The sequence below is a fragment of the Carettochelys insculpta genome, chromosome 4 (assembly GCF_033958435.1).
Source record: "Carettochelys insculpta isolate YL-2023 chromosome 4, ASM3395843v1, whole genome shotgun sequence".
NCBI lineage: Eukaryota > Metazoa > Chordata > Testudines > Carettochelyidae > Carettochelys > Carettochelys insculpta.
In genome coordinates, this window is record NC_134140.1 from 55,301,323 (window position 1) to 55,445,501 (window position 144,179).

The following is a 144,179-nucleotide window of genomic DNA, read 5'->3' on the forward strand; positions in this document are numbered from 1 at the left end:
TCACTGCTTCACTGAGTTTCTGGTCCTTTTGGTTTTTTTTGCAGAATGGGGATCAGTTAATCAGTCATGAAAAATAACTTCCTGGAGCTGGTTTTTTTTTTTTAAATTATTATTAGTGGAAAGTAAAATAATGTGATGAAGGCTTCAGCAACAATATAAGCTTCTTACATTTTAATGTAGCACCAAAAAACACCCACTGAACAAAATCAGTTGTCAGCAATAAATCACAAGCAAATTCTTAGAGCCTCCTGCTCTAAGGTAATAGAGGCTCAGGAATTCATGGCCCCTTTTCCATAGTGAGCAGCTCATTGTATGATATCCCTCTTCAACTGCAACCTTTGCTTGTAGTTAGGGACCTGGATCTCCTATGGCTATTCTATCATCAGTCACTTAGGAAAAAGCTTACATAAACAAAGATGGTGTGAGGTCTAACCATTGGTCTAAAGGACATAATAGGGGTTGCATCAGCAGCAGACATTTCTTGTGGATCTATACATGCTCTGAGTATGCCTACTGGATTGGGCCCCAAAGGCACAGTAAGCAGAGGAACCCTCAGTCTGTGAATCTGACGTTAAGTACTGAGCAGCTGGGCATTATCAGGATTTAGGTGGCAAAGCATGTGCCCACCTGCCAAAATTTATGCACTTTGGAGACTTTAAGTGGCAGAAATTTAAGCTTGTATGCAATTAAGGTGACAACAGGGCTAAGCAGCAACTAAGCAGGAGTTTCTGAATGGCAGTGAGGCTTATACGTAGAATTTTGGAATTGAAGTTCCTCTTGGCTACATCTACACTAGCAAGTTATTTCAAAAGAGTTTTCAAAAGAAGGGGGCTCTTTTGAAAGATCCCACAGACCACCTACATACAAAAAATGTTCTTTCGAAAGAAAATCGAAAGTAAGCAGTACTCCTTTTGAAATCACTCTTCCTTTCCCATTTCAGGAAGAACACCTTATTTTGAAAGAAAACACATGTAGACGCTCCACAGGGCCCTTCTTTTGAAAGAGCAGTCCTCATGGCACCTGATTTTTCGATCCCTGACCCATTCTTTCAAAAGAGCAAGGGCTGTGTAGATGCTCTCTTTCAAAAGAGCAGATCACTCTTTTGCTCCTCTTTTTTGTGTGTGGATGAACTCTTTGAAAAGAAGTTCTTTTGGAACAGACCTTCCAGGAAGGCTTCTTCAAAACAGCTCTGTAGCACAGATGTAGCCCTTGTGAATTCCACCCTAGATATCTTATTTTTAATGCAGAAATGTTGCTGAAAGAGAACTTAGGACTTAGCAGGAGTTATAGCACATGAATGGTAATCTATGATGAAGACCAATGGGTGGTAGGTGTTAAGAGATGATATAAAGAACTGCAGAGAGGAAGCCAAAGTTATTAGTCTTACAAAACAAAGATATATGTTAATAGTGGGTGATTAAGAATATGTAACTATTCACCGTAAGCAGATTTCTGTCCTGTGTGCTTTTTGCATGCATGTTTGTCTCTCTTGTTGCTGTGTAAAAATACCTGCAAATGATACAAAACAAAACACAGAACAGAGGAAACAGTAAAAAAGACTGTACACAATGTGCAGGAAAAATGCACAAATTGAATGCACTGAAAGGAAGATTTTTCTCATTAATCTTTTTTTATCATTTTATACATGACTTATGAGAGAAGGTAAAAAATGAAAACTAAGTAGGAACTTTAAACTGATGTCTCTTTTGCAGTCTAAATAAGTGTAACTTCTCATACTTGATGACTGATGTCATGATCCTATTAGTATGCCATAGAACCTTACCTGAATTTAAAATCTAAAATTGTTTCAGATCTTTTATATAGCACCACAAAGAAGAAAACATAGAATACTATCTCAAGAATTCTCCTTCCTTTTGAGGACACCTGTAATGTAGCAAGATCAATTTGCAATACAAATAGCTGACAGTCATTATCAAACAAGATGTAAATCATAATGTCAGATGATACAAAGATAAAAATTTTGAGACTTTAAAAACTGGATGGTAGCACTTTGTAAATACCATTGAAAATTGAACCTGCTGATACACTACCAAAAAGTAGCTACTATATTTGCTGTTATTTCTGTCACTTCACGCAGATTTGGCAGCCATTCCAGGCTTCAGAGTGACACATGTAAAAAAGTGATGGTTCTGGAAGATTTGTTTTGATTTGTCTGAGTGGCTAATAAGGAGGTGTGCTAGGGTAAGAGGATGTGAGTTTGGGACAATTGTGTATGCTGGTTGCCTTGTTTTGAAGAATTGTATCAGATAGGCCTTGTAATCCACTATGTATGCATCTATGCCATATATCTCATGGACCTGTTGCATGCACATTGTTGAGATATGTAAGAGTTAATAAGTATTTGGGTAGGCAATCCAACAGTAATGGGGAATCTGGCCAGAGCAGGCTCAGTCCTTGCTGATCTATACATGCTTTTTTCCATCTTGCTTGAGACCTAGAAAGATAGATAAGCATATAGTTGCACCCAGACTGTAACTTTGGTGAATGCATCTTTTGTTAACAGTGTCTTTGTGTTTCTCTGCTTGGTTCTGACTCGCTCTGTAAGAATATTTTTAGGGTCACATCCTCTGTGTTCTCTGTCACCTGCTGATTCGGGACACACACCATGCAGAAAAGTGCTGATCTAACTGAAAATCTTGTAAAAAAAGGCAGGTAAAATTATATTAGTCACCTGCCTATTAATATTGATTGTATAGGAGTTGAAATTACTAAAAAAGGGTTCACAGTAGTGACAGATGTGTGAGTTCACATTCCAAGGTGGATAAAAGAGTATAATGGGTGCGAAATCACTCAGAATGTTATGTTGGGAACCAGTACTATCAGTAAGGTGATCCATTTTACTCTGTCATCTACTGAGGTTCCTTTCTCCTCTCTAACACATGTTAGCTGTTGAGTAAAAGTGGGCTGATCAGGAGAGTTACAGCAGATATCGCAGTGGTCTCAGATTCTTGGCATGGGACAAGCAAATATATGTAATTCATAAAGTCAAAATGGCTGATGAAACAAAGAGTTCTCATCCTGGCTAGTAACAGAGAGGGAGCCGTGCTAGTCTACATACTATCAAAACAAAAAAGCAGTCAAGTAGCACTTTAACCACTAACAAAATAATTTATTAGGTGAGCTTTTGTGGAATTCTTTTAGAGTCTCTATACCATGGGTCCAAATCAGAAAGATGTCATCAATGTATCTTAACTAGAGGAGGGGTAATTCCACAGAGATTTTAACAATCTGCACCCCACAATTAACTTATGCCTCGATTACTCCACGCAAGAGATATATTTCCTGGACACTACAGTACAAATCAAGGATGGCCTGATCGGTACCACACAGTACCAGAAACCCACTGATCGCTATACTTATCTACACCCTTCTAGCTTCCATCCTGCACACATAACTAGATCCATTGTTTATAGTCAAGCCCTTAGGTACAATCGCATTTGCTCTGATCCAACTGACAGAGACCAAAAACTACAAGATCTCTACCAAATATTCATAAACTTGAATTACCCACCAGAAGAAATAAAAAAAAAAAACAAATTGACAGGGCCAGACAATACCCAGAGACCAGATAGTCCAAGATAGGCCCAGAAAAGCCAAGAACAGAACACCACTGGCCATCACCTACAGCCCCTAACTCAAACCACTGCAACGAATTATTAAAGACCTACAACCTTTCCTTAATCAGGATGCCACACTCCAGAAGGCCCTAGGTGACATGCCTGTTCTCTCCTATAGACCACCTCCCAACCTTAGAAGGATTCTCACCAACAGCCAGTCTCTACTGCGGGAATACCAGCCCTGGGACTTTTCCTTGCAACAAAGCCGCTGCCAGCTTTGTCCACGTATCTTTTCTGAAGATACCATCACTGGACCTAACCAGGTTATTCACAGAATCAGGGGCACATTCTCATGTTCTCAACTAACATCAGATATGCCATCATGTGCCAACTATGCCCAGATGCTTTGTATATTGGACAGACTTCAAACTCTCTCAGACAAAGAGTTAATGGGCACAAAACAGACATCAAGACATTCTTGATCCACAAACCAGTTAGTCTACATTTTAATGGAGTGGTCTGTTCTGTTAATGACTGAAGAGTTTGCGTCTTATTGAAGAATTTTCAGGCTGCTTTAGAAAGAGAAGCTGCTGAACTCTCTTTTGTGTTCAAATTTGACACATTAACACGTGGTTTGAACCAGGATGCAAATTTTCTGGGGCATTATAGGGACTCTTTGGCGGACTAGGCTTAATCTAATTCTTGACTCCAACCCTCCCTTCTGTTCACTGATTTGCTCACCTTGATATTTTTTTTTCTGACTTGTCAACTTTGATTACTATTTTTGGTTCTCTATGCCTTAAATATTGAGTCTGTTCTGGTACAGCTACGGTCTAAAGAAGTGGGTCTGTCCCACAAAAGCTCAACTAATAAATTATTTTGCTAATCTTTAAAATGCAACTTGGCTACTTTTTTGTTTTCATCCTGGCTAGTGACTGTGAGAGGAGCACCTGTCAGCACACGTTCCTGGCTGCGGCGTGAACAAGATAATAAAGGGCACGCCTCCCAGCATGCATTGTGATCGTGCTCTGTGCGCGCATGTCTCCCCCGTCCCCGCCTTCAGAACTACCAATCCCATCATGCTCTGCTCCCAGCAGAGGGTGGGAGTCGCTTGCTGACGCAAGGCATGCCGGGAGTTGTAGTTCTGCTTTTCCTTTGAGACGCCGATTCGATCTAACCCGCTCAGGTTTCCCGCCATGAATGCAGTGAGCGGAATAGCGTGAAAAAGACGCGCTGTTCTGCCTTCCAGTCACGTGCTTTGACGCCGGCCGCGAGGCGGAGCAGCCCACAGGAGCAGCGGCGGCGCAGGTTACCAAGTAACGGTGTGTATTAGTCCGCGATGTCCTGCCTCCGCACATAGCGAGCCAAAATGGCGGCGAAGGTGGCCGTTGAGGATTGCGTCTGAGGGTCCCAGTCCTCTCCACCACCACTAGGCCGGGGCCGGGGCCGCAGTGCGGGAGGCCCACAGCGGCGGAGCTGCTGCCGAGGTAACATCACTGCCCCGCCAGCGCCTGCGAGCCCGCGTCCGGGGGCGGGCGAGCGCGCGCCCCTCTCGGCTACAGCGAAAGTCTCCCGAGGCGCGATCCCTTCCCCAGGGCCCTTAGCTGCCGTCATCCCACCGCCGCCGTGTTGTCTCCCTCCGCCCCGCCTTCACCCTGTCCCTATCCGCGGGGAGTCCGTCGCTGGCTGCCCGGCTCGCTGCCGCGTAGAGCCTTTCGGCCTTCGATAGGCGCTCGGCCGCCAGCCGGTCAGGGACGGAGGCAGAGGAGCCTGGCACGCGCCTAGCGTGGCTCTGACAGACAAAGCGGCCGCCGACGGCTCGCCCCCTCCCGGCCAGTGCAGCAGCTCCTCGCCTTCAGTGCCCGACGGTTCCCGCCCGGCGCGGGGGAAGGGTGTGTTGGTCGCTTCTCCAAGGAGACGCTGCGCGTTCACGGGCAACGGCCATCTGTCGCCTCCCTGCCAGCCGCCCTTGGCGCGGGGCCCGCCCTCCGGCTTTGCCGCTGGAAAGAAGCGGGTCCGACCGCTAACCTTCTCCCCTTTCCACCTGGCAGCGTGACCTTCCCGAGAGACTGGGGGCGCAGGTCTGCGAGAGGCAGGAACTTTGCTCCGGGACCCCCGCTGTAGCCGACGGGCAGGTAGGTAGGTCGGTCGGTCCTGGGGATAGAATACTGATCATAATGACTTGAGTTTATGGGTCTGGCCGCTGGGCATAGAGCGTGTGGTAAGGCCGCTTACTGTGCTGGCGCCAGGGGGGCTTCTGTGTCTCGCCCTCAAAGAAGCATTCCTGCCGCAGTGGTGGTGTTTCACTAGTTGCTGATAAGACACAGGTGAGAGTATGACTAGATTAGAGAACATTTTCTCTGTTTTTTTTGGGAGAGAGGGTTAAATCTGTATGGATCTTACAACAATAGAGGATAAAAGACTTCAACAGTGGAAGGTAAGGGCAAAACTGGAGATTCACAAGTGTCTGGTACCTGAAGTTACTTTAAATAGCTTTTAAGATTGTCTAGGTTTTACATTTGTTATCCCTTTAAAACGTCTAATTTTTCAATGGAGCCCTGTACAAATACAAAATTGGTATCCACATCTGCAAAATTGACCCACAGACAGAATGTGCGGGTATCTGTAAATTTCTGGATAGAAAATTTGTATAAGGTGTGGATGTGGCGATAAAGTGGACATTCGTGATTTGTAGGGCTGTAGTTTTCAGAATGTCTGAGTTGATTCGTGCAGAATATTTGATTTCCCTTGCCCAGAAATATCAGATTGTAACCGTTGAACATATGTAGCTTTTACAGTTCAAAGTGATACTTCAAAATTTGGCAAGATGATTCAGAATTTGACCTATAACAAGCAGTCCAGTAGCACCCAGAGACTAACTTTTGTGGGTTAAAATGCACTTTGAACGTCAAAGATGAAACTATAAGTGTGCCAACAAAAAGTCTCCTAAAATACAAGTTTACATCTTATCACGGATTGCCCTAGTGCCATATGTTTGCCTGACTTGTGTGAGGGCTAGGGTAGAGGATTGGGATGCTGGGGTGAAGGCTGTTGCATGTGATCTCTGATGGATCTGGGGATAAAGGGTTTTAGGACCTTCAGTGGAGAGAGGGTTCTGCCTGTTCTGTCCCACTTAAACAGCTCTCGGGGGTCACGTGTAAGAGGTAGCTCTGTGGTGGCTCCAGTGAGGCTGGGTGGGGGTAAAGTGGGGGTGGCATTTCTCTCCTGGCTACACAAAGTCTACAGGTTTGTACTACAGGAATGATGAGGAGGGAGAATTTTGAGAAGATGCTTCCCTAGGCAGCCCTGAGCCTCTGCTCAGGAGTTATAAGGCAGTTGCACAGCTGACGAGGAGAACTACGACTGTATCTTTTTTAAGATTTCCCTCGGTTGAATATGATATATAAAAACACTGAGAAAGGAAGAGAGGAGAGCAGAATTTTAGTGAGTAGCTCTCTTCTGCAAATAGCTGCTAGAAAGTAAGGTAAAAGAAGACAAGACATGAACTAAAAGAGCCAGAAACACTGAATATAACTTCCTTGTGTATAATTGATTGAACTATTAGAAAACGTCTGACTGTAGTCTTCTAAGTTAGTTAATTGAGGGGGATGGGGAAAGAAGTTGGAATACTTGTGTAGCTCTATCTCAATCTCATCTTTGTGAAAAAATATTTTATCTCAAAATAACTAGGAATTTGCATCAGTTTCTAGGAAGTTATGAGAATCCAACAAGAATGCAGACTTATTGGAAAACCTTTTAAAAGCAAATGTAGGAAATTGGGATATGATAAGCTGCCTGCAGCCTGATTCAGCAAGGTACCCAAGTATATGAACAGTCCAGTTGATGCAGTGAATGCTATAATCCAGGACTGAAAGTCCTGATGCCACTGGGATATTGATACAATCGGCGAAGAGTAGTAGGAGAGAGGAGTTACGTAAGATTACAAGACAACAAAGCAGTCAAGTAGCACTTTAAAGACTAACAAAATAATTAGGTGATGAGCTTTCATGGGACAGAGCCACTTCTTCAGATTGTAGCTTTAACAGAAGAGACTCAATGTATAAAACACAGAGGTCCAAAAGTTATCAAGGTTGACAAATCAGAAAAATTGTTATCAAGATAGGCAAATCAGAAGAGCAGAGGGGCAGCAGGAGGAGGGGTGTGGGGTGGGGAAGTCAAGAGTTAGATTAAAAAAAAACTAAGAAAGAGCCCTGATAATGGGCCAGGTAATTGCTGTCCCAGTTCAAACCACATGTTAATTTGTCGAATTTGAATGTAAATGAGAGTTCTGAGCACTCTGTAAATGATTGTTGAAGTTCCTTTTCAGTAAAATACAGACTTTCAGGTCATTAACAGAATGGCCCACTCCATTGCTGGCTGACAGGTTTGTGAGTTAGGAGTTTTTTTATGTCTGTTTTGTGTCCATTCATTCTTTGTTGAAGAATGTTAAGCGTGTAAGATTACAAGGAGTTTGCACAGGTGTAACTGAATCGATCTTGGTCTATGTGCAGTCGTGGAAATTTTACGTAAGTGGAAATACTCGTACCTTATTGAGTTTGACTGTAGTAATAAAAATGTATCTGATCTGCATCTTCCTTGACTTAGATGCTAAGGTAAATATTGCCTTTTTTTTTTTTTTTTTTTTAAAAAATACTGGAAAAAAATTGGTGGCTGTGATGTAATCTTGTATCATTTTTACTTTTGGTGATACAATACTTTCATGAGCAGTGCAGGTTGAATGTCTCTAATCTGGAACTCTCTTGTCCTGCAAACTCCGTAATCTGGCATGATTTTAGTTAGGTTACCACTTGTCATAGGTGTGGCCAAATTTCTCGTGGTCCCATGAAATTTGTTTCCAGACACCAGTTCTGACTGTCAGTGTTCTGTGCTGTTATTTACCTGTAATTTACTCCTAAATGTATTCTAGGAGCTCAGTAAGGAGTGGAAATGTTGGTAATGTGCTAGAATATATTGCCGTCCCATGGTCCAGCAAATTTGTCAGGGACTGGTCAGTTCCTGAGGGTGCTGGACAAGATAGGCTGAACATATAGTAGTAAGCCTCTTCCACTCCTACATCTTGGAGCGTAGGCCATTGACGAACATTTGCCAACGTCCTCTGTCTTTGGGGGATCTTTTCCATTTCTGAGGAGGTATATCTTGTTTTTTTTAACGTCTGCCTTTAGGCCTGCATGCCAGGTATTTCTTAGGTGCCGTCTTCTCCTTTTTCCTTGTGGGTTCCAATTTTAAGGCTTTCTTTGTGATGGTGGTGGTTGGTTTTCTGAGATTATGGCCAAACCATTGCCATCTTCTCTTTCTTGTTCAACAGGAAGTTGGTGGGTCAGTTGTCGTGGGTCTTGGTTGTTCAGGGTGTATGGCCAGTGGATCTGGAGGATTTTACAGAGGTAATTATTGATAAATGTCTGGATTTTTTTGAAAGTCATCTTTGTTCTCCAAGTTTCTTCTCCATACATTAGGACTGATTTGATACTGGAATTGAATAACCCAATCTTAGTCTGAGTTCTGATCTGCTTAGAATTCCAGATGTTTTTTCATGAGAAGAGCTTTTCTTGGTTTCCCAGTTCTCGCTCTCACATCAGCACCATTGCCTCTTCTTTATCAGTGAGAATACGTTTCAATGAGCTTGTATAGTTATTCCTGTACAGGAAGGGGATTGCTCTGTCCTTATCACATTTTTTTTGCCAGTGTAACTGCATCCACATTAGGTAACCATAATAATTACAGTGGTACAACTTCGAAACGTAGATCAGGCATAATTTTTCTAGTATTAATCCAAGCTGTATACAAAGAAAACACTTTTGTAACTAATTTATGAACATATGTGACTTCCATACACGCATGATCAGGCATGTGTGAACTTTGGTTTTGTAATTAGTGGTCTAAGATACCTGACCAATCAGTACAATGTACCTTCAGTTCTTTTGGTCTCTTACCTGAGCTAATAAGTTCTGACTGACACCAGCAGAAATAAATGACATCATGTTGTATTTCATAAGATATCTTCAGAATATGGTGCTGATGTTCACCTGACAGCTAGGACTATGTAGGAAGGTGATTATTTGCCTAAATGTGTCAGTATTCCACTTCTGTAACTGATGTTGATGGTAATATTAATATCCATGTGGGTGAAAGAAACTAGTTTCTTGCTCAACCCAATTAAAGTTAGAAACAGACTTCAGAGAGAAGCTGCGGAGCTGCAATTCATTTGCAAATTTAACACCATCAACCAAGGATTGAACAGAGACTGGGAGTGGCCGGCAAATTATAAAAGCAGTTTCTCCTCTCTTGATGTTCACACTTCACATTAGCTACTGATAATGGGCTGCATCCTCCCTGACTGAAATGACCTGGTTTCTGGTCTGGATGTTCACAACTCCACATTAACTGCTGATAATGGGCCACATCCTCCATGACTGAACTGACCGTGTCAACTCTGGCCCTCCTCTTGATTGGCACTCCCTCCTTTTCATGAGCCTATATATATATATACACACCCTCTTTTCGAACCCCTGACTCATGCATCTGATAAAATGGGTCTTTGCCCACAAAAGTGTATGATCCAAAATATCTGTTGGTCTGTAAGGTGTCACAGGACTTCTTGTTTTTGAATACACAGACTAGCTTGGCAACCCCTGATACCAATAAAGTGTGCCACAGGTACTTGGTCTACAGATTTGTTCTTGTTTTGTGTGTGCTTGGTATCATAGCACTGTTGTGTATGTGGTTACAGGTGGCTAGGGCTTGTACACACCAACACTCAAAAGGATAAGGTGGGATTGACAGCCTTCGGCCTGTGGCCCATCAGGGTAATCCACTAGTGAGCTGTGAGACGTGTTTATGTTGACTCTCCACAAACATGGTCTTCTGCAGCTCTTGGTGGTCATGGTTTGCTGTTCCTGGGCAATGTGAATTGTGTGAAGTGGTGCAGGTCTCAGAGATGCACTGGGCACTGCCCTGGTGGCTGTGATGGGCTATGCCTGCAGACAATCCATGTAAACAAATTGTAATGTGCTCTCATACTTCCCCTTCCCCCCCACCCCACAGGCCAAAGGTTGCCCATCCATCGGAATAAGCCAAGGATTCAACTTTAAAAAACATTTTTTTTGTCTCTCTAATCTTCTTTGGCTGTACTTAAATTTTTTGGTGTTTATCAAAATGATTTGAAATAGCCCAAGCAGGAAGGATTTCCTTAACTGTTGACACAATATATTTATCTGAAGAATTGTTTAAAACGCAAGCCATTTGTTTATCTATTAGCAATCTGTTTCCATGGTAAATAAAAAAAAAAGTGATGAATATACTCTTATTTTTCTGTAAATCGTACTTATGATGAAATCTTTGGCATTCTGTAGCTAAATGTTTGTAATATATGATATAGTAAGGAAAAAAGAACTCCTGTTACAGACAGACAACAAGTGTCCTTTTCAGTGGTCTGTTATGGGATATTTTAGTATTGAATGCAGGACATTTTACTTTGAATATATTCATCATATGAAACTTTTTTTAATTCTTGAAAGCCATTGTATTAGACTGACATCACTGTGGACCTGATGCTACTCTATTGCACTGTGATAGTGTTAAACACTGTATCTTTTTACTGTTTCCAAGAACTAAATTTTCTCATTATGCCTTTGTACGTTTTATTGCAGAAGGTCAGACATAGTAAAATATTTTTCATTTGTACTGTTATTTTATAATGGAACAATTTTAGAAAGTACAGTTCATACTTCATTTACAACTTCTCTAAAAATGTTTAGTTTTAACACCTGCCTGTTTTTAGGATGACTAATATTTATGGATTTTAGAGCTTCATAAAATAGCTTAAGATATTTTTCAGAATATTGTAGCTCATTTTCCTAAATTGTGCATATTTTTCTGCTGTTTCATTTACCTCATAGAATGTGCATAGTGCTGAGCATGGATTAGAATAATCTGTTTTTCAAGAAAATATCTCTAACTTTTAGTTGATATGGGAAATAGGCTGCATTAATAGGTTTACCTCACTTTTTTATAGTTTTTTTGACTGCATATCATGGCAACAGGAGGTGGTCCGTTTGAAGAAAGCATGAATGATCAGGACTTGCCTAGCTGGAGCAATGAGAGCTTTGATGACCGACTGAACAATACGGTACAATTCATGTTACTTTTTTAATTGTAACATCATATTAGAGGTTTAAATTGACACACAGATTCTATTGTAGTGTTGGATAGGTATGAAACCATAAAAAATTATCAAGCAGGATGCTGTAGTAGAAGTTACTTGCATATGTTCCATTCATAAAACTAAATATGTGTCCAGCTGAAATAAATGTTAGCAAACATATGTGTGATACAAAGAAGATGATTTGTATGATACAAACAGGGGGAGGGATATCTTAGTGGCTAGAGCATTGGCCTTTTAAACCCAAGGTTATGAGTTGATTACTTGAGGGGGCCTTTCAAGGTCTGGGGCAGGTTAGATGTTTTAAAAAAAAAAAAAAAAAAAAAAAAGTTAGGGATGGTGATAGGTCCTGCTGTGAGTGCGGGGGACTGGACTCGATGACCTCCTGAGGTCTCTTCCAGTTTTATATGATATGTTATGTTAAAAATAGATTTGAAAGAGCCATATGCGGATGGACTGATGATCCCTGATCAAGAGTTGGCCTATCAGAACTGAGTTGCTAATCTAACTATGTATAAAACATTTTTGGTGGTGGGGACTAGATTATTTGAGAAGCATTCGTGGGAATTGCCTCTCAAGGTTAAGAATTATAACCCACTAAAGACTGAGTAGAAGATTAATGCTCAGTCTGCAGCTTATAAACTGCATGTGGCTGTAGCTATTGGCTCTTGAAGTCTACCTCTTGGATTGCCACGAACAGCTGATTAGCAGTACTTATGGTGGAACGGAGTTCTTGCTCCTCCCTCACTTTCTGTATCTGCTAGAGAGATAAAAGGTAAGCTGTGATTGATCTGGTGACACCAGGAACTGGCTCTTTTAACGCCAGCACCAAATGTGATTGTGGTGACTTATTTTAAAAAGCCCCTCGGCAATTGTCAGCATCTTGTTAGCTTTGTTTTATCTTGATGGGCTGCACTCCATCCCTTGGATGAAGCACCCCAGTGAGGGGAAGGAATTTGCTCCTAATGTGTATCAGAGTTCACTTTTGGGTGGGCCTGGCTGCTAGTCTATGCAGACTGTGGTGGGTGTTTAGCTGGCAGTGACAAAGCATTGCAAGCCATGGCATCTCTATAAAGAGTGCTTTATCTGAGCTGTTGCTTGTGCTTCTGAGTTTAGTATGTGTTAATAGAGAGGTCTCATGGTTCATTTGTAGTATGCAAGAAATGAGTTAGCTAAATTTTAGTTTTTGTTCTATAGAAAATTTATTTGAAAAGTTTGTAGTGTTTTGTGTTTATAGCTATTTATTATTGTGTGCGTTTGGGGTGTTATGCAATTATGGCTGCCAGCTCACATGACTGAGTACCACTTGAAGCAGAAGAAAAATGCTAATGTAGCTTTGTTTCAATTGAACAAATACTTCTGAAGACAAAAATGGTTAATTAGATCAAGCTCCCTGTGAGATTACATATTATTTGTGCTTTGGAGAAGACTATATTTTATTCAGTTTTGATACTTACATTTAAGCAATAATTTGACAATGTTTTTAGTATTTGTTTTTTCTGTGACTCTAAAATTAAATCCAACCTCAGTTCACTGAAGCAGACTTTATTTTTTCACTAAAGACATAATGAATATGTTTTCCTTCTGCTTTTTCTGAAGGACTGGAGGGGGCAACAGAAGAAAGCAAACAGGTCTTCAGAGAAGAACAAGAAAAAACTCAGTGGGGAAGGTGAAACCAGGCTTACTAATGACATATCTCCAGAGTCCTCACCTGGAATAGGACGGCGGAAGACAAGGACTCCTCATAGTTTTCCTCACACTAGATATATGACTCAGATGTCTGTTCCAGAGCAGGCAGAATTGGAAAGGCTTAAGCAACGAATAAATTTCAGTGATCTGGATCAGGTTTGTGGCTGTGTGTTTGTTTGCAAAAAGTATATGAAAGTAAAACTACACAAAGCTTTTTAACTGTCTTTTTTTGATTTAACAAACTTGAAAAAGACTTCTAGCTGAGCTTCTGACTTTCAAAAATGTTCATTGGCAAATAATAGTCCAGATTCTGAACTGGAGCAAGTAAAACAAGACAAATGTTCTGGATTATAGGGTCCAGATACTAGCTATGAAAAGTAGACAACTGAAGTTCATTCTTTAATTCTGTAGTGTACTAATTTGGATATCTGCAGTTTATTTCTTGTGAACCTACCTATTCTGGATGTCCCTCTTCCCAGAACACTTGTGGTGCAGAGGTAGAAATGGTTCTCTGCACTGCTGCTCCCCCTCCTTCCCAGCTGGGGGGGAACAAATGGCAGCATACAGAGCTGTCTTCCCTGAATCTTTCCCTACCATTCCCATAGTGGCAGGGGCCAGTGCCTGGGAGCAGCAGGGGGACACAGAGTCACCTGTGCCCCAGGAATGCAGTGCCAGGTAAGCACCCCATTACTCTCCCACCCGGACTCCACAGTGCCTCCCTCTGGCTTGGCAACATTTTAATCCATCATTCCCTGTTTGTCGAATTAAAGCAGTTCAAGTCTGTTTCTGTACTTGTAACACATCTGTGGGAGTTACATTATTACTTGCCAGTTGGGAGGGTATTTTATTGAAGGTATTACTTCCTGTAGTAATGTAATTTGAGACTGTGACCCTAGTTGTGTCTGGGTTGGATGCTTGGTAGCAGAATGGAGTGTCAGGCTTTTTAGTTCTGCCCCTAAATATTTGCTGAATTTGTATTTTCATTTAAAAACAAAGACCTCTAGTTTTCATGGGTGTAACAGTACCCTTCCAAATGTGACCCATTGCTTTGCTGTCTTCCCAAATCTGAAGACAAGACCACTATGGAGCCTCTCTTGCTGCTCTTAGTTTTTCTAAGGAACAGCAGAGTGGGACTGATATACCTATACCTATTCCATTGTGGTTGCATACAGCATTCTGAATAGCATCAGTAAATATTCCATCTTAGTAGTAGCACAAGAAAACTCTGGAGCAATTTACAGGGGAGGATTTAAAAAAAACAAAACAGAACAAAATACCCACCAGTCTGGAGTAGAGTGAGAAATGCTCTTTCCACATAGCAAGCAAGAAACTACACAGGAATTCATTGTCAGATGCTGTTCTTTATTCCAATTCAGTAGTCAGGAGGCTATAGGATAAGTAGCTACTTTCTCATGCCTTTAGAGGGTGACATGGTTTCACATTGTCTGGCACAAAGCAGGAGTTCAGAGCAGGGTCCAGGGATAGAACCTTGATAGGAATTCTAGAGTTCTCCCTGTCACTTGCAGTGTAATGGGTAGGAAATAGAGCTTTTTTTCAGAATTTGCCTGGTGGAGATGGTTTTAATCAACTTCAATATCAGTCATCAATTGTAAGTTTAGTTTTCTGTCTAATAGGTGATTTTTTTTCTTTTTTTAATCTGTGTATCATTTCTGAACTTCATGATACTACTTGATTAGTTTGCAATTAAACAGTGAAATTAAAATGTTTTTGAAAAAATATTTAAGAAATAACTTTCTTTCATTTGCTTTTATGTAGAGGAGCATTGGAAGTGATTCTCAAGGCAGAGCAACAGCTGCTAACAACAAACGTCAACTTAATGAAAAAAAACCATTCAACTTCCTATCACTGCAGATTAACACTAACAAAGGCAAGGATGCAGCCACAAGCCCTCAAAAAAAGGAAACTGGTGGCTCTTCACAATGTAAAGAGTTATTTGCATCTGCTTTGAGTAAGGACTTCTTGCAGAATTGTCAGGTGCTTGCTCAAGAAGATGGAAGAGGAGAACCTGTTATGGATAGTAGCCAGGTATTGTTTGTGACTTGGCCTATTTCTGTTGTAATCTCTCCCTCCCACAAATGTGGAACATTCAGAAAATGTACAATTTCATTGATAAATACCCTGATGAAACTTCCTAGATGGTTTTTGTCAGTTCTTAAAATTAATCCCAAATGGGTCATTTGAAAGTTTATATTTTGCAGTTATTGTTGAAAATAACTTGTTTCAGAATACATGCAGTTAGATTTAAAATATACACTATGTGCCAGAATGCTTGTGATCATATCCTGGTAACTCCATATAGTGCAAGAGACGTAGTTCATTTAACGTTGCATTCTTAAGATTGACGTGGTTACCATTTTAATGGTTTTGGTCATTTCTGGGACTAGCATACAAATTGTGACGTAAGGTTTAGATATGAGCTCAGCAGTGCGTCTCTTTGTTACTTGTGACCAAATTAACATTAATTCTCACTCTTGGAAGTTTATGCACATGCTTGATGCCTGCTGAAGTCAGTGCCAGTTGTAGGACTTATACCATAAACTATCACATGATTTTATTTTATTTACATAGGTGTGGTATAAATTAATCACCTTCCTATCTTAGGCATCACAAATATAAATTCCATTTACTGATTAACTTACTGAGTGATTTCAATGTTTTCTCTGCAGATTGTAGGCAGACTAGTTCAAATTCGTGACTATATTGCAAAGGCCAGCTCCATGCGGGATGATCTTGTAGAGAAAAATGAAAGATCTGCTAACGTTGAGCGCTTGTCTCATCTCATAGAACATCTTAAAGAACAAGAAAAATCCTATCTGAAGTTTTTGCAAAAGATGCTTGTAAGTTTCGGAACTTAAAATATAGCTGTAATATCTCTCCAGAGAAATGTTGGAAAACTTCAAAGAGTCAGTCATTAGTATAATGATACTGCTAGGAAAGTTAACTTAAAGATGTAGTACCTTCCATGATAATTCATTTGTTACTACTCCATTTATATAGCTTTTGATTTATGCTGCTAAAATATTTCAGGCTAGAGAAAATGAGGAGGAGGATGTTCGGACAATAGATTCAGCTGTGGGATCTGGTTCTGTAGCTGAGAGCACATCGCTAAACATAGATGTGCAGTCTGAGGCTTCAGATACCACGGTAAGCTGCTTTTAGTACTTGGGTGCTAGAAATGGACTTTTTCCCCCCTAATTAGTAGTTGATAATATTGTTAATCTGAAATTCAGTTCAAGGAGAATTAACACTGTTCCCTGCCCCGCCCCCCCATGCTTAAGAATGTATATTTTTTTTAAAAACTTGTGGTTTTTTTTGATCGTAACATTTTTACTTTTTGGTGGTTTATGAATCCTAAAAATAACTCTACCCATATTAAATATGTATATTGCCTGTTACTAGTGCAGAAAGGACTAGTTTTCTAAGCTGTTTATTGATAAATGATGTGCTTCCAGTACTGGGGAAACTGATTAAGTAATAGAGGGGTAGAAATGGTTCACTACCATGGAATGTTATAGGGCAGTGGAGTCCAATAATAATTCAAGGATCACCACGCTTGTGGTTGTCGTCCTTTCACATTCACCACAGCCTCTCCCCACCACCACCCTCTAGATAAATGTCCACCCCCTCCCCCAGAGCCAGGCTTCCCCAGTCCTCCCATTGCCCTGTGTTTAAGTGAATGTCAGCGACTCGCAAGAGCTGCCACCGCTGGAGCTGCAGGGGCCAGAGCCGCAGGGGTTACTGCTGCCAGGCGCTTGTCCCACCAAGCAGTGGGACACATGGGCGGAGGGCATGCCACGTGTGTGGCTCAGAGGAGCTGCATGTGGCTCCAGAGCCTGGGAATCGCCACACTGCAGTACCTTGTTTGCCACAAGTGGTGAACGTATTAGATACTGTGGCTGTAAGACGAATGAGTGTATATGTAGTGATACAGTAACAAGCATTGCTGTAGGAGGGGGCTTCACAGCTTCTTCTGTTGGGTCAGCTTTAAATGAAGCCCACACAATCTTTATAGGAGTGCAAAGGCAGTATACTGCATTTATTGAGAATACAACAGTAGCATTCACATGCATGGACACACGCACACGGGGACACACACACACACATGGACAGAGTCCAACCAGACAATGTTATAGTTACCAGTCTAGACCCTGGATCAATCTAGTGGCCAGCTAAGTTGATCACAGAGGGGGTGCGGGGCCTTCTCTGTCACGATTCAGTGCCCTCCTGGAGTTGGTGGCAAAGGGAACGCAAGTCCCCTGGTAAAGCACCCTGCTTTTATAATCCTTTTATCTGTTGAAGTTTGCTGTGCCAGTCTATGACTGGTGTGTTATCTTTTTGATACCATTCATTCTCAAAACATCTCCAAAAGGCTCATCCTGTAATCAGTTGTCTTTAAGGGTGCCTGCTCCAGTCATCAGTCTGCCAATCCAATCACTTCTTGACCGGGGTATGCACTGATGGTCCTTCTCTGACGCCGTTAAGTCTGTCTTTACCAACGCTTTGTCTCTCCTTTCTTGGCCATCTGGCTCTGGGGCTAACCTTCACACCTTTATCTCAACACAGACATACCACTTTCACACGTAACAATTCTTACAAGGACTCTCAGAGAAAAGCAGAGCAAAAGGCATTATAAATCAAACAGTTAAGGCTTCAGCCTTCAACATCATCCTGTAATCTTGTTAACATAGACATAATACTAAAACTCTGTCTGTCTACTCACTAAATTCTAAAACTAAGAGACGTATTCAATTGAAGAACTTAATCAATAAAATGTTAAATGTGTTAATATGTTACCTTACGTTGCTACATAATTAGCCTAAAATTCAAAGTATAAAGAGACTAAAACTTTCAGGTCCAACATCACCTCTTAGTAGTGTGTCTTGTGCACTCTGGTGTTCCCAGATATGTTTCATCAGGATTGCACAGTACAACTCCTTTCTCATTAGTGGTAATATATCATTCTTGTTCAGTATCAGTAGTTGCTTATATGGAGAAGAATGTTGGCTATTTTCCTCAAGTTTTAGTGTGTGTTGTTTTTTTTTAAATTTAAGCTCCTTGTACAGAAAACTTTCATATCTGGCAGCCCCAGGACCAGGAGGTTGCTGGATATTCAAATATTCTGGATCATAGAGAGGTATACCTAGCAATGCAAAACACTAAAGAAAAGCAAGATTAGGTATTAAGAAACAAACAAAAATGTATTCAGAGTACTTTATTTACCAACAACACCAGGATTGTACCCTGTAAACCAGTGTTTCCCTACTTTATTTGATCACGGAATCCTTGTAAACTGGAAAGAATTTTACGGAGCCCCATTCCCAGGCTCTACCCTCTTCAGCCCCCCCAAACTCACCCCCCCCATCTCCAGGCTTTACCGGCCTTATCTCCCTAAATCTGCCCCTCAGCCCCAAACCTACTTCACTTCCCCATCCCCAGGATTAATCCACACTGACCCCTGGCACTAACCCATCTGTGGCACTGGATGGGAGCTTACACAGGGTGGCCATGTGCGCCCTGCGGAAGGAGGGCTGGTGTGGCAGTGTTCTGCTGGCAGGGGTGAGCCGAGCCATGCCTACTGGAGGGGTGTGGCCACTCAGGTAGCAGGGCAACTGAGGGGCTCTCTGTGGCTTCCTGCCCTGTCACTGCTGGAAAAAATGGAAATAATTTAATTGGTTAACGTCCAGATCTCTCCCACCATCCTGCTGGCTGTTTAAACTAATTAAATTTAGTTCTGCTGTTTCGGCGGTGGCAGGCAGGGAGCTGCAGAGGAGGTGTTGGCAGCGTTTGGAGCTGCAAACAACTCTTTAGAGACCCTTATGTGGCTCCAGGGCTACAATGGAATTTTCTCGCAGAACCCCAGGGTTCTGCAGAACATCATTTGGAAAACACTGCTGTAAACTTATGCTATATTTGCTGTATTTATTTGTGTTTACTGTCACTATACTATGCTTATGGAAGATATAACTGAAATTTATGTATAGTTAAAATGCTGGTTATTTGAGAGTTCTAGATGCTAGAATGCTGGATATGAACCAGAAGAGTTTACTGTATATGGTGTTGGCTGTTTGTTGAAGGTCCACAGCCTATTGCCTGTAAACAAAGTGCTCCACTGACAGTGGGTTAGGAATGCATGTTCTAGGAATTTACAAAGTAGCATTTAAATAAAGAATTAAGAGGTACTTTATTGAAAGTCAGAATGAAAGCAGACAGTCTGTCAATGTAATAATCAAAGTCCTGCAAGATGTTCTTGTTTTTATTGGGTCTTTCTAAAAACTAAAATTGTAGAGATTAAACACCGATATCCAACTTTTAATACTGTTTAAATTGCAAAAAAATTACCAGTGTCATATATAGATACAATGCTCGTCAACAAAGCCTACATCGTGTTTTTCCTTTGTGCGTGTGGCTTTAAGAATTTTGGGTTTAGGTTTCAGTTAGAATATGAATGATTAAAGGTGGCTTTCTATAATTACATGGTACCATGATATATGAAATTGTATTATTTCAATCACATAAGTGTTTTTTATTTATAAGACTATTTTCAATTTCTTCGTTAAAAATTATCTTCCCAAATGACACAATTTGCCATATATTACAAGTAAGACACAAATGAATTAGGTAAGCAGTTTTGTAGTTTAAAAATGCATGCTGAACAGGAGTGTATTCTAAATCTAACATACTAAACTATTTAATAAAGGAAGTATCTTTTAGTCTGAAAATTCGGCCCTGCATTGAGGACAAACTAGGGAATTCAGCTTCACAAGGACAGGTTTCAGACACTGATGTTACAAGAAGTCCAAAAGGGAAAGGTGACAGAGCTGCTGTGAATGGCAGGGAAATCAGGCCTATTAGGATTGGATTACTCTCACAGGTACTCTTCCAAATATTATCTTGGCAAGTCTCCATAATAGGGTCTGTACTTCCTGATTTTGTTGTTCTTTCTCAATTCCTTTGTTGCTAAATAGCTTTAAAACATACTAATTATTTGTAATGAATTACTTTTTTCTCATTCTTTCTAAATAGGATCTTTTGGTGTCTAATGCTTCACAACACTGTAACAGTAGATCTAGTTTATTTACCTATCTTTGGTTAACTTTTCATTGAATATCTTTTCTTGGTGTTTTGTTTTGGGAAATGGAGATTTTATAAAACTGAGTTTTTACCAATTTCCTCCTCAAATCCAACATATGTTCTTTTTGATAAACCTAACTATATATCCAGTTGTTCATCTAACTTTTCTCAGAGGCCGCCACTTCAGTTTCATGACTTGGTGCAATTGCACTGTTTATTTCTGGGAACGTGTAGTAAACTTGGCTTTAATGTAGCCTAATAGGGTAAAAATTAACACACATCTAAGGATTGTGAGTCTGAAAGTAGCCTGCCTGAAATAATTTAATATCAAACCTCTTGTGTAGAAATAGTGAAGTGGAAGATCAGAAATGTCTGTGGCTTAAAGGAAAAATATGATAATACACAGGTTATATATCCTCTATAGAGTGCTTAGGCCTGTAGTAAGCCCCAGTACACACTTGCAGGAAAAAATACATTTAGTAAGTGTCATTGCCTTAAAAACTGTATTTGAGATGCATCTGGTTCTTCTGTGATAATTTAAAAAAATAAGTAATAAATGCAGTTTTTAGTGCTCCATCTTATTTGTTTAAAATCACTGTTTAAACACATTACTTCAGTATTTCCATACACTTCATAGCAAATTTGTCATGCTTGAGTGCCTAATGTTAACAAAACAAGCGGTCATGTAGCTGTTTAAAGACTAACAAAATAATTATTAGGTGATGAGTTTTTGTGGGACAGACTCACTTCTTCAGATCTGGAGACAGTGCTGTACCAGAAATGGCATGATGGTTTTATAACAGAGATCCAAATCCAAATTGAAATAAAAACTGACAAATCAGATATATAGGACAGAAAGAGGGGTGGGGGGGGGCGAAGGGGAGGGGAGGAGAGGGACATCCATTTTAGAAGATTATTTTAATGATGCCTCTGATTATGTTTGAAATAAAACTTGGTTTATCAGTTTTTTGGTTACAGTAGGGTCTCAACATTTGCAAGGGTTTCATGTTGAGAACCCTCACAAATGTTGAATTTTGCGAATGTGGCTCCCACCTGGAGCCTGGCTGCCGGTGCTCCTATCCAGGGCCTCAGGGAAAGCGGTGACTGCTGGCTACTAACACATAATTGAATTCACAAACATTGAGTTTGCAGATCTTGAGACTACCATATTTTAGGCTTGCTGTTGATTTTGAGACTCTGCCGTTGCTTTGACTTTTTTTGCACAAATCACATCTTTCCTTACCTCAGTTTCCCTGTTTGAAAATAGGTATTTACACAGAAATATCACAGGAATATTAGTGATGGTTTTTAGTCACTTGAAGTAATTTGAAAGTGCTGTGTACTTGCAAGTCTTATTATATTTTGAAGACCTTGTCTTTAAATTCTGGATGTTGAAAAATAATAGATTGAGCTGAACGTTGATTTAAAACATGGATTTTTTTTTAAAGAGATTGAGACTTTTTGATACCTAGGCTGAGAGAGAATTACCCATTTCATTTCGAGATCTGTGCTCTGCTATGGGTGCAAGAAACAGCATTCCAGCTACACAGTTCATTTACTATCCATTGTAGTACTTGACCATACCTTTTCCAGTAAATTTCATACCCACTGGGAGGTAACTCTGAAGTAGTGCAAAGTACTTTAATATATGCAAGCTTATCCTTCAGTTAAGGAACTTTTTACAATTCATTACATGAGTTCCATAGTGTAAACAACTAACAGTAGATAACACTTGATTTTTATTTATTTATTTTTCTTTAGGCAAGGGGGTCAGCTTCTTACAAGGTTTTAAAGAGTTGACAGAAATATTTAAAATTCATAACTGTTTTTTTTTAGTCCTGTCTGCCTACTGTGGGGATGCAGGTTCAAACCTGATGCAGAGTTGCAGCCTACATAAGATTTTGTGGAATGAGACAAACTAATTTGTTGCAAAATAATGTGATGAAAGGAGAGGCTTTGAAGCTAGTCAATAATTCAGGACCTTTGGTCTTACTGAGACAGGGTCCCATGGAGTTTTTTTTGGATTGGTAGCTGCATAACCTAAGTTTTTGCTTGAAACTGGACTAGTAAGCTAATATAGAGATGAAGAGGGAGGATCATGCTGATATTTTAACAATGTGCTTGCTGCATAGACTCTTGAAAACAAGTTCAACACCAAACAAAAGCCAGTTTTGAATGTTTTGCATTGTCAGGATTGAAGGGAGGAGTATTCTTTTATGGCTTTATGGTTCTGTACTTGTTAATGAATTGATAAACATACTGTAGTGAAAGGAAAAAATGTTTGTTTTTAATTTTGTAATCTCCTTGTGGAAGGTGCTGAGTTGACAGACCAGGAGACTACAAAAAAATGTTACTTATCCACAAATAGTTGTGCCGCATGATAGGCAGTACAAGCTTTCCCTAATGACTCAAACTTGATCTAGAAGAACTCACTTTGTGTGTGGAGATGATAGTTTGTCTTCACCACTTCACACTTCTCAAGACTAACTCTAATTTTTCATTGTGCTGTTAAGATTTTGCTTTCATTAAAATGTCATGCTGTTACTGTTGCAGTGTTATCAAATAAATTCCACAGTTAGGGGGACATCCTTTCTTATCTTCCAGGCCAGAGACCCACAGCAGGAAGCTAAAGAGGAGCTAGAGAATTTGAAGAAGCAACATGACTTATTAACAAGGATGTTAGAGCAACAGGAACAGCTGAAAGCACTTCAGGGAAGACAAGCTGCTCTTCTTGCTCTTCAGCATAAAGCAGAGCAGGCAATTGCTGTCATGGATGATTCTGGTATGTTGGAAGGACAACGGTATTATGATAAACGATGTATTGATTAAACATGAAACTCAGAATTTTAAAATATAATTATATATAGAAAAAATAAATGTATTATGTAATTGAAGTTCTCAGTATATTCTTAGATTTGTACCTCCTGTCCGTAATATACCTGCAGTAAAATGCCAGATATTATGAGACTTCCATTTGGTGGGAGAAATTTGTTTAAATATTTTTCATATGTTATTAGGTAACCAGGCCACAAACTTAAAATTATAAAATTCTTTAATCCTGGTACTTAAAGATGAACCACTAAAGTTTACTCTAAAACTCAAAGATGTATTTTTAAAGCAATCTTGAATGACAAAGAACAGAGCAATTGCAGCTTAAATGCAATTATTCTGTTTTTACCAAATATAAAGCTAGATTTCAGATTCTAAAGAGCCATATCACCATTACTATTAGAAACTTGTACATAAACCCTTCCTTAACTTTGTCAAAAGAATCTCTGTGGTTGAAAAGTGTAGTGTTTGGTTTCTGCCCCAGAATAAACTACTTTGGAAAGTATGAACATAAGTGGTTGAGATCAGAGTTAAACAACCTGTAACAATATATTTTTTTATGACGGTTAGGCAGTAATGGTCTCAGATCTGCTTACCATTCCCACAGTGTATGTAATATACATATTTAATAGTTTATTAAGTAAATTCCTAATTGGGGAAAATCATTTCCATTTGCCTGTTGGTAATGGAGTGGATTGTTTGTCCGATGTGCAGTATTATACATAAGAGTAGCACCAACAACCTGACGTGCAAACTTGTAGTGTAAAGCTCTGCTTGCAGTAACTTATCTCTGCCTGTGCTACTTTTTGTAGTCTTTGGGTAGCTGTTAATCAAATTCTCTTTTGGCCTTTAGAGTTACATTTTTGTGCTTCAGTTGTCCAAAGTTCATGCTTCTTTCTATTTCCGGTAGTTGGATTTAACTTTCCAATTTTAAAATATTCTTTTTTGCCTCTAACAGCTTCTTTTACTTCATTCTTTAGCCACTGTAGCACCTTTTGGCTTCTCTCTCTGTATATGTGTGTATTTATTTATTTATTTGGGGTATGAATTATGAGCCTCTAGTATGGAGTTGTCAAAAAGTTTCCATGCAGCTTGCAGGCATTTCACTTTTGGGATTGTATCTTTTTAATTTCTTGCTTAACTGGTTTTCTCATTTTTGTCATTGTTGGGCTCCTAAGGTGTGTGCGTTCTGTCTTTCCCTCCCACCCCTAGTGTCAATATAACTAAATTCAAGCAGTTCAGCTATATTCATCTCCTGAGAACAAGTGCTAATGTACCATTTTGTATTAAGTTAAATTGCCTCTCCTTTTGTGGGCTCTGGACTAGCTGTCTAAGAAATGTTCACCTACAGTGTCAAAAAACTTCATCTCTGCATCCTGTCCAGAGGTGTTGTTATTCCCAGTCAATATTGGGATAGTTGAAATCCCCCATTATTATTGAGGCTTTTTATTTTCTCTTTAATCTTCCAGAGCATTTCAGTCACCATTTCTATCCATAGTTTCTGTGGTACTGTTTGGTTCGTGTCACTTAAGATTTTTACTGTATTTGTATACTACTGTGGAAGCAGTAAGACCTTTTCTGTCATTCTTATATATATTTTATCTTGGTATTAACATATCCTATTGATTATCATTATTCCTCCAAGTGTCTGATGCATTTTACATTAACATCCTCATTTAATACCAGACATTCAAGTTCACCTGCCTTAGTATTTGTTTCCAACATTTGTATATAAACACTTTTTAGTTGTCTGTTAGGCAGTGCAGTGAGACGGGATTTTCATCTGACTTTTTTCAGATCCTACTTATCCTTCATCCTCTTCTCCTTACTAAGATACAGAGAATCCTCTGGAATAGATCTTTCTTTAAGTGTGTGTTCTCTTTGAACCCTCCACACCTGTCTGCTTTCCACCAACTCTTAGTTTAAAAATTAATCTAGAATCTCTTTAATTTTACTTACCAGCAACTTAGTTCTGATGTGGATTAGTTGGATCTCATCATTCCTGTGTAGGTCTTTAGAAAAGAAGGAGCTTGCTAATTCCTAAAAAAAAAATCTAAACCATACTTTCCTGGTCCACCATCTCATCAAAACAGGCAGAACTGCAGAGTCTCAATGCATGAGCTGACCCACACAGAAAACTGGAAGCATTTCAGAGAATGCTACCATTGAGATCCTGAACTTCAGTCTCTTAAGTAGTAGTCTAAATTTGGCTTCCAGGACTTCTCTTCTGCCTTTCCCTGTGGCACTAGTTACTTACAGCCACTGGCTTCTCCCCATCACTGCACACAAGCCTATTTTAGATGTGTAGTACTTAATTCTAGAGAGCTGTTGTGTGTGGCCAGTTGAAGTTTGTTTCTTCTGAGCCCTTGTCCCACCAAATTAACGTTTGTCAAATTCACTGTTTCATTTAGCTGTTTTTCTGCTCCAGCTTCCTCTTCTAGAACAGTAATGCTGAAGCAGAAGAGGTGAAAATAGTCAGAGATTCTCAGTTTCTGGTGGGACTGGAGAGAAGTGGCATGTAAGCAGGTAGGGCGCCTACAGGGAGTTGCCATTAGTGCAGGAGAAGTTTATGGCTCTGGGAAAGGCATCTCTTATACACATCTCTTCTGACTCTGCTTCTGGGCACCTTCAGCTCTGCCTTATGAGAGCTCTCTTCCTTGAAACAAACCCCCCAGTACTAGTGGAAATTTGAAGCCCAAGACCCTCCGTTTTCTTTTCCTTAAAAAAATTATCTCTCATAATAGGAGGAGGAGGAGGTAGAGGTAGACTTAGAATAGTCTTACTTCAGTCAGCCTTGAGGGAGAGGTTTATTGCTTGTTCCCTAATGTTACTCTAATTTGAGTAACATTTGCCCTGGTGATAGGCAGAGGAGTACCGCACTTACCCTTGTGTTGAAATAGATGGTTAAAGCAGGGACTGGGAAAAGAAAAAAGATATAAAACATATTATTTTTAAAATAAACCCAGGGTTTAAAGGTTTAGTAAGCAAACTGGTAGTGTGAAGTTTAAAAATAGGCAAGACACCCACGATGTGGTATGGCTAAAACTGGTGGATTTTGATATCTGTTTTTAAAATCATATTGTAGGTATTGTATTTGTCTCGATTTCCATATCAGATGTGTTTGGTTTGCACATAAAGTTCCTTTTTGCCTAACTTGCACATCAGGGCTGCGTCTACACGTGCACGCTACTTCGAAGTAGCGGCAGTAACTTCGAAATAGCGCCCGTCACGTCTACACGTGTTGGGCGCTATTTCGAAGTTGAAATCGACGTTAGGCGGCGAGACGTCGAAGTCGCTAACCCCATGAGCGGATGGGAATAGCGCCCTACTTCGACGTTCAACGTCGAAGTAGGGACAGTGTAGACGATCCGCGTCCCGCAACATCGAAATAGCGGGGTCCTCCATGGCGGCCATCAGCTGGGGGGTTGAGAGATACTCTCTCTCCAGCCCTTGCGGGGCTCTGTGGTCACCGTGGGCAGCAGCCCTTAGCCCAGGGCTTCTGGCTGCTGCTGCTGCAGCTGGGGGTCCGTGCTGCATATACAGGGTCTGCAACTAGTTGTTGGCTCTGTGTATCTTGCACTGTTTAATGAAAGTGTGTCTGGGAGGGGCCCTTTAAGGGAGCGACTTGCTGTTGAGTCCGCCCCGTGACCCTGTCTGCAGCTGTGCCTGGCTCCCTTATTTCGATGTGTGCTACTTTGCCGTGTAGACGTTCCCTCGCTGTGCCTATTTCGATGTTGGGCTGAGCAACGTCGAAGTTGAACATCGACGTTGCCAGCCCTGGAGGACGTGTAGACGTTATTCGTCGAAATAGCCTATTTCGATGTCGCAACATCGAAATAAGCTATTTCGAAGTTGGGTGCACGTGTAGACGTAGCCCAGGTCTGAATGTCAAGCTTGAGATATTTGTTTCTAGCCATCCCATAGTTAAGGTTCTGGAGGCTAAAGAGGGCATACAAATTTGCACTCATATAATCCGTCATCTTTGACTGTAATTCACTGAAACATAGAGCTTTGTTAATTATATGACAGGTATGCCACCCAAATTCTTAGCAGCATTGGTTCTGCTGGCCACACCAAGTTTTGTAAATAGAACAAAACAAAAAAATAGAAACTGAACTTAACTGTTTTTATGGGGATAATTAAACAAAACAACTGAAATTGAAAGCCCAAAAGGAAGAAGGTATGGTTTTGCATAGTCAGCTTCCACAATGAAACTATGCATTATGGTTTTGCTGTAAAGGTCTCCCACGTGGCTGCTCTTTGCTATCAGGTGAGAGCTCACTTGCTGGCATAACTGAACCATCTCCAACAAGCAGCCTTGACTGTGTTGGCTGCAGAGTCTCCTGCTGATACAGTGCTGCTGACACCAGCACTTTTGTTGGTGAAAGTGGCTGTAGACCTAAGCCCCAATGATGAATTTGGTCTGGGTTTGGGAAGATGATTTTTTTTTTTTTAATGGACATACATGTTTTCTGAGGATTACTTCAGAAGTTTGTTTGATTTTTAGATTTCTATAATGTGCTTGCAGGATTTGCTTAATGCAGTTAAAAAATAAAAAAGTAAAATCTGTCTAATTGGTGCTGCACGCTAGTAGCTATGGTTTACGAGTTCCAAAGAAGTATATTACCATTTTCTCAAAGTAAAATTTCGTGTTAATCTGTTGAATTTATTGTTTTCTGTAGTTGTAACAGAGACAACAGGGAGTGTTTCAGGAGTGAGTATTACATCTGAACTAAATGAAGAATTAAATGACCTAATCCAACGTTTTCACAATCAGCTACATGAATCTCAGGTAACTTACTTTATGTTGTGCTGCTGTATGTCAACCAAAAATAGGGAGTGGGCCCCATGAGTGGTCCTTCACCTCACTGGACCACAGCAACCTGCAACCCACTATGGTCCCACAGACCCCTGTATGCTCCCCTCCCCCTGTGCCTCATGCATGTGGGCATTGGAACCCACACTTTCTACCCCTTTGCCTTGTTCCCAGCAATTTAGGAGCTCCGTGAATCTGCTGATTCACACTCTTCCCTGTTCTTTCTCCTTTCCAGAGCAAGAACACCACCAATCAGCTTAGTTTCATCTTATCCATATTCTTTCTTAGAAGCCAAGAGCAACAGTTTCAAATCCAATCTATATTAGTTACTGTGCAGGTGAAATAATACAAGAATTGTTTAGCAGGAAACCAAGGCTCTTAAACTTTTGAGCTCATAGTACTAGCTTTGAGCTTAACAGGCTAAATGGGGTATTTTTGACTTCTCTGGAGGTGGGAGAGGTAACTAGTAAATTAATGTAATCGTCATAATTGTTGTAAAATGGAAATTTATTTATTTTAGACTCAGTCTGTGCCAGATAATAGAAGGCAAGCTGAAAGTCTTTCACTTACAAGAGAGATTTCACAAAGCAGGAATTCTTCTATGTCACAGCATTTGTCTGATGAGAAAGCGGAGCTTTTTAGTAAGATGAGAATGTTGCAGGGTAAAAAACAAAAAATGGACAAGTTGTTAGGAGAACTTCACACACTTCGTGACCAGCATCTGAACAACTCTTCCTGTAAGTAGGCAGAACACACCTTAAACTGAATTTCTTTGGTTTAGTTTATAGCTCTTATGAATATAACCTGTCACTAATGACTCAGAATTGTCGCTTATCTTTCTACATGAAGGTAAAATCTGTCCCGTGCATGGGATGGGTTTGAATGGCTTCCACAGGCCCAAAACTTTGGGCAGACCCCAGATCCCTGCCTCTGGTGCCACCGCAACGGTGGGTGGGGGCTCAGGCCCGGCTGGAGCAGTCCCTCTCGGCGGCAGCCTTGGATGTGGGACCAGGGGCACTTCAGCTGGATCCGTCCTGGTCTGAAGTGTGGGGGTTGCTCCAGCCCTCTGCAGCTGCCCTTCCCACTGCCCCTGGGGCTACTGTGGACAAGACTGCTCTAGCTCACCTGGAGTGCCCTCACTCAAGGCGGCCCTGCAGTGCTGGAGCTACCTTCTGCCCAACCAGGAGGCTGGCAGCCTCTGGGAAAAGCCTAGAGGTTGGCAACAGAAGGTCTGGAATTGACCTCTCCAGTCCAGCAAAAACCATTGTTTGGGACTCATCAGGTCCTGAGGTTGTAGGATCAGTAAGGTTTGACCTGTAGTTGGAAGAGGTCTGCTGTGTAGGTAGCACCAGGCTGCATATTACTTTGAAGCGTGACTATGCAGAATCTTCTTGAAAACCTCTAGCTAACAGGTAAATAAACTTCATTTTTGTTTCTGCTTCTGGCTTGTGGGTTAAATCCACCAGCTTGCAGGTATCAATTAGATTTCTTATTTTTTAAATCCTTTAATTTGGACTTTCATGTGATTTGGACTTCCATGTCACCTGAATGTCTAAACCTTCTCTCAAAGTATTACTGAATAAATATGTAAAGCGCTTCAGGTAGACAGTTGTTAGTCAATAATCCGTCCATAGACAATTGCATACTTCTAGACTGGGAAAACAGAAGCAACGGAAAAGATTAACATTTCTTTTTACACTAGTGGGGCTCCCATCATGTACAGTTAAGAGAGAAGTTATAGTCGTTTTTCAGTTAAACTTTCCCCATTGGAAGCTTCAATACAATAATGTAAATATCTAATTGATGATAAACTTTAATATAATTAGTGGCTCCTTACTAATACTTTAGTTTATTTAACTTCATGTTATGAAAAGGCATTAATTTAAAAAAAATCCCATAGTCTGTGTTGAAATCATGTGGAGTGAGACCTTTTGTACTGTGTATGCACATATTGGCAACCTTTTAGGTGGCTGTGGAATATCTGTGACCTTTTTTTCCTTGACATTTGAGACCCTAAATCTCAAGATCGTTTCATTACATACCAAAAACTCTTCAATAAAGAAATTAACAGGTGCTAAGGCTGAAAAATTAGGAAATGCCAGAATCATACCTTCATCTTCCCCAAAATGCATGTACTCTTGTTTATGGTTGCCAATTTCGGTGGGATGTATTTCTGCAGTTTTTATCGTGACATTGATTAAAGCTTAATTCCTGGAGACACTATAGCTTCTGCATTAAAACCTTATAACTTCTTCTTCTGTGCTGCTGTGTGAGCAGCCGGTTTAATAAAGAGCATAGGTGAGATTTTCTAGCTTTTGTTCCTCCCAGAAACAGCAGCATTACACAAAAAGCCAGGCTTTATTCTTTTTTGACCTTGGCTGGAGTTTGCTCGGTTGCTTTTGAGGGATGGTGCATGAGCAATCTGGTCACACGCAGGAGGCATGAGTGACTTGTGTGTGCTCAGTGAGGAGAGTGGACATTGGTAACTAATCAAAAAAAAATCTTTACTGAGCATATTCAAACTGATCAAATTTGGGAAGATTTTCATAAAGGCAGCAAAAGGCAAACCCCTGTCAGAATTCAAGTCTCCATTGATTCAACCCCTTTTGGGTGAAATTTTCCAACAAATCTAAACATGAAACAGAAACCCAAAATGGAAAACTTAAGCACAAGTGGTTAGTTTGGTAAGGTTATAAGGAACTGAAAATAGGGTCTTGTAATGAGAAGTCTGAGCCAAACATAATGGTATCATCCTTGGCCCTGCTTACAATAAATGCAGTGAAATTTGCAAACACTGACCTCTTTTGCTGGTCTGCATATTCTGATAATAGTGACTGTCTCTTTTTTTGCATATTTTTATGTAAATCAATTAAATGGCTTTTTTGTAACTTGTTTTTAATAAGATAAATTTTGATTCTTTTAATTTCCTTATTTTGTAGTCTTGCCAACATCAGGTTCTCCTCAAAGGAGTATTGATCAAAGAAGTACAACCTCAGCTGCCTCTGCGCCTGTAGGCATAGTGACCATTGTCAATGGAGAGTCTAACAGTCTGTCATCTGCTCCTTATCTGCCTGATTCCATTCCTTCTCAGAATGAGAGTGAAGAGGATGAAAACCTAAATCCAGCAGAAAAACTCCAGTAAAATGTTTTACAAATGTTATATAATTAATTTGTTGTGATGAACTTAAACTTTTTTGTTTTTTAAGGGTTTTTTTCCCTTAAGTAGAAAACCTAGATACTTCGTTACATATTTCAGGCTATCTTGTTAGTATTGTTAACTTGGCCTTCAGAACATTTTTCACAAAGATTGTTACATACCTCATATTATAGTACATTTAAATATTATTTTATGTATACAAGAACTTGGTTAAAATTAAAATGTGGTTAAATTTTCTGCACTTTTTTGAGAGTATTAAAGAACTGAATGCTATATTTACTTTTCTTGATCCAGCATATTGAAGTACTCTGCTTTTGTTCCAGGAAACTGAATGAAGTTCGTAAGAGATTGAATGAGTTGCGAGAGTTAGTTCATTACTATGAACAGACATCTGATATGATGACTGATGCCGTGAATGAAAACACTAAAGAGGACGACACAGGAGAGTCAGAATGCGATTCTGAGCATGAGAATTCACAGCCTGTTACCAATATTAGGTTACACTTTTTAAAATACTTTATATCTTACATTTCGTGGCCTTAATTGTTGTAAGTTCTGCATAGTAAGATGGGGTGGATAAACCAGAAGCTATTAACGCTTTGTTTAAAGTAACGTTTTGTCATTTCATTTAAAATACCCTTTTATGTTGCTAACCTAATCTTGGCTAATACAATATTTTTCTAAATCCAGTTAAGTTATTTTAAAGGACTTCCTAGTATATACAGCAGCTCTACCATTATGCACTGTGAATTAAACTCTGTGCTGATTATACCCCAGATCGCCATGGATTAAGTATGCTCTTCATATAAATGCGAAATTTTAAACTTGAGTTTCAAAATTAATGTTCCTCCGTCAGATTTTATAGCATCAATATGCAACACTTTGTACCTATTAGCATTTGAACATAAGATATAGATGGGATAACCAGGAACACTGAACAGCCTATAAAATCCAAATGTAGACCCTTGCATTCACCTGCTAACTCACCCTTATCCCACATAGATAACAGCTAAAGATGGGATTTGCAACGTATCTGTATGGTTAACAAATCTAGTTTAGCAAATCAAGGCTGAAATGAGTGTAGTGTAGAAGGACGTTTATGGATTTGCCCTCTCTGTAACTGCTTCTGTTCATATTGAGGGGGTTCCATATGTATTTGGGTGCGTGAACAGTCTTCCAAGGAATCTGGTCCCAAGTCACGTAACATTTTATTTGTTCAGACCATCACCTTTGCCTTGACTGGAAGAACCTCTGTAGAAAATATTATTCAAAAAGGGGACACCAATGCCATAGACCATATCCTTGTCTGTGACAGATATAAGGAGTAGCGCAGAGGTGGATTGGGGAATTTTAGTTGGCTCACTAAAGGGTAATGGGATGTTAAGCTTTGTATATGATTAGAATCATAGAAACATAGGGCTGTAACGGACCTCAGGAGGTTATCTAGTCCAGCCCCCTGCTTCAAGCAGGATCAACCCCCACTAAATCATCCCAGCCGGGACTTAAACCTCAAGGGATGGAGAATCCACCACCTCTCTAGAAAACACATTCCAATGCTTCTCCATCCTCCTGGTGAAGTAGATTTTTCCCTAATATCTAACCTACAACTCTCCGTCTTCGACTTCAGACATTACTTCTTGTTCTGCCATCTAACACCACTGAGAACAGTGCTTTTTAGAGCTCCCCTTCAGGAAGTTGAAGGCTGCTATTAAATCACCCCGAAGTCTTCTCTTTTGTAAACTAAACAAGCCCAAATCCCTCAGCCTATCCCATACGTCTTCTGCTCCAGTCCCTTAATCATTTTTGTTGCCCTCTGCTGTTTTGAATGATATTTTATCTTGGCAATTGTAGTGTTCAGCAATCCAATCTGAAAAAACTGGAGTTAAAACAAATCCATGTGCTTGTCTCTTTATAAATCTTCCCCAATTTTTAACATTTTAATGGTTTGAGAACTGATATTTTTTTTAACATGATGAATATTTTCTTCTAGAAACCCTCAGGGAATAAGTTGCTGGGGTGAAATAAATAGCAATTCCAACATACAATGTGGAACTACTAACAGAGATGGAAGACACCTTAATACAGACTGTGAAATAAATAACCGAACTGCTGCTAACTTAAGGACTTTAAATACGCCTTCAACATTAGGTATGCTTTAAAAGATACTCAAGTATTACTGTATATAGAGCTAAAACTGACAAATGTGTTTGGGAGCATGTTAAGTTCTTAAGCTTTCTACCTGATTACATGGTTTGGAGTGTCACGTGTGTTTAGAAATTGTTTTGTAAGTGCTTAAATGCTAGATTGGATTCCTTTGAGCAGTGTAAGTTCAGATCTGAAACTCACTACTCATAAGAACATTCAGTATTTTTTCTTTGTTTTTAAACAAAGCTGACTGTTTTTGTTTGTTTTTTTACTTCAGATTGCCATAATAGGGACAATGACAAAAGTGTTGATATATCACAAGGTGATGATGAAGTGGAAGATGACAGAGCCAGTGAAGTTTCTTTATCTAGCTGTAGAAGCAGTGTAGCTGATGCTGATGGTGGAGACGTTGAATTTGAACAGAAGATCAACAGACTTATAGCTGCAAAACAAAAACTGAAACAGTTACAAAATCTTGTAGCTATGGTACAGGTACTTTTTACAAATAGTCTTATTACATGCCCATGAACATAAATTAAAAAAAAAAAAAAAGCTACTAACTGTAGAGTCTGTGAACTATGATTCTATTATTCTGCTCTGAATTTTTTCCATTATACACATAGTTCATATTTGTGTAACAGAAAAAATTCAGAGCAGAATAATAGAATCGTAGTGCTCAGTGTAAAGCTTGAAAAAGGGAAACAATTTGATTTGTCTAATATGGAGGTGGTCTATTTGAAACACAGATCTAAAATACTTTCTACAGGACTTTGAACTTAAAATTTAATATTTAAAAGCTTTCTTATGAAACACCGTAGATCACTGACTAAATTCTAACAACTTTACAATTTTTTCTGTTCTCATGCTCTATTATTCTTAGAATTTTCTTCCCATCTCGGACAATAAACATTAGTGAAATCTGTTTCACGTTCAGGCTCTGAGCTCTGCAACTTTTGCTTTTCAATAGCTTCAGATTTTTAAAAGAGATGAAACAGATTTTTACAGATTTTTTTAATAGCTTCTGTTTCTACTGGAGTGTAGAAGTGAATTGGTCTGTATTTTCATAAAGGTTTGTTTTCAGACTCTAATTTGTGGGCCAAATAAGAACTGATTTTTCCCTTTCTTTCACCAATTTGACTGTCTCCCCCAAAATTTTCTCCTCCTGACTGAGCTGAACAAATATTATCACCATAATATCCTGCAAAAGGCAATTTAAAAATTGTACATCTTGTCTTTGCACAGAAAGTAGATTTAAAGATAAAAACCCTATAGGTATTAAAAATTTGTAATTCTTACAATCAGAGAATTGTGTGTGTTCGGTTTCTTCTGTAAATAGAATTGTCATAACCAGAGAAGAGCTACTGGACAACTACTTCATGATTTAAAGTTTTTTCTGATGGTGTTCTTGTACTCTAGTTGTGGATTCATCATGTGCACAATTATGGCAGATAGTTGTAAACTGTAAATTTGAATCGTTCTACACTTTTGAACAGTAATTTTGTTAAAGCTGAGTACATTTATTTGTATAATCAAAGGCATTGTGAATACACAGATCTCTCTGTTTTGTCTTCTATAATCTCTTTGCTTTAAATGGTTCTTCATTCAGAATGTTCATTTAGGATAGCTACAGGAATGGCTGTTTCAGCTTTGTGACCTTTTTAGATTAATTAAGAAATTAAATTTACATAAAATTTTGGTGTGGGCAGGGGTCCAGGGAAGAGATAAGGGCTTTTAAGCCACATAAAGGTTACTTTTTGTTTTAAAAGGTTTTAAAATTTGTTTTACAGGCACAGCTTAAGTTCCAGTTACATTTATGGGAGTTCTGCCACGAGTTCAGTAGAAAGAGTGTTAAATAGGCAATTGCCTGTTCCTTGTCCCTCAATAACTGTCATATTTTTGTTTACAGTACTCCAGTAAATTACTCTCCATCTGTAAACACTTGCTCCAGCTTTATAGCACATGCACATGGCTGGAGCATGACTTGGTGGTGTTTTATATTTTATAGATGGAGAGTAAATATATAGGACTGCTCTGCATATGTGTGTGTTTGTGTACATATATTATACGCACAAAATGAGATTTTAATACATACAAAGATAAAGCTTTTCAGATATGACAAAATATAATTTATTATAAATTTCATTGTACTAATTGAAAAGTATTGCTGACTGCATTGCTGCTGTTACAGGATGATGAGACGGAGCCTGAAGTAGCTACTGCTGATACATCTCACGTGGGTGACTTTTTGGCTGACGTAGAAGAAGCAAAGCAGCAACCAAATAACATGAGAGCTAATGCCAGCAAATTGAAGAAAGAGGCAAGACTGAATGAAAAAGCAAGGTGGACTGCCTGTTTTAATTATCTTAGAAGATCACAGTGCCATCACATCTCTCATTGAGTAATACGCAGCTAATATCTCTTATTACAGAGAAAAGTTCTATGAAGCTAAACTTCAGCAGCAGCAGCGGGAACTTAAGCAACTTCAGGAAGAAAGACGGAAACTGATTGAGATTCAAGAAAAAATCCAAGCATTACAGAAGGCTTGTCCTGACCTTCAGGTAGGTATAGTATACTTCTTCACAGACACCAAGGGTATGTTATGCATTGAAATGAAACATGCACGACTGGCCCATGTCAGTTGGCATGGGCTGGAGCTTGGTCTGAGACCCTTTCCCCTCGCAGGGTCTCAGAGTTCAGGCTTTAGTCTGATGTGAACATTTACACTGCAGTATTAACAGAAGCCAACTGATCTGAGCTCTGTGAGCCCAGGTCTGCTGACGCAGATCAACCAAAGTGTATTATTGTAATATAAACACACACCAAGAATATCAGCCAACCAGACACCCAATGTTTCACAGAGACAGTTTCGTAGTAGAATTTGTACAGTAAAACCCCCAGTTCCTGCAACCCCCACGTAACTCAAATTTTTATACAAGTTGGGGTGGGAAGGACCTGGGAAACCGAATAGCCCACTAGGGCTGGTTACTTTCCTGTCTGCTTCTTCCTGCCTTCCCCTAGCTGCACGGTTGTCAGAAGGCAGGGAGAAAGGGCTCTGCAAAGCAGCTTCAAGTTGCGCTTAACTTGTGTTAAAGCGAGTTATGCGCAAGTTGAAGCCACATATTTTGGGCATTTATTGTACTCTAATAATATGGAAGCATGTTCAGCAAGACTATGGTGAGACTCATAGATTTATAGATTAAGGTTAGAAGGTATCACCTGTAATCTAGCATGATCTCTTCTTTGTAATAATAGCTGCAATCTGGGATGTAAATAACATGCAAAAACTAACTGTATAAACAATTAAAAATTATATTAAATGCTTGACCATGTGACTGTGAAACTAAAGATGCTGGAGGAGCTGCAGTACCAGGGGTCCCTTGTGCTGGTCCCATGCATCAGCCTTTGAAGCCAGCACTCCAGAGGGCGTTTAATAGTTAACGGAAACTGGTAAACATCAATTTTGTACATTATCCACTTACATTTTTTACATGCCTACTTGCCATAGAACTTCACCAGACAGGTTTTGGATTATGCTTGTAATTTCTGTATTAGCTAGAGCCTATATTTGTAGAAAGATATCCAGTCTTCAAAGAAAACAAACAAAACAAAACAAAAAAACCTCTGAGATGGAGAAATCATCACATTGACAGATGTTCCAATGGGTAATTACCCTTACTGTTAAATATTTCCCCCTTGATGCTTTTGTCTAGTTTCAGCTTCCAGCCATTGAGTCTCGTTACAGTAAACTCTTCCATCTCCGGCAGCCTCAGGACTGGGAGGTAGACAGATATTCAAATGTTATGGATAACTGAGAAGATCCCTTAGAGCAGTGGTGTCCAACACCAACTGAACTAATTGCCACATGCTGTTGCCCTCCCACCCCCCACCAGGCCCCTGTGACAACCGCGCTCACCACACTGGAGCTTCTGGCCACAGTGGGGGGGCTTTGCTTTCGACCCTACTTGATCCAGTGCAAAGAAGGGTTGGGGGGCTTCCATGCCACCTCAGCCTAGCACATCTCAGCCCTCCCAGGACCCTGCTTTAGGGGATTCATGTTATAGCAATGCTCCCCTCCCTGACGCCCTTGGCAGCTTGCCCCTGGAGCACCACCTCCACCAGCACAGCCCCTCCTGGTGGCAGTGCTGGTTATCTGAGAGTACTGGTTAGAAGAGAGTTTGCTGCACTGGTGTCCAAAAGGAAGACACCCAATCGCCGCATTCCACTCCCCAGCCAGACACCCTGTCCCCAGTGACTGGCCAGAGCCGCCCAGCCCCTAGCAGGTGCAGCAGCTTGGGAGGGAGCTTGGGCACCCAAGGGATGGCTCGGGGGCTCTGCATTGGGGCGGGTCCACAGGGCTGGGCTGTTTGGTGGCATGGTGCCCGAAGAGCTGCCATGCTGCTGCCCGAGCCGCTGCACGAGCCTGCCAACCTGCATTCACATTTGGCAAATGGGGAGTGTCTTGGACAGCACAGGTTTACTGTATATCTTTTTTTTTTTTTTTTTTCCTGCTAGATTTATGATACAAACTTCCAGAATCTCTTCCCTGCTTATGTATTCATTTAGAAATGGTGACACCAGAACTAGACATAGTTTAGAAATAGTCTCAGTACTGCATATCAGAGTGTTTCCCTACTCCTATGTGGTGATTCTGTGCTTGTAGATCTGAGGACTGCATTTATTTGCCTGTTGAGCAACATAATCTCACTGGAGACTCATGATCATTAGCTTATTTACCATGACCTTCAAATCCTTTTCAGAACCCTTGCATTCCAGAGTAATGTGGTATCTTGTGAGGGTGACTTTATATTTGTTTGGATTAAAACAGATGTTCTGATGAGCATACTTTTCCAGACTTTGAAGTTTGTTTATTTTTGTCACTTGGATTTTTCACTGTAGTCTTTTCCTAAATCTGGAATAAATCCTTGATTTGAAGGTAACACTGCTTCTTTTAAAATGTTAGCTCTTAATGGTGTGGAAGTTAATAATTCTTTCCCTTCAAAAATATATTGCACTCAGGCAGTTGAAAATCCTAAAATTATTAAAAGAACTAAAATGGCCAGTGTCCTACAGTATGTTGTTTCTGAGATAAGTCTTCACAGCATTTGTTGACTTTGGAGGTGATACCTCAGAAAGTCTAAAATTGAGTTGGGGATGAGTAATTGGATGGCATATCCAGTAGCAGTAAGAAATAAGGAAAAATTACAGAAAGGAATAATTTATAACGTTGTTTTACTGGAGTGTTGTATATCTATTTTATTTAATTTTAAAATATTCATTTTCTTTCAGTTGTCAGCAAGCTTGGGGAATTGCCCAGCAAATAGACAAGCCTCACCTACTACTTCAACACCAGCTGTTGAAAGTAGTGCAGCAGGCAAGCCTGTTCTTGAACCTGAAGTATCAGTAACTGTGGACAATGAGGTACTTGCTTTATTTTACTTTTACTTTTATTTCTTAAAGGGGGAAAATGCCTTTGATACCTTTTATATGAAAGACTTTTAATTTGTTTATGTACATGGTGAGATGTATGATTTCTGTAAGTACATGCCTTTAGAAAAATGTGAACCTTAGGCAGTGGAGAGGTATTTTCCAGAAAAGGAGATAAAGCAAATATTGCACAATTTAGCTGTAAAAGGGATATGAACTTTGCTATTGTAACTGGAGGGATTGCGAGAGTTCAGCAGAAACTGGACTTCTGCAGCAACTCATCTAAGCAGGTCTGATGCCTCCAGATCTGCCTCCAGTGTGAAAATAGATGGACATCAGCAGTACTGGACACTCTGGATGCCCCAGTGTAAGAGACAGAGTTGATATGGGCTCTTCCTGATCTTTGCATGGTACCAAGGAGAGATGAGACACACCTCTTCCACTGTGTGTAACAGGAGGAGTGCTGACTAACATTGCTCTTAGAAGATGAGGAATTTTCCCACTCTAGAGTCCAAATATGAAGCTAGTTCCAAAGGTAGTTGCTGGCAGTTGAGGGTCTCTGTGCTCAAGCAAGTCTCTTGGCCTTTTTGAAATGAGTCTTCATAGTGTATGTTATGCTACGCTATATGTATCAGAGTTTGGTAGTGCTGATGTTTGCTCCAGTGCTGTTTCCACACTGCAGACTTATCAAGTAGCATCAGACCTGCTGTACCTCTCAATCCATGATTCTCCTATTTGGAGTTTGAATATGTTGTAGTTTCTATGTTTCATCCTCCATTGTGCCCAGGCACATTTTTGCTGGACCATAGAGTTCCTGAATTCATCAGTACCACATATCAAACTGCCTGCATTGGAAACTGTGGAACTGAGATCAGTGCTGTGCCTGATGACAAAGGCCCCCATAATGTTGATGGTGCATTTAGTTTTAATCCTTGGCCTTGGTGCTTGCACTTCTTCTGCTACTGGGTTGGGGGAGTGTCTTGCTAGGAGCAGATTCCCTATTCCTATTTGGCATTGATACTGTCTGTCTCAGATGAGACTGGTGGTTTGCTCTGTTGTGGCTGGCTTTATTGTCACAAGAGAATCTCTGCAACTCCTCAAGACCCAGGTCAGGTCAGCCTTCTGTTCATCATTGCCTTCTAGGCACCAGAGACTATCCTTGGTTCACCACTGGTACTGAGGTGGGGATCACTTCTGCAATCTAAAGGGTGCTGGTGTCCCTCTACCCATGAGTGCCCTATCCATTTTTCCAGTGGCCCCTTTGGAATCATTGCACACCTCTTGGTCTTGGAGGTCCCGATGTTCAGCCTGTGCCAAAGCTAGGTCACTGATCTCATGGGAGGCGCCCGTTCCTGAACCATCTCAGCTACAGATGATTTGGAGCCCTTCTCTCTGGGCCTTCAGGGTTACCCCAGCTTCAGGTCAAAAAAGGACCCATTTGAAGCTCTTGCTGTCCTTTGTCTGAAGACTTCAAGGCATAGTAGACTTTCTTAGAGGTATGGCTGCTGCATTAGGCATCTAGGCTGAATTTTTGCAGAATACATGTAAGCTGCGGGATAGTTGTCAGTCTTCAGCTCTAGAGAGAACCGCCATCCCAATTAAATGAGTCTGCCTTAGGGCCTACAAAAAGAGACTGTGTCTGGAATGCTCCCACTTCATGTCCTCCCATGGCAAAGTGTGCAGAGGAGTTATACTTCAGTCCCCTGGCCCCTTTGGAAGGTGTCTGCTCCCACCAAGCTCCTAATTTGTTGTGGTAACTCAAGTAAATGACCGTGAAAATCTACATCCATACTAAAGACGAAAAGTGCCGGAGGGGATGGACTTCATGTGAAGGAATAAGTATACCTCCTCTTCCTAGAAGATACACATTGTGAACCAGCAGCAGTACTCCCTAAAAATGACTTTAATTGGATTGAAATGTTTAAGTCCATGAACAAGTTGAAACAATCCTCCAGGGAACAGTTTCAGGCATTTTTTGCTGAAGGTAACAAGATAGCAAAGACTTCAATAATCAACTCTGGACATGGTAAATGCTTTGGGCAGAAATGTGGCATCAGTTTTCACTAAAACAAGCATCTCATGGCATTAGAATTTTTTCCATATTTGTAGCAGACCACTTAACCTGCATTTATTACTTTAGGGGTTCCCAAGCTACTTTGCTTCCATTGGGCAGGTATGCTCCAGTTGCCAGTAAAATGCCACTGTAGCAGTCAGCTGTGCTTCTTGCACTAGGAAAGGGGGCACAAAACCTAGAAGTGAAAACCCTTAGGTCCTGGACTTAGCCAGCTGGCTTGTTCTCTCTTGGTATCCAGCAAGCACCCATTTTGGTTTGTATGTCCCAACCAGCAGTTCAGTGGTGATCTCTCTCTCCCTCTCCCTGCCCCCATCTTTGTTCTTCCTGTTCAAGGACAGGCTGGCTAAATTTTTAATTTTTGGGGACTCAGCTGCCATGGACAGCTAGATCTCACAGGTTGTGCCATATAGTTCCCTTCCATATCTCTTCAAGGAACCCTCTCACAAGATGCCGCTCCTGAAATACTTTTAGTCTTAATTGGGTTTGGGGCTGTAGAGGAAGTTCCTTTGCCATGTCTGGGGCAGGGATTCTGTTCCCTCAGGGGACAAGTCATGCCCCCTGTAACCTCAACAAATACATCATATATGTGAGATTCCATCTGGTCGTCATAGCATCTGTCCTCCCATGTTAAGTTGGAACCACAAAAGAGTTCTCTGGTTTCTCATGGTAGACCAGCCTTATCAACATATCATACTCTTATTTTGTCTTCCACTACCTGGCCATGTTGTTAAATGGCATGATTGTGCTGGTAGGAGTTCTTTTCTTAAAGTACCCTGTCGTCTTGTATCTGTTTTCCGAGGAGCAGGTCCAGAGAAGAAGTCCTCTCATGTTAAGTTGATTCTACACTTAGTGTGATCATCTAAATATTATCCTGCGCAGCAGGAAGTGAACATTGGTTTTAATTTAAAGAATCTAGTTATTGGGGGTCCTACTACTAGGCTCTACAAGTTTAAAAGTGTACATACTGACTATGCAGTTTTTCCATCTCTCTCTGGAACCGCAGGGAACTCAGTCCTCAATGACAGCTTGTGTATGCCTGAGGTTGGTAGGCTGCATGATTGCATTCAAATAAGTAATCCAGTGCCAGTTTGCGCTTTCTTCCTTTTCAGATTTGGCTGAATTTGGTCTGTCATCTGAACTTCTGGGGAGATCAGCCCAACTTCTTCTGCTGATCCTGGAGTCTTGATGATGGCTAAGTGGTTCATGGCAATGTGCACCAGGGTGTTTCCTTTGCTAAGTCTCCACTTGCCAGCCTGCCACTTAGTAGGCTGGGGAGTGCATTTCAGGGTGCTGAAGGTTCCGGGCCTGTGGTCAGAATATGAATCTTCTGTGTATCAGTGTCCTGGGGCTTTGTGCTATCTACATTGCCAGTAGGCCATCTGAGAACACAGCAGGGACTCGGCAGTGCACATTGTTACCAACCATAACACTGAAGTATTGTGTGAACAGAAAGAGTACATGCTTCAGCATGTTACGTGAGGGGGTGATTAGGCTCTGCCAGTTTTGCATTAAAGAAAACATTACTCTGTGGTTGATTGTTTACTTGGGTTCCAGAATCACATGATAGATCACCTCAGCAGAAATTTCTTCCTAAATCATGAGTGGTTTTTGAAGTCCACTTTCCAGTAAACCATCTCTGTGGTTTGGGGCATCTTGTCAATCACCAGTTTTGCTCTTGAGAGAGTCTCAGTCTAGGCTCCATGACCAATGTTTTTCACCTAAGCTATGATATTTTGGACTCCTGCATGCTTTTCTTCCAATTCCAGTAGGTCATTCTCAAGCTGGAGTTGGATCAGACCAACCTCATTCTTGTTGCTCCACCATAATCAAGACAACGTTAGTTCTCCAACTTCCTCAGGTTGTTAGCCTGGGTAGGCCATTTGAAAATGACTTGTATTCAGCACATCTTGGAGCACCTGCTCACACCCTCAGTTTTCTGGCTTGTACTTCATTTGTTCAGAGTTCACTTGGTGGTTTCAGTATTTTCCACCTATCCATGGGAGATCAGCATGTGTTTAATTTGCCTGCCAGTGATGTTCTTGAAAGGAGTCACTTGTCTTCATCCACTGAGCAAAGAACTAGTTTCTTTGTGGGACCTTGATATTGTTGTAGTGGATCTTATGAGACCACCATTCAAGTCTTGGACAAATGCTTTCTCCCGTCAGCGTTAGAAAACTGCTTTCCTTGTGGCAAAACCATCTGGAGTTGTAGGTTTGAATGGCAGAGCCTCCTTGTATACAGTTTTCTAAAGACAAAGTAATTTTGTAGCTGCATTCTAAGTTCTTTATCTAGGATAGTTTTTACATTTTTTTCAAACCAAGTAATATATCTACCAGTGTGTTTTCCCTAAACTGCATTCAGCCCCAGATGAGCAGCATCTTCACATATTGGATGTCAGTCAGTTGTTTAGCTTTTTACGTGAACAGGACTAAACCTTTACATTTTTCATCTAATCTGTTTTCTATGCAGAGGAAAGGAGGAGGCAGGCGGTCTCTTCAGAAATGATTTCCTTGTGGATAGTTTCTTGTATTCTGACAGCGTACAAAAAAGCTCAGATTGTGCTGCCTCAGAGGCTGTAAGCTCATTCAGTGAAGGCCTAGGCAACATCAGTAGCATTTCTAAGCAATGTTTGCATAGTGAAGGGAGAAGTTGAATGAGATAATCACTTTTATTAGACCAACTTTTGTTGGAGAGAAAGATGAGCTTCACAGAGAGCTTCTCTCTGACCCACAAGTTGGTTCAATAGTAGGTATTCATCCACTTTCTTTCTAATATGTTGGGACTGACACATTCCTTTATTGCACATTGGCAGGTCTGCCACTTGGTCCTCTGTTCATTGGTGATGTGTTCCAGAATGCACCCTCCTTTCCATCTGGATCGCCATTTGTATTTTGGACCCGCTCTGTGGAAAAACTGAAGGGAATGGGGGGTGGTCTTCATGTAGCCAGGAAAGTGGCTAGGGTCACTAGTTCTTGCAGGAACATCTGTTCCTTCATTCATGCAGCCTGTGGTAATGAATTAATTGATACAACTGTCACCACTTTTTCTTTCAAATTCCTCCTTAAGACCTGATTCTGCCTTGATATCAGTAAGAAGTCATCCAGTTAATGATAGTTGGAATGATAAATGGAGATAATACTCTGTAAAGAATGTGTGTATATGCATATTAAATATTGATTGGTTTCTTCCTCCCCACCCCACTTATCATTTTAGCCTTCAAGATGTTGAGGTCAGAGATTATTTTTCTGAATACTTTGTGACCCTTTGCACAATATGGCCCCAATCCTGATCACTTCTGAATATTCTCAGAGAACTGTTATTTTTTCAGCCTCAGTTTTGTTGACACATCTTAAAATTCTGTTCTTAAAACAACATAAATGCAGGTTGACCCTCTCTAATCCAGAACATGCTCATCTGGCAACATCCGTAATCTGGCATGGTTTTAGTTAGCTGGGTGACCACTTGTCATGGGTGTGGCCAACTTTCCCACCATCCCATAAAGTTTGTTTATAGCCACGAGTCCTGGCTCTCAATGTTCTGTGTTGTGATTTACCTAGCATTTTACCTCAGTTGTCCTCTTAAGAGCCCAGTAAGCAGTGGAATTGTTGATTAATGCTGCTAGGCAATATTGCCCTCCCGTAGTCTGGCAAATTCTCTCATCTGGCATCTGTCAGGTCCCAATTGTGCCAGACTAGAGAGGTTCAACCTGTACTGAAAGTTGAATCATACATGTGTCAGTTGTAATTTAGGAAGTTTTCTTAATTTTGTTTGTTCTCCTAAATAGTCATATCAGATTAATTTTGAAAAGTCTTAGCTTTGCCTAATTTGTTACTTTAATGGTTTGTAATATGATTAAATTTGTAAAATGAAATGGAAGGATCAAATTGTTTTATTCCCAATAGTTATGGTCTGAGATGCGTAGGCATGAAATTCTAAGGGAAGAGTTACGACAGAGAAGAAAACAGCTTGAAGCTTTAATGGCTGAACATCAGAGGAGAAGAGATCTGGCAGAAACCACTTCCACTGTTGTTGCATCTGTTAAAAGTGAAGGATCAGAGATGCAATGTACACCACAACAAAGTCGGATGGAAAAGTAAGCTTGAGTTACAGCCCTCCTGCTTTTACATGCTCCTCCCATTGAAGGCTGAAATCATCTACTATATTTTAAACATCCTTTGTGAACAATGTCACGGGTGTACTCAATTTTTTTTTAAAAGTAAACTGTTTTCGTTCTGCATACTTGAAACAAAATTCCACATCAGTTCTAAAGAGAAAAAGTAGATAAATATTTTCTTTGTTTTAAAAGCATAGTGGAAACTTATATTTAGTCACTTTCAAAACTTCACCAAAAGTTGTCTGAGGTATCCATTTGCCTCTCAGCTTCATGCCATTTTGCTTGGGATTTGTTGTTACATTTTCCAAAATGTTGTGGTTTTTTTTTCCCCCTGTTACTGGAGAAAAACTCAGACAAGGAAAGGGCTTTCTGAAAAATGCTATCAAATGCCTAAAATGCTGGTCATCTGTTCCCAAGAGAGTCTGTGAGATAATATGCAAGTGGCTAACCATGCAAATGCATGAAGTTTGAGTGTTTGGATTGTGGTAGCTCCCTTATACTCGAGGCATTTGCCTTGCATTTGTAGAATGGGTATACAGAAGAAAACTTGTGTGTCCTCAATTTTTGTATTTGAAGAACTTCGCAGTTGGGGATGGATTGCTATATTAACAATATTAAGTACAAAGTTCAAAAGTAGGTAGTTCTTCTCAAATTAGTTGACTGTGCACTGGCATGAGGTTTGTGAAATTCATTTTATGCAACTTCTGGATATAACTGGCATATAAACTTTTGTAAATTTACTGTTTAGTAGTCTTATTTTAGTTATCCTCGGTTAATGGGAGATTGACTCTGTCTTTTGATGTCTGATGTTCACTAGAACAGCAGCAACGTGGGGAGGTTCTACCGAGTGTATATTAGATGAAGAAGATGGTGATGAAGAGGGTTATCTCTCTGATGGACTTGTTCAGGTGGAGGAGGAGGAGGAGGAGGAACAAGAGTCCAGTTCTAATGACAATTTTTCAACGTATCCCCAAAGCAATGATCAAAGTACATACTGTGTTAAGGAAAACAAAGAGAGGTTAGTTGCGTTATTTTGTGGTATTCATTTAGACTTGAAGCTATCACTTTGTGAGAGAATACAGTTGAAATTTGCAAGGTCACATATTTTGAAAGTCAAAATGACGCTTCCTTTTGTCTAGATGGAAGAATCGTCGTCCTCTTTCAGCAGATGGGAATTACCGTCCTTTGGCTAAGACACTGCAACAACAGAACATTGGCATGCGGCGGCAAGAAAACCTTAAGTGGATGTCTGAACTCTCTTACGTGGAAGAGAAGGAACAATGGCAAGAGCAATTTAATCAGTTAAAGAAGCAGCTTGAATTTAGTGTCAGTATTTGTCAGACCTTGATGCAGGATCAGCAGGTAGAGTATCAAATACCCTTAATTCCAGTATTTTATTACTCTGTGTATGGCATATATGGTAGTGGTAATGTTCCTTTAAATCTTTCAGGAATAATTCAGCTTTGAATAAACAATTTACTTTTGGTGACCAGCATTTTTTTTCCCCCTACAGACCCTCTCTTGTTTACTGCAGACTCTGCTTACTGGACCATATAGTGTGATGCCCAGTAATGTTGCATCTCCACAAGTGCACCTTATAATGCACCAGTTAAACCAGTGCTATACTCAGTTGACCTGGCAACAGAATAATGTTCAAAGGTATCTTATTTATCCTGTATTTATGAAAGACTTTTGCTAATACCTGTATTCAGATGAATCAGAAATAACAAGGCTTACTTCATGGATAAATATTTTAAACTAATCCAAACTGACATCTGTAGGAAAATTAGATTAATATAACTATAGTGCTCAGGGCTACCAAAAAATTCACACCCCTGAGTTGCCACAGCTATGCTAATCTAATCCCCAGTGTATATGCAAGTAGTTTTGCAGATTAATACTTCCATTGAATTAGTTACCATCAGGTTGAGAGGTGGAGTTCATACAGTGAATGAAGAAACCCTCCCATTCCTGTAAGAAGCATTTATACTGTACTTCCTTCCTTTGGTATCATGAGCCTGTTGTGAACAAAAGTATTCAGTTGTTCCTGGCCAAATATTTCTGCTTTCAGCAGAGCAACCTAAATCATTTCTGTAGCCACTTTCTTCATTGCAGTGGGTTTATTTTAGTGTGGTGACTGGCTCACTAGTGGATAATTTGTAATCTTTGAAGTGTCATGAACGTGACTGAGTCAGATGCTACTAGCAGAAGGTTGATTTTTTTTTGGTGGTTCAGGCTCTGTAGTTTCCACATTGGAGTGTTGCTCTTTTAAGACATCTGACAGCATGGGCTGCATCTTGTCCCTATCAGATTTTGGATAGCATTTCAGATTCTTACATCTTGATTGAGAGCTCTAGCTGCTTTAGGAAATTTCACATTGGTACATGCTGTGAAAGCAATCTTAAAATGAATGTGTTGGGTCACCATCTGAGACTGCTATAACATGAAATATGACAGAATGCAGGTCAAACAGGAAAGGAGGCTTGCAGTTGTCCCCCAAGGAGTTCAGTCAGACGTTAGTGTTTAGAGTATCTGGCACGTAAATACATTGCAACAAAGGCTCCAAAGGTGCCTCACAAATGCCTCTTTATGCTTTCAGGTGGCATTGTAAATATGAAGCAGGTAGTTTGCATTTATGGGAGTTAATGCTAACATGTTTGAATGAGCAATTGATGAACAAGGAGTAGGATTGAGCAGGTTCTAAGTTTTACATTTGTTTTTGAACACAGTAGTAAAACCTCCCCCTCGCCCCGCATTTGTAAGTTACACTTTCACAATAAAGATATTGCACTATACTATTTGTATGAGGTGATTTGAAAAACGCTTCATTATTTTTACAGTGCAAATATTTGAAATCAAAATATAAAGTGAGTATTGTACATTTTGTACTTAACTAGAAATCAGTAATTTGAAAATGTAGAAAAACAACCAAAAGTAATTACAGTAATACATTTCAATGGCAATGACAAGAAGTCTTGTGGCACCTTACAGACCAGCAGATATTTTGGAGCATAAGCTTTTGTGGGCAAAGACCCGCTTCATCAGATGCATGAGTGGGGGGGTGGTTTCAGAGGGGTATTTAAAGCATGGGGTCCCAGTAAGAGGGAGGGCCAGAGCTGACAAGGTCTATTCAGCAAGGTGGAAATGGCCCAGTATCAACAGTACTTAATCAAAAGAGGAAAAAACAAGTCAGATCAGACAGGGGGATGTGAGCCATTGTCAGAGTCTAACGGGGAGATATTAGCACCCAGAGCAGAGAAACTGCCTTTGTAAGCTGTGCGCCACTCCCAGTCTCTGTTTAATCCATGGTTAATGGAGTCAAATTTGCAAATAAATTGCAGCTCAGAGATTTCTCTCTCCATTTAATCTTTAAAATTTTTTTGTTTCAGGACTGTCACCCTTAAATCTGCCACTGAGGCCTTGTCAGCTCTGGCCCTCCCTCTTACTGGGACCCCACTCTTTAAATACCCTTCTGAAACCACCCCCCTACTCACGCATCTGATGAAGCGGGTCTTTGCACGTGAAAGCTTGTGCTCCAAAATATATGCTAGTTTATAAGGTGCCACAAGACTTCTTGTTGTTCTAAAATGTAGCTAGTTTACTTAATCTTAAATATTGTCCTTATTGCAAAGCCAACAAAATTCCAGTGCCTATATTTTCATGTGACTAGAGGATGGAGAGTGTATAATCTTCAACAGCGATTGCTCCCTGCATTTTCTGATAGCATGGTATTTCAAGTGAGAAACATATTCCATATTTAATACCTTGCCTTTAATTTGTTTTGTTTCAAATGGTAGCTGTTCTGCCTTTACTTACCTTAAAGTTCAAAATTTAACTTGGTAAACAGTTGTGAAATTTGGTACATTCAAAGTATGAATAAATACAGCTGTAACCAATTTTCACCATAAATGCTTTGTTTCATTACATCAGCTTATCTGGGAATTTGGCCATTCTGTAACTCTGGTTGTCAATTAATAGGCAAATGACTTTCATGTTGCTTTATAGTTGGGCTTCCTGAATGGATTGTACAGTTCATTCAGAATTGCTATACTGAGGGGAAGGTGGGGAAATAGCTAGTTGATGTTAGTCTTTTAAAATTTACATCTCTTTGAAATAAGTGAAACTTTGAACTAGAAATCTTGCCTTCATCTTCAAAAGTAGTGTTTCCTGTATTTCCTAGATTAAAGCAAATGTTAAGTGATCTTATGTACCAACAAGAGCAGCAGCAGGAGAAGCCACAAAGAAAAGAGAGAGGCAGCACCATGCCACCACCTCCATCTCCCACAGTATTTTGTCCTTTCAGTTTTCCTCCTCAGCCTATGAATCTGTTCAGCATACCCGGATTTACTAATTTTTCCTCTTTTGCACCAGGTGGGTATTTTGGGAAAGGTAAAGAAAAGGACTTAATGCAAAGTTTTGGTATACAACTCACATAAACATTTTGCTTTGTTGAACTTTGGTAAATAGATTCTTGTATTAAAATAGCATTTTTACTGTTTTCTGGCTACTTCTCTCCACAAATCAGTTATCCTCAGCTTCTGGAGGCCTGTTTTACTTTCCTTTGGCCAGATGTTTCTTAAATCATTTTACCCAATGAAACGGTCCAAGCAACTTGTGAGTGATCCCAGGCTATCTAAGCAGATGGGCATGGGCATTTGGTGCCCAAAGATTTAATACATATCTTTATCTCCATATGGGGAGGCCATGGCTCCCAGCTGGCAGTGAGAAAAAAGTAACGCTAGTGCTGGTGTAGCATTCCAGGTTACAGCAGTGATATTTTAAATCCTCCTGCATGTGGGTCAGGTATAAGGTGAGCAGTATTAAAACATTTCCACACAAGGCTCTGCCATTGTGTAGAAATACAATTCTGAGGAGGGGGTACCTTGAGTGGGAAACAGAACTTGTTCCTTACTTGACTTCTCTGAGACCGTCAGCACTACCAAACAGGCTTTATGTTATGCACAGTTATGTTAATGGAAACCCCTACTGTAGACAGGTGAAGTTGCTGTTTGCACTGGCAGAATTTATGCCTCCTTAAAACCTGTGTGAAAAGCTACACTTCCCAAATGGCAGATTTCACTGGCTAAACTGTTGGTTGAACTGGAGCATCTACACTGATGGCTGCTCAGAGGTTGAAATTGGAATAAATTAAGACATGATCTTAACATCACAGCAGTTTAAAACCTTTTTTCCAGTTTTTTGCTTTGTGGTTTTAGAGTGCTTGCTCATGGCCATTACAATGAAGGGAGAGGTGTGTGCATTGCATGAACGATAGTTGGAAGGTTTTTTTCCCTAGTAGTACTTGTTGGATTGGGCTTGGAGGCATGTGGAGTGTTGTCTTTATGATGTATATGTCCCTGCCAACCTGTTGACTGATCAGTTCTTTCTTACTGCCACTGATCATTGGAGCAGTTCAGTCTCTTATTTTCACAGGCCTACCTCATGGTTGTAATTTTATAATTAGCCTTACTTTGTGGGATTCCTTCCCTTCCCTCCCCTCTCTTTTCTGACACTAGGATATGCCTCAGTCTGGGATTCGACATGTAAGCACTGTGGAAAGACTATTCCCAAAGGTGATCCACGTGCATCTTTAAGTGCCTGGGAGTAGATGATCAAACAGATAAGTGCTATATTTGCAGGGTCTGTAGACCCAGGAGGAAGAGGGGGTGGGGCTATCATCTGAAGCTCCTCTTACTGGAGTCAGCTCTGTACTCTTGCTTCAATGTGGGATATGTTAGCACTGAAAAAGGAGCCCTCCAAGGAACATTGTCCCCCCTGGACCCTTCCTCAACCCAGCTTGTAAAGCCAGTTTGACCATGCAGCTCTGTTTGTAGTCCCTGGTGCCACATAAGAAGATAGACCAGGGTTGATCCCTTGTCAAGAAGCCACAAGGGGATTCCAGCAGGGTGCGTTCACATCAGGACATCATCAACTTGGCCCTCAAAACCCAGTATCGTTGACTCCAGCTTTACCAGGAGGTTTGTTGAGTCCAGTGCTGATGGATTCCTTCAACTTAGGAGAAGTTGAAGGACAAAACTGATCTCCCCTCCATTCCAGATAAATTTGAGGCCATGCAGGATCCTGTTGCCATGATGGCACAGTCACAGGGCCAGCAGGCCTGAGCACCGGCACTGGTCCAGGTGTCAGATTCATAGCCCAGCTACAAGAATGGCACAGGCCACAGCACCATTTTCCACACCATTTGCGGCACTGGTGAGGGTACTGCCATCTGTTCAATGTCTGAGCAAGCCAACAATGTTACTGGACCGTTACCTGTCACTGCAATACCATTCCCCAGCACAGTGAAGGGTCAGAATATTCATTGGAGTTGGACGCTGAGTCTTCTGCATTCTGGTATAGCCAGTACCATTCCAAGTCTTGGTACTAGTCTGGACACAGTCTGTCCCTGGCCACAGTGGAAGCAGTGGTATTGTGGCCACTTCACTTGCAGGGTACAATGCCCATTTTGGACTCCTTGGGCCCAACATTGGGGCTGGGCTACACTGTGCCTTATTCTTAGGGACTCTGAGGACCCTCCATGGGATAAAGGACCCTGAAGCTTCACATGCAGGTGCAGCTTTTGAGTGAGCATCACCTTCTGCCCCAGATAGGATCAATGCATCTGAGTCCGCCTTCAGGGAGACTGAGGGTCAGAAAGACTCAGTCCCACCAGCCGCATCATCCTCTTTGCCGGATGAGTTGTTGGCTGGTACCATTACCACCCGACCACTTTGGACAGTAAAGCATGCCACGACCACCTTAGGAGTGTGGCTCAAAACGTAGACCTCCAGGCTAAGGAAGTCATAGAAAACTAAGAGCCATTGGTGGACATTCCTGCCCTGGAGCAGTGGTCCCCAAATTTTTTGGCATCATGCCCCTCTTTTGATTTTTGAGAAACCTCCCTCACCTCTTCTTTACCATAATCCAACCCCCACTAAAAAAATTCAATCTGTAATTTAAAATAAACACAAAACTTGATATAAAAGTGTTATTTAAAATAAAAAATAAGCACAAATAGTTTTTCTTGGCCTCTGGCAGGTGCCTGGTGCAGCCCCAGCTGGCTAGCTGCCTGAGCCCTTTGCCAGCCACCAGAGCTGACTGCAACACCTGTGTGCCCACCTGAGACCTGTGCTGCCAGAGCCATTCACCCAAGGCCCACGCCACTGGGGCCGGCCAGCCAGCCAGCCGCCTGGGCCAGCCACTTGCCCGTCCTCTGGCTGTTTGAGTCCCATGCTGCCAGGACCAGCTGGCCAGCCACCTTCCCCAGCTGTGTGCCATCTGCCCACCCAAGCCCTATGCTGCTAGGGCCAGCCACCTGCCATCCCAAGCTGCCTGAGCTCCATGCAGCTGGGGCAGCCACCTGCCTGCCAGACCAAGCCGCCTGAACCCTGCCTAGCTGGGGCCAGCCACCAGCCAGAGCCGTCTGAACCCTCAGATGCCGGGACCAGCTGCCCAAGCACCACAAGTCCCAAAAGCTGGCTGGCTGCTCCAGTCTCGCAAGCCCTGTGAGCTGCCCACCTGAGCCTCTCCCTTCCCACAAAGCCAGGTACCACCAGCCCCTTGTACTTATCCCATCCTCATCCCCTTTATCTGAGCCAGGCATACCTAGCCTACCATCTAATCCCATCTTCCTCTTCTTCCCTGCTCCCACACGGGTCTTTGCTGTCTGCCTAGTGGCTACGCCAGGTCACCCACGTATAATAGCAGGGGCTGAAAGCCAGAAACAATGGGTGGCTCTTTTTTCAGGTATGGGGAATGATGTGGGGGAGGGCTGTGTTGCCTCGTGTCCCTCTTGGAATTTCTTCATGAGTTTTTCTCTTTCTTGCTTTCTTTTTTGCTCGCTTTCTGTGGCCCCTGATTGACTTCCTCCCCCCCCACCCCCAATTCCCCTTGAGTCCTGACCTAAAAAGGCTCCTCACCCCCACACCATGCCATCTACCCAATAGGCAAGGGATGATGCAGCGTTCTGTGGGGCAGTCCTGTAAACAGCATCCAGGAGAACTCCTACCCCTTCTCTAAACAAAATGCCTATCAGAATGGACACAAACAGGCACTCAAAGACTTAAAAATGGTCATCTACCTCTCGGAACTGTTGGCTTTAGAGATGTGTTGATCTAGTCCGTTCTAAATCCCACTCACCTCCTCTCTGTTGGAATCTTCTGGCCAGAAGGATCTGAGCAAGCAGCAGGTTGGCAGAAATCAATATACACTGCCATGAAAGCACCATTGTAAGGGTTTCCACAGCTAACCTGACTGGCCCTGCTAAGGGGGAAAACCTTATGTTGATCATTGTTGATAGCGTCTGCAACGCACGCGCACATACCTGTTGGAATGGACATGAATAACATCTCAAAGAACAACACTTATGAAAAGTTGATAACTATTTCCCTCCTCCACATGACTTCATTTTTAAAGTATTTATTAGAACATTGCTTAAATGATAAAGCTTATATTGATATAGTGTATTGTTTGTGTGATATGTCAGTTTTTGTCTTTTTTTTTTTTTTTTTTTAAGTAATGTCTTTTAATTTCCACTTACTCTGACAGGCATGAACTTCAATCCTGTATTCCCCTCCACTTTTGGAGATGTTGCACACAATGTTTCCCCACGCAACAGTGAGCAGCCACAGCAGCAAACCTTAAATCATAATGCTTCTGGAAAAACTGAGTACATGGCATTTCCAAAGCCCTTTGAAAGCAGTTCCTCTTTTGGAGCTGAGAAACAGAGGTATCTTAACTAATTAAATTCTGCTTTAATCATTCTTCACTTGTAATTCTGATTTTGGGACCTTTCAGTGTGTCAGAGCTGCTGTTTGCAAGTTAAGCAACTGAATTATATGGTATTTGGGAGTGAGACACAGTGTTTTGCTATATGTTACATTTCCAGATCTGAGGTAGTGGGTCTGTCCCACGAAAGCTCATCATCGAGTACATTATTTTAAAGGGGTATATGACTGCTTGTTTGTTTTGCTAGATAATAGACTAACACAGCTACCTCTCTGTTACTGGTTAAAAACGTAGTAAAGAGAGGACAGATGTAAGTGGTCAGATTTCACAGTGGAAAGAAGTAAATAGTGGGGTCTGCTGGGACCAGTGCTGTTTAACATACTCTTACATAATCTGAAAAAAGTGGGTAAGTGGTAAATTGGTGAAATTGCAGAGGATGTATAGTTGACATAGTTAAATCCAAAGCATACTGCAGAGATTTACCCAGGGATCTCATAAAACTGAGTGGGAAGAAGAGGGCTGATAAAATTCAGTGTAATTGAACCAAAAATTAATGTACATTGAAAAAACATAATAGTTATATGTACAAAATGATGGCTATAAGTTAATCGTAACCACTCAAGGCAGCAATCTTGGAATCGTGGATGAAAACAGGCTCAATATGAGTGTTATCTTGAGGAAAGAAAAAGGCAAATAATGTTAGTAACCATTAGTTGATGATAGGAAAGATAAATATTACCAATAGTGCAGCAGCATCTTACTGTTATTGACTCTTGGGTAACTGGAACAGGTATTCCTCAAATCGTAGATAAATCTATAATCTGTTTTTTCTGATAACTTTCTTGGCTCTTTCCCCAAAGAGTTTTGTTGCGATATTTATTTTATGACTTTTCTATCTGACAAGGTGTCAGAGACAACCTGAAGAGGAAATGGAAAACAGATCAGTTTGGCTAGATGACTGCCAGGAAGGAAGAAAAGAAAAACAATCATTCCTGAAGGCAGGATTTGATGCTTCAGTACAAAACATGGTCTCTGGTAATTACAAAAGTCAGTCTGATACCAACCGGAGGAGAAGAGAGTTTGATGAGGAGAGTTATAGTAGCATGCCTGATCCAGTGGATCCAACTACTGTGACTAAAACATTTAAATCGAGAAAAGCATCAGCCCAGGCAAGCTTGGCATCTAAAGATAAAACACCTAAATCGAAAAATAGGAGGAGGAGTTCTACTCAGCTAAAAAGCAGAGTTAAAAATACAGGTAGGTTTCAGGTAGCTTTAAGGGCACTGACAACTTAACTTAATGTTGCTTTGTTTGTACTCTGGATTGTAGATAATGTCCATACTTGATGTTACTGTTTCTGGAATGAAAATTAATTTTACATAGGATTTGGAAATGGTAAGCAACTAAGCGGAAGTTTTTCATTTTCTGAACATGTCAGAAGAGCTAATGGCTTGAGCGGTGCTTATGAAGTGGTACTGTGAGAAACCCAACAAGATGGGAGTGAGTTCTGCAGTGTTCAGTATTGATAAAACTGATTTTTCTAAGAGAAAAACCAAATTTAATTTTTTTTAAACAGTGTGATATAGTACACAGTTTGCTGATGTACATTCACTCATGTAAGAAATATCAGTGTTGCCACGTGTGTTTGGAAAATGGCAAATGCTGCTGCATCAGACTTTATTATCCAACACACATTTTATAGTGAATTACTTCTTGTAGATTATTTATTGTTAATACTTAACTACTATACTTTCCATAACAATCTACTTCACATTTGGCACTGTCAATGCTGATTACAGAGAGACCTCAACCATCCATTACAATAAAAAGTGTTATTAAAGTCTTTGAATTGTCTCTTTTCTTTCTTTTTGATGCACTTTTGAGCTAACTGACTAGAAACAGATTTTAAGATCTTTTTGTAAAGAGACACTTCTTGTTCACTTAAGGTTATGAAAGTGCCAGCGTTTCTAGTGCATATGAACCATGCAAGAATAATAGGAGCAGGCATGTTGCACAGAATGAAGAGGCTGTTCAAGCAAAAGTCTTCAGCAAAAAGAATCGAGAACAATTGGAAAAAATAATTAAGTATAGTAGATCTACAGAAATGTCTTCAGGTATTCTTTTAATTAATCTGAACAATATTAAAATCTTCGTAGAAGCGTATTGATCCTGGGGCTCCTTATTAGCTGTTGAGGGTATTTTACAAGAAATCATATGAGCTGTTTTCAGGCCAGGGACATTCACATACTTCATGTTAGTTTATTAATTAACTTCTGTAAATATTAAAATAAAGTCCATGCTAAATATAATTATTTAGGATACATTTGAACCTTTACTTCAAATTTGCTCTTTCAAAATTGCTGTACAAATTTAATGAGGAAGCTGAAAGTGTTCTGAAAGAGGCTAAATATTAGGTTTAACATGATTTTGAAATCTGTACTGCAGTTTTACTATAAAAGATTGCTGGGAAAAAGAATAAAGTACTCATTAATTTTGTTTTATTAGAGGGGCAGATTGTACTACATTAACAGTGATGGTTTGAAAAAAACCACTACTAGTTTGAATTTCTGATGCTTTCCACCTTAGCTTAACCTTTTAATTTGCATATTGAGCTATGTGCTCTGTTTACATTTAAAACTGATATTTTGGGGAAAAAAAAGTAAATCCTTACTTACCCAACCATCATATCTTAAAAAAATCTGCATTTACATTTCACTGTTTCCATTACTTGCTCTTTTGCATTCCTGCATCATGTGTCATGAAGGTACTATACCCGGTGTCATTTTTAGATTTTTGGCTCTGTGCTGCAGTGTTTTAGTGGAAACATTGCTTCATAAAGCATGTTTAATGCCAAAAATTAAACTAATTTTTTTTACTGAATTCCTGTTTTATGTAATATCTTGGCTATTAGCTTCTGTGAAGAAGAGAGAGGAATTTATTAAACACTTTAAGATGTCCCTGCAATTGTATTCCTCACTTCTTTGTCTTTTTGTCATTTATGAAACAGGTGGAGAGATTCACTTGATTTTTTTTTTTAATTTCGATTCATTGCTTCTTAAATAAGATGGGTGTGATATTACACTTGGTTGGACTTTGTTCAAACTAGATTATGCCTGGGTCTCAGTATTGAAATTCTGCAGTAGGAATTGCACTGATAATTCCTATAGGATTTTTGTTTATATTATAGGGTAAAGTATGGCTACAGTATTTACAAGTATGATTCTCTGTTCTAGATTTAATATTTTGAGTATGCTTAGCATTTGTTAGTTAATGTTGACCTGGCCAGATTATATTTATTTTTTTATGTGGAATAGTTTTAGTTGTTTTAAAACTTAACAAAAGACCCTCAAACAACCCCATGCCATCACTTCCAGTAGTTCTGTACAATTAAGTTTAGTGCCATTTTGAATGAGTTTTTTCCTCTCACTGATTCATACAGACTGTCTTTATTTCCGGTACACATTTTTGTGTTTATCACTGTCTGTCCCCACTTTCCTACAGCACATGCTAGGAGAATACTGCAGCAGTCTAACAGAAATGCATGCACTGATGCCCCAGGTAATGCGTTAACTGCTTAGCTTCAAAACTTTTCGCAGCTACTTTTCTCTCTTAGCTTCTGTCCTAGAACCAGCGAATTAGCATTATGTGTACTAATTTATACTGTTGCAATATTTTATTAAGCGAGAACCAAAATCTCGTTTTGCTGAATATTCAATAGCATGGCTCTTTGGATCATAAATGGTTCATACTTATGTTTTTTTTTCCTACCTAGAGTACAGTATGGTTAATTGCATTAACTGCTTTTGAAACAAAATATGCCTGTAGGAGAGTAGCACTAATTATAGGAGATGTTCTTATGCTGTTATTTATTACCCTGCAGCTTTGTTAAAATTGATAATTGGAGTCAATCACTGAAAAAGCAAGGTACTTTTAAGTATGACAGTAAATGCTAAAAGACAAGTATTATTTTATTAGTCTCAGAGGGGTAGCTTCACAAATAACAAGCAGTCTTGTAGCACCTTAAAGACTGAAAAAATTGACCTAATAAATGTTAGTCTTCAGGATGCTACAGGACTGCTAATTATTTTAATGTTTAAAAGCTAAAACTGCATTTATGTACTCTGGTAAGACTGAATTAACATCACATACTAGATTTAATAAATTTGTCAGCCGCCTTGAATGTTTGTGAATTACGAAGTTCAAACTATTCAACTATATTTTAATAGTCGAGAATAGCCCTTTACCAGTGTCACTAAGCTTATTAAGTTTTCCAAAGATGCCTATCTTCTAACTTTTGGGGAAAAAATAATTTTACTTACATAAAACAATTAACTAATTGAACTTACAGTAGCACGGGGGTATCCACATTAGTCTGTAGCTTCACAAAATGCAAGCAGTCCTATGACACTTCAAAGACTAACAGATTTATTTATTAGGGTAATGAGCTTTTGTGGATAAGAACCACATCTTCAGATTTTTGAGAGTAGTTTATTGTGAAGGTGATGGAAACCCTTTTTATTCTTGTTTTTCAAAATGTTGAACAAAATCTTCACTAATACATATGAAAGTAAAATCTCAGTAACTTCACTTCTGCAAAAAGCCCAGTTGGTTTTACTTACACCTAGTATAGGTTCCATCTGTAAGCACCAACTTCTCATTTTGTTGGGGGTATTTAACACCCAACCCATACTCTACCCCTTTCCCAAGTCCCTGCCGTGCCTCTTCCTTGTCTCCTCTCCTGAGCACTCTGCATTCCTCACAGAGCTTGAACATGTGACTCAGCAGTTTTCTGTGCTTTGAAAGTGCAGTGAGAGAAGGGGATGAATTGGAAAGCATGGGGACATTGGCACACTTGAGACATGTGGGAGAACTTGCTTCTGGTGGGTGCTCTGCACCCATTAACTTTTCCCCACAGGTGCTTCAGCCTCAGAGTGCTGACAGAGTTGATGCCTATTCACTTCTTTTGTACTTTGGGTGGAGATCCTTTTTCCATGCATAATCACTACATACTCCTTCCCCATGCACAACCTACTGGGAGGATTTAAGTGTTGCAGAAAGTTTTGCTGGGACTTCAGCAGTTTGGTGACTGCCATCTTTAGTATGCAGGAATTAGGCCCAGACCAGTGTTCTGTGTAAACTGAGCACTTTGGACAGCTAGCAAGAAGAAATCCATGTGCTGCCCAGCTGATTAGCAGAATACCTACATCTGCCCACATCTGCACATTCCTCAGTATATGTAAAAAAATGTGTTCTGCTCATGGATAGAAAAAGTTAGGGGGAACATTGGACCAGACCAGCTTTTCTTTGTTCCATTCTTCAAAGAGGATATGTTATGTATAATGCTAGATTTGTCGAAAGTAGCATTGTAATTTTTGAGTGCCCAGCTTGAAACACTTTAAAGAGGCTTGGTGTATAAAAAGCTTTCTGGTTAGTCTCAAAACTTGTCCGTGTATATATATATATATATTTAAGTTTTTGCATACTTTACTCAATTATGCACTAAACTAATTTAAAGATGTACTTGAGAAACTTTGAAAAGAAAAAAAAAGGCAAATACTAATCCTGATTTCTGATACATGTGAATGTGTGGCACATTTTAATTTGTTGTGCTTACCTTCATGTAAGTACTTAAGTATGACAGTCTAAAACAGTGGTTTTCAAACTGTCATTCCCAGGCCTCTGGGGGTCAGCAGACTAAAATTTTCACAGGGGTCCACAACTCTATCAGAATTTTTTTAGGGTTCTGCAAATTGAAAAAGGTTGAAAACCTCTGGTCTAAAATGTAATTTTTAATATGTTTAAATCTTTGTAGCCTTTAGGAGATAGTAAGCTTTAAGAAGGGTTAAACTTGCTCAGCTACTTACAATGTAACCTGAATCCAAGGTGAAGTTTTCAAGTAGTTCTCTCTGTTTAGAGCTATACATTGTAAGACAATCAGTAAGAATTATATGAGTGTAAATTGTCTCCTTTTATTCTTCTACAGAAACTGGTAGTGATCTTTCCATGTTCGAAGCTTTGCGGGACACCATTTATTCTGAAGTAGCTACTCTAATATCTCAAAATGAATCTCGTCCACATTTTCTTATTGAACTTTTCCATGAGCTTCAGCAGCTAAATACAGACTACTTGAGGCAAAGAGCATTATATGCATTACAGGTATGCTAAACATCTTTCTTACATTTATGAATTGGCTAAACTTTCTTCATAATAAAGATTTAAGATTCATTATTTGATCTAGGATATAGTGACAAGACATATATCTGAGAGCAAGGAAAAAGGAGAATGCACAAAATCAGTGAATTCAGCTACATGGATAGCTTCAAACTCTGAACTTACTCCTAGTGAAAGTCTTGCTACCACTGATGATGTAAGTTATGTATTTTATCTTCAGAAACTAATTGAATATGAAATGTATTTCTTCTTTCAGTTTCTGTGTAGGTAGTTATACTGCAATTACCATAGTGACTTGTATTTCAAACCCTACGCTAGCTTATAAGCAGTCATTTTGTAAGAAGAAACTTACTAAAGGACATCTCCCAGTAGGAATTATGTAGAATCTTGTTTCATTAATATTGAACAGTAGCGAAAGTCTGGTATGAATAGTAAGGGAGAGTTTGGTGCCCTGCATTTAATGTAAATATTCCAGATTGCTTTGTGTCTGAGACAGAGTGTCTACCAGAAGCTTGCAGCAATTCTGTTCAATCCAACTGTCAGAGTTGTTTCCAAGGATGTGAACATGGGAACTTCCATGATTGGAGCTGTCTATAGGGAGTGACAGCATTTTCCACTAGAATCCCAAATGCTTAAAGCCTTCTGTACTTTTTAAAGAAATCACTAACACCACTATGATATTTAGTTATATTCCCTGTGTATGGGTGCAAAACAGATCATTATAGAAACACTCAAAGAATTTAGCTTCATAAATTAGGTTAATCCCAGTATGGAAGGCCAGATCTACACTAAAGGGGAAGGTTGAATTAAGATACACAACTCCAGGTATGTTACTTATGTAGCTGCAGTCAGTGCACCCGAATTTGAGCTTCTGCATCATCTCCACTGCAGCAGGCTCTCTCCCATCAACTTCTTACCTCAGCCAACAAGGGGTGCCTTGTGAGTTCAATTTAGCCGTCCCTACCAGGCATGCTAAATTGAACTCTGGAAGGTCGACCATGTCAGCATTGATCTCTACCAGAGTGAAGAGAAGCCTGAAGTCTGGTACCACGTTTTGTAATATGGGGGAGGGATGAAGAGAGTATTGGTGGATTGCTGGGATATTTGAAGGAGCAAAGCATTTTCTTGCTTTATGCACATACCTTTTTTTTTTTTTTTAAGGAAACTTTTGAGAAAAACTTTGACACAGGAGCAAGTAAAGACTGTGAACAACAAGATGCGGACAATGGCAGTACCATGTCTACATCTTCAAATTTTGAACCATTTGCTACTGATGATCTTGGTAACATTTATATTGTAACATACTGACAGTTAATGATTTTGAAACTCTTAACTACGTTTGGCTAATTATGAAATGTGTACTTGCTGTGTCCTAAGAAATGATGTTTTTGGACTTAGATATAGTCTTACCTTAGAATTCATTATTACATTAATGTGAATTGTGTTTGCATATGAAAGCCTTCATGTAGATTTAAAAAAAAAAAACATAAGTATTTTTCTTCTAAACATAGGCAACACTGTGATTCACTTAGATCAAGCATTGGCTAGGATGAGGGAATACGAGCGTATGAAAACTGAAGCTGAAAGTACCTTTGATTCAGAGGGCTGCTGCAGTAATCTCCAGGGCGCCTCTGATGTTAAATTAGAAGGTAGGCACGTAAATGTGTATTTTCATTTAGTGTTTGAAAACTGTATTAGTTGATATTGGGAACTATTCACCTGACAGTTGATTTCCATCTTAATTGTATTTTGTAGAAACTAAATTTAAAATTATATAGAATTTCTGGCATAACCGATTAAACATAGCACTTGAACTTAAATGTATAGCGTAGTTTATGAAACTGATATTCAATTAGAATATCTTATGGTTTGAATAAACATTAATTTACAAGGTCCGTCTACTGGAGAGAGTCACTGTGTGCCACAACCTAGTGAAGTTTCTGCTGTGACATGTCCTCGTATAGATACTCAGCAGATTGACCGTCAGATCAAAGCAATTATGAAAGAGGTCATCCCTTTTCTGAAGGTAAGAGATTTTTAATTCAATAGAATTTGAGCTGGAAAATATGAATTTTCCTGATGAACAAAAGTTCACAAATAAAAATGCAACAGACTAGTTGTTCGTCTAAAACTGTGAAGCAGCAGTGGCTTCTCTGTATGTAAGGTTTAAACTAGCTTTCCAGTTTGAGACTTATTTTGGGCCTATATTACTATAAAATGAATTTTCACTTCAGATTTGGCACTTGGGATTTGTTGGTAGATTTCTTGAAAAATATAGGACACAGAGAATTGAGTTATTAGCAGCATTTGAGCAATGGGAACACTTTTTTTAAAAAAGAGGCAAATCTTATGAACTTCACTTTAGTGAGAAGATGTGGGTGACATCTACTAAGACCTTTTTCCACTTTGAGGTTTTTCAGTTTACATTTTGGAGATCACCTGCTGCTGAATTAGAAATGTTACAGGGGTCTGTCCATACCCTTATGCACTTTATAAAGTCAAACTGATACCTTGTAAGGCTTACCAAAGGTAGAAAGATACAGTAGTCTTTCATGTGTCATATATAGTGAGACTTAAATTTCTCAAACGTAGCTGTTTGTTTTTTCCTAAACATTGTTGCTGAATTATATGTACCGGGAGCAGAACTTGCACTTTCCCTCTCTTGCTTGTGCTCATCTACATTAATGTATTAATTTCTGGAGAACTTATAACTTCTGTGTGTGCCCTTCCACTCAAGCTATTGCGGGGTCTGTGGTGCCAGGGGATGATGGGGAAAAAAATTCCCATCTATTTTCCTTACTCTTATTGCCCAAAGTAGAGTAACGGGGTTGACGGGAAAGCCATCTTCAGTTGATTTGGTAGGTCTTCATTAGAGCCATTAAACTGACTGTTGGTGGATCCATTTCAAAACAGCGATTCCCTGCAGTAGTGTAGATTTTGCCTGACCCTGATAATGGGTCACCATTGTAGTGTGCACACAATGTAATTAATAAGATCTGTGATAGTAATTCCTACTGGTTGACATTTTAAATCCTTGTTTAGCCTGGTGATTTTATGCAATTCATAATGGAAGCTTTTGAGATTTGCCTATGAATTTAACGAGGCTTACAATTGTTATCTTTTAACAATGTCCTCCAGCATATATAAGGTTTAACATGTTCACAGCCACAGAGTATATGAATTTCATAAGATGGTTGTAAAGTTTCAGTGGCTGGTGTGAAGTAAATATATTGAAGTTGGTGTAGGGTGAGGGTTTTGTATGAACAAGGTCTGCTATAATTCTTTCCAAGTGGAGCACTCACTTATGAGATGGGTTAAAAATGCAACCCCTTTGTGCCCTGTCAATAGGACATAACTGAACTGTCTTTTGATGGTGTTCCCAGAACATGTATACAGACTTTTTTGCATAGCTGTAACATGTTACCTTGAAAATATGATATAGTCACCACTTTAAGTACAGTAAACCCTCCACTTAATGAACTAATAGGGAAAGAGGGATGTCCATTATTCCTGAAGGTCCATTAAATGTAAGGGTTGACTGTCTGGTGGTGCACTGACCTTCCTGGCTCCTCCCCATGCTCTGGGCAGAGCATGGTGGCTCCTCCAGGATCCAAGCTGCCCCGCTCTCCCCTGAGCACACTGGCTCCTCCTGGCTCTGAGCCGCACACGCTCGACCCCAACACATTTCAGTAAGTGTACAAGTGTATTTTCTTTGAGATGGAAGAGGAGGCTAGCAGGCGTCTTATTCCCAATGGATGTAGAATCGGGGTCTGCTATGTTGAGGGTCTACTCTAGTAGTAATTGTCTTTATTCCCTGGGATTTGCTAGGAACACATGGATGAAGTATGTTCTTCACAGCTGTTGACGTCAGTAAGGCGAATGGTCCTGACTCTTACACAGCAAAATGATGAAAGCAAAGAATTTGTGAAATTCTTTCATAAGCAACTTGGTGGCATACTGCAGGTCAGTAGCTTCTTTTTGTCGACTTTTGTTTTGGGCTACATTTGCAAATTGGGTAACGTGCACCGTATATGTTATTTCTAGACTAACATTCTGACATTCCTCCTTAACGTCGTGCTATATTGAGCTTGATTTTTCAACCGTGTTGAGTAGCGTTCCCACCAATATTGAGATAATGTTCAGATATGCACCATCAATACAAACAAAAAAACTCCTGTATATTTTTACAGATACAGAATAAGAATATTAAAACCAGGGTTAATTAACAAGGTGCACTGTTTGATGTTTCCTACAAATAAAAATAAAATTAACACTGCTGGTGGAGCTCATGTATTATATTGTCCTGTCTAATAACTCAAGCTTACAAACCCACCAAAATGGGGCACACTGAAAGACATACATTGTCATTAAGTGAAAGCATAATAATAGGCACCAGAAACCCAATTTAATAACCTCCTCCTACCATAGACCACTAAATCTTTGGGAACAGGTGCTCTCAAAAAATGAAGTATTTGCTGAAAGTGCCCGTAGCTACACTGCCTACCAGCACTTTGAAGTTAGCAGCTTTTGAAATTTGCATGGTTGCCGTTATGCTAATGTGGTGCTGCATATGCATGACATTGCTTCGTTGATATTCCCCTGTCCGTGTCATTTCCATGCCCCCTTCAAAGAAGGGGGCTAGTATAGGCACGGCCTGAGACATAAATTGTGGTGAGGCATGTCGCCTGACCACAGCAGCCCCTGAGCTGGAGCTGAGACAGGATAGATTAGAAAACACGAGTGATCCTGCAAACCAAACTTTAAAATTGTAATAAATGTTCTCAGGCACAGCTAAATCTAAACAATCCAAGCATCTGGTGAAGGGTAGCATTTTTATTTTAGGAACTAGATTAATGAACCTGTGTACAAGTTAAGCACTTCTGATCTGCCGTCTCACACAAAAGTGAGGCATAAATCATTCAAAAGAAGTGACTTTTAAAGAGCGTTTTGAAGAGAGCAAAGATGATTTATTTGCATTCCTTTTAAAACGATAATTCCTGGAATTTTTCAGAATTTTCCAGGTCTGAATAAGTGGGTCTGTCCCATGAAAGCTCATCACCTAATAAATCTGTTAGACTTTAAAGTGCGACAGTACTCCTTTTTGTTTTGTGAATATACATAGTTACTGGAGTTATCCAGCCAGAACGCTTTTCTTTTCTCCCAGTCAGTCCTCTAGAATTCACCTCCCCTTTGTCTGCTGCTTCAGCACAGCTGAACCTCAGTTTTTTTCCCATTGCAGCCCCCACAGTTCAACGAGCTAGAGAGCTGCAACAGTCAGACTCTCCTCTATCTGCTGCCCCAGCACAGCTAGAGCTGTGACTGTCTCTCCAGACAGTTCAGCTGGTGCTGAAACTGAATCAAGGTCTCCTGTCCTCTGCATGCTGCAGCAGGCATATTTCCCTGGCTGTTGCACAAAGCCCATCTGGGGCTGGAAAGCCTCAAACTTAATTCCCCACCCCACCCCCAAAAAAAAAACTTCCACTGATCCTCATCCATCACACACCTTCTGTTTCCCTTGCCACCTCACTCTGTGTCCTCACCAGGGTCCAGGAGGCAACTAATTAGTGGGACCATAACCACCCTTGCACAGCTTTGTTCGTTAGATGTGTGGCAGTTCATTTCCTCTTGTTCAACTGCCTGCCCATGCACTCTAGAGGGAACACTGGTGTTGAGTAACTTGTAGCTCCTAATGGCTGTTGAAACTCAGGTCATAAATTTCCAATCTAGCAGGATTCAAACTTGCCTCTCTTCTCCCTGCTTTTTCCACACGTTAATGAAATAGTGCTTTTTGCCTTGAGTAAATACCAGCTCTTCTAGCTCGCTCCCACTTGGTCTCTCTGGATGAGACAGCAGTGCAAGTCTGGCAACCCAAATATAGTTTTGCAACCTATAGACCAGCTGCCAGCATAATTGATATTAACATAATTATTTTGGCTTTTGATCAGAAAGGCAAGTATTTGATCAAAATTAAACCACCTTTTCATTAGTGCCCAGATACTGCAGTGATAGTATTTAGAGTACAGAGAGAGGGCCATGTGTGGTTCATGCAGCAGCGGCAGCAGACAAATCTGCATTGCCCTGCTCTTGTGGTTTGACCGATTGCAAGCCTGGATACACAGATTAGTCAAGTGCTGGAGATCCCGTGTCATGCACAAGCACCAATAATATTATAAAATATGAACAAATATTTAAAATAAAATATCTGCAGAAATATGAATCTGCTGAGATTGCCATTATAGGTAACACTTGTACTGTATAGAAGCTAACTTCATGTGTGTCACTGTAAAGGCATCAAATGATATTGACTTGACTGCCAAAGCATTTTGGCCACTTCAGACCTGTGACTTAGTAAGTAACAAGAGGCACTCCATTATTTCATTGTGGTTTCCATTTAAAACAGGCTATGGTTTAAGCAAGGTACCTGGATAAACTGTTTTTAACTAACTCAGCTCTGATTTTTCATGTGCTGATCTCCTTATCTTCAGGGAGTATGTAAAGAAAACCTGTTTAGTCTTCATTTCAGTTTTGAGAACATGGCTCAAACTGAATAACTGTGTTTCTTTTGACAGGATTCACTGGCAAAATTTGCTGGTAGAAAACTTAAAGATTGTGGAGAGGATCTTCTTGTGGAGATCTCTGAAGTTTTGTTCAATGAACTAGCCTTTTTTAAACTCATGAAGGACTTGGACAACAACAGTATTGGTGTAAAACAGAGATGCAAAAGTAAAATGGAGCCAGCTGGAATGATACATCCATATGATAAAGAGGTTAACTGTTTAAACTTTACTTTAAGCATGTAATTTTTCTGATTTCAGTAAGAGTATGTTTGACTCAGATTATTTTAAACTTTTTATAGAAAAAAAGAATGTCCTTTGAGAAGTTTTCTGTTAATGTGACATAATAGTATGGTTGTCAGTTCTCCAGGATTGTCCTAGAGACTCAGGAATTAAAGCTTAATCTTTCAATTAATGATTGTCAGGTGATGAAACTTCCAAGAATACATCCAGCCACAATTTCTAACCCTACATCACAGTAATAAAATGATTGTGTACAGGCCCATCAATTACATTTAATTCCTCAGTGGCCTTGTGCATGGAAGCAAAAAACATAGGGTCCAAACTTGTAAAATATACATGAGTAAGCTTACTCAGGTAAACTGTTCCATTAAAGTTCATAGTATTATTCATTTGAGTAACTAACTAGTTGTAGAATTGGGCTCAGAAGTTTTTCTTTCAGTTTCCCTGGCACATCTCTCTAGCCATGCACCTTCTGCCTTTCCTTCCACTCTTCTTAGTCTCACTGAACTTTTTTTCTGAAAAACTGCTTATGCTGCTCTATCAGTGAGAAATCTGGCAATCTAGGGTTTTTGGCAGTGTGCTTTAGAAGTATGACTAACTTCAGTAAAAGTCAATAAAAGGCTAACCTCTTTATGAAAAAGAACTATGGAAGTTAAGGCTATACAAATTCAGATTGGAAATAAGGTGTACATTTTTAACAGTGAAGGTAAACAACATTTGGAACAACACCGAAGGTTGTGATGGACTCTCCATCATGGGCTATTTTTAAATTAAAGTTGCCTGTTTTTCTAAAAATAAGCTCCACAGCAAATGAATTGTTTTGTGAGAATTTTCTGTCTTGTCTTACATAGCAGGTCAGACTAGATGGAAACAGTGGTCCTTTGGAATCTCTGAATAAGTGTAATAGAAATTTTCCCCTCTGATACACATGAGTATTCTGGCACTATCTATGCCAACAGGATGTATCATGAGTGCTTTCTTAGTTCTGGGCTGTCAGATCACATGATGGTAATTAGGAAATGTCACCACAGCGTTCATAAGGAATTTGCTGTAAAAAAGAAACAAAATATTTTGCAGAAGCTAAATGAATACTTCCTTTCTGCAGCATTAAGCAACTCCCATCACTACTTTTAATTTATTGTAATTGTTACCCTGTTTATATTTTAACAGAAGCCCTAGTAACCTTCTTTAGAAATCTCAAATAAAAAATGGAGGTCACTTAATATTAATGAGAAAAGAACACAGCTGTGAAATGGAGATGATACAAGTGTTATAAATATTCATTTAAAAATATAATTAAACTGTAAGATTCCTGGAAAAGCATTTCTGTACAAATACTGCAACTCCCAGTGATGACACCTATTTAAAGATACAACTTTCAAAAACTACAGCAAGACTTGAGAAATACTTGCTAGAATATTTTATTGCAGTTTTTGATATTGAATTTATAATAGTGGGCATGGTATATAACAATTCTTAGTAAGGAAATATAACATTAAGACCATTTTTTCTGGTATTTCAAAGATGCTCCTGATTTTAAATGGGGATTAAATTTTGTAATATGGATATTTTCAGTTCAGAGTTGAAGATCATTTAATTGATTGTCTTCTAGGCAAAGAGAGTTCTTGAGGTAGGCGTTAGTTCATCTGCTGAAGATGTTGATGAAGACAAAGTAGGTTATACTTATTTTTTGAAACTGTAGCAGTGTTTTATAAGAATTTACCAAGTAATTAGGTATCACTTTCAGTACATTTTGCTAAAGATCTGAACAAATATGATCATTCAGTGTCTCTGAACAGCCCTTCATTCTGATTCTCAGAAAGGAAATATTTCAGAATTTAATTTTGGTTGAAAATACCGTCAATACCCTCTTCTGTATCCTTAAATTGTTTCCAGTTATTTACTTATCTCTGCAACAGAATATGTACTGTAATTTGTCTTCTAAAGTGCAGTTCTCTGAAAAATGATTTATGTAGGAGTGCACTTCCTTAATCAATGTATTCCCTTCTCTGTATATTCAGTAATGCCAGATTACTTTAGTGACCAGGTTTTACTCATTTTCATTGTTAGCACAACAGACCTTTTACAGCTTACAAGTATTAAGGGTTGTCTACACTACCACCTTCCTTTGAAGGAAGGATGGTAATTAGGGTGTTGGAAATTTACTAATGAAGTGCTGCTGTGCATAGGCCGTATTTTAACATTCGAAGTCCCGGCATGTGTCTAGCCGGAGCACACCTGCCAGTATTTTGAAGTGCTGGAGCAACTTCGAAGTCCCCTTACTCCTCAAAATTTACCAGCTAGACGCTTGCTGGTACTTCGAAGTTGCTGCTGGGGGGTTTGGAATTTTGCTTAATGAAGTGCTGCCTATGTATGGTAGCACTTCATTAGTAGACTCCCAATACCCTAATTACCATCCTTCCTTGGAAGGAAGGTGGTAGTGTAGACACAGCCTTAGAGTTTGATTCTATTCCATTATACGCTAAATACTTGATGCAGAGCGAAGTTCTGCACTCATTATCTTTGTACATCCTAATTAAAAACACATACAGTTGTGAAATCTCTTTGAGCACAAAGGTTATCGCAGGTTAACTCAGGTTAACCTGATGAGACCTGCAGATCTTTTTAATTATACAAGAATGAAGGAGCGAGGTTGACTTTACGATCACAGTAATAGGTTCCAGGGGAGAAAGTTTAAAACAACAAAAGCTTATTAACTTAGCAGAATTGATGTACAGAGAGATACAGATATGGAATTTCTCACCATTTTTAGTATAGCTCTTCAGTATAGAACCATACTGTTTCTTTTCAGTACTTGTTCTCAGAAATTGCCTCTGTAGAGCCTCATTTGGAATGTTGTGTGCCCTCAAAGCTGCAAACACAGAACCACCGTGAAAAGCAGAACAAAGTGACAACGTTGCAGAGCTAAACAACATTATTATAAAGAGGACCTGTGGCTCTGGCCACTTTAAGTTCCTTCTTGATTATGGCTAGTTCTGAGCATATGACCCTTTCTCTACTTTCACCAAAAACATTTTTTATTAGGATGGTTTCTGTGTGGACTATTTGACTCATCGCCATTGCATGATGTTGAAAAAGTCTTGCTTCTTCTGACTCCAGATGACCACTCAGCTCTGTGAACTACCTTCTCTTTCTCTGTATTACTCAGGCTTGTTAGGTTGGGTAGGCTCTATGGCAGATCTCTGCAAGCAGGCAAACTCTGAACAGTGCTTGGTGGGTCATTCATAGGATGATGGTCAAGAATCATATGTCTTGTAAATAAATGTTCTTTGAGGTTGCTTTGTGTGCACAGGGTTTACTTTTTGCAGGTGGATGATGGGGAACAATTCTGCACTATCTTTGCGTAAGAGCCTGAAGACTAGACTCTTGTCTCTGACTCCTTTGGTTCTGGTTCAGTCTAGGGATCCACCTCTTTGTCATGAAAGAAGCCTTTGAAATTTCTAAACATCCTGGTGTGCATCCTGACATCCCCTTGGGATTGGAAGTTGCTTGGTTCCCATCAAGCCTCCAAAAAAGTATTCTAAGGCTACGGAGTAGCAATGTTGGATTTGCATTGTCTGTTTCAAGCATGTCTGAGCAAACAGGCCTAGTTTATGTTTAATCAGTTCTTTCCTATGTCTCTTTCTGTTTTCAAAATTGAGGAGGCACACTACTAGAGACTTTTCTCCTGAGCAATTGTGAATATTGCGCTCTGAGTAAAATCAAAGGTATTGTTCGGAGAAATGAGTTCCTTGTTTGTGAGGGACTTGGATATAATCTTGTTGTATGGGAGGGGCCAAGAATTTATTCTGCCATCAAAGGAAAAAAAGTATGGCAGTGGTATCAGCAGAGGGCTGAACATATTGCTAAATAATTAGGTGGCCATGATCAGTATTTTAGGTGCCCTGTTTATGGTGTTCCTTTGCTCCATCTGTATTGTGCAAAAGGAAGTGGAATTCTCCAGCAATAGAATGTCCTTCAAAAAGTCTAGAGCTTGTCATAGCTAACTCCTGAGCTTCTACGCTCAGCCCCTGGGTCAGGAAAGGCTGAGAAACTTTAGCTTGTTGAACACTGGCTATTCCCAGTTGGCACGTTGTGTCTCTAGGGCATAGTCTTTCTCTTTGCAGTTTCCATAGACCAGATGGAAAAGAGTCAATGAAACAACCAGAACTACTTTCTTGTCCTGAGCAGCTATAGCAAGGAAGTGACTAAAAGCAATTTGGAATGCTCCTACCTGGCACTAGAGGTGGTCCTGCTGCTGGTAATTTATGCAGTGAGCAGTATTTGGGGAGTTAGTGTCTCTACAACTTTCCTACTTCCCTACTGAGTTTCATTTCATTATCATATATTTTCTTACACAGTTGTCCTTGGAGACCACATCTAAGCTGTAGTTACATCATATGGGTCTCTTTTGACCTGGTATCTTGTGGCTACCTTTTCAGTACTTGTTCAATAACTGTGTCACTGTTATGGGTTATTGGTTGTTATGTTTATTCCCAAGCATGGAGATCTTAAGGAGAGAAAAAAAAATTAGTGAGATATATTGCTTTTGGAGATCCACATTGGATTTCTACTACCCCACTCCTTCAGAACTTCCTGTGAATTCTTAGAATTAGCAGAAAGAAGTGAAGGGAATTGGCACTCTAGATCTTTCAGAATCTCTGTCAGTATCTCCTTCAACAATACAAACATTCTGTCTGTTCAGTTTGATGCTTTTTCTCCTGATGCGTCTAAGGGTATGCCTACCTTAAGAAGTTTTGTGACAAAATCTGTGTCAATACCAGAAGTTGATTAAAACAAAATAAATGCCTCAGGGTGTTCAGACTTGCACCCTCTGTCAACAAATCATATCCACACTGGATGCACTGTCATTGACAGCATGAGCAATGCACTGTGGTCACGCATCCCACAGTGCTATGTTGTGGGAAGGCAGAGGGATTCCTGTGCAAGTTGGGATTCCTTCAGAGTTCTCCCAAAGCCTCCACAACTTCTGGGAGCTCAGAGCTGAGGAATGCCAAAGAAGTACTGCACTGTCTCTCCTTCCCTGCTGCAGCAATCTGCCCGCAACTGTGTTCCTAGTGTAAGGCAGAACAGGAACATTCCAATGAGTTGTTCTTTGTTCCCCCAAACTGAGCAGCACTCTTGGCTGTCACATGCTTCCCAGATCTTTGAAAGGTGAAGGGCAGATGCCTGCATGGCAACATAGCTCAAAAAATTGAGCTGAGCCATCAGGCTGAGCATTGTGGGACACTGGTGAAAGCCAGTTCTGTGGACACAACAGAGTGTATACTACTCCTTTGTCAATAATAAAGTGGAAGACAAAAATGTCTCTTGTAAGGGTGGAAGATTTTTGTAATCAAAACTGGGCATTTTTTCCCAACAAAAGTTGCATTGTGGTGTGTAAGCTCTCATTGTTTTGTCACCAAAAGGCATTTTTTTGCTGACACATCTTGATTTTTTTTTTGTGGACAAACTCTTAGTTTTTAGTGCAGAATTCAGCTCTTCAGAGGCAATGCACTTAATTTTTAGTAATGAGTAAATATGTAACAATAATCTCTTTATCCAGCATAAGGAAAATAATTGTTGAATAGAGGTTTAATTTTATTTGTGATCAGGACAAGGATGAGACTGAAACAGTTAAACAGACACAAGAACCAGAAGTATGCAGTGGTGGTGAAGCTCTTCCAAGTGTGAGATCTGATGCTTCTGATCAAGAGGAAGATGAAGAGAGTGAAGGCTGTCCAATGTCTATAAGTAAGGGGTTTCATTGCTTTTGATAGGTTATTACTCAGTTTTGATGGTAACTTTGTGCAACTGATTTTGACAAAATTTGTAATGGTTTTTACTCTGTGTGGTGTAGATGTAAGAACAGTAGATCCTATCTCAGTTTTCTGTTAAATCCTCTAGTCTATCCTCCTACATGTGCAGTTTTTTCCACTACTACATTTTCTATTATCTTATCTAGTCTAGGTTTAACCACAAAAACAATAGAGCTAAAAGATCTATTCTAGGGATTTGTCTTTTATCAGAACATAGGAATTATTGTAGCAGATCACATCTGTGATCTGCATAGTCTAGTAACCAGTGTCTGACAGTGCTCAGCCACCTGGCCAGCTTCAGAGGGTGAGAAAAGAAAGCCCCACATTAGGCAGATGTAGGCTAAATCCTCCACACCACCCTATCTTCAATGAAGGCCTTATTGCGATCCCTTCTAGTTAGATTGTCTTGAACATTGAAGTATTCAGCTAACATTCTGTCTGATATTTTTCTTACCAGTATAACTACTTTTGTAATACATTTATTTGTCCAGTGTTTTTCCTGAATCTTGCCATGTTCTTGGTGTCTGTGATATCCTCTGACAATGAGTTCTATATTCTAATAATGTGTATGAAGAGAACTCTAGTTAAAGTCTGAGCTTATTTTTTGAAATACTGAGTTTTACAAGAAATGCAAGTGTTTTAATGAAGAGCCAGTATAATTTATCAGTGATTAAGCTATTTTGAAACTAATTGCACTAAATGACTTCAGGTTTGTCAAAAGCAGAAACACAAGCTTTAACTAATTATGGAAGCGGGGAAGATGAAAATGATGATGAAGAAATGGAAGAATTTGAAGAAGGACCTGTGGATGTCCAGACATCACTGCAAGCCAACAATGAAACTACAGCCGAAAATGAACCAAGACAGGTATTATCAGAGTTCTACAAACCCAAGCTAACCTAGGTGGTGTCCAAAAATATTTCAGTGAAAGGAAGTTGTTAATGCATTTTATTCTTGAACTGCTAATCTTTTCTTTTGTTACACTTACAATAGTTGCTTTAAAGAAATCTTATAGATAGATACCCTTTTTCCTGTCATACATTCCTCTTTAGTTTTGGTTGGTTAGGATATTTCTATGATCAGCTCTTGACTGTATGCTATTTAATGTTTTTATCAATGATCTGGGAAGAAACTTAACATATTACTGAAAGTGGGCAGATGGGACACAGATTGGAGAGTTGAAATGAACAAAAGGGCAGATCGTTCGGCAAGCAAGCAGATGTGGCCAAAATGTGAAGTCATACATTTAGGTCCAAGGGGTTTTTCAGAAAAGTTTGCAGATCCCGCATACATTGTAAACATTTTAAGCTCCCTACTCATCGAGTCTCATAACTTATCTTCATAGATCTTTTCAAGACTAGAAGTATAACCAGTGCAGACTGATATGTATAATACAGGCTATCAAACTATACAGAATGATTCCTGCATTTGGCCCAACAACTTGCAGTTGAACTAATGTATCTATTGTAGAACTACCTAGTCTGGATTTAAAGACTCCAAAGGGAGAGAAAATGTGCCACCTAGTTCACTGTTGCAGGGGGAAAAATATAATCTCAATTAAACTGTCCCTACATATTCCAGTTACAATCTCTAGGTTTTAAATATCCTTTGGCAAAGCTGCTGTTCCTACTCATGTATTTAATAAAGATCATGCACTCTGTTTGAAATTAGATTTGACTGAAGATCTGCAATAAAACTCCATTTTTGCCATCCTTAAAATGCAAGATAACGGTTTCAATATGTAGATAAGGACGTGAATGTAACTTCATTTTGTCCTACAGGGTTTGACAGAAAAGCATAATCTCATTGTAATATAGTATCTTAAAGTATCTTAAAGATTTGACCATATCCTTACTACTCAATTTTCTAAAAGAAAACTGCAACTGTTTCCAACTGTGATAGTGTTTATGACAAGGACATAGAGCTATTAAGACAATTATCGAAGAAGTCTTGGAAGTGCAGATACATTGTCCAGCATGTCTAGTGATAGTTCTTTCTTGATTGTTTTGTTTTATTGATAAGGTCTCTAAATTTGTAGTAGACTGCAAAAGCTCGTTTTGCCTTTGCAGAAGCCATTCTGTTGTTGTCTTGTGGGTCAATACGTGCTTTCTATTTTTTTGATCCAGTTTAAGAATAAAATTACAAGTCTGTAATTTCAAAGATCACTTCTAGCATTTTTTAAAAGACCAGTACACCTACTGATTATTCACCAACCTATAGATTTCACAATAAAATTTCAGTATTTAGTAGCTCTTGAACTACTTCATTCTTCCTTAGAAACTCTTGAATGAGTGTGATTTTTTTATGCAGATTGCTTTCTTAATTTACAGTGAGTGAAGGATTGAAAGGATTGATTTAGAAAGACCTTTTAAAATATGTTCATTTTGCTAAAATGCTCAAGAGATAGTCAGTTATAACATTCAATATATTTAGGCAGTTACAAGTGCTAGGACAGGAGCTTTTCAGTTTGAATTTGGGTTTCTCATGAGGACTAATAAGGTAAAAGGAAAACTTAGGCTATCAGGTAAAAACATCTTGAGTGAGATCTTTAACCTGTGGAAGAGCAGCACAGCGGAACTTAGTCAATATTTAAAACTAATATGGGCAAAGCATTGGTGGTTTATATTATAGGGAGAAGCATGCCTGTGGGGGAACTTTGGGATAGGGAGTGGGTAGACTAAACGAACCACTAAACTCTCCCTAATAAAAGTGCTTGTCTAAACATTAATTTTCCTGTTTAGATTCCAGATGAATCTGATAAACCAAATCAAGGTGAGATTTTATCTAACCAGGAATCTATTAGAGCTAAAGGTAAGATGTGAAAGTAAAGCTTTAAATTATAGGCATAAAATCATACTGTTGCTTGAATTTGCCTTCTGCAAGAAGTTGACTATACTTGTAAGAATTTATTGGATTGTTTTACTGATTTCTTGCAAGTGCCGAGATCTAATTATTTTAAATTAGGGGGGAAAAAATCATTTTAAAAGGGAAACCTCAGTATAACAGAGTTTGATAGTGTTGCGTTTAGGCACTTGTCCATGGTAGAACTTTCTAGACAGTTTTGATATCATTTATTCAGTTTATACAGTTTTGATTGAATAACTCTTGTATTAAGAAAAGAGAATAACCCATGCTATTGGGTAATAGCTAATGGAGATCATTCTTTAGTAAATGGGAAAATAAAGCTTGATTTTCATAATCAACTGATTGATACGGTATCTTAACTGCCTGCCATTTTCATCCTTCATTGTCAATAATGTAGGGCTTTAAAAATACTTGTGATCGTTATTGTGTGAGCTGTGATCGATCTTCTGGAGATCAGTTTTGCCACGTGTGTGAAGAAGCGGCAAAATTGATCTCTCTGGGCTTGGCCATTGTCCCTGGTACTCCACGCTGATATGTAGAGTAAGGAACGTTGGCATGAGCTAGAATTGCTTATCTGGGATCAACTTTAATCCCTAGTGTAGATTTTTTTTTTCTATTACAGTTGGCAGTAGTTTTTGTTTCCTGTAATGATAGCTGCTCCTCTCACAGACTGACAGCTCTGTGTTTGATTCTGTAGTTCTTCAGTCATGCAAAACATAAAAAAATTCTGCATATTTCATTGTTTAAAATTTTTATGTAGGAATCACATATCTGGACTAAAAATACATAGTACATGGACCTCATATTGTACATTTACTCAGTTCCCTTCAAGTCATAACTGTGCTTTAACAAAATTCACGTCAGCTTCTTTCTGTATGCACCAGTCTGTTCTAAGTTATATCCCCCTACCAGTAGTAGCGTCCCAGGTCTCTCTCAATATCTTTCTTCCCAACACTGAGTACTATATAGCTTAATCATGATATACAGTTCCATCATTATTATTTTGATAGGATAACTAGCCTTGTGGATAGGGGACAAGCAGTAGATGTGGTATACCTAGACTTTAGTAAAGCATTTGATATGGTCTCGCATGTTATTCTTATAAAAAAAACTAGGCAAATATAACTTAGATGAGGCTACTATAAGGTGGGTGCATAACTGGCTGGATAACCATACTCAGAGAGTAGTTCTTCATGGTTCTCAATCCTGCTAGAAATATATAACAAGTGGGGTTCCGCAGGGGTCTGTTTTAGGACCGGTTCTGTTCAGATCTTCATCAACGATTTAGATATTGGCATAGAAAGTATGCTTATTATGTTTGCAGATGATACCAAGTTGGGAGGGGTTGCAACTGCTTTGGAGGATAGGGTCATAATTCAGAATGATCTGGATACATTGGAGAAATGGTCTGAGGTAAACGGGATGAAGTTTAAGGACAAATGCAAAGTGCTCCACTTGGGAAGGAACAATCAGTCTTGTACATACAGACTGGGGAGAGACTGTCTAGGAATGACTGCAGCAGAAAGGGATCTAGGGGTTATAGTGGACCACAAGCTAAATATGAGTCAGCAGTGTGATGCTGTTGCAAAAAAAGCAAACATGATTCTGGGGTGCATTAACAGGTGTGTTGTGAACAAGACACGAGAAATCATTCTTCTGCTCTACTCTGCGCTGTTTAGGCCTCAGCTGGAGTATTGTGTCCAGTTGTGGGCACCGCAGTTCCAGAAACATGGAGAAATTAGAGAGGGTCCAGAAAAGAGCAACAAGAATGATTAAAGGTCTAGAGAATGTGACTTATGAAGAAAGGCTGAAAGAATTGGGCTTGCTTAATTTGGAAAAGAGAACATTGAGGGGGGACATGATAGCGGTTTTCAGGTATCTAAAAGGATGTCATGAGGAGGGAGAAAACTTGTTCTTTTTGGCCTCCTGAGGCTAGAGCAAGAGGCAATGGACTTAAACTGCAGCAAGGGAGGTTTAGGTTGGACATTAGGAAAAAGTTCCTAACTGTCAGGGTGGTCAGACAGTGGAATAAATTGCCAAGGGAGGTAGTGGAATCTCCATCGCTGGAGATCTTTAAGAACAGGTTAGATAAATGTCTGTCAAGGATGGTTTAGATAGTACTTGGTCCTGCCATTAGGGCAGGGGGCTGGACTCGATGGCCTCTCCAGTCCTAGTATTCTATGATTGTGAAAATACTAACCTAGCGTTCAAAAAGTTGTCTTTTTATGTACTGTTTTGATATAAAATTTGTGGTTGATTTGAAAAAGCTAATGTAAACTTCAGAATTTTAGATTAACAAGCTTATGAAAGCTGTGGCTTAACAACTGCTGATTGATTAACTTTCTGAAACATTAAGAATTACTATGGTCTTATATTTATAAAGGAGTTAATTTCTAGACTTAATTTTTTTTTCTGATTATTTGACATTACTGTTTATATGCAGGTATTTTATTAAAAATGACCTACTGGGATAAATGAATCTCTTGTTAATTTTGACTTCATGGTATCTTTCTTTCAAAGTGTGTGTGTGCGCATGCGCAAAATGTCATTTGACTTTGATTAGCTTATAAAGTTCAGGAAGATATTTAATATATGGTATCTGTACCTTGAGGTGCTGTCTTTAGATTGTTCACTTCGCAGTGAATGGCTTACAAGGCTGTTGCTTTCTAAAATGTAGCGGCAGAATTAATTTTTGTTCTATTCATGTCAAAGACAAATAGACTGTCTACTGGTAACTTGCTTGTGTTATTCATATGGACTATATCTATATGAGAGGCTTTTCCCACCAAAATTGGGTTTTTGTCAGCAAAACCTGGGGAGCGTCTACATATTTATACATGCAAAATGCGCTGTCACCAGTTTGTTGACAAAACCCAGCACACCTGCTGGTAGCATTGTGCCTCTTCCCGTTCAGGTATAATTCCTCTCTGAATAGTGTTGTGTTAACAAAACAGCCATGTAGATGCCCGGGGCCCTTTTGTCAACAGATGGGACTTCCAGTTCGCTGGGCGGCTCTGTTTGCAGAACTTCCAGTCAGATGTTCTGTTAGAGAGGGCCTGGCAGTCTGGTTTCTCTATGTTGACGGAGCGGATTGCTCTTTTGATCTGCTTTCTGATCTGCTTTTATGCATACACGCAGTCTGTTGACAGAAGTTTTGACAGGAAATCCTTTCTGACAGTGACTTCAGTCAACAGCGGCTTTGTGTGTAGACACAGCCATGAAGTTTTTGGGTTTTTTTTAAACAGAATACTAAATAGCCATTTACTTCATCCAAATCCATGTCTGGTTTAAAATATTTTGTGTTTTTTAGATGAACAAGCGGTGCCTGCTAGTTTGCCTCATTATCTCGATGAGCTGGAGAATAAGCAGCTTCTAACAGTCAGTGCGCCTGAGCCTGTTACTGCTACTCATGTGTCAGCAACAGAAGAGCCAAGCCCTTCATTATTAGTAAATGAAATTCAGACATCAGAAACAATGTGCTTAGAAACTAAATCTTTGACAGGAAGCCCAGAAAGCTCGGTGACTGGCAGCCCTGATACAGAGTCACCTGTGTTACTGAATGAATATGTACGTATAATTTGAGTTTCCAAATTGTCATTCTTCTATGTAAAATTTGTCATTTCAAAGTTGTCTTTTCTCTGGACTCACTCAATTTGTAGATTAAATGGAGCATGCAGACACTTTCTTTTATTTTTAATTGACTTTTAAGAGTGTATATATAGTAAGTGCTGGTACTTAATTAACTACTGGTAAACAGAATCGTGTACTCCTACTTTTTTCTTAAAATTTCAAATTCTGTCAATAGGAAGCTGGGTCCGGAAACATAAGTCAAAAATCTGATGAAGATGACTTTGTGAAAGTTGAAGACTTGCCCCTTAAACTCACAGTATATTCAGAGGTATTTTACTTGAATTTTGCTGCATATAGAAGTGGCCCATCACATAAATTAGACTTTTGTTTGGTAATTGGAGGCATGTGGGGAGGGGAGAAATAGAAATAAGAATAAGTCACATTTGAAACTACTTTTATCCACTCCCAAGGCAGATCTAATGAAGAAAATGGTGGCTGAGGCCAAGACTAACGCCTTGTCTGATGAAATACTAGATGGGGATGGAATACAAGGTGAAGAATTAGTAGGAGATTCTCAAATGTTGAAAGAACCTGGTGAGAGACTCTAAGTTCCTAACTCATAAGTATCCTCTTGGGAGAGTTAAGCTTTATTAGGGTCTAAACCTTCAGTGTTACTGCTAAGTAAATTCAATCTTCTGATTGTCAGTGTTCATTATGACATACTGCAAAACTCATACTGATGTAAAGATTATTGCTGCTGGCTCCAGTAATTTTTACCAGTCAGGATTTTCTCAACTGTGACTAAAGAAGCAATCCTTTCTTAGTTTGAATTTATGGTAAGCAAGGATCTGATGATATGATTTATGCATCAGCCTGTTAGTGTTAAATACCCTTTTGTTATATGATTCAAAACTCCATTCACAGGGCTGACCCCACTTACCTATGAATTAAGTGTTAAAACCTGCACTGGCTTCTCCAGCTGGAAGGTGAGATGCAGGTGGTAAACTGTAGTTACACTTTGAAAAGGAGTAGGGAAGAGAAGAGGTGAAGGGAAAATTCCACATACAGTAGACTTTGAAAAAAGAAATCATTTCTCCAAGTCTCATGTAACCAGAAATCTCTTGATGGCATTTTTGGACATTTAATTCAGATACCTAAGAGAGGTAAATTCAAGGAAAGGAGGTTGAACTCCCCTTTCGTCTGTTCAAGATAAGATGTAAGTTTCAAAAACAAAAGTGGTATTTTCAAAGAATGGGTATACCTTGCTGATTATGGGTTTTAAATAAACTGAGGTTTTCTGGTTTCCTTTCTGATTTAAAATGTTTCATATTGCAGTCTAAATGTAAAAAATTAAAGTACACTCCCCTAGACCACTGAGCTAACTGACACAAGTTCATTCTTTTAATTTTGTCATGCATTTAAATAAATTTTTTTCAAAATGAACTTTATAGGGGAAAAAATAAACTTCAGCTTTGTCTTAAGTGTTATACTAAAACCTGGAGTCTATATCCTTAGTTTCAGTTCTCATCAGAATAAAAGGTGCTAGTATAATGGTAGCAGTAACTGATATTTCATCCATTATAAAATCTTGGTATTTAACTGTATGCTATTGGAGCAAGACTTGTAAAGCAGTTTTATTTTCTGAATGTTAATATTCATGTAATGGCACCAAGTGCTGGTCTACAAACAAGTTGCACTGAATTAATTGGTTTCTAAACCACTCTTGCTAAATTGAGGGAGCCCTTTTCTTTTGATACTTATTTTGGGTTGAGTATCCTCTTTCAGTTTTCCTTAAATTTGGTAACTGGTGATCTTTATCTGAAATAAAAATGCCCACATGGTGATGAGGTGCACCAATTCAACTAAAAGGCTGTGTCTAGATTCACTCAGGCTGCTGGCACCATGATGCAAATAAGGGTTCACAAAATTGCAAATGACAGCTCATTTGCATGTTCAGAGCAGAAAACAGGCACTGGATACATGGTTCTGCTGGCAAAAACCCCCTCTCTCATCAGACACTTATCCCTGATTTCCCCCTGCCCCTCCAGAGATAAGGGGCTGGTGACAGGAGGTGGGTGTTTGCTGGCAGAACCACATCTATACTAGTTTTCTGCAGCAAATATGCAAGTACACAGCCATTTGCAATTTCATGAACCTTTATTTGCATCATGCTTCTGGCAGCCAGACTGAATCTAGATGCAGCCACAGTGTGCAAAGTGCCAGTGAAGAAAGGACTCGTTGTTAAAATGTTCCCACCACTACTTGTAAGCAGCTATACCTCTTAATAGGCACAGTAAAAGCTTATCCAACACATGGATAATGGGCATGCTGTTGGGTTGGTGGCAGCAGGGGTCAGTGGAGCAGGACCACTGGCACCTTTGATTATCCAGCAACTCTAGTTTCCTGGGGATGACAGATTTTACTGTCTATTTAACTATGTTCAGTATTTGTTCTTTGACATTGAATACCATATTTGTTTTTTCAGAAACGGCTGGAGCTCAAAGTACATGAAGAAAATTCCAGAAATTCCTTCCTTGTCGCTCCCCGTATATACCGGTGCATATAAAAAAAATTGGCACAAACGTCACTGATTTGAATCTGTATAAAAATGTAAATTAGTTTTTGACACTACTGCATTTTAGATATGCTGACTTCTACCTAGAGCAGTTTAAACAGCTGTAACTGAATCCTTTATTTACACTTAACCTCGCTGTTCTTTTTGTCACATTTTTTTATTGTGATTTGTTTAGTAACTTTAAAATGTAGTTTTAAATAAAGGTTGAACTTGTCTGTAAGACTGAGCCCTTATTTTACAATTTCTGAAACAGGTCTGCTGATGCTCTGCAAAGGCATCCTGCTTATGCACAATACAAAGGGCTTTGTATCAAATGCTTAATTATAGCAATTAGCACTTCATTCAAAAACACACTGTTTTCCTGGCTCAGGACAACTAGCTGTTCCATTAGTCTCAGGCTAGCTTTCCACAACCCCAACAATTTCCCCCTTCAGCTGGTACGCTACAGTGCAAAGGTAACTGTCCTGTGCTGTTATGTGCTCAAGCAGATAGTGATGTATATAGAAGACTGAAGCATTTTCTCATCTTTTACTACACATGCACTATAATACAAGTCTGAGAGTCCCAGCCTGTCACTCTAGTGTAAGTATGTAAGAGCTATACTAATGTAGCTACTGTGATGATGGCACTGGTATGACTCAACTTTGTTGACTATACCACACCTGAATACAATGGATAGATATCAACCTGGTTAAGCTGTGCTGCTGTCTCTATTACTGCAGCTGCCCTGCTATTCAGCCAGTGAGTATCTGTTGGAGCTGGGCATCATATGACTAGCTTGTAGAGTAGATGTAGTATTAAATGTAAGCATTTTTTCCACTGTTACAAAATACAGCTGCTGGGGCAGTCAGAAGCCCTAAAGTTAAATATATTACCATTTGGAGGGGATGCTGGATTTTTTTTTAAATAAACTTAGTTTAAAGGATTGGGGTAGGGCCAACACTGATTTAGCACTTCAAACACTTAATGGCTGTGAAATTGTTCATTGGCAGTTATCTTACATCTACACTGTTGTAAAAAGTTTAGAAGTTCCTTTGATCTACATTTGACAGTGCTTAGCTGAATCAGTTTTTCCCCCTTGGTGTAGTTCTGCAGAACTAGGAGTGACTAAATTGGCATAAGCCACTTCCATCTTTACAACTGAATCTACTCTGTTTGTCAAGAGCGTGTGTGATTCTCTGGGGTAATGATAGTGCTTCAGTCACTGCCACTTACTGAAACAGTGAACCTGAATAGTATATAGTGACAAACTTCACAGTGAAGGCAGCATTCAGGTAGTTTGTTTTTAACTGCCTGCTATACAAACAATAGAATGGGGTTAAGCCAGTCAGTCAAATGGAGAACCATTGCAGCTGCAGGGCAGAGAACTGCCTACCTGAGGAGCCAGTACCCAGCTCACCTATGGTGGTGGCCTGGGTCCAAGGTTGGGAGCAAGGGCAGAGCTGAACAGCTCCCTGGCTTCTAACCTCTGCAGGAGGTGGAGTTTCCCCCACCCTGCTTCCAGCCACAAGAGTCAGGGGTTCCTCCCTGTGCTACTATCCAGGGCACCATGCCTCAGCCACCCACAAAGTCACCCAGGGTCCCTTAGCCCTCTTCAGCTTGAGTGACTCCTTGAGCCCCCTGCAGCCCCCCATTGTGGGGTTTAAGCAGGGGGACTGGTTTGCAGAGGGGTGTCTTCCTGCCACCCCAACTGATTTACTATAGTAAATGTAGTTTTTCCCCTTTCTATGGAATAATTTGACTATAAACATGGGGGGAGGCTACAATTTAAGTTACCCATCAAGCTATTAATACTAATGCTTGAAATTAGAATCATAACTCTGGGAAGCAAAATCTGTGAGCAGGGATGCGTTGTGGGGGACAGCCCTTTGGTCTGTAATACTCTGCCATATTGAAAGCATCTACTCAAAGAATTGGTGGATACAGGGGCACTAAAGTAGTACAAACAGGGAGTAACTTACTTGTCAAGAAATGGAAATTAATATTGCCTTGGCAGGGAGAGATGGTCCTTTTACTATTTCAGGTCTGAGCAGCACCCTTTTAGGCATTTATTTTACCAGACAGTTGAGGCCATTTGTAACTTATTTATTCATCAGACATGATGATTACTGCTTCAAAACTAACATTACATTTTCATTACAATGCTTAGCATGTTAAACAAAAGTTACTGTTTTACACACAGGAAACAATGGAAACTATTTAAAGTACCTTCATCTTCACTTTGATGCTTTAAATTTTGCTCCAAAGAGCAAGCTCTAAGAGCAGAGTTAACTACCCAACCATTCACAAATATCCTGAACTCCACATTTGTATGTGAAATAGCAAAAGGAATTTCACATAGCACATCTGAATTTACATGTGCAGTGTAACTGTTTTAAATTCAGGTCTTTACTCAAAGACAGACTGGAACATTTCTTGACCTGCCTTGATGTAAGCATCTCTCTCTTCATCCGTCATAAGTGACACTAGCTCTGGATTGTCACTAATTTCACTATACAAGTGGGGTTGTCCAGCCACCATTACTGTAGGATCCAGTGTTTCCTGTTCATCTTGTTCTAAGTCACTTCCTGCTGCTTTAACTAATACAGGTTTTGCATGTTTGGCCTCCTCCTCTGATTCACTGGTTTCACTTTCTGACTCATGCAATTTGTTTTGTGCAAGAAGAGGGGCATGCCCTGGGCCTGAGGAAGACTTAGATTCATGAATGAGGAGAGTCCTTATTACTTCATTATTGGTAACCTCTTCTTTAACAGAATGATCCAGTTCTTTGGATGTTTCTGTTCCTAAAAAAAAAAAAGGAGCACACCACATAAGCCACAAGTAATTAACACGTAAACAGATCAGAATTTTTCCCCCTTGAATAGTTCTTCATTGTATTTAAATTTGACAATTACAATCAAAGAATTGAGGCATCTTTCAGAAGTGAGTGGTTTCTGGTTTATAAGCATGCTATATGAAGGAGAAGGGGGAGAGATTGGTAGTAGCGATATTTCCAGCACCTTTAAAATGGTATGGGAGCCTCCTGTAGTTAGCACCCAGTACTAAGTGTACCTGTTTCAGTGTTTAAGACATGGCACCCTGAGTTCTGTAAATCAGCTACATATATTTCAGTTTGAAAAATGAAACGATTTTATTTCGGTCTTATTTAAGCTGCATCTGGCACTTTGTTACACAGTTTTCCTCTCTTCAGAAATTAAGATGGTATTTTATTAAGCTAACCTACTTTGTTTTTTCCCCTCCAGTTAACACCCATCATCTTAATAAACTGCATCCTTGGCATTACATACAGAATATTTTTATAAACCTTCAGATCTTTGCTCATAAAAAAAAACAGTCAAAGCCTCATGATCAGCTATTGGAGGCAGAGGCCCCCTGGTTTTGTAATTGACCAGTGAGTAAGGAGTATCAAACTTCTTGTACAAAAAGGCCCAATTGTGAAAGAGAGCTACTCAGCACTTTTTGAAAGTTATCATACTTTAAAGTGTTTTTAGGGTATATGAACACTCTGAATTAGAACTAGGGTGTGGAAATTCTGGAGGCCAAAAGGAATAGTAACTATGTTTTTTATATCACAAATAAGATCTGATTAATTTTGGATGTCTAAGGCTATGTCTACACTAGCCCCAAACTTTGAAAATGGCCATTTCGAAGTTTACTAATGAAGAGCTGAAATACATATTCAGCACCTCATTTGCATGCGGGTGGCCGCAGCACTTCGAAATTGACGCAGCTCGCCACCATGCAGCTTGTCCCAATGGGGCTCCTTTTTGAAAGGACCCCACCTACTTCGAAGTCCCCTTGTTCCTGTGAGCAGATGGAAATAAGGGGACTTCAAAGTAGGCGGGGTCCTTTCAAAAAGGAGCCCCGTCAGGACGAGCCGTGCAGCGGTGAGCCACATCAATTTCGAAGTGCCGCAGCCGCCCGCATACTAATGAGGCGCTGAGTATGTATTTCAGCACTTCATTAGTAAACTTCGAAATGGCCATTTCAAAGTTTGGGGCTAGCTTAGACACGGCCTAAGAGATATTAGTATAAAGCCTTCTGAGATGAAAAATCCACCTGATACCTTGGCAAGATGTTCAAATGGTTCATTACCCTGACTTAACATCCCTTAGTTCCAACTTGAATTTATCTAGTTTCAACTTCCAGCCACACACACAATATATCTTTCCAATACTTATTTTAAAATTTAAGGCTGCTAAAAGACTGGGGAGTTTTCAGAACAGGATACTGGGAGCAAGGTTCTTAAGTCTGTATATAGGAACCTACATTAGGACAGTTTTTAAAAGTATTCAGCATCCACCAGCCACTAATTGAGGGTGAGGAGAGAATTATAGTACATTTCTAATTAAATGGACATATTAAAAATACATTCAAATGTTATGGTCTCAAATTTTGCTTACCAACATGGGTGTCAGTTGCATTTGAAGATGATCCCTGGACAGTACTGTGTGTCATCCATATAGGATGTTCCTTAGTCACCTTTTCCTTCTCTTTCTTCTTTGGCTCAGAATCTTGGACATCAATGACCAAGTTTTGAACATACATATTCCCGATAGAAGAATTCCGGTTGGCCCATTTCTCAGGGCGGATGCTGGGGTCCAGGCTGCTTGAACATACCTTCTGTTCAAAGCTGAAGCAAAGTTTAATTCTTGCTTGTAGGATGTTACTCTCCTAAATGCTTCCCTCCTCTTCCTCCCCCCCCCCCCCCCCCCCACACACACAGAGTTGCCACCACCTGGTGATTGTGAGTCCTCACAAATCAAGGGAATTTACAAAAATAATTGTGTGGCCAACCACACTATTTTAACAGATTTTTATCTCCACCCCAATGCATGATTAATGTATATGGCTCTGAGCCCTTAATAGCTGCATAATTTTTCCTAGAATCCATTTTGGATCAATTGTAGCCCCAGGATTACTATCATGGTTTTCACAAGACATAGGAACAGCCACACTGCCTCAAGCCAAAATGTGCATCTAGACCAGTATCCTTTTTTCTGACAGTGGTCAGCACTGGATGCCCCAGAGAATGAGCAGAACAGGTAGTCATGAAGAGATCCATCCCCTGTCATACAGTCCCAGGTTCTGACAAACAGGTTAGGGACCCAATTGCAGCCCATTCTGGCTAATAACCATTGGTGGATCTATCCTCCATGATTTTAGCTCTTTTTTTCAAAAACCAACTCCTGGCCTTCTCAACATGCTCTGGCAAGGAGTTCCACAGATTGCCTCGGGGGGGTGGGGTACACAACCCACAGTCAAAGATAATGGCATAGCCAAGTAAACATTGAAAGAAATACAAAGATTTAGAAGACTGGGTTGCTTTTTAAAAAGAAAAAAAAAAGTTGCATTCAATAGGTAAATTCACACATTTCACATGCAATAATTGGAAGCTGAGTGACATACTACAGCTATGCTAAATGTAGAGGCCTCTCTATACATTAAGCAGTAGTGATCTAGAAGTCTAGGCACAGTACAAGACAAATAGTGTAGAAATAGAGCAGTGAAACTAGACAGTTGTCTAGCAAAGGATTTTAGTTTGTCTGTGTAGAACTTGGCACTTAATAGGAAGTTGTTTCAAGGAATCATGAAAGCCTCCATTCTAGGCTTCGTGAAAGGATGCTAAAGTTTACAGGAGACAGGAGCTGCCAGGCAGGCGTGCAAGAGAAATAAATAGGGATGGAGACAGAACTTCGAAAGCAAGTAAGGAGTAAATAGCAGTAGTCCAGGAGGAAGTGTTCACAAACCCTGCTGACAATGAGTAGTTTTGGGTCTTGAATTTGGAAATTATAGAAGAGGAAGCAGTAAGATGTGCTTCACGGGGTGCAGTGCAAGAAAGGAGTTGAGGCAAATCACAAGGGACATCAAGACTGATAACTCAGTAATAGGAGTTCGGTGGGGAAAGTGCAGACAACAAGGCAGATTTGTGAGTCATGGGCAGCGTTATCAGTGACAAAGAAACTACTCATGGATCATAGGTGAGTAATTTCCATGAAGTTGGTGAAAGCCACTTGGCAAGAGAGTGGGAGGCCACTTAGTTAAGGTATGGAGGCCAAAGGGGAGTAGGAAGAGGCAGGTTCTTCAACAATGAATCCAATGGGGTTTTGAAAAAATAGAGGAAAAACCCCCAAAAAGGTATGTTTGAATATGGAAAGGAAGTTGAGACAGGTAAGTGGAGGGACTCAGGAGCTGAAGAGAAGCAGAAGAAAGAAGAGAATGGCATGAAAACGAGGGGAGAGGGGGACAAAAGGAAGAAAGAACCTAGCAAATCATGTCAATTCTATTTTTAAGGAGAGAGCAACATCTCAGACAAATACAGAGTGGAAAGGGTAGGCTGGTGGTTTTCAGGAGGGCACACTAAAAAGATGCCAGTGTTCAGATGTAGATATCAGCCAAAATTATTTCTGTAAAAAAAGAGGCATTAACAGACTTTTGAAAGTCTATTTGTGAGTCTCACCAACATGATTTTGCCTCACCATCTTGGGCCGCTTATATGGTAGAAAAGATTTACAAACATAGCTTAAGATCTGCCCTGCAAGAAGGGAGCCTGAAAACATCTTGTTTCCATAATTTATAACCTGCATTAAGAGCTCTCAATACCTTTCCAATAGTTGTGGGATTTCCGTTGGCTGAGGCTCAAGCAAATCATGCGGTAGAACAACATCTTCAGTCTCGCGCAGTAGTGCAAAGATGGGCTCAATTTGTTCGTTAAATTTTGCTAGCAAGGTTCGAGCATCTCGTTTGGGAAGTGCAGAGGCATCCTCCTCAACTTCAGCATTGCAGTAGGTGCAACGGAAGGTCTCTGCAACAGTACCCCAGTTGGAAATTTGTATGTTACTAAAAGGTGCAAAATAAGCTCAGTCGATCTTTGCCAAGTAATCTGCTACCCAAATAAATGACATTTTTGAAAAATATTCAACTCCATTTCATACCACAACTGTTTATGCTGGTTGAAGGGACCCAGAAAAACCCACAAACCAACTTGACATCTATCTTCAAAAACAACAAGTCTTGTGGCACCTTATAGGCTAACCAACATTTTGGAGCATAAGGTTTCATGGGCGAAAACCTGCTTTTTCTGACGAGGCAGGTCTTCACCCATGAAAGCTTATGCTCCAAAATATCGGTTAGTCTATAAGGTGCCACAGGACTTCTTGCTGAACTTGAAGTCTTAGTTTCCAGAAATATTAAATCCTGGGTAAACATATGAAGGTTTTTACAATAACATTTGCCTTTGATTTTCACACACCGCTACGTGAAAGAGCCACATGGACTACCAAAGAGGTAAGCTGTGCAACTGGCAACAATTTCTGTATAGTCAAGGTCTTCTCTCTAATCTCAGTCACACACATCTTGGATGTAACGTGGAGCAAGAGAAAAATTCTCAGGCAGATTTAATGCATTTAAAAGGACACTACCATTTTAACAAAGGGTGCAATTTTTAGTGGAGTCCTGCAGTGAAAGCTTGTACTTCATGCAACCTGTTTGAAGTGGATAGTGGGGCTCTGAAAAACTGTTCTGTAAAATTGTCACTAGGTTCAGCTTTGCTATTTATTGTTTCAATGATTAGAGATCAAATTTGCTCAGTTTACAAGCCCAGAAGGGAACAGCCCTGTAAACTTTCAATTCTTTTAAAGAACACAAACAAAAATCAAGCTTTGTTCATTTTTTTCCCCTTGTTCATTCACCTTTACTAGCTAACGAGAAGTTTATAGTGTAGGTGTCAGATTACAGCACACCTCCCAATGCCTTGTTGATTTTCCAGATTCTTTGGACTTCTGGTTCAGTTGCCTTGAAGAGGAGGCAGAAAGTCCTGAACTCTGTTACCAGCTTAGTCCCTGACTTGGAACGTGCAAGGAAGCAAACAGCTATGCCATGCCTGTGGGACAAGGAGGGTGCAAGGGAGCAAGCCAGCTCCACATTCCCAAAAGGGGCATGACTGAGGGCAGCTAGCCCTCTTTTCCAGACTGTACTGCACCCCATTCCTGCCTGGAGCATGCTGCAAGGGACCCCCCTAAGAGCCACGTAGCCAGAGCTCCATAGCCTTTAAACCCCGCCCCCCCCTTCCTCCCCTTGTTTAAGGGCCAGAGTAAGTATGTGGCTTTGGGAAGACAACCTCTCTATTGTCCTGTCTGTGGAAGGGAGATGCTTATACCTCCCCTTCTGGTACTGAGGTAATTTAATGTTTGTTCAAACCATCTGAAATACTATACTTCATTAGTTCCTACCAGCATCTTGTGTCAGGATCTTCCTGCACTTATTTATTTAACCTCAGAACATGCCAGCAAGATGGTCAACTTGTATTTTACGTGCAATGAAATTAAACACATGATACTTGGTAAACCACCTGACCAAGGTCAAACAAGTCCAAAGCAGAGCTGAAACTAAAATCTGAATCCCAGGACTGTCTTAGAATGCCCTTCCTCTTTACCACAGCTCATTTTATAAGCCCAACTAGTTCTCTGGAGTGTGTATTGTTTTTTTTTCTTAAAAAAGGGAATTAGTCCAAAACCAAAATCCTACCAACCTAATTTTATAACAAAATGTGCACAGGTGCAGATGCATTTAATGCTGCCAATGATTTCCTGCAGGATGAGAAGTCTAACTGGCATACCTGTGAATATGTCAAAGAGCTGATTTACTTCCAGGTCTGTGTAAGTACTGAAGCAAGATGGACACTTAAAGGAGGACCTGGTGGTTGAATCCCGCTCATCTGCTTCTATCTTCCGACGCACATAATCCAGCTTATACTTCACGACATCCACCAGCACTTTGTAATTGATGTAGTAATAATTGTGTCTCGTACTCTTCCCATTGGGCCCTGTTTCAACTCGCATGCGGAGCTTGACAAATTTATCTGCTTTCAGTGTGTTGAGGACAGTACGCAACTGTTTGCGTTCGTATTTGAGTAGCAGCAATAAGTCATCTTCCTTCACACAGGGGTATCGGATCAATATGTCAAGGACCAGCGAGTACTCTACCCCATAGAAGCCACGCACCATATACTTGGCCAGACGCTTTAGCGCTGCAGGGACTTCTGTAATGACATCTTGATCTCCCATTAGTAACTAAACTGCGTCACAAAGAAGAGCGTTAGTACATAGTCTGCACTAATTTAAGTGTTTTGTGCATCTGCGGAGAGCTCAGACCTAAAGAAGTTCAATTCTGCTTTTTCAGCAAGAGCCTGAGCCTGCCCTCAGCCTAATCACCAAGGAGCTGATCAGCCCTGTCACATCTGGGCACTCAAAGTTTATGAAAATATAGCTAGATTCAAAAGCATTCAATGAGTGTCAGTGCAACAGATGTCCCCTTGCTGGGTAAGGGCCCACAGGAAAAAAAAAAAAAAGGGTTAGAAGAGCTTCCTATGACAGGGTTTTCCCTTGAGCAGTCTCCTGGGGGTAGGGGGAACAGAGGTGATTGCTTGCTTTCTGAAGCTCACCCATCCTGCCATTAAAACAACAGTTTCCTTTCAGCTTGGCTCATAACCTCCCAGTTAGCACTGAGGTCTGAAATGAGCATTGTCCTGTGTGCGTGCAAGGTTAGTGAGAAAGCTCTACAAGTGTCCTTTAATCACTTGTATTAAGTGAATAAAATAGTTTAACTACCTCTTGACACCCTTCCGAAATATAATGCAGGAGGGCAGCACTGAGATAGAACTAGAATTCTTAATGTGACATTTCCCACCTTTTACATGCTTGACTTCCATCCGGACTGCTATTGTCCCCAAGGGAATGAATGTTCAGGACCCCAGAAGAGGCAGAGCAGAGAGGGCTTAGGCTTATTTCAGTCTTCCCACAACAGCCCCCCTGCAGATCTGCTGCAGTGCAAAACTGTGAGCGAAGGGTGGGATGAACAAGGAACATGCCTGGTGACGGGGATATTCGCTGGAGGGATGGTATGACTGGTTTCCAGACCTTCTGCACAGTACAGATTTGGGGCCTTTGTTGCTAACCAAAAAAAATCAGTCCTGTTCGCTGAGAATATGAGCGCAAATTCTATTCTAACCATCATGACCATTCACTGTTACCAGAGGAAAACCTGTTCCCCATCCTAAAGAAAACTGCTACTATCTTGATTCAACAGGTCCAAGCTGCATAAACTCCTACAACATTTTTCCATGCAGCACTTTCCAAAGTATATGCATAAAGCACCACTGGAATGCAGGGCCATGTCCTCTGGGGTGGAGGTCACCAACCAACTGCAGCACAGATGGGTGGCTGAGTGAGGGCATAAGTATCAGAGAGGTAGCTGTGTTATTCTGTATCTTCGAGAACAACAAGAAGTCCTGTGGCACCTTATAGACTAACAGATATTTTGGAGCATAAGCTTTCGTGGGCAAAGACCCGCTTTGTCAATGCATATTTGTTAGTCTATAAAGGTGCCACAGGACTTCTTGTTCTCTGAGTGAAGGGATGTTTTGTATAATAACCTCCTCCTCTTGCAAAATATATACTCTCCAACGTCAACACGAAGCTCCAGCTTTTAAGGCGTGGCCAGAATCTCTCTCACAGCAAACTGCATGGAGCTGTCTGGCTACCCTGAAGGGGAACAAACCCCATTTTGCCTAGGTTTGAAGCGGTGACTAAAAGAGCTCAAATGTCATGCTTAGCGCACTCTACCCCTCCTTCAGCATTGCTTGGAAGCCCCATAGTTGTTGCTCTTTCATCATCTTCGTAGGGCACGTTCTCGTTCCACAGCAGCTGCTTCTGCTAAACCCTCTCCCCTGCAAACCTCTTCTAGTACTTCTCATTTTACATGTAACCCCGATAATGTCCCTGCCCTGCACACCAAGTGAAAGGTAACATAGCTATGCATCCTACTGCCGGGGCAGTCTCCTCTGTCCAGAGCTACCCCAAGCTGCATCAGACACCCCTAGGACTTGGCCTACACTTTAAAAAGTGTATTTTATAGCGCAATGTGTTGTTCCCCAGTGACATAATTTAACAACATTACCCCTATTTTAGAGGGAGAATCAGAGACTTTCCCAGGGTCACCCAGGAGCCCTTCTGCGGCAGGAGACAAGCAGCTGTGTGTGAACCTCCTGGGGAGCAGCGTGTAACTGAGGGCAGTGGAAGGTAAGCTCCCATGTCTCTTGCCTGCCATTGTCCTTCTCAGGAGCCCCACCCTTCCTAGCAAGTCTCTGAAGTCAGTTGTCTTCACCTCACAACAATCTCGCCACTGATTGAAAGTCAAGGGTCAAAGACTGGCTCCACCACTCCTCCATTTCCTTCAGCGCATGATATTGCTGCTTTATGTCACACATCATGGCATCTCGTTGGAGAGCTGAGGACCAGCACCTCTTTTTCTCCTTATCTACATGTCCTTTCCTTAAGCTGCCTCCAATACCATACTCCCACATAAAACAATTTCACTGGTCTGATGGTTGGCCAACATAATTGTTAAGTAGTGAATTCTCTTTCCCACACACCTCCTCAAGTCATTATATGGGACTGACCACAAACTAGATGCAAGCTTTGCATTAAGCAAGAGGGATGTGTGCCCACACAGGGACAGGAGATCATCCTTATTTCTGTCTGAGAAACAGAAGGGAAGATACAGAGATTAGGTGACTTGATTGAATGCACTGTAGCAAAGTAGCTGAGACCTAGACTTGGCTTCTAGAAGCCATAGTTTTTGGTCTGGCCTTTAACTTGGACGTGCTTAGGAGCACCCAGGAAATCAGGGGCAAATCTCCGAGCTGCTTGGGAGGCAGAACTCTACTGAATTTAAATAGGTCTGCATAGAGGTCAATAGTTTACTGGATCAGTAGCTCAAGTCCCCATGCAAGGAGCCCGTTTACATTTGCAGCTTCTTGAACAAGTGTGAGAGATTTGTAGAACTGTTTAGGAACAATTCCTTTAAAGCACAGCATTTTACTTCACACTGGGCCCTCAACATTGTTAAATCAAATGTGGTTTCATCAGAATGGGTGCTCTCCAATGCATTATTTAAACAGGCCTATTAGATGTTGTCCACAAAACTTTTGATTTCCAAACAAATGCAAAACCAATTTAATTTCTGTGAAGGCAAGATGCTTTGTGTCTAGAAGGCAGTTCCTTCCCATAGCTCAAAGGCCTCCTCATGGCACAGAATGGGAATTCATCCTCCCATTCTGTACTAAAACATCACTTACCACTGTTGGTAAAAATATACATACTCTGCTAGATCACAGGTACCGTCATCAAGCTGAAAGTATGCTACGTAGCTTGACTTCTCAGGAAAAAGCCTCACCTAAGGAACATGGAAATTCCCTCTGGTTTTTTTACTTACATAAGACTTACTTAAGATTAGTTACCAAACTGGTAGATAATTATCCACATAGAACCCAAGTTAACAGACATCATACACTTTATGGATAGCAGGATTTTCAAAAGCCAGTTACTTAAGGTTGATTTCTTATCACAGTTATCAAGAAATAAAGAAAAGACTGCCTCACAATCATTTTGTCAGTGACAACTTAATTTATACAGTTGAGAAATATTAAAAGGAGAAGAGAAGTATTGTACCAAAATGTCTAGTAACTCCTAAACAATCAAGCCCCCTTGCAATCAGAATTAAACCCCTCACTGTTACCTCTTTGGGAGCCTGTAGGACAAACCTTCCCTGAAAAATTTCTGATTTAATTTTGCAGCAGATGTAACTCTTTTCCTAAGACTCAGAAACAACCCTCAACTTGAGCTTTATTCTTTGCTCTCTCTCCCTGGGCTTATCTATGATGAGTCCCAGCTGGCAGCCATCTGGAAGGAGACAATGCAAATATCACTGCAAAACAAACACACCCACAGCAGACAAAGGACTGAAATTATTACAGTTAACTGGTGCATAATTATCAGCATAATTAATTCAGCATATGGAAAAGACCTCATAGGTGTGTGATATTACTATTCCGATCTCTATTACCCACTTCCTTAAGCTGACAGTAAATCTCCTTTTTCAGTGAGAAAAAAAAAATGAACCCAAGCCCCTTTTTTTGGCTGCATAAAATCACTGAGGCCTAAGCAGTTTTAACTTGCATTTAGGTAGTTTCAAAACCACAGCAGGCTGTAAATATTTATGAAGTTTGAGTATATCCTGCAGAAGAGAGAATGGGACTCCAACCTATTTAGGTATACAAGTATGCTTCACTTTTGGAGCCCTTTGCAAACATTAAGGAGTTAACCCACACAACATTGCTGTGACATAGGGGCACCAAGTGGGTAATACATTCTCCCACTTATAGACAGGAAAACTGAGGTAGAAAAATTAGAACAAGGCCACAGAAAGTGTCAGAGCCAGGATTAGAACACTTCAAACCCTAATTCCAAGTGCTGATCATCAGACAACACATCTCCTATACAGTTGTTCATCCATTTTCCTGTGTTTGTAGCAGCTAGAAGATGGTCCACAGGAGCCCCACATTCACAACACATATTGCCAGTTCTTCACCACAGCTCTGTTTGCTTTACACATTATTTTTCCACTGTCCCTGATTTACTTACTTCTTTTAAGCAGCACAACAAAAAAGCCACCCAGACATCTGCTTTGCCCCCCCACCTGCCAGTTGCTTAAAACTGCAAAACCAAAAATGACATTCAGGCAGTTCGCCCCTTGTAAATAAGTAGCCACCTGGTCGTAATGCACCATTCAAGTCATACATCAATCTACAACTGAGTCCTCCTGGCTCTCTCATACACAGGTGAAACAACTTAGACCTGTGGTGATAGTCAACAAATCCATCTTATTTTGCTCAAGGGATGGCCAAAGTTCTTATTGCTTAGTAAGGGGACCCCTGGTAAAACTAAGAGCACTGCTACAGCAATTTAAGAGCACACACAAGTAATACTGATGTACTTTATGCAGAATATTGTCCCTATTGATGGCAAGCTGGTGAGTTTCTGTAATTGATAGTTTTTTTTTTTTTAACATCAAGCTGATTTAGATTTTTGCTTCCCTCTTTCACACTGACTACTACCTGACTCTCGTAGTCCTAATTACATTAATAGGACCAACTCCTGAATTAGGGAGGGTGTGATTTATGGAGTGAGATGTAATCTTTTTTTTTCCCTGCCATGAAATGATTATCCATGTTCATTTTGGGTAAAGTGGCTCATATGACACCTTGCACCAGTATGGTCAAATCTTATTAAAACAGGTTGAAGATTAAACTCACATCAAACTTGCTTACAATCATATTAAAGAAGGAACCCAGGAAAAGAGTGGATTACAAAACCCCCCACACTTGTGTGTTACTGGTGCTTCACTTAGTAACATTTTTGAACAGTACGGCATGAAAGGCCCTCTCCCACTGCTTTCACTCAGTTAAGTAGTTAGACGATTATTTTACACTACATTAAAGTGGATACTACCAGTCTTTAGCTTTAGTTTCTGGCCCCTCACCCCAACCTCTCCAGTAATTTACCTAAACTCCCCTGCATGGGCACATCAGACTTTGCCTTACTGTTAGTCGAATATGAAACTTACTTCCCTACATGCTTAGGTCTCAGTTTATAAAGTGCTTCAATAGCCACACGGGAAAGGCTCTGTATTGGAGTGAATCAAGTGGTTTGTTGTTGAAGGGATGAGGGGAGAGAGAGGGTCAAAACCCAATTTGCTGCAGGGCAATAAGAGCCAATTTTCATTATTTTTAAAAAGCCACCCCTCTTTGCTTACTGTTTTTAAAAAGAACCCATGTTCTAATACACAAGTGTCAAGGGCTATGTCTACACTAGCCCCAAACTTCGAAATGGCCACGCAAATGGCCATTTCAAAGTTTACTAATGAAGCGCTGAAATGCATATTCAGTGCTTCATTAGCATGCGGGCGGCCACAGCACTTCAAAATTGACACACCTCACCGCCGCACGGCTCGTCCCGACGGGGCTCCTTTTCAGAAGGACCCCGCCTACTTCAAAGTCCCCTTACTCCCCATTTCCAAAAGGAGCCCCGTCAGGACGAGACGCGCAGCGCCAAGGCACATCAGTTTCTAAGTGCTGCGGCCGCCCACATGCTAATGAAGCGCTGAATATGCATTTCAGCGCTTCATTAGTAAACTTCGAAATGGCCATTTACATGGCCATTTCGAACTTTGGGGCTAGCGTAGACATGGCCAAGGAGTGTAAAAGTTAAACTCCATTTCTCCCACCCTCAGTGCTGTTGGAGAGTTAAATCAAGGGACACACCCACCATAAAGTTCCACACTGATGTTTGTATCAAAGAGCTAGCTTGATTTTCCCACAGATGGAAGACCTTCCTTCTTGATTCCCAGCTTGCTAAATGGAACAAAGTTCCTAGATTTTTATTTGTCCGTTACTATTAAAGAAGCACTGTGCTTGCTGTTTTCCATAGCCACTTCCCTCCCCCACCCCACCCCAGATGCAGATTCCAAGGCCAAAAGGGAATATTTTGATAATCTTGTCTGACCTCCTCTACAAGAGGGTAATGTGTGGGGAGTATGAGGGGCTGCATGCCCCTCCCCACATGCTGTGTGCAGGAGGGGCAACAGGCCAGTGGGGCAACTAGTAGAGGGAGGGGCTGGCATCTGCAGCAGGAGACCAGCCCCCTGACTCACTGCCAGCAGGAAGAAAATGGAGTAAGATGACTCCAGCTCTGTCAATTGCAGGAGGGGTAGGACTACCCCTGCATTCACTGGCAGGAAACTGAGCAACACAGCCCAGGTAACAGAACAAGGTGGTGTTCTTCTTCCCTCACTACTGCTGTCAAATGTGTGCGTGGGGATGGGGAGAGGCCAGCCCTTGTCCCTACTAGTCCCCCAGTCTGCTTCAGGTGGGGGCACAAGTGGGGCAGGAGTAATGGCAGAGAAAAGGCAGAGATGGGAGATCTAGGGAAAGGCCAGGATGACCCCCTGCCTCTCCCCTTACCAGCTGCCGCTCTGAGACAAAACAGGCCCTACTACTGCCTCAGTCTAACTCCTAGAGCAGATATTTAGCAAAACATCTGCTATTCATTTAAAAAAAAAAAAATGGTGAATGATGGAGAATCAACCATGATCCCTGGTAAATTGTTCCAATAGTCACTGAAAAGTTATGCCTATTCTTTCACTTTGTGAGAAGTGGAAAAGAAAGTGCACAAGCATCAGGAATCCTGCATCATTGCTCACCAACTAATTTAAAGTATTTAAAGCTGCTTTTGATTGTCAGTTAATATTTTAATGCCTTAGAACAATGCAATGATTTTTAACAGCCTCCAAGCTGGGAGGACACCTGCATCACCTGCTGCTCACTGGTCCCTGTAAACTGAGTGTTTGGGCAGCCACCTCAGAGAGTCAGGTACTACCCAGCTGATTAGCAGAGCAGTAGGGAGCATGTGTGTCTATTCATGGTGCACATAAAATTTATTCTGCCCAGGAATGGAAAAAATTAGAAAGAACATTGCTGCTGCCCCTTTGATTAATCTAGAAATGGATAGCAGGAAAAAGAGAATTATGTTTACACCATCTGGAAGGGACAGATGAATGCCACGCTGCTCATACAATAGGCAAGAACTGCTTCATTTCATGGGTGTTCCCTGTACATCATAAAACACTATTTACAGCATGCATTATATTTACAAGGTGGTGGGTAGAAATAACCCTCCCTCCCTTATCCACATTTGGTCCTAAATGCTTAATTCAGAGAGCTGGAGACTAGGAACTATCCCAGGTATGTAGGGAAATTATGTCCCAGTTTCATTGCAAGTGGCAGACTTAGTAAGTTGTCAGTAGATATTCTCTAGGAACATTGGGTAGCATTAATACGTTTTGAAACAGTAGCTGGGTGCTTTGTTAGAATGCAAATGTCATGCCAAGGACATCACATGGGTAAAAATCTGCAAGCCCCAAAAGGCCACTTCTGTTCCAGATCCAACACAAGACATTTCCCAATCACTTGTTTATTGTAGTAGGAGTTAACTTTGTGAATGTCATTTTACACAGACATTTTAGAAATACATCCTTAATACTGGACTAGCAGCATTAAACATTCTTATTACTCTTAATTTGTCACTGAAAAGAAAAAGTAGCACAACTAATTTATTCAACTGCTTTTTAACACCATTTCTAGTTCTCTTACTCAGAGGGTGCCAGGCCAAGTTGATTTTGTAGTTTAAAAAGTATCTTTATTCTAAAAAAGGAATTTTCCAATAATGAACAAATTAGCAGGGACCAATGCATGATTGTTATTTAACACTTACAGAAAAGATACTCGGAACAAACAAATGAACATCAGTACTCAGTTGTCTGAACTGTCAATAATTAAAGAAGCAGAGAGATCCAAGGTAGGACAGGTGCCTTGTGAAGCTTGTAGAAGCTTCTCAGAAAGCTCACGTTTATTGGCTATAGCTATCAAAGTTCTGATCAAAAATGCGTAGGTTGAAGAACTCCTCTTCAGAGGTACAGTTATCAATGAAGGGAATCCAATTCCGACAGCAGAGCTTATCCCAGGTAGGTGAAGGATCACCAAGGACTACAGGAACCTACACACTCCCGAAGATAACTTTCTGAACGACCTTCCGAAACCTCCATCAGCGTTGTGCACACAGTCAGCTAGCCAGGAAAAGAAAATTTGTTAGCCTACTGTGATTTACATTTTACTTATTCTAGGTAGATGCTGAGGAACAGAGAAGTAAGAACTATTTGGCTTTTAAAACAACAAGCAGACCTATGGCACCTTAGAAACTAAAATTCATTAGATGATGAGCTTTTGTGGGTAAAACCCACTTCTTCAGATGTATATTATGAGGTTTAATAAAATATTACATGTATGCTGTAAGAGCAGGAATATGAAGATTATATTCTTGCCATCAATATAGGGAAAAAAATACAGTGTAATGACTACGATCAGTTATAACTAGACTTAATCCTCATCCTGTTGTAGCACTGACAAGTGTCCATTCTATATGGTAAGAGAAAAATTAAGCATGCTGGGAAGCAGCACCCCCAAAGTTAGAGGAATTAATTCTAAAATTATATAGATTTCTCATTAACCAGTTTCGCACTGACCCTTAACGAAGGCTGTTGAATTTGTACGAAGAGAAATTTTCATCAGCAACTTTTCCACTGTGCTCCTTGACATTACATTCCTTGTCCCTGGCACTTAGTAGGACAAGGTGCATGGTATGAGTCAATTTGTAAACAGAGAGGACCAGATTTATCCCTTGGATACAATAAACCCTTGATTTAATGGACTAATGGGGGGAAGGGTGTCCATTAATGCCAAAAGTCCCATATATTGGAATCTGCAGGACTGGAGGCACCTTGTAAGGCACACTAGGGAGCACTCCGTCTGAGACCTAGGAGGAATGCAGCGGAGTCAGGAGAGAGAGCTCAGCAGTGGGCTCTTTGCAGTGCTTGAAGAGCAGATGCTCTGGGCTCGCCTGCCACGAGCAGGTCACCACCCACCCAGGGCTGAGCACTTCCACAGAAACTAAGTGTGCCTCTTAGTGGGTGTGCCCTTGCTCAGGGCTCTGGCTGGCAGGATGCCCACCAGCTGTTCCATCCAGGCACCTACTAGATGTGGCGGCGGCCCTGCGGCAGCCTCATGCAGCCTCAGTGGCAGCTGCTCTGGTGAGTCACCAGCATTTATTTGGGGGGAAGGGGCAGCATCTATTATTTTCAAAGTCTGTTAAATTGAGGATTTACTGTATTTAACTCTAAATTCATAGGTGAATGAGACCTCATCCAAATCTATTGCTAAATGTTTTCCCCTTTATTTTCAGGCACGAGTTTAAAGGGTTTCACATACCTTTTGTGAAGTGCCAGAGAACTTTACAAACATATTTGAAGACATTTTTACTAGCATTCTCCTACTTGTGTAATTTGACTGCTATTAGAAAATGAGGTGTTCATCTTCATTTCTGAGTGAATTGGACTTCCTGCACATCCTCCTACTCACTAGTAGGACCGCTGCATTCTCCTGACATTTCTGTAGATATTTTGTGGGCTATTCTTTTACATTTAAGACTCTTTTCCCCCCTCCCCCCCCAAATTATGATCAGATTTAGTCCTAACCAAAAGTAGGTGAAATTTCACTGCAGGGCCTCGGGTTTGTGCCCACATTGTGGAAATACACCTCCATTGCAAGGAATGTGAAAATATGGTTACCTTATTTAAGATAGGCTTTGTGGAGAGAACATCATAGATGGCTGGTAGGGAGATGTTCTGAGAGAAACAAGTAGACTGCAATTAGCCAGGATTTCAGTAGCCCACAGTTACACAAATTATGTAACAACATCATGCTGAGAACAAAGTTCCATTTATTATCTTTGCTGACTACTTAAGTATAAAGCCAAAGCTCACCAGAAGAACATGCAACTCCCCAACCATCTTCCGGACAGAAGACACATGGGCACTAGGAACTGGCAGGCTAGGCTTTGCTACAGGTTGGGCAGTTTTATAGCATGTGGCACCTCTAAAGTCAGCTGCTGTATTTCCCTTATGGATGAGGAAATCTCTTTATGAACCTTAAGAACTGTTTGTACATTAATCAGTCGTATTGCAACCTGCTTGTACTACAAAAAAATTAAATCAGAAGTTTGAGTTTAAAAATGCACAGCAGGGAGAGCCTCCCGTTAAACTGGAGCTAGAACAAGCATTTCAAAAACCAGCTGGCAACAACAAAGCAACACCCAGCTGAGCTTTAGTATACACTGATTATGCAGGCAAACTGCATGACAATGACTTAGTTGTTGCTGTTCCAAAGCTGATGCCTGTACTACCATGTTTAATTCAGACCGTCACAATTAGGTGACTTGCGTTCAGATTATATCAAAATATTAAATTAAGTTTTTAAATATTTACCTCTTGCTTTGTCTGGTTCAGGCACTTCATTGCAGGTGTTCTACGGTCATCCAAGACAAGAGGTGCCTTCCAACGATCATAGTTTGTTTCCACCACATACCATGTGCCCCCTTTTACATCAAGGCTTGAGAAGAGATTAGGTGTGTATTCACTTTCTGGTTAAATACTGCACAGATACACTTTTCCCTCTATGTTAGCCATATCCATATTCCACTGACAGTACTAGTTAAAGAATTAGCCTGTTAGGATTATAAACACCTTTTTTTGAATAAGCCAAATACTTCATCAAGATACTGCTTTTTGGATTTAAAGTTTTAAAAGCCAGCTAATAAATCACTTGACAGTAGAGTCAGCTTGCTTGAAAAAAAGGATCATACATTAGACACAGGTGCACCTATATCCATGTAACTGGTCCTGCTTTGTGCATACTTACTCCCAAATATCCAAGCAAGCTTGTCTGCTCCGAGTGATCACACAGCCCTCTCCAGTTTTGTTTCCTCCCAGGATGAAGTAAGCTGGAGCCAGTAATCTTGTTTTAACCAGCTGGTCCTTTGCTTCCTGATAACTAAGTTATACATTAGGGAAGAATCTCATTAAAAGCACACAGAATGTAGTTAAAACCCAAGAATATGCAAATAGTGATGCTCAAAGTATTTTCCATCAGTTTTATTCAATAAGTAAACTTTAATAGGATGGCATAAAGTAACAGTCTGTGTAAATAAAATTTTCCAATAGCAAGCTGCTCATGATTACCATTTCATTGGTTATAAAAAAAATCCTGTTTGCTGGAAAAAGCCTCCCCCATAGTTTTCTTTTTAACCATCATCAAGATAGAAATGTAAAATTTTGTTTTTTTATTACTCACTGAAACGTTTCATTCCCCCAGTGGATTGCAGTAAAACCTGTTTCTTCAGTATTGTGCTAAAGTCCCAACTCTGAAGAGGTATGGTCATGATCTGCTACTTGGAAGTGGTCTTGTTAATTTTAGCATCATTTAAGAAAAAGGGCTGCTAACATGAACAAACCACCCATACATAAATGCATGCCAGGAAAAGCTTCTAAAACGGGTGGGGAAATCAGTCAGGGGCCACACAAGTGGGAAGCAAATAACACCTCCCCACCCCAAAACAAAAAACAAAACAAACCCCCCCCCCCCCCACAATCTCATGATGTGGTGCCTGACTGGGGGACAGAAAGCTATTCCCCTTATTCTCTTAACACATCAGCCCCACATCCTTGCGCGGTGTGCGCACGTGCACGTGTCCTGGCTTGGGGCTCCTCATGCTCTACCCTGAAGCAGACTGGATGTTGGAACAGGGAGCCGTGAGCCTCAGGGCTGGATCCAGGCAAGAAATTAGCTGAATCTGGACTGTGGGCCAGTGGTTACCCACCCTGTTCTAAAAAGATCTACTACTCTGTCAAAATAGGCAGAGATTGGTGTATTTTTCAAACAAATAGGATTAAAAATAGAATAGTTAATCTGTAGCACTACTACTGTAAACAAAGCCACACAGATCAGCAAAAAAGAACGCGTTACCTTGTACCATTCTCTAGCACAGTTCTCGTGAGAAAGCCCATCCACATACCATCTCTCCTCCCAATAATCCATTCAAAGATTCCTGAAAGAATTCACCATTTGTAACAACTTGCTCTTCATAGACACAGACAACTTTATTTTCCCTTTATTTTTATAGCTTCTCCATACCTGGGATAATCCCTAGCCCAGGAGTGGGGAACCCCTAGCTCGTAGGCTGGATCTGGACCACTGCTTGCCTGGATCCAGCCCATAATCTCAGGGCTCCCCTTGCCTACATCCAGCTTGCTGTGGGACAGGGAGCGTGGAGCTCTGAGCCTCATGGGGCATAGCCAGGCAAACTAGGGCTGGATCTAACCCACAGGCTCCGACAGGTCAAAGAGGGGCAGGAAGCGGCTCCATGTGGTGCGCTGCTACTTGCTGCCATACCCCCATCTGAGGACATGGGAGGAGAAACAGCAACAGCAGTGCTGTTTGGAGGCTTTACCCCACCACTCAGATTGGCTGGAATTCCAGCCAATCACAAAAGCAGAGGGTGGTGCTCAAGAGTCAGGGGAACAGAGCCATGTGCTAAACCGGAAAGCTGTACCCCCACTGCCCAGACCCTGCTCCCCTAGACTGCTCCTGTGCGCCCCCTCCCACCCAGACCCCCACTTGCAGCCTCCCTCCCAATCATACTCCCCACCCTGCTACTGACCCCCCTCACCAAGACCCACACCCCAGACCATGGACCACCAACCTGCCCCCAGAATACCGTCCTGCCCAGACTTCCACCTCCCTATACTCCCTCCTGGTCAGATCCCCAACCCTGCCTGCTGCAGCTCCTTCCTGCCCACCTATTCCCTAGCAGTCCCCTGCTGCATGTGAAACCTGATCCCCACATTTTTGGTCCCACCCTAGGGGCCCAGAAGAGTTAACATGGCCCAGGGGACGCCCTGAACCTCACTCCCAACACCTGTAGGGCTTGAGTATGACAGGGGCCCCATCAGTAAGGTTTTTCTCTCTTCTCATTTTTATCTGTCCCCCAACTGGTTTTTTTTGTGGGTCAGTGACCCTGACCCAAAAAAGGCTCCCAACTTCTGCCCTAGCCTGAACCTCTTTGTTACCCTATCTTGTACATCTGATACGGTCTTCATTTTTTTGCAAGCTAGTAGGTGCCCCAACAGAGCTTTATTATATATTCAAAAAACAAGTTTCACAGTTACTCACCAATGTAACCACCATCAAGACTAAAACGCTCATTCATTGTGAGTGTGAAAACTCCCTGGGAAATAGTAAACAAAATAACTTTATATGAAAGTTGCAATGTCAGTAACTACTTAAAGTAACTATTTTAAAATGGACATATAGCCTGGTCCTGTAATCTGTTCTGCATGCGAATGTTCGCAGAACACACCAGTGGAACTATTCATTGAGTAAGGGTTTGCAAAATCAGACATATGTGCAGCAAAACCTCACTAATCGAGACATGGGTGAGACAAGGCTCTTCTCCCCACAATATGGTCACCCGAACCACACTCATACATTATAGTCACACATGAAACTCTAATGTGTGCATTAGCTTCCATGTTTCCCTTCCTGTATGCTCAGCTCCTCTAGTGATGCGGGAATGGAATTCAATAGCTAAGTCTTAATTCTTCCCAAGTTATTGGCTTGTGGAGTTACCAGGGGAGAAAGGTTGAGAAGTTACAGGGACTGAAAGTGGCACTCACACTGTATTGTTGGAGCTCCTTTCACAGTTCTGGGGCATAAAATGGTACAGAAGGGTAGTGGGACAGATCATGTGCTAAAGACTAAAGAAATGGCAAAATACAGGAAAAGGAGAAGGTAGTGAGGAAAGCCTCCCATCTGAGAAGCAGGGTGTATGTTTATAGTCACATTTAAATCTAGATAAACCCCAGATCTGAGCTGCCTGTAAACCAAGATAAGTCAATTTAGAACACATTTGCATTTGCGAGGAAACGAGATTAATACTCACCAACATTTTAAGAACAGTGATCAAATTCTCCCCTTTCTGAGAAAGATGTGAACTCACTTTTTGCTTGCTCACAAAGCTGAATATATCTGATTTTCCTTTGTGTGTGTTTTGGATACGCGACTACATGATTCTGAATTCTGAGAGTGAATTTTCTTTTAGATACATAAGCTCACTTCAAAGTATTTTATTTAGCTTATTTCTTTCTATAACGAATTTGTGCAAACTGCTGGCATTCTCCATTCTTCTACCATTTCTTGGAAGTGTACATATCCACCTTAATTATGAGTAAACTTGGCGGCTATTATTTGTGTAAGGGGCTCAGACATGCAAACGGTGGGAGGAGAGTCTTAGAAGGTGGCAAATTTTTTTTTAAATTAATCCTTGAAAGAAGGTGTATTGTGCACAACAAAAAGAAAATCTGAGTCACAAATTATTTGGTGTTGCAAATAAAGAATACTTACAGGTTTGATTCCAGATACTATGCCCACATATCCTGCAAAATTTGTAGACTTAAATACTGTTTTGTTGTTTCTCTGGACGTCCAGAGTCACTACTACGGGCTTCAATGCCTGAGTTATAATCCAGGAACTATTTGTTATGTTCCACCTGCAGCAAAGTGGGCAGTAAGAAAACTCATCTAACCCATGTTACTACAGACTGCAAACATATAACTATGCATCACAGTAACGTACACATACACTTAATGGAACAGTGTTCCTTATTCCACAGGTAGCATTAGGACTAGCAAGGAATTAAAACTAATCTATGCATGAAGGATTAAATCAAATTTATAAATTGCAGTTTATGGGTGAATATATGGCTTTAAAACCCATTATTGGTCCACATCCTATTGTTCAATGCCAAACTGGATCCCTATACAACACTTATCCAGCCACTCTAAACCTATTAGGAAGAGTTCTTCCAATGACCTCAACCGTGACAACTGCACCGTTTTTGGCAGAAATATTATCTGATATTCCAGGAGGTAATGAGACTTTGAAAGTACCCTAAAGTTGTATGCTTCTTGGGAAGAGGGTGATCAAATATCATGGAGACCACTACTTTTCAAGTCTCAGCCATGCCTCTACCTTAGAGAGACACAGACAGGAAAGATGCAATACTATTGGGATTCATTACAGAGATGCTGGGGGTTCTATTTGTTGAGAGCCAAAAGAATCAAAATTGAAGTTCTGTGTGTGGGGAGCAGGAGGGGTGGAGGGAAGGTTATTACTATTATTAATTAGGGAGCACTTCTGACCAATGAAGCTCACAAGGAGCAGCGGGAGTTCTGTTAAAAATATGGAGAAGCCAGGAGTTATGTTTAGTTTGCAGGGGCTGTCTCTGTGAAAGAGAGTAATCACTTGCAGCAATTTAGTAAGTGGATATCCCAGAAGAAGACAGATTACAAATGCTGATAGAGATCAAGGAAACAATGACTTATGGTAATATATCTGTTATCCAAATCTAAACTGAATTCCTTAAGAGACCACATTGCTCAGACTATTTATTACACAGTTGAGTCTTTAGTCCAGATACCTACAGTATGTCTGGGATACTAGGGACATACACCTTTAAGGATTATAATTATTAAATAATAAAAATTTACCATGCTGAATGTACAGTGATAGCCAGGTTAAATATATGCATATTTAAAAAACAAAGCACATTAAGCAGCACCACAAATAACAGTAGTAAAATCTCATCCATTGTTTCACCCAATATTAATAGTAGTAAAATCTCACTCGTTTCATACTCTGTTTACTTTTCACTATTAATAATTTTCATTCTCAGAGATAAACTACTCTGCTCTGTTTTCTGGAGCTCATGCAAAACTATATATGTGGCAATATTTGGGATGCAAACCTCTCCATGGAATCTCCTGTGAATCATCTTGGAAACCCTTCAACTGATCTTAGGAGATGTAAAAGCTTAAGTCTACTGTTGTCCTATGTTATCCTTTCCAGGAAGCTCAATTTCAGAGTTTGCATTGAGAGTTCTGTACCATCAGGGTGCGCAAGCAGTCTTTTTAAAATAATCAAAATCAGATTTTTTTTTAAATTTCTCATTTAGAAATAAGAATTAAAATTAAATCTCAATCACAAACATGCTACACCTACACTTAGTTTAAAAAATGAAGTAACAGCTTTAGTCTGTCCAGTCCATCTACTAGCCCTTGCTTCTTGGAAGGTCTGGGCTTTCAATTACTGTTTCTCAGCAGACTAGAAAGTAACATATGCAAACAAAGACAAACTGAACAGTATTGTTTTTGTCATGTTGTGGAGGACCTTGGCCAAGGCACAGCAGAGGAGCTGACATTTTCTCAAAGACAGAAAGACAATATACAGGAAAGGAGAGAGGCAGCATAGAAAGGATCAATGGAGCGAGATGGGAAGACATTTTTCAGCATGCACACAGCTTTCTATATTTCCTCTCCTTCCCCTAAATTTTGCTGCAGGAAAAAAAATGCCATGGCTTCTTGATCCTATTTGGGAATATTTTGAAGAAATTTGTTCCTTGGGCAAAAAAGGAAAATGTGTCAAGTGTAAACAGTGCAAGACGACAATGTGGGACCTAGTTGCAAGAATGAAATATCATGAGGAAAATTGCTTATTAGGAGAAAATGAGGTGGATGAAGTTCTGAATATATCTGAGTGTATCAGCTCGTTAATAACTTAAATAATTCACTTTATAATGGATCATTCTTCAAGACTCTTTTAGTACAAGTGTGATTTGACAAGTAAATTCCAAAATTGTTTGCTATGTTGGATGTTGCTTGAAAAAAAAGTTAGATTCTAAACCTAGTTAACAAGCCATAAGCTATCACTCAAGTACACAGTACAGAAAGCTGCAGTAAGAAATCAAGAGTTGCCAGTTGCCAATGAGTATCATTTCCTTACATAATTACATAATACCTGCCCCTTATTTTAGAGCATCATGGCCACAGGCCATAGTGATGATCTACCTCCCATTTTATTTCAGCGAAACTCAGCTTTTCCAATTAAACCCAATTTTTGCTTGTTTTTTTGAGACAAGTAGAAACCAAAACAAATAAAAAAAAAAAACCCCAAAAAACAACCAAGGGCACTCTAAGCACAGTCAGTCTTAGCTTTTTTGGTAACTTGACTAAAACCAATTTTTTTTTTGGGTGATCTAAGTTGTCATTTAAATTGATCCATCCTGAGTAGCATGTGTATGAATGCACAAGACCAGAAAAGCACCAAGAATAATGCAGATGGCATAGTAAAAGTGCTATAGTTCACCTGATTCTACTAGAAGAAGTAGATACAGACCAAAGCCAAAAGCTTAGTGAACCCAGAGATCCAGTACTTTTCTTTTACATTGGTTCTTTTTGTGTACTGCTCCACACCAGACTGAGTTTCATCCACTGGGACAGAGTGGAGCCCACAAAATGCATATGTTTCTAGCAACCATTCCTGCCCATCCCCTAGCGTGAGAGATGGGGGAAAAAGTCTCTCATGCCACCTATGGGGCTCACCTGGGGATACGGTTAAAAAAAAAGAACAAAAAACCAAAACAAAACACGTAACAGCCACTTCTGCTAAATAAAAAAAAAGGGTCATTTTACTACTGGGGTTAGAGTTGTACTCTTTGCCTGTACGGTCCTTTCTCCTCATACAAACAAAATATAATGAAGAGCTAGCTACAGTAACTAGTTGCAACCGTCAACGTATGAAAGCTAAATTAATAGCCTGTACTGAACAACAGCATCATTCAAACCCAGGTTGCTTTTAGCGCACTTATACTCAGTCATGCTATGATTTCTGAAATGATAACGATGCACACACACATACTTACCCAAGAAATAGTCCAAAATCTAAATTTCTAGCATGGTACAGCTTTCCTGAATTTAGAAGAAAAGTTATTTCAGTATAATTTAAAAAAAAAAAAAAGAAACAAAATGTTAAGGCTCTGTCTGACAAAAGAAAAACAGCCAATCTGATAGATGTAAATTTTATAATCGGATGCTGTTGCGGGTTCTTGGGTATAACGATATGGATGCTAAGGAAGACCATTCTATATATTAAGAATGGTGGTGGAGGCCAAGTAAGCTACTTTTGCCATAAAGATTATTTGGAGCAAGCCTGCTTCTAAAAGTTTTTCCGTTCTAAAATTTTATGTTTTCTACAGTTGCTTTCAATAACAAAATGAATTCCAATTCCTGGCATTATTTGGACCTTTAAATACAATTCTCCCAGTTTTCCCATTTCAAAGATTTTTTTTTTTAAATAAAAATGGAATGCAATCAAATTTGCATGACAGAAAACTTGAGTGAATACATAACCAGTAACTTAAAAAATATTGCATCTCTTGAAGGTTTGGAAAGGCATTCCAACTATACTAGTAAATTTGTGAAAAAGTTATACTAGTTTATAGATTGGACTTGTACGTATTTCTTAGACTTTGGAAATCTAGTAGCAATTTACTGGTTCAATCCATAGCTATTTATGAGGTTTGTTTTAAAATGAGCAGCCGGCCTACTCTGTTTCTCTTTGTAAAAGGTGTTTCAGTCACTATAAAAACCTCAGTATCTGTGGGAAGAATATTGGTGCAATATCAGAACTCATTTTCAGGAAGGGCAAAAGCAGCAATAAAATACTCATGCAATTTGGTAACCAAATTCATTCTTACCCTCAAAATTGTGACCCACTTGGCTGAGAACTAGATTATTTCTCAGGCAACTTGTTAGTGACCTCACAGTCAGAAAGGAGAAAGAACAGACTGAGAAAACAAAACCTGAAACCCAGTCCTCTCACACACCTGTGTGATATTTTTCACTCATCAGGGAATCAACCACTTAAAATTATCTGTTTGAGTTCTATAATGCCATCACCACAGTATCTGAGTTCCTTCCACATAAATTTGTACATAGCACTCTTTATTGGTAGACTTCCACGTACTTAGAATTCAGTATTATCTCTACTTTTCAGAATGGGAAATTACCTTGGGCAAATCCTTTTATTCAGCAAGAAACAGAAGCCAGGAACAGCAAAGTTCCTCACGGGCTATTATCAAAGCTCAACTATGTAGCATTTACACAGAACAAAAGCCAGAAAGGCATTGTTCCAATACAATTCACAACAAAAGTGGTAAAAACAGACTTTACCTGTCTTGTCTTCAGCTACTATTGAAGTGCACACTGTAAAGATTTCATAGAAGACATTGAACAGAACAATTTCTCCTAAAAAAAGAAAAAGGAGGAACAATTCAAACTACCAGATGGTCAATAACAAAGAGTTTGAAAAAAGTCTACTAGAAAAACAGCGCATCCTACGGTGCTCTCTCCTTGGATTTCAATTTAAGACTTCTGGGGTTTGAGTCAAATGGCCAGTTCATCAAAAGGCAAGAGCCTCACAAAATATACAGAGCTTCAATATTTTGAGAACTAATGTGGGGACTAGATTCTCTCATGCACCTATGTGCACACCAAAGCCTGGTGCTGAAGATACAGCTTTCTTTGTTCAGCAACATGCATCATAGAAAATCTTCAGCATTGCACTACTCATACTGCTCCCACAATGCCAGCAATATTGGGGAAAAGCACACCTGAATGGGTCTCCTGACCTACTTGCATTCTGGAAGAGAAAATGGAGCACCCAGAGATCCATTGTGAGAGTGTGCACATGTTACATCAGCACATAGAATACATATACTGCATGCTCACCTAGCATGGGTAGAAACAGCATTGTACATGGTGAGGCATTGCTTTGGTAAGTAAAATCACTCCTGAATCCTGGTGGTATCTGTCCTACACTCCTCCCTTCATGCCCAAAGCAGCAAGGGCCCAGCCTACTAGGCTGTCCTTGGCCCTGTGACTCTGGGTGTTGGAAGCCTTTTACTTACATGGGTAGCTACACAAGGCAGTGTGGATGGACCTGCTTTTCACTGAGGCACATAGTTATATCCTACGTACCACTGGCAGCAGAGACAGACTTACTGGGAAAGAAAAAAAAGTCTCCGCAAGCAATCCTATCCTTCCCATCTTGTGGGCCTGGGTGCAAGGAAAGGCAAGGAACCCTGACCAAAGGAGAGATAAGCAGTCATGGGTTGAGAGCCTCCATACATCCCAGCAGATCTGGTTCATGAGGCCATAAGGGAGATTACCTGGCTGGACAAAAGGGTTACAAGTTGCAATCTTTCACGCGCCTTTTGCTGTCATGTTCCTACAAGCACTGCTTTTATTTAAAGCATCACAAATTGCTTCATTAACTCACCAATTATACACTGAGTAATCAGGCAGTGTAGGCTAACGTGATTGATAAATACATTGCAATTTTAAAGTGTGTGTGTTTGGCAGGGGGTGGAAATCAGTGATTCACACAGTATAAAACTGAAATGTTGACAGTATTACCCAAAGGAATGCCTGAAGCTTCTGCAATTCCTCTGAGTTCTTCATTGAAAGGGTAGGGAAGAGTGGAAGTCAACCAAACCTAAAAAAGGGAGAGAGAAAAAAAAATGTTTTAATGTTTGTAACTGAAGATGAACATCTGTCATTAAACAAAGGTCCTCCATTTATAGTCACATCTTTTTATGCTGCCATTTTAAACAGGACATTTAACATCTCTGCAAATACCCAAAGGGGTTTATGGAAGAAACTGAAAGGCAAGGAACCACCTTCAGAATAAAAAATAGTTTATTTAAAATCTGTATACAAACAATGGAGATGAACACAACACCAACTTAATTTGAGACCACAGTCATGTCATATTGTCATCGCCAAGATCAAGACACAAGTCCATGTCACTATTGACATTAATGCTGAGTAGGGGAACTACTACCTACAATGCCCTTTCCTGGCCTGAGGCAAACTGGAGTGGACGAAGCAGGATGGGGTGTGGCCACAGTGTCCTCTAATCCAGTGACAGGAGACTGTTGTAAATTGGGCAGAGTCGGAATTGGCTTCCTGCTGCTGACAGTGTAAAGAGAGCAGAAGCGTATAATGTTATGCCCACACAGCAACTGAGAGTGAACGTTGCAGTCCAGGAAGGCAGAGGCACGCTAGCTCTACTTAAGTCAGCATGGCAAGAATAGCACTATGAGCACTGCAGAGTGGCTGACCAAATACAAGGCTGCCTTGCCCCCTGCACACAGATCTGTACTTGTGCGACTAGCGCATACAGCAATATCCACGCTGCTTTTAGCTCACTAGCTTGAGCACAGCTTGTGCATGTGGACATGTTACCCTACACTCAGGTCCTGTAGCTAGCCTGGATCAAACAGGTTGAAGGACTGACCCAAGAATCTTAAAAGTTAAAGAGAAAGACATAAAAGGCATTTCAGAATCAATACAACAGGTTTATGAGAGTCTCACTGGTCGTATCTACACATGCTCCTCCCTTTCAGAAGGTGCATGTAAATGACACAGATTGGAACTGTTTAATGAGGCCCTTATCTGAATATTCAGCACCTCATTGGCATAACAGCCAGTTGCACTTCGAACATGCTGCTTTTGAAACGCAAACTGGCCATGTAGACCTGGGCACTTTGAAATAAATCCCGGACTTCGAAATTCCTTTATTCCCATTGGTTTTGAGAATAAGGGAATTTCAAAGTCCAGGATTTATTTCAAAATGCTCACATTTACATGGCCAGTTTGCGGTTCAAAAGCAACACTTTCAAAGTGTGACTGGCCAGTGTTATGCTAATGAGACACTGAATATTCATATCAGGGCCTCATTAAACAGCTCCAATCTGTGTCACTTACATGTCACTTCTTAAAGGAAGGGACACGTGTAGACACGGCCATTATCTTAGGAGATTTAAAATTAATCATTTCAGGTCACCCAAACAGCTGAGTAAGTCTAAAAACATAGAATACAAAGCAAATTGCATCTTTTACAACAATCAGCAGATTTTAATAAAATATCTGCAGTTTCTCTTGCTATCACCCCTATTGTGCTTTGCAAAACTGAATGGAGTAAAATGATATTTTTAACTCCAGATATAACAGCTGCTGCTAATTTCACTTTTTAATTTCAGTTTCACCACACTTATATACTTCCTAATATGCTAGTAGTTAAAGGAGAGGGCCTAAAATGTTGCTGTCAGCCCCCAACAAAATCAAGATCCTTCAGTAAATTCGTAAGTGGTCAGATGCTTACTACACATGTAATGGACAAAAACCTTACTAAGAGAGAAGTATCAGAGCGGTAGCCATGTTAGTCTATATCTTCAAGAACAACAAGAAGTCCTGTGGCACCTTATAGACTAACAGATATTTTGGAGCATAAGCTTTCATGGGCTAAGACCCGCTGCATTAGATGCATAAGTGCGGGGGATGGGGGGGTGTTTCCAGTCGGGTATTTAAAGAGTGGGGATTTCAGAAATCAAATGGAGAGAGAAATCTGAGTTGCAATTTATTTGCAAATTTGACTCCATCAACCAAGGATTAAACAGAGACTGGGAGTGGCTGGCCCCTTCCAAAAACAGCTCCTCTGCCCTGGCTGTTAGTATCTCCCCACTAGTCTTCGACAATGGGCCACACCCCGCATTCTGATCTGACTTGTTTTTTTCCTCTTTTAATACAGACCACTGATAATGGGCAATTTCCACCTTGACTGAATAGACCTTGTCAGGTATGGCTCTCCCTTGTACTGAGACCCCACTCTTTAAATACCCCTCTGGAAACACCCCCCCATCCCCCGCACTTATGCATCTAATGAAGTGGGTCTTTGCCCATGAAAGCTTATGCTCCAAAATATCTGTTACTCTATAAGGCCACAGGACTTCCTGTTGTTGACAGAGAGAATACAGCACAGCAGAATGCAGAACAATGCAATTAATCTGTTTTGTTAAAGAAACCAAGTATTTTTCAATGGCATATGCACTTGCCTATTGGATAGGAAGACCAAGTTCAAACCTTGGTGGAATTCTTATGAAGAAACTGAACACTTGTGGTATTTTTCCCCCCTCAGTTCAGTATTTGATTTCACCTAAGTTAGATTCTTTTTTCTGGAGGTTTTTTAAAAAACGAAGAGCAAGTATCTATCACAACTGAAGTCTCCATCTCTGAAGTAACAGCCTTAATCTGCAGCAAGGCAAATTTATGTGAGACACTAGGGAAAGCTTTCCAACTATGACGGTAATTAAGGCCTGGACTAGGTTTCCAAGGTCGGTTGTGGACAGGTTGGATAAAAAAACCTATTAAGGAAGCTCTAGGTCCTCTCTGAGTGTAGGAGCTGGACCTGGTGACCTCTTGTGGTCCTTCCAGCCCTACATGTCTATGGATTCTATGACTGCATTCTGGAGGCTAATGCATGCAGTTTGATATTAAAAATAAAAAGACACTTGATACTTACCAACTTAGTATCCACAAATTCGATCAATCTGCCACTAGGGAAAAATGCATCTGCCATATATTTAATACTCCGAATTACATTCTTCAACTAGAAGGCAATTTTTTTTAAATTAATAGAGTTCAAGATTGTAATAAATTTTGCATTTCAATATACCAATAGGAAAACGATAAAGCAAAAATGATAATCTGATGCTTGTAGTAAGAGGACCATTACCAATTTCTGCAGCTACTTAAACACATTTCTGGAACCCTTACTCACAGGAGTACTCCCACTGGAAGTTAGGGAGGGGCGTTATCTGCAATCTTTATTTATACCAGTTTAGGACAGATCTGGAATGTTCTCTGGTAACAGAAGGTGTTTTTATAAGAAAGACTGATTGGTCGATACTACCATGGCTACCCACTGGCAATGTTTTAAACTGCACATTCCCAGCCATGAAAGGACTACATCAATATGTACATGAGTCTTTTCAGACAGCATGCCAAGGGCCCTCCTTTTGGAAACTTCAAGTACATACAGCAAAAAAGCTTCAAGTTTGCCCCATTGATAGCACGCCACAAATACAGCCCAGTTGTAAATGGTCCATCTCCATTGATTTGGTCTACATAGTTCAAAAGGAATTAAGTGGTCTAAAATATAGGTAAAAGATATATGCAAACATTTTCATGTCCATCAAAAAATAAATTCTAAACACCTACATTTGGGCATAAACAGAACTATCTTAGTTTTAAGAGATATTGAACAGTCCCAGGTATCACTAAAGTTAGTGCACGAGGCAGATGCACAACATTTGCAAAAAAACAAAACAAAAACAAACCCCGCCCCCCTTCTAAATAGAAATCTAAATACAGATTTGAAGCCAAAGTTTAGAGAGAGGCAGATTTGAAAATTTCAGTTTTTGCTCCGTAGTTTCAAATCAAACACACCTGAATACTGTTCAGGAGCTATTCATACCCAATAAAATATTAAGATGGCTTAAAGCAGAGGTGAGGGAATGTTTTTTGGATTGGGGCCACTGACCAATGGGCGTAAAATAAATAAATAAATAAATAAATTAAAAAAGAAAAAAAAATCAGTTGAGGGCCACATGAAAGTGAGGGAAAAAACAAGAACAAAAAATATCCCACCCTCAGAGATGTGGTCCTGTAGCCAGACATGAACCCCCCATTTGGCCTTTTCTTCTTCTCCCCCCACTGGGAGAGAGACAGGGAGGGAGACAGGCAGCCTTTGATGTCCTGGGAATGCAGGTGTGCTGTCTCACCCAGACTCTCTACCATACACAGAAACCAGACAGTGAATGGGCTAGCTAATGGCCACCCTTCTGGCTGATATTGGTAATTGACACGCCTGATCATCACCCCAGGAAGAACGGGGAACCTCCGCCCATCATCTCCAAAGGTGCCCAATTGTCCACAATTCACATGTGTGAATTGAGCCTTGCACCTTCCCTGGGAAACCTGGGGTTCAAACACATTCCTCCCAATTAGCCACTTGAGACCAGGAAGAAGCCTACGTGACCAAAGGGGTATAAAGAGGGGTTTGGCAGCCCACCCCCTTTGAGCTCCCATTACCTACACCTGCTGGCCAGGTACGGTATTGATTCCCGAGACTGGGGATGCCTGGTTTGTATCTACTTCTTCCCGAGGGATTGAGAGAAAGATTCTGGTCACACCAGATCTGAGGCAGGGGTAAGAATTACACCTGTATTATACTTCTTTCCTATAGGAATTGAGGGAAAAGACTGGTTCCACCACGTCTAAGAGGCGGGGGCAAAAATCACACCTGCAATGTGCCTTTCTTGTGTACACATTAATTGTATTAGTTTAAGCTAGCTAGTTTGTCTAAAACTTTTCTTAAGTTAAATTGTGTTGTTTCCCCTTTAAAAACTGAGGGTACTAACTGTTTTTGGCTATAAACTGCTAAAAACCATTAGCCTGTCACTCAAACCGTGGGAAGCCCTTATCTTTAAAATGCATTTACCCCTTTGATCTATTAGAAAACTGCAATCAGCCATTACCTTTTACACAGAACTGCAGAAAATCATTATCTTGTCTGTCAAACCACAGCGGGTCCTTACCTTAACTGGCAAGCTGCGGTCAGCAATAACCTTCAATAAACATTAGTAACCTCAAGAAAATCATTATCCTGTCACTCACTTGGCGGCCATCTTGGTTTCATTCATAAAATTGGGCGGTCAGTTTAAAAACCCCTTTTACTCGCAGCAGCCCCTTCTTTGTAAAATCACTGCCAGCGGTTTTCCTATTAACCGCTGCTAAAGTTATTAACACAAAATTCACAAATTCTTGTATTTTAATCATTTGTCTTAGTTAAATTGTTTCTATCTTTGTATAAATAAAAAGTAATTGTTAAAGCCTGAAATCAGTCTATTTTCCTCCTGCTGCTGTACCTGAACTAAAGAACCCAGCCTGCCCTGGCTGCTTAGCGTAGCTACTGGTGCAGCATCGCACCCTTTGCCCCCACCGGACCTTTTAGCTGGCACCTGGGCATCGGCTCACAGATCCCCTCTTGAGAAGCAGAAAAAGAGTCAGCTCACCAACATCAAGGGCTGGGGAGGACTTGGACTAGAAGATTTCATAGCACTTCCCTCAGCTCTGGGATGATGCCAAAAATGAAGAGTTCAGTGCATGGGTGGGGGCTGCTGGTGTCAGGGTGCAGGGTCATGGCAGATTTGGGAGTGTAGAGTGGTGGGGGCAAGGAGTAGAGAAGGGAGGAGGCAGGGGATAGGAACACAGGTGCCTATTGGGTGCAGCTCCAGGAGAGGGTAGGAGGGATCCATATCGCTCTATGTGGCTCTGTATGTTGCATGAAAGGCACCCCCTGGCACCACCCCACAATTCTCCCACTGGCGGCGATTCAGCCAATGCGAACGATGGCGGCAGTGCCTGCAAAGAGCACTTCCCTGTAGCATGCGGTGCCCATGAGCAGGATCTGGTCGTGGCTTGCCTGGATTTGGGTCCACAAAGCTCAGGATTCACACCCCACACTCAGTGGTGCAAGCTGGCCAACACTCCAGTTATAGTGTCCCACCATGTAGCTGAAGCAGCAGTACTGGCTCATACTTCTGTGAGAGGAGAGATGCGACCCCAAACTTTGAGAACCCAATCCAGGCAAGCCAACCCTGGCTTAAGATGAGCCAAAATTTAGTGATGTCTTTCCACACCACGTGACACTCCACCACAGTTGGTACCCTTATTTACAGTCCTAGGAGGGCCAAAAACAGCATGGCGATGAGGAATGGACTACTCATTCAGCACCAGAGTTAGTCTCTCTCAGTTAGGAAGGGTGCATGTTGACCAATTTGTGTGGAAAAGTTAACACTACTGCCACTGTATCTTGAATTTGCAGACAGAGTACTTCACGCCCAGAAGACTGTTGCTCTGACACAATTTCCCCATAATAAATGTGTAGATTTAAAAGGGGAAAAAGTTTATAAGAAAATTAAGTCCAACATAGGCAATGTTACTCTAAGCGTTTGAACTTATATTCTATTATGTCAGATCCTGTCTGAGAATAAGCATTTTGTAGGAGAAAATATGTTTGCTTAAGCCACCATTTTATTTTCTTTCTAGTCAAGACCCTAAATTAGATCAGGTTAAGTACAGAAGACAGGAATGAGAAACATTAGTCATCACATATTTCAAAAGTAAATTAACCCCCCTTGCTTTTTCTTGTGAGTTTCCCTGAGAGAAAGCTGTATACTAGTTATGGTTAAAGCTAAACTTAAGAGCAAAACCTCTACTTGATACCTCTTCTTTCTTTGCACTCATCAACTTATCCCATCTTCTGCTGGGAGGTAAATCAAGATTAATGATGTGTGTAGGAACTGTTCCTTTGAATCTGAAAAACAAGTAGCAAAGTTCACATTTATAAAAAAAATTATGAATTTCTACTTTGTATAGCACAAGGCCAAAACTATAGAGGAGATGTTTTCATTTGATTTTATGCAAACATGCCAGAAACAGCTTAAATTGCTTTTTTTCTTCCCTGTTTTCCTGTATTTTGGCAAAAAGCGTACTAGTCATTTGAGTTACTCACGTTGGTCCTTTAGGAGGATATGTTTTATGTCTGCAGTCTTCTCCAAACTATAGAAAGATAGAAACAGTATTATCTAAGAATGCTAGGATTTTAAATCCAATTTCGGGGTTAGCATATTTTAAAAAAAATCAGCTATGTAGTCTTAGCATTTTTTCCTATGACCTATTGTCACAGGGTGACTTGCCCTTTTTAAATAAAGTACGTCCAGCACCTCTGCATCAGTACAGATGCTACCAGTTTGGCCAATCGAAGGACCAAGTAGTACATGCAGCTATAAACGATCACTGGAAAAAAAAAAAATCACACAGGAAAGGCAGTCCCAAAGGGAAAGCTGCAGAAATGTTCATTGGCTGACCCCCACCCCCATGCTGGAGAGGGCGTTACTAACTGTTTCCATCCCCTGGCATGGATGAACTCCCATCAGAGAGGGCTCCTACGGAGAGGAGTGGGGTTGTATTCCAAGTGGAAGAGTTGGGACGTCAGTCCTGAAAAGGATCGAAGAGGTGCTGGTAGCGTGCTACGGGTTAGATACACTTGGAGTGTTAGATGGAATATGCTTTGTATGTTTGCTCTGGATTATTTGCATGATATTTTTGTAACAGATGGGCCCTAAGGAGGGGTGTTGTTGAAGGAAGACAGCCTGTTGTGACGGTCTTAAGGGGGGAAGTGGGACTCTAACCCTGGCCTTACGGTGCTGAGACTCCAGGAGGTACTTGTGGAGGACGGGAACCATTAATGCTTTTATCATATAAAGAACAAACAAGCTAGGAAAAGTATCCCATATTTTAATATAAGCTGAAAAAGTGAATTTGATTACTTACCACTTAGTGAACAAGTTAATGGTTTGCACTTAATTCTACATATTAAGTAACCCCTACCGTGATCAAAGGTGCCAGCAACAGCACATAGCATGTGTAGAGCAATAAATGAAGAGATCAGCAATTCAGAAGACAGGCATGACTGATATTATCTTTGTCTTACAGGTGGGGGTCAAAGTCATACAAATTAAGTGGTTAAAATCTTGACTGTTTGATATACACTACAGACATTACCTACTGCTGACATGCACAGTTAAACTGATGCTGAATATGGCTTAGATACAGCATAGCAAAGGGCAAACATATGGCACCATTTAATTCTTCATTCAGAGCTGATACAGAAACTGGTTAACTACAGGCATAATTTCTGAATAACAGCTACATTCAATGAGAGGAATGAGTACTTTTTTGTAGCACAGAAAAGTCTAAGAATCAGCCTGTTCCTGAGTTCTGTTCGCTCAAGCACACCCTACATTGTCCTACAAAATAAGCACACAACGCTAATAATGAAAGTACACCCAAGGAGTATTTTTTGGGCACATGCAATTTACAAGCAAACAGGAAGGTCAATTGTTGGAAGTTTTTTTGGTTGCACCAATGAGTAAGATTAATAATTTGTCCTTGACATATGGGCATACAACTCATTCAGACTCAACAACTGATAACCAACAGACCTTTGTTCAACAATCTGGATGGAGACACACTTGTCCTTGGGAAACTCAAGTTCCTTAGATTCATAAATTCAAATAGAGAATACCCTGTAACACTCTTCAGGGTATCTTACAAGTTATGCCATGGTATTAATTACAAAGGAAGATAAAGCATTCAGAAATGTTGAAGTTAAGTATTTGTGCAATATAATTATGTGAATTTATTCTGATCTCTAATAAGTTAAATCTAGTAAAGGGAATTTATACTTATCATAGGGGTTACCCTTTGGTGGTAGTTTATTATTCTTACAATATTGTCCTAGTCACCACATAGCCACAGCAAAGAACTGTAATCAGCAGAGTTTTGTATTGCTATTTGGAGTTTGGATGCAAAATTCCATTTAATTGGTTAACTGATTAAAGGAGAAGTTGCCCCAGCCCCTACCAGTTAATCTTTCTTATCCTTAATTTGGGGGTGAACAGGACAAAACTTAATAGGAGGACTCCTTGGTCATGCTAACTGTGACTACAGGAAGTAAGCCTATTCATGGGCATGAACAAAATGTCGCACAGTCATTATATCTTCTTTGTAATTAAGACAAAGGTGAAAAAATGGAGTCTTACAGAAGCTAACTGTCAAATTAAGGAATCTAAAATAACGAAACTAGCTAAATACATCATGTGGCTCAAGAGGCTGTTAGGAGTCAGAAGTCATGTACAAGCAAAGGAATTTTGCAAAGCCAAATTGTACCTTGTGAAATGTTTCTATTTTGCAATAGGGAAGAGAGGAAGTATTCCATCACATGCCTCTGTGTTTAACTCATAAAACAATTTAAGACAATGTCAATCAATTTGCATAGTACCACTTCCAAAATGGATAGTACCAAAAACATTACTAAGCAAACAAATATTTAAATATCTCAAAATGATACATGGTTTTGTTGCTAGCATTGTTTAAACCTCTGTAACAAAACTACACAGGATGACTAGGTAAACCTTGAAAATTTGCAGACTTACAGGCAATGAACCCAACTGCTTCTTAGTGATCTACTGTTCAGGTAAAATGACAAATTTTAGTTTGAAAGTTTGAATTCATGGGGAACTCAGTCTCTTTCTTTTTTTAACTAGTAGCTGCATACTCCAAAATCCTTTTGTTCGTAAGAGGCTCAATATTGTAACCTAGGCCATGCCTATACTAAATGAGAAAACAGTAATATTGCCTCTCTAACAAACTGAACATAATAGAACTTTAGTTTGAAATTCATCTTTTTTTTTTTTTATTTAAAGTTCGGTGCTTCAGGTCCTACATGTGCTGCCTTGTCCCTAGCTAACTGTGGCTGTTTTATAATCACTCTTCAAAGGCTTCCCCTTTCTCTGTGCAAAAATAACCCATAGAGTTACGCTGTGAAATCACACTGTTCATTTGACTGTCCTTTGTTGGTATTTGAAGGAAATACACTGAAAAAAAAACCCCAAACAAACCACTTTTCTCTCATCTCTCAGTTCAAGTCACCCTCTGTATTATGTCAATGCAATTAATGCACAAAAGAACAAACCCCGACCCAAACAAAAACTCCCAATCAAAATACCATGTTTGACTTTTAAAATAAATTCAAGAAAACAAAAAAGTTTCTAAGTGGTGGATTACAAAGAGTCTTCCATATACGAAACAACGCACTGCCGTTCCCAGATCTAGTTTTCCTAAGCAAAGGCACGATAAATCGACAAGATGGATTAATTTCATTGCTACTGTTCAGAAGCTCTTGAAACAGTAATGAAATTGACATTTTCCCAGTAACAGAATGAATTAGGAGCAGGCCTGGAGCTATTAGCACATGGTTTCCCAAACTGCGGGGTGTGAAGTGACCCAGCTCCCCCCCGCCACCTCCCCGTCATTCCCCCATCCCAAGAAAGGGCCGGCCTTTGCTTCTGGCTCTCAGCCCCTGCCATTTTACATAGGTGACCCAGTGTAGTTGTTATAGAAAGCAGACAACCAGCAAGACCCATGTGGAGCTAGCTGCCTCCGACAAACGTGAGCGAGTGCGGGTGGGTGGGGAACCGGAGCAGAATGAGGTTAGATGGGGGGCTGGGAGTGCCTGGCTTGGGGGAGGGGTATGGGTAAGAGCAGGGGGCTAGTGGTGCCTGGCTTTTGGGGAAGGGAGGAGCAGGACTCGTGTGGGCAGCTCATGGGGCTTAGGCAGGCAGCTTGAAGAGCTTGTGCTGCCAGTTGGCCCTGGCAGTGCGGAGTTCAGTCAGCTTGGGTGAGTGGCTCTGGCAGCTCAGGCACAAGGGCAGCTGATATGGGCAGCTCTGGCAGCTGGTATGGGGCTCAGACAGCTGGCCAGCAGGGATGCACCAGGCACTTGCAAGGTGTCACAAAAACTATTTAAAATAACATTTTATATCAAAGTTTGTGTTTATTTTAAATTACAAATTGAATTTTTTATTAAAGGAGGGTTGGATGATGGTAAAGAAGAGGTGGGGCGCTTGAGGGTTTCTCAGAAATCTAAAGGGCGGGAGCATGATGCTGAAAAGTTTGGGAACTACTACATAAGCATAAGGGAGACCTTTTCCTTCACAGCTATCATGAAGTGGGAGGAAAGGTAGAGGCGGCATCCTCTCCTCTCAACTGTCAAGGCTACTCTTAGTAGACAGATCTTCTCTTCCCTTTCAGAAGCCATGAAAAGGAGTTTCAAGGCCATCAAAGACAATTAGTGGATGTTACAAAAAGAAGCCTATGGACAGAGGGGCCTGAGGGAGAATTTTGGCAAAAATTCTTTTTTGTTCCTCCCAATAAATGGTGCGTTTTGGTTGGAGATGGGACCGCTTCTTACTTGAACAATGGTCAAGGCATTAAGGCTTCAAATTTTCTACCACCTTTGCTACCAGGTTGTTTTAATAGATGTCTGGTAAAGTTTTCCCAAGCCTCATGTCTAAATTTATGTAGGCGAAAAAGCAAGTAACATAAGTTACTAAGATAACTATGAGAAATTGTGGGAGAAAAGTTGATGGAGAAAAATATTAATACACGAAGGTAACAGTGCAGGAAAAAGAGGGAAGATGAAAGACACTAAAGACAACATAGGAAAGACATGCCATGATCACAAAGTAAGTGAACTTAAGTTAGGAAGGGAAACCAAAAGGTAGCCAACTACTTACTCTATTCATTTAATAGAAAGTTGACAAACTTACATTTAAATACAGCACATAGCTATTTTAGTATTTGTAAGCTTCAGGAGACAGTTCCACAGACTTGTCACTATGAAGAGTAACACTGTGTCCAAGTTCTTAATAGTTGGGTGAACTTTTCAAGCCCAGCCTATTTACATTTATTATTTCATCTGGTCAAGCTGGCCATTCTAAGTTTTCCAAACAAGGATTCTACCATCACTTTGGAAGAATTTTTCTGGAAATTATGCTCACTATAAAATCCAAGATTTGCCTTGACTAATCTTACCCTAGCAATTGCCCTTTCCACTACCATAACTTTGGAACAGTATTTTATAAAGATATCACATCCAAAACCTTTACACTATTTCATACTCAGCATCTTTTTTATAATTAAAGACAGCTTGGAATTCTAGGTTCCATAAAATGCTTTCTTCACTTCTCCTACTATATGTCAGCACCATAATGCTGTAAAAATTGCCTTAAACCCTTGTACTCTGAGTGGAACACAGGTCATCTACAAGTCTCCTCCACTTCACTCTGTCCTAGGACAAAACTTCTAGCTGACTCCCAAAGTACCCCAATTGTTGTTCAATCTCAGTAGCTCTTCTTTCTCCATGTTGTCGAAAGTCTTCCCTTTTTGCGTTTTCCTTGAGGGATCCCCATTTGAGAGCTTGAAGGACTATGCTGGATAATGGTTTTCTGAGAGCATGGCCTAGCCATCCCCACTTTCTTCTCTTGATTTAAACGTCAAGTGATTTTTGTCCTGCTCTGTTCCAAAGCTCATTAGTGATAAAGTCTTGCCATTTGATGTGAAGGATGTACCTCAGGCATCAGCTTGTGAATGTCTGTAGCTTGTGATTTGAAGACTTTTTACTATGCCAAATTTTGCGTTCATACAAGAGCACACTTCACACTGGAGCTGACGATCCAGTTTTGTCTTTGCAGATAAGAATAATTATAACAAGATTTTAAAAAAGCATTGGAGAGCCACCAGAGATATGGCAAGTGAGATTAATTTTCTTTTGCTTTTCAGTTCAACAAGATCAAGTTTTGTTCTCAGCTGCACATGTACAATACACGGAATGCATTCAGTTACAACCTGTGCAATTCTCGATGCAATCTTACACAGGTATAATGGGAAGCACTTATCTTACAAGAATACACCATCAACTTTCCTATCAACTCTCAACAGCCTACCTTAATACGTTTTCTCACTAGTACCTCTAAGCCACAACAGCAGCAAGTTCCATGTTAACATGGAGCCCTTCTAGAGCTCTATGCACTTGCAAGTATGTAGGTGCATATAGCCAACTGTAACAGGAGGATCTAAGTATCAGTATGGATTTTAAGGTTCCCTTCGTCTCCCCTCAATCACTTTTGCAATACTTCTATTACAAATATATACAGATTGGACCGCTCTAGTCCAGCACCCTTGGGGACCTGATTGGTGCCAAACAAGAGAACTGGCCAGACCACAGTAGGTCAATCTCATCTGGCAGCATTACCAACAATTCCACTGCTTACTGGGCCACTAGAAGACATTTAAGTGTAAATTACAGCTGAACAGCAGCACAGAACAGAGAGCCAGGACTGGTGGCCGTAAACAAACTTTATGGGACCACAGGAAACTTAATACGCCCATGGTAAGTGGTCATCCAGCTAACTAAAATCATGCTGCATTACAGATGTTGCCATATGAGAGAGCACCAGAGTGGAGAGGTCCAATCTGTACTGGAGAAGGCCACATTTTTGAAAAGTACGATTCTCTTGTTCAACAAGACCTTGCGGTTATATCAAAAAGAGGCATGTATGAATTAGAGTTGGAATATGTAAGCCCATTCATACGCAATGTTCTAATAGTGTGCTCGATACAGTATGCTTAAAGGAGAACAATCAAAACGAGGAATTCTGCTTACAATGTATGCAGGACATACTTTTGTCTGAAGACGTGTAAAAGTGTCATTTCAGCATTTTGAAAAAGGACACAGTAATATTGACTTCTGAAACAAAACAAATTTTACTTAGCAGAAAGGCATAAAGGAAGCAACTGTTCTGTTGTAAATTACTGTGGATTAGGAGGAGAAATTCAAAATGGTCTCTTTGAAAACAAAGAGCTTCCTCTAACTATGCTGAAAGAGATTTTCAAAGTATTCTGTTGAAAGTCACCCGTATGTCTCCTAATCCCTTAGTCTCAGTAGTAGAAATTTGCAACAATCCTTAGGAATGTTAATGTATTTTTCCTTTTAAAAAATACACTACAAATAATTTGTTAAACTGCAAAACAATTTGTTCAAAAACTGAACATTTCATACAAATCATCTACTTCAAATAAAATCAGAATTTGGTATAAAGTAAACACTCCCCCCCAAAAAAAAAAACCAAAAAAACCCCAAACTTTGCAATCCCTTAATGGTTTAAAAGGAACTGCTCTTAAACCCGTATTTGTATAATGTTACAAATAATTAGCATGCATTCTTCTTGGTTTTTCCTTTAACATTTTTATGTTTGTATGTATTAATGACATATTTCACTAATAAATCTTTGCCAATTTAATCTTTCATACTAAAAGAAAAATGAAAAGTCAGAAATGTATATTAAACATAAGGGCTCTGTCTACACTAGCCCTTTCTTTCCTGCCTAAAACCAAATAGGAAGAAGGGTCTTTTAGAGTCGGAGTCCTTCCTTTCTAAAGGCCCTTCTCTACAAGGGTGGCACGTGATTTGAAAGCAGCGCTTTTGAGTCATAGGTGGCTGCCGTTATGCTAAAGAGGTGCTGCATATTCATGGAAATGCCTCATTAGCATCTTCCCAACTCACTCATTACCATGCTCCTTCCAAAAGGAAAGGGCTAGTGTAGACTTGCCAAGATGAAAACTCATCATTGCAAACATAAGGAAAACACCTGCCAGGACAGTAGTTTACTAAGCAATTAATATTTAATCCCAAATCTTAAATATTTACACAGGTGAGTTATGTTAGGCATTAGTAGTCTTGAGTTCAGGCTATTTGTGTGTGCAAAGTTAAGTTACTCAAACATTTGTAACATGGGACTTCAAGATCAAACTCTTCAAGACAGGGATTTAAATTTTTACTATTTGCACTGCTCCTAGAGCACTAAAGTTCCAATTCTGAACAAGATCTCTAGAAACCATTACCTAAAAATAACTCATCTTTAAGGATCAGAAATGTATACACCCAGTTCACTTCATCTACTACTGAAATTAAGTTACAGGTATCGAGAGGATTATTTCAGAGTTGTAAGCGGACTACAAAAGTTATAGGGCAGATGCATTTTGCCACTACAAAAGGCAGATTGTCTAAAACACCTTGGAGTCTCTCAAGTTTGGACAGATTTCTGCTTCTTTGGTTTCTGCCCAAATCTAAGTGTTTTTTCCCCCATGGAAGAAAATCCAAGCTTCAATTCAATAGTGTTCCTAGGACTCTAACTTCTGTGGAGATTTTAAAGGAGAAAGCTTGGGGTCTTACAAATAATGTTCTCCTACAAGCCAACATTATTTTCCTGTTTATTGTCTTGTATCTACTCTTCCTAACCAGGGAAGCTATCACATGTACATTTTGACATAAAAAATGGACTAATATATACTACTGGCAATGCCGATATGAGCTCATTTAATTTTTTTTGTCTATATCTTCTACAGATTCCAGAGCATAATCAAATTTTTTCCAACAGGGCTCTGAATGTGTAGATTGCTCTGCTTAAACAAAAGTTAACTACCCCAGTACGTCACCAGACAAAGTAAGCAACCCCAACCACCTCCTCCTTTACAGGATAAAGGTGCACTTTGCTAACAACTGTCACAAAGACTTGGGGCAAATAGTTAAGAGGAGAAGAACCTGTAACTGCAGCTGGAGGCAAAGCAGGCAGAAAAGCAGCTGATCTCACTACAGACTGGACAGTGCCACTTTCTGCACTGCAAAGCACCAAACATTTATGTCATTAACAACAGGGGCTACGCTTTACGGGCTTGGCCCCCATTGTTTATTCTATTTTTTTCCCCATTCATGGGCAGAATAAATTTTGTTATGCGCACCAAGGCATGTGTGATATACACCCCCACTAGAAACACGCCGCTGACTGGTGGTGGCTATAGGTGCCCCACTAATCAGCTAAGAGCACTTAACTCTCCCCCGGAAAGCCACCCAAACACTCAGCCGTTGGCCACCTCGGAGCCACTACCTAGGGAAGTGGCTTTGAGCACTCCCAGCCCCCAAAAGAGCAGGAGAGCAGCGGGCGGTCAGGGAAGCCTGCGAGGCTGGAAGATCAGGCTCTTCAACCTAGGGGAGTAACTTCAGGAGCCCCACACCAAGCACCTGCGCAAGTAAAACCAGCTTGACTCGCAGGCTCCTATCTCCTCTCACTCCTAAGCCAAGCGTGGGGGCCCACGAGCTTCTTCCTCCGCCCGCGGCCCAGCATCAAAGAGCGCCCGCGGCCCATACACAACTCGCCCAGCCCGGTGGGCCCAGCGGGGGAGGCGAGCGATGCAGACGGCACAGCCCCAGGGCCCCGCCGAGCCGCGCTTCCCCTGAGCACCTCGCACGCACACGACGCCCGGGAGACCTGCCCGCCCGGCAGAAATGACGCGGCCCTACCCCGCTCCCGGAGCCGCCGCCGCCGCCCCCCACCCGCCGCTCACCGGGTCAGTGCTCAGCACCGCGGCGGGGGTGGCAGCAGCAACAGCGAGCAGCAACAACGGCCAGCGCGAGAGACTCATCCTGACGGCTCCCCGCGCGCACTGAGGAAGCCCTGCCGGTAAGCGGGCGAGGACCGGCGACAAGCGCCGTCACGTGACACGGCCCACGCCCGGGAGCGCCACGTGACGGAGCCCCAGGAAAGTACCATCGGGCGGGGGAGGAATGTTCCACTGGGGGCGGAGGTCAGCTGCTGCGCAGTCTCCAAGCGCCGCACAGCAGTGCTCCCCCCCTCCATCCCGCTTGGTGTAGGCGGCGAGCGTGGCCGGGCTGGTAGTAGTTCAATCTACTCCAGGGACTTTAAGTCTTCCTGCAGCCGCCTGTCCCGGAGTCCGGCGCGGCCGCGGGCGGATCGGACAGATCCGGAGCCTGCCGGCTGTCTCCCGTCGGAAAGGCGCAGTTATTTGTTTGTGCCCGTTAGGTTTATGGAGATACCCATCTCAGAGAGCGGGAAGGGACCTGGGAAGGTCAGCCAGCCCAGGACCAAGCACCATCCCCTGAACTGCCCCCTGAAGGATTGAACTCGCAGGCTGTGGTTTAGGAGGCCAGTGCTCAAACCGCTGGGGTTTCACGTCCAGTTGCTCATATGTTTTCAGCTCTTGTTTGAATAGAAGTTTGCACTAGTTTTAACGGAGAGTTTACTACCTAATAGGAGTGTTACTGATTTATTATGATATTACTAGTCGGTCGGAACATGGGCGACAAGACCCGCCGAGCAGCAAGGAATGAGAGAGGAAATGAGGGTTATAAAAGCAGACCCAGACGCAAAAGCAAAGTATCTGATAGACGGATGGGGCAGAGGGTTACGCAGCGAACGTGCAAAGCCGGGTGTCAGGTGCCCGGCGCTCCACTCTGCAGGGGCCGCAACCTGCCGCTCCGGAGCCGCGTGCGGCTCTCTAAGAAGTCAGTTGCACCTCCGGGTGTTGCTGCGCTGACTCCTCTTGTGGGTCGCTGCCCTGCTGCACTGAAATAATGGATCTACATGTGAAAGGTTTAGCGGCTGGCAGGAGGGATCCCGCCTTTAAACTAATTAACGTTTAGTTCTATTGTTTCAGCATGAGAAAACAGGAAGCCGCCCAAGCTGCAGGTGGGGGAGGTGAACAGGAGAGCTGGAAGGAGGGGCAGCTGAATTTTTCCCTGCTGGAGCGGTGCAGCTGCGCTGCGAAGCGGGAGGAAGAGGCGGGAGCTGCAGAGGAGCAGGGGCAGAGTGTGGAGCTGTTTGAGGCAGGTTATTCCTTGGGATGGAGGCGGATTTGCAGGCCAAGGGGGGCAGGGTAGAGTCTGGAAATGGGGGGAGCACAGACGGTTGATGCGAACCAGGTGCAGCATTTTTCTTGTCCTCATTTGCTCTCCAATTCAGGGGTGAAAGTAACTTAAACTTTTCAACTGGTACAAATCATTGTGTCTGCGCTGTTCTTAAACCAGGGATTACAAAAGGTACAGTTTGACATTCTTTATTAAGGACTGTCTCATATTCACATGCATTGTAGCTCTTTATTAATTTTCTAACTTAATTGGAAAAAAATGACTGTTCTGACTATTCTGGCTGCAGACCCCTGTTCTGTGCTGTCAGCTTCGTCATCTCTAAAAATGAGGATCACCTGCGACACAGGAAAGTCATGAGTTACCCAGATGAATGAGTGAATAGACTTTGAGATTTGTGGTTGGAAGGAACACCAGCAAGAGATGATTTAAAGAAGTGGTATCTGAGGGGAATGCAGCTGTATAGTCTCACTGAATGAAGATTAGGGCTGAGAGAAACTGACCAGTACTGGCTTGCTGGTGGAACACCCTTGATGTTATGTTGTTAAGGATGTACTTAAGTCAGAATATTTTCATTGTACAGGTTTTACTTTTTCAATCACTGTGACCATGTTTGAATGATGCTTTGGCTGATTGTGTGTATTTCCCTCTCACCTTTGTATAGGGTGGACACAATACAGTGAAACCCCTCCCCTGCCCTAAGAGCAGCCTCTTCCCGCAATGGAGGTTAGAGATCCCCCTTTTCCCCACCCCCTTTCAGTGGGCCATACAAGACATCACAATCCAATATTTTTTTCCTGCATAGAGGAAGCAGGGAGAGAAGAAAGGGGCACTGGGTGGGATTCTGTGGCCACCAGCAGGGGAAGGGGTGAGGGGAGAGACTCTCTCCTTAGAGCGGTCGTGCACCCTTCTCTGGTACACATGAATGGCTGGGGGCAGGACAAACACCAATTCCCCCTCCTTGGGTTGTCTGTGCCCTGCGCATGTCTATTAAAACCCCCTTGCTCCTTGGGACTGGTATTTTGTCTTGCCCTCTGCCGGTCATGGATGCCAGAGAAGGGTGTGTGACCAGGCAGGCTGCACTTAGATGTTTTATTAGCATCTAGTTGCTAGTTTCAAAAAAAATTGGTTGGGCCCCTGGCTGTAGGTCTGATGTGGCTGCACTACTGACTAAACTTCTCTAGTTTGGCACTCTCTTCTGGCAACATCCACACTCGCACATAGATATCCACTTGTCATCGATGTAGCCAAGTTTCCTGTGGTCCCATAAAGTTTGTATCCAGCCACCAGTCCTGGCTTTCAGTGTTCTGTGCTGTTGTTTAGCTGTAATTTATCCCTAAATGTTTTCTTAGGGCCCAGTAAGTAACGGAAGTGTTGGTAATTCTGCTAGCCAATATTGACCTCCTGTGGTCCAGCAAATTCCCATGTCCAGCACCAGTCAGTTCCCAAGGGCGCCAGATGGGGAGGGGAAAAGGGAGAAGTTTGCAGGGCGAGCAGATTATTCCACAATTGTCCTCTACACAAGTTATTGCCCCTTCTTCAGAGGCATCTATTAGCTGCTGTCAGATGCAGACTACGGGACTGGGGTAAATAGCTCAGTAGTTTGACCTAGTATGGCAACGCCTGTTTTGCAATCTGTTTTACCTAAAAAAAAAAATGAGGGTTAAAAGAATGACTCGCAGCAGGCGGTCTGTGTACAGCATATCAGGAACAAGGCTGGATATAGCAGTATCTCAAAGTAATCATCATTAGTCAACATAATACTGAGTTTCTATTCTCAGACTATGTCTACATTGCAGGGATTTCCAGAAATAACTTATTTCAATGTTAGAATGTTGTTTCTGAAAAGAGTGTGCATGCTGCAATTTTGAAATTGAGTGTTTACACTACAGAGCCCAATTTTGAAATAAGCAATGATGAGATGCTTCCCTGGAGGTCAATTAAGCTGTAATTACCTCTGCTTAGTATTCACTGAGTCGGTTTCAGAATTGAAAGGGTGGAGGGGTTGGCAAAACTCCTTTGTTCAGGTGGAGTTACTATTTCAAGTAAAATGCCCTGTTATTCCAGTATCACAAGCTTTGCACTGTAGACGCAAGGGTTTTTTTTCCCCGAGAAGAAAGGGTTTTCCCACCTGCCTCCCCTGTGTAAACAAGCCGTTAGAGTTCACTGTGTAGTACATAAAGAGACCATGTATTTCAGAAAGAAATTGCTTGGAGTCATAGCAACATAGAATATTAGAACTGGAAGGGACCTTGAGAGGTCATTGAGTCCAGTTTCCTGCCCTCTCAGCAGGACCAAGCACCCTCAAGACCATCCCCAATAGGTGTCTGTCTAACCTGCCCCCACCCTTGACCAATGCTGCCTGGAGAATTATGGGCCTGGTGCTGCAGCAGCAGGGGTCACTGCCTCTCTCCCCCCAACACTCACCGCATGGGTCGTGGGAGCTGGAGCAGCTCTTTGCTCTTCCCTGTAGTTGTGCCCTACATCTCTGCAGTGGTGAGAAGCAGAGCATCCTGGCACTCTGCTTTGATCTGCTGTGGAGAAGCTCGGGGCAGCAGGGTGATAAGACGGTGTGGAGTGGAGCAGGCTGCCCAGCTCCCACTGCCCATGTGGTGAGGATGGGGAGAAGAGGCAATCCCTCCTGCCCCCAAAGCCCCTCATCTGCCCCATCTCTCTCAGAAACAAACAGTGCTCCTGCCCAGACATATTGCGCGTAGCAACTTGGTCCCAGAAGAGCCATCCCATCCGTAGGACAAGGGGCGGGCAGCCTCCCCAGGCCCATTGCTTTCATGGATCCTATGGCAGCTGCCTGAAACCCAGGCAAGTAGTTTCAGTAGCATTTCCTCAATCCTTTGTGCTGCTGTTTGTGTGAACTCCTGGAGGCTCCTTTTCTCGAGCTTCCAATAGGGTCTCAACATTTGTGAGAGTTCCATGTTTGGAACTCTCACAAATGTTGATTTTTCGTGAATATAGGGGTGCTGAGGGCCCCAGGGAAGCAGCCGCTCGGCTGCTCGCGAATAATTGAATTTTCAAACATTAAGTTGGCCAATCGTGAGACTCTACTGTACCAGGTCCGCTAAATCGAACCCAGCAAGTTCGACCAACAGCACATCAATCTTTCTATAAGTGTAGGTGTACCCCTAGTCATCTTTCCCTTTTCTCCAGTCTAGTCTGTGGGCTGTTTCCTGCCGACCTGGAGTATCTCAAAGGATGCTGTAAATTATGTCAGGTGGAGCACTTCCATAGTGACTATTCCACCAGTTGATGATTTATCTCAGGAAAATCCTTACCTGTCTCTCTAGGGCAATTTTCCAGCTGTTTTGCTCTGCATTAGCAGCACAGCACAGCTGAAAAAGGAGCCCAAAAATTGATTCATAATCTTTCTCTGTAGGATCTGGTCAGGCCTGCCAATGGGTGGTTGGAGGCAAAGAGCGCAGTTGGTCCTGGGCCCAGCATTTCATAGGGACTTGGAGCTCTGATTGCCATCGCTGCTACTTAGGCAGTGGTGGTGGCTGGAGCTCTGGGCCCCTTTCAAATGCTGTGGCAGCACTGCTGCATGGCTGTGAGGGTCTGTATGGTGGTGGTGGGGGCAGTGCTGGGGGCTGAATGCACTAGGCTACACTCCTTCTGCCCTTGGGGTGTGGAGCCAGCCCCACTCCCGACTTTGGTTCATGCTATGGTTTATCTTCTTTCAGTGGTGCCTCCTGCAAGCTTGTGTAGTAGGAAGTCGTGAAAGGTATGACCAATTGTGTTACTAAATCTAAGCAGGTATGATTTTATCTACAGAGGATGGAGTGCCTAAATATTTCAGATGGAGGGTTCCTGAGATTACAGCAGTCCTATCTTGGGCTGAAATAGTTCTTAACTTTTAGCGAAAAGGATACAGTTAGTAACAGCACAGCAGGACTGTAGGCAGTTAGGGAGGTTGCATGAACCTGACCAGTCAGGCCAGTCTATTTGTATTTAATGTGCTTTTGTTCTGTTTGTATCTACCTGTGAATAGTTTAATAAAATGGAATATAGTTGTCTGTAGTGCTGTGATTAATTTGGTCCAATAACTTTATGCGTAATACTTTCAGAAACGCTCTGTTCCAAGGCATTCAGGTCAAATAAGAATACTATAAAATGTAAGGTATGACAACTTCTTCAAATACATAGTTGGTGTGAAGTATTTTCCTTGTAAGTATCTGTATACAGGAGAGTTTGTGTAACTTGCCCAAATCTACACAGTAGACTAAGGGCAGAACCAGGATGAGAAGTGAGTGGCCCAATTATCTCACCAATTGTGCAGCTTCATGGCTGAATTCAGAAGCATATATTTTTTTTTTAAAAAATGAAAATCAAACAAAATATATTTTGTAGATGTTGCATCCCAACCACTGAGTCATTGTAGTAAGACTTGTGCATAAGAAGCAACATAAAGCTGACTGTTAAAAATGGGGTGCAGTTTTGCAAACCCTTTCTCATGTGACCAGTTCAAATGAGGGTGAGTCAGAGGAAGATTGCAGCTAAATCACAGGGCTGAGAACTAAGCAATCTGGGTTTCATTAGAGAGAATGATTACATTTTCTCTCTGTTTGGGAGGTCACATGAGGGTCTGCTTTTCCTGAGTGCTGAGTGTTGATTTCTACTGAAATTGGGATGGTTCAGCACCAGAGATCTCCTTAGGATTTATGGAGGGGATGGAGTGTGTGATGATTTTTTAGAGATGTGACTTTGTGATCTTCAGTAACACACTAATGAAATATTTTGAAAGTATATTTAAACTAAGGTTCTGTAGACTAACACAGTAGAAAGATTCAGAAACTGACAGTATGTACCTGGGGTTGGCAAGTGACAGTTAAATGGCTTCATTGCCACTTGAACGGCTCTTTAATAGGTTCAGCATTATGCATGCTTTTTCACTTTTAAGTTAACAACCTCTCTGGAGGGAGCAGAGCCACAGAATGGGGATAGGAAGAGGCTGATGGGGGGATGTTAAGATCCAGTGGTGTCCCATACAGCTGCATATTCTGTGACTGGGCAAGGATGTGTGTTGAGCACTTCCGTGAAGTCAGTTAATTTAGAACTAGATTGTGTCATCTTACTCCGCAAGTAACCTCGTTCAGGTTAATGGAATGTTCACAGAACAAGGCTCTTCTAAGCACCAAGATGAACCTGGCTGGCTGGCCTGCTTGCTCATTCATACATACATATATGTTGCTGCAGTGCCCAGGAGCCCTAGTTATGCACCAGAATTCTGTTATGTTAGGGCAGGGGTTGGCAACCAAAATAGCAAGATGAGCCATACTTTTTTTCCAAATGTGGTGATGATTCAAGAGCTGCAATAGATGTGAATATGAGACGGTCCATAAAAAATAAAGTTAAACCCTACTTTTGGTAGCCCCTATTTTAAGAACAGTGCACACACGATGAATTGTAACGCGATACATGTTTACTGCAGGACATAAACTTTTTGCATATTCTGTTTGCTCATGCTTCACATGGGTGTGTTTGTACTACTATCTTCCTGACTTCCACTCTTGAAACCCACTTTAATTATGCCAATTTCACTTCATGTTTAATTTCAGGGTTTTTTTTTCCTTAAAATGCCTGTTGCCTTTCACAGCAGCGGTGCTGCAAGTTTCCTTTTCAAAATCAAGAATTTATTAGCAACACAATCAAAACACAAATACAATATCCTATCCTGCAATGCACTGCACATATTAAAGGGGAAGTTAGCCGATGTTTCAAGATCACATATTGTTTGCTAATTAGATATGAGTTGATTGTTGGGCTTTTAGATGTTCCTCATTTCTCGAGAATAATCGTGAGGTTTTTTTTTACTTCGCAATTACAGTGTCATGAGCCACAAAGAAGTCCTTAAAAAGCTGCATGTGGCTCCAGAGTGACAGGTTGCAGACCCCTGTGTTGGGTGCTGTCCATACGAAAGGAAAAATGGTCTGTACTTCAAAGCAATAACAACATTTCCCTTTCTTACAAGGTGTGTTAGGAAGATTTTATTTTTTAATGTTTGTGAAGCTGAGTGAACTCCTTAGCATGTGGTGCTGTAGAAGAGCAAAACAGTATTATTATTCTGGACTGGCTGGAAGTTTCCATCAACTGTTTTTCAACAGAAAATTGGGGTGTTGAAATAATTTTTTTTGAGGGAAGTGTTTTCTTTAAGTGGAAAATCTAGACTTTTCATCTTCACCCCCAAAAGTTTAGATTTTCTTGGGGTTTTTTTGGACAACATATCTAAATTTTCGTTGTGACTACCCCTCCCAAATTTCCAATGAAGTCTTTTTAATCTGTTTGAAGTATCCAAGAAGAATGAAAAATAAAACAAAATATATTTTGAATGGAGATATATTCAGTGACTCTATTTAATAACTCTTTCAAAATCATACAGTAGTTTAAAGCAAAAGTAATAGTGGTAGGAATTTTTAAATGATTTTTTGAACCTGAAAGTGTCTCTTTATGGTAATACGGTATAGAATAATATAAAATAATACATTGAGAAAAACAGGTCTGAATTTCCAACTTTTGTGTGGATCATCTTAGCTGTAATGCTGCATTAGTGTACTTTTTTTTGTCCTTTTTCTCTTATATGATATTTGTTCACTGAACAGAAACTTGATGAACAGGTTCTAGCTGCTTGCTGTTGGCTTGTTTTAAAAGAGTGATACTTGACTGGTTTTCAGAGGGTAGGGCAATTTATAACACTAATCCACAATGGAACTTAAAAATATGTATTAAAAAGAGTAGCCTGACAGAAGAAATAATATTTATAATTTTTCTGTAAAAGTGAGGCTGCAACCCTAGGATTCTACCTTTTCTGTTAGGCCACCCTGAACAAACCTATGACACTACATTTAATTTTGTATGCATTTCTCTGTCTAATTGCTCGCCTGTTTGCTTAGTTATTTCTGAGAAGTTATGATAACAAAGAAGTTTAGTCTCCTGAAACTGTTGAAGTGGGAGATTGCTATTTGCTATTTTGCCTGCTCAAGAATGCAACAGGCAGGCAACTTACCCATGGGCGTGCAGTCCCAGAGCTAACAGAGATGTTGCATTAGACTTACCATGTTAGAAAGTTTGTCTGTTGTTTATGTATCACTATACATAGGTGATGTTTTGCAGTGCTGTAAATAACTCAGCAAACAGAAGATGAGGTTCAAATGCTTACGAGTTTATAATGAAAAAATACAAACTACCATTGTTTTAGTACTATGTGCTTTGTGCTAAAATATAGGCTATCTGCTGTACTACGAGTACAGTAACAACCCTGGTCCCTGGCACTGTGTGTGAATTTTAAGTATGTAGGCCTCCTGGAATGGGAGCATTTTCATTTAATTTCTTTTAATTTTTGAATACCCTTCTGTTTCTGGACACGTCACATAAGCTTAAGCGCACAGAAACAAGGTGTAAATTCTTTAATGTGATCATTTATGCAGTTATTCAAGTTATTTGAGTATTGAACTGTGCCACAAATAAAGCCTGGATAGTATGGGGATGAGGGAATGTGTTGGCAAATGCTAATGGGTTACTGTACTACATGGGAGGCACTGCCGAAGGCATAGTGTCAGAAGTGGATGAAGGAAACGATGTCTTAGATATCAGAGGGGTAGCCGTGTTAGTCTGGATCTGTAACAGCAACGAAGGGTCCTGTGGCACCTTATAGACTAACAGAAAAGTTTTGAGCATTAGCTTTCATGAGCAAAGACTCATTTCATCAGGTGCTGGTGATGTCTTCAGCAAATGTAGGGTGTGCAGCAGTGTGTAGGATGAAGTCAGTTGATATATGTAAAGAGGTGTAAAGTTGCATAAAGCTTTGCAGGTAATGTTGTAAAGTCAGCGTACAGATCTGAGAAACAGGAAATAGTGCTGCTGTAACTCTGTGGAGAGCTCATCACTTTGGGAGTGTCTTGTCATCAAAGGGCTCTGGAAGATTTTTTCAGTACCTAGCACACAATTAAATCTCCCTACACTAATTCCTTGGGTGGCTAGTTGTCTTTCTAGAAGGGTATAATTGTTTGAGTTGCAGGGAGGGGAGCATACCTTGAATGTGGCAGAACACTATTTTCATATTTACTGGTGCTGGATGCATTAGTTTATTCAAAGAAAAGCGACCAGCCAACTTAATCTTGTTAGTTTACAAGAGTATATTACACCATTTCCATGGGAATACTGACTTGCATTAAATGTCGATAAGAAAGAATAGCTGAACCTCTGGTTCCCAGTTTTCAGGTATGCAGTTAATACACATAACTTTGTAACATGTGGGATAAGAATGTATTGCTTTTTTTCTTGTATTTCTGCACTACAACTTCCCCTCAAACTCACGTGCAGTGGGACAAATTCTTTCATGGCAAAATTCCTTTGGAAAAAAATTGTGTACTATACAAATTGGGGGTTTCTTTTGTCACTTATGTTGCTTCCACAGTAGACTAATATCTACTATTTGAGCTATGTAATAACAAAATATTAAAAGATAACTGTGTATTGAAAACTTTAACGCCCTCAGAACATATCATTAGAGCTCCATACTTACTGTAGTTGGTTACAACCAGTGCTTTTTTTGTGCCAGTACTTACTAAGTACTGGTACCTGGGCAGCCCCAGCACTGATTACAGCTGTGCATATTTATTACCTTTCATTAGACCTCAGGGTTTTTTTTTTTAATAAGGAGTAAAGGGTCATACATAACCAGATCAGGACAGGAGTAATCAGAGTTCTTCTTCAGGTCCAATATTCAGTCAATGTTCAGTTCAGACAGGTTGGTATCTCTCACATCTGTCCTGTCAGTAAATCAGTAGAGTTCTAAATGTTTTGGAAGAGGATAAGATTTATGTTGGAAATTATTGGATTGTCTCCCTACAGTGGTTGGTATGAGGGAACTGAGGCTGTGGCCACATTTGGCCAAAACTTCGAAATGGCCATGCAAATGGCCATTTTGAAGATTACTAATGAGGTGCTGAATTGAATATTCAGCACCTCGTTAGCATTAGGATGCTTCCAGCTGCAGCACTTTGAAAGTGCCACTTTTGAAAGCGTGCGGCTTGGCGTGGCTACACAGGGGTCCTTTCCAAATCCCCTTATTCCTCTCAGTGGAGGGGAATAAGGGGATTTCGAAAGGAGCGGGTTCCTTTCGAAAAGGACCCCCGTGTAGCTGCGCTGTGCCGTGCGCTTTTGAAAGCGGTGCTTTCGAAGTGCCGTAGCCAGAAGCATCCTAATGCTAATGAGGCATTGAATATTCAGTTCAGTACCTCCATTAGTAATCTTCGAAATGGCCATTTGCATGGCCATTTCGAAGTTTTGGCCAAGTGTGGCCACAGTCTGAGAGAGGGCAATCTCATGAGGAGGCATCTGACACATGAATGGCTCTGATGGATGCTACTAAAAAGATTAAGATTTCACATAGACACATGCATTGAAAATTTTAACTTTGTCATTAAATGACACAGGCTTGAGCAATAGAATGGTGTTCTTTTATAGTCTGACTACAAACCACCTTAAAATAGGAACTTAAGCTTTTCTTTAAAATGTTTTCCAACAATTGCCAACTTTTTGATAATTCTTTACTTCTCAGTCTTTTGTTTGGCTGCCTTTGATGGATTTATATTTGACGATTGAGAAATATTGGTAGTAATGTCAGGCACACTGTAAATGGCTATTTGGTCTTTATTTCCACATTTTTAAACAGACCATGTATCCCGAGAGTTTGTTACTCATGCAGGGGTTGGCATAGCTAAGATTAAGTAAATCAGAGATCTCATTGTTGGGTAAGCTTTATATAAAATGTGGTGTGAACACACAAACACCGTTTATCCACAAATTACATAAGCATCTTTAATGGGGTGTTATCTCTGTAACATACCAATGCATACTCTGCCTCTAAGGGTTCAGCAGCAGTATGTGATTAGTGTCACTGCTTGACTATGGAGAAACTTTAAACTTCAGAGTGCCGGCATGTGTGTAGCCCCAGGCACTTTGAACGGCACTTTGAAGTCCCTTTACTTCTCAAAATTTTGGGGAGTAATGGGATTTCGAAGTAGCCCACAGCTACACGCATGCTGGCACTTCGAAGTTGCCGTGGGGAAGAATTAGCCTCATGAAGTGCTGCGTATTCACCACAGCACTTCATTAGTAATCTTCTGTCACCCTGATTAACATGCCCCCTTCAAAGTTGGGGGCTAGTGTAGACAAGCCCTTTGACAGGTGATCCTGACTGGTTTGGCTGGCAGGCTGTCAAGTGCAGGCACTTGGGCTCCACTTCCCCCACTACTGTGCTTCTGCCTTGGACCTGCCCCCTGGAGCCTTCTGATTGTTTGCTGGTGGCTATTTCTATGTTTGACCATATTCAGCATAAAAGAGCAGCATGCATCTCTGTCACTCACATGCAAACACACTTGGGGACTGTGTCTACACGGGTGCAAATCTTTGAAATAGCCATATTTCGAAGATTACTAATGAGATGCTGAAGTGAATATTCAGTGCCTCATTAGCATTAAGACACTTCCGGCTGCGGCGCTTCGAAAGCCCTGCTTTCGAAAGTGCGTGGCTCGGCACAGCTACATGGGGGTCCTTTTCGAAAGGACCCGCCCCTTTTGAAATCGCCTTATTCCGATCAGTGATTGGGATAATAGGATTTCAAAAGGTGCGAGATACTTTCAAAAAGGACCCCAGTGTAGCTGTACGGAGCCACGTGCTTTCGAAGTGCCGCAGCCGGAAGCGTCCTAATGCTAATGAGGCGCTGAATGTTCAGTTCAGCGCCTGATTAGTAATCTTCAAAATGGCCATTAGCATGAGATGCCAAATATGCATATTTATGCCTCATTTGCATTTTCAATTTACCTCATTTACATACCTCTTTCAAAAAAGGAATGCAAGTGTAGATGCACCCTCTGTTTTACACTCATCTCCTGACCCAGTACACACTTGTGTTGTTGTAGTTACTTTTGCTTCTTTCAAAGTGTTTTTTTAATGTTTTTGACTAGTCTGTGGATTTCATAATTATTTCTCTTTTATGCTTAAATGTAATTCTTTAGTAGTAGGTTCCAAAATACCTAACCTGCCGTGGCTGGAGTAATTTATCACTATGGTAATTTTCAAAAATAGATTTACATAGGTTTTTGGTTTCCACTGGTGGTGCACATCTGCATATTATCTCAATAACAAAATACATAATAAAATTCATTCCACGCATGGATGAAAAAATTACAGAGAACCCAGACAAGGAGTCTCCTGAAATAAGGGTCAATTTCTTAGTGGCTTCTGAAGCCACATAAGGAGATCAGCCGCTGGAGCCCACAGCTGCCACCACACACTCCTGTTACTGGGGGTGGGGCACAGATGGGTGTGGTCTGCCCACGTATATGCCCCACTTCTGGTGGGAAGGGCACGTGGTGGCTCCAGTGGCAGTCTAGGCTGTGGTGGAAGGTTCAGTGGTTGGAAGTGGCAGCTCCGGTAAGTCAGTTTTTTTTATTGGGGGAGCTGGCAGACATCCATTGTTTTTTTATTGGGGGAGCTGGCAGACAATGGGGGAGCTGGCAGACATCCATTGTTCCCAAAGTCCGCTAAATCAGGGTCCATAAAATTGAGCATTTACTGTAAGCATTTTTTCAGTATTAGTGTGGTATGACTTTTTAGTGTTTTTGTCTGGTTTTTAAACAAGTAATTTTTAAGTGAAGTGAAATTTGGGGTACACAATACAAATCAGACTCCTGCCTGCCTGCTCTACAGTAAGACTATGGCTAGATTACCATGGTTTGTTGACAGAAGTCTTTGATATCTTCCAACAAAACTTCTGTTGAAAGATCGCGGCCAATCCACTCTGTTGACAGAGAGGGGCCGGACTGCTTGGCCACCCTATAGGCAAAACAGCCAACCGGAAGCACAGCAGACAGGTGGCCTGCCCCAGAACCTCCACACTGACTTTCTGTCAACAGATCTCTTTCGACAGAGGCGTTGTTCTTCGTGAGGAGCAGGGTACAACTGTTGACTTACTGTCAACAGAACACCTTGGGAATCTGGACAATCAATGAGTTTTGTCAGCAAAATGCCAGTTTTGTCAACAAACCCTCTAGTTTAGACGTATCCTAACTGTGAAAATACTTTAGGATGCATACCGAAAGAACGTAATGTCATTACATCAAACCACAGTAGCCCTTACTTGGAATATTATTTTCAGTTTTAATTACCCTCCCTCAAAATAGCGTGGCACAAATAGAAATTCTGACTTGGGTGACAAATATGACAACATCATGACGAGATTTTGTAGGGGGAAGACTTGAAAAGACCATAATTACTTCATTTAGAGAGGAGGTAAATGAATACATAAAATAAATATGCATATAAGTAAATAGCACAGAAAAATTAAAATTGATTCTCCTATTTATCCTTTTTCACTATTCAGAAAGAAGTGAAATTGGAAAGCAATAAATATAAAACTGATAGAAGCAAATACTAAAAAACCAAAACAAAGGGAAAAAACCCACCCCACAATATAACTTATGAAAGATTAATTCTTAAAGAATACTGAAGTTGCCAAGCTTAATAGTATTTAGAAAAGGATTAGACACAAGATGGGTGAGAGGATCATTTATTAGACATAATTCCATGGAGGAGCGAGACAAGCTTTTGGGCGTACATGGAGTTTGTCTTCAGGTCACTGCACAGCAAAATGGATTAGACATGTATATAGTTCAAGAGAAAATCCAGTTACCTAATTAGAATTATATTTAGGAAGGGCTAAACCCCCTCAGACTTCAAGGCATAAGTAATAGAGATAAAGAAGAAACTTTTCTGAAAGTTGGGGTAGGCTACAGTTGTCTCCTGTGAGGTTTCTATCGCTTATTTTTGATGATACCATCAGATACAGGATACTGAATGAGATGGATAAATGTGATAGCAATTTCTCTTCTGATTAATTTAGCATACTAATAGTGATTCTTACAGTTGGGCATAGTTAAAGTGTAAGATGGCCATAGTAGGTCAGACCAAAGGTCCATCTAGCCCAATACCAGATATCCCAGAGGGAATGAGCAGAACAGGTAATTATCACAAGTGATCCATTCTCAGCTTCTAATAAAGACTAGGGATACCATCCCTGCCCATCCTGACTAATGGCCATTGATAGACCTATCCTCCATGAATTTATCTAGCTTTTTTTAAAACCCTGTTATAGTCTTGGCCTCCACAACATCCTCTGACAAGGAGTTCCACAGATTGGCTGTGTCCACCCTTGGCCAAAATTTTGAAATGGCTATGCTAATGGCCAAATTGGAGAATACTAATGAGGCACTGAAATGAATATTCAGCACCTTATTAGCATGCTGCTAGCCGCAGCACTTTGAAAGTGCCACAATTCGCTTGTGCATGGCTCGGCTACATGGAGGTCCTTTTCGAAAGGACCCCACAAACATCAAAATCCCCTTATTCCTCTAGCTGAAATGAATATTCAGTACCTCATTAGTATTCTCCGATTTGGCCATTAGCATGGCCATTTTGAAATTTTGGCCAAGTGTGGCTACAGCCATTGACTGTACGTTGTTTGAAGGAACACGTTTATGTTAAACCAGCTACTTATTAATTTCATTTGGTAAATTATAGTTGTTGTGTTATGGGGAGCAAATCTCTTATTTGCTTTTTCAGCACCAGTCATGATTTTATAGACCTCTATCATATTTCCCGTAGTTGTCTCTTTTCCAAGCTGAAAAGTCCCAGTCTTATTGTGTCCTCATACAGCAACTGTTCCATACGCCTAATAATTTTTGCCGCCCTTTTCTGAACTTTTTCCAGTGCCAATGGGTGGGACCGCATCTGCATGCAGTACTGAAGATGTGGGTGTACCATGGATTTATAGTGGCAATAAGGCATTCTCTGCCTTATTTTCTGTCCCTCTCTTAATGATTTCCAACATCGTTTGCTTTTTTGACTGGCACTGCACACTGAGTGAATGTTTTCAGAGAACTGTCCATAATGACCTGAAGGTCTCACTTGACTGGTAACAGTTGTACATACAGTTGGGATTGTGTTTTGCAATATGCATTGGTTTATGTGTATCAATGCTGAAACTCATCTGACCAGTCACCTAGTTTTATGAGATCTATTTGAAACTCACCTTAGCTTGCTTTGGACTTACCAGCAGTTTTGTATCATCTGTAAATTTTGCCAGCTCACTGTTTATTCCTTTCTTGGTATCACTTATGAATTTGTTATATAGGATAGGTCCTGGGACAGACCCCTTGGGGATACCACTAGCCACTTCTCTCCATTATGAGAATGGCCCTTTTATTCCTACCCTTTGTTTCCTCCCTTTTAACCAGTTATCAGTCCATGAGAAGACCTTCCCTCTTACCCCATGACATCCAAAAAACTCACATCATTTTACTTTCCCTTATCACATAAAAAGCTACTTGATTATGTACTGCATCAGGAATCGGACTGGTGCTTGGGAAAGTTTACTGGTTCTGTCCTAACTGAGCACCTTGATTCTTGACTCTGCCATGTGATTTTAATGCCAGAAACGTAGTGGTCTGTTAAGATCAGTTTTTACATTCAACAGCTATTCTTCATTTCTCCATATACTCACTTTATGCTACATCTACACTAGAGTTTTGTCAACAAAACCCACATTTTAATCAACAAAACTCAGAACGTCCATATTACAGATGCCTTCTGTCAACAGTAAATTGACAGAATATGGCACTTCTGTTGACAGCATTCTGCCTTTTCCCCAGGAGGCAGAATGCCTTTCTTGACAGAAAGCCAGTGTAGACACACCAGGGGGCCCTCTCTTAACTGCTAGGGCTTCTGGGACACCAGGTAGCCCTGTTTGCTGTGGTTTTTATTGGCTGTTCTGTTGAGAGAGTGGTTGGGCAGTCTGGCTGCTCTTCTGTTGACAGAGTTGATTGACAGAGTGATCTGCTTTCGTGTCTGGCCACAATGTGTGGACAGAAGTTTTGTTGGAAGATATCTTCTAACAAACTTCTGTTGATAGATTGTTGTAGTGTAGATATTGCCTTAATGGTTACAGACTTGTTGTTCTCTATGAAGGTTAAAAACCATTCTGTGCACAGCTGCTACAAGTCAGGATAGCTCCACTAACATCAAGCTGGGACTTCAGTCTCATATGTTCAGATACATTAGTTTGATAAAATATTTATTTATTGAATGAAAGTACAATTTGAGGGCAATTTTATAGTTCAGTTTTGTATTCAGTTCTTCTTTTGATTACTAATCGTGACCTCACATCACTGAGTTGCTTTTCTCAACCTCCAATTAAATTTGCTAAAGCGACTTGGTT

At 40.7% G+C, this 144,179-nt stretch overlaps 4 protein-coding genes across 15 annotated transcripts in view; 1 reads left to right on the top strand and 3 right to left on the bottom strand.

Moving 5' to 3' along the window:
• Nucleotides 1–220: 220 nt before the first annotated feature.
• Nucleotides 221–81,841, top strand: PCM1 (pericentriolar material 1). 12 transcript variants are annotated; one of them, XM_074992868.1, is made up of 42 exons: nucleotides 234–5,065; nucleotides 5,630–5,713; nucleotides 8,905–8,980; nucleotides 11,611–11,724; nucleotides 13,357–13,602; nucleotides 15,223–15,492; nucleotides 16,134–16,304; nucleotides 16,495–16,611; nucleotides 23,143–23,320; nucleotides 28,050–28,159; nucleotides 28,704–28,920; nucleotides 31,123–31,321; nucleotides 31,664–31,837; nucleotides 33,331–33,488; nucleotides 33,763–33,977; nucleotides 35,674–35,825; nucleotides 35,914–36,043; nucleotides 38,772–38,903; nucleotides 44,886–45,076; nucleotides 45,915–46,115; nucleotides 46,237–46,459; nucleotides 46,611–46,756; nucleotides 49,278–49,468; nucleotides 53,645–53,825; nucleotides 54,729–55,081; nucleotides 55,771–55,938; nucleotides 57,326–57,382; nucleotides 59,808–59,980; nucleotides 60,063–60,191; nucleotides 61,157–61,277; nucleotides 61,507–61,644; nucleotides 61,888–62,021; nucleotides 63,824–63,958; nucleotides 66,565–66,762; nucleotides 68,405–68,464; nucleotides 72,408–72,546; nucleotides 73,321–73,478; nucleotides 75,353–75,422; nucleotides 78,787–79,043; nucleotides 79,282–79,374; nucleotides 79,517–79,640; nucleotides 81,532–81,841. In XM_074992868.1, exons 4-42 carry the CDS (start codon nucleotides 11,629–11,631, stop codon nucleotides 81,555–81,557), a joined length of 6,231 nt encoding a protein of 2,076 aa, XP_074848969.1. In that variant the 5' UTR covers nucleotides 234–5,065; nucleotides 5,630–5,713; nucleotides 8,905–8,980; nucleotides 11,611–11,628; the 3' UTR covers nucleotides 81,558–81,841. The 12 variants fall into 12 exon arrangements, with proteins under 12 accessions (XP_074848973.1, XP_074848972.1, XP_074848971.1 ...); XM_074992869.1 differs by having other exon boundaries at nucleotides 234–4,900; XM_074992872.1 differs by lacking the exon at nucleotides 8,905–8,980 and having other exon boundaries at nucleotides 221–5,065; nucleotides 75,353–75,383.
• A 1,893-nt stretch (nucleotides 81,842–83,734) lies between these two features.
• LOC142012042 (general transcription factor IIE subunit 1-like) lies at nucleotides 83,735–90,686 on the bottom strand. The gene is made up of 4 exons (XM_074991830.1): nucleotides 90,239–90,686; nucleotides 88,225–88,426; nucleotides 86,025–86,254; nucleotides 83,735–84,404 (listed from the first exon to the last, which is right to left on the bottom strand). The coding sequence occupies exons 1-4, from the start codon at nucleotides 90,684–90,686 to the stop codon at nucleotides 84,010–84,012; spliced, it is 1,275 nt and encodes a 424-aa protein (XP_074847931.1). The 3' UTR covers nucleotides 83,735–84,009.
• Nucleotides 90,687–98,692: 8,006 nt separating this feature from the next.
• ASAH1 (N-acylsphingosine amidohydrolase 1) lies at nucleotides 98,693–127,734 on the bottom strand. The gene is made up of 14 exons (XM_074992878.1): nucleotides 127,573–127,734; nucleotides 118,280–118,326; nucleotides 117,991–118,081; nucleotides 114,224–114,310; nucleotides 111,277–111,355; nucleotides 110,032–110,106; nucleotides 108,723–108,768; nucleotides 105,368–105,512; nucleotides 104,138–104,192; nucleotides 102,932–103,013; nucleotides 101,828–101,959; nucleotides 101,395–101,518; nucleotides 100,699–100,755; nucleotides 98,693–99,141 (listed from the first exon to the last, which is right to left on the bottom strand). Exons 1-14 carry the CDS (start codon nucleotides 127,648–127,650, stop codon nucleotides 99,052–99,054), a joined length of 1,188 nt encoding a protein of 395 aa, XP_074848979.1. The 5' UTR covers nucleotides 127,651–127,734; the 3' UTR covers nucleotides 98,693–99,051.
• A 16,409-nt stretch (nucleotides 127,735–144,143) lies between these two features.
• Nucleotides 144,144–144,179, bottom strand: part of FRG1 (FSHD region gene 1) — a 9,337-nt gene continuing 9,301 nt past the window's right edge. The window contains exon 9 of the mRNA XM_074991831.1: nucleotides 144,144–144,179. This exon is cut by the window's right edge and continues 258 nt beyond it. The gene's annotated coding sequence lies outside the window, so the exon portion shown is untranslated.

Excerpts from the sequence above, each read along its gene's own strand:
- LOC142012042 (XM_074991830.1), bottom strand. The coding sequence starts at position 90,686 with ATGGGAGATCAAGATGTCATTACAGAAGTCCCTGCAGCGCTAAAGCGT. Across the intron at positions 88,427-90,238 it reads GCTCTTTGACATATTCACAG|AGACCTTCCGTTGCACCTAC; the intron begins GTATGCCAGTTA and ends GTACTGTTGCAG. Across the intron at positions 86,255-88,224 it reads ATCCCACAACTATTGGAAAG|CTTTGAACAGAAGGTATGTT; the intron begins GTATTGAGAGCT and ends ACTTTGCTTCAG.
- ASAH1 (XM_074992878.1), bottom strand. The coding sequence starts at position 127,650 with ATGAGTCTCTCGCGCTGGCCGTTGTTGCTGCTCGCTGTTGCTGCTGCC. Across the intron at positions 100,756-101,394 it reads TGAACCAGACAAAGCAAGAG|AACATCTCCCTACCAGCCAT; the intron begins GTAAATATTTAA and ends TGTTTCTCTCAG. Across the intron at positions 99,142-100,698 it reads CAAAGCCTATCTTAAATAAG|CTGACTGTGTGCACAACGCT; the intron begins GTAACCATATTT and ends TTTCCTGGCTAG.
- PCM1 (XM_074992868.1), top strand. The coding sequence starts at position 11,629 with ATGGCAACAGGAGGTGGTCCGTTTGAAGAAAGCATGAATGATCAGGAC. Across the intron at positions 16,305-16,494 it reads AGTTTTTGCAAAAGATGCTT|GCTAGAGAAAATGAGGAGGA; the intron begins GTAAGTTTCGGA and ends AAAATATTTCAG. Across the intron at positions 61,278-61,506 it reads ATTTGCTACTGATGATCTTG|GCAACACTGTGATTCACTTA; the intron begins GTAACATTTATA and ends TTCTAAACATAG.